At 55.5% G+C, this 140,716-nt stretch overlaps 5 protein-coding genes across 6 annotated transcripts in view; 1 reads left to right on the forward strand and 4 right to left on the reverse strand.

The window, feature by feature from the left end:
- Window positions 1–2,027: 2,027 nt before the first annotated feature.
- LOC306951269 (protein Wnt-11b-like) lies at window positions 2,028–5,539 on the reverse strand (the record flags this gene model as incomplete). 2 transcript variants are annotated; one of them, XM_079541728.1, is made up of 5 exons in its annotated part: window positions 2,028–2,202; window positions 2,309–2,601; window positions 3,184–3,461; window positions 3,554–3,789; window positions 5,445–5,539. In XM_079541728.1, 5 exons carry the CDS (start codon window positions 5,537–5,539, stop codon window positions 2,028–2,030), a joined length of 1,077 nt encoding a protein of 358 aa, XP_079397854.1. The 2 variants fall into 2 exon arrangements, with proteins under 2 accessions (XP_079397854.1, XP_079397855.1); XM_079541729.1 differs by lacking the exon at window positions 5,445–5,539 and adding an exon at window positions 3,997–4,070.
- A 2,993-nt stretch (window positions 5,540–8,532) lies between these two features.
- LOC306951247 (transforming growth factor beta activator LRRC32-like) lies at window positions 8,533–11,231 on the reverse strand (the record flags this gene model as incomplete). The annotated part of the gene is made up of 2 exons (XM_079541697.1): window positions 8,533–10,467; window positions 11,124–11,231. 2 exons carry the CDS (start codon window positions 11,229–11,231, stop codon window positions 8,533–8,535), a joined length of 2,043 nt encoding a protein of 680 aa, XP_079397823.1.
- Window positions 11,232–15,895: 4,664 nt separating this feature from the next.
- On the reverse strand, window positions 15,896–69,216 carry EDA (ectodysplasin A; the record flags this gene model as incomplete). The annotated part of the gene is made up of 8 exons (XM_079541705.1): window positions 15,896–16,147; window positions 18,063–18,187; window positions 20,217–20,268; window positions 20,603–20,637; window positions 21,216–21,395; window positions 24,206–24,235; window positions 36,369–36,471; window positions 68,938–69,216. The coding sequence occupies 8 exons, from the start codon at window positions 69,214–69,216 to the stop codon at window positions 15,896–15,898; spliced, it is 1,056 nt and encodes a 351-aa protein (XP_079397831.1).
- Window positions 69,217–85,030: 15,814 nt separating this feature from the next.
- Window positions 85,031–100,424, reverse strand: NALF2 (NALCN channel auxiliary factor 2; the record flags this gene model as incomplete). Its single annotated transcript, XM_079541959.1, has 3 exons — window positions 85,031–85,419; window positions 85,573–85,744; window positions 99,666–100,424. 3 exons carry the CDS (start codon window positions 100,422–100,424, stop codon window positions 85,031–85,033), a joined length of 1,320 nt encoding a protein of 439 aa, XP_079398085.1.
- Window positions 100,425–135,092: 34,668 nt separating this feature from the next.
- The window catches only part of EFNB1 (ephrin B1), a gene marked incomplete at both ends in the record, with an annotated part of 48,935 nt that continues 43,311 nt past the window's right edge, over window positions 135,093–140,716 (forward strand). The window contains one exon of the mRNA XM_079541982.1: window positions 135,093–135,208. Within this exon, the coding sequence (XP_079398108.1) occupies window positions 135,093–135,208 (116 nt within the window). The remainder of the gene's footprint in view (window positions 135,209–140,716) is intronic.

The following is a 140,716-nucleotide window of genomic DNA, read 5'->3' on the forward strand; positions in this document are numbered from 1 at the left end:
TCCCCAGGGCGCTCCTAGCTATTGTGACTCCTCTCCTCCACCCCAGGCAATGTGTGTTTGCAGTTACCAAATGCAAATCACATTTCCCACCCTCCTGGTGGAATCTCTCCCTTCACAGTATCCTTCCCCTCTTTTCTTCTCCCCAGCTCGTTTTGCAATGCTCTGAGGAGTTCGCAGCCCCTCCCAGCTTCACCTCCCTGTGATCTTGCGGTGTGGGGGTGGCTATGGGGAAGGTATTTAAGCAGTCCTCCTAATTAAGTACCTGCATCACCTCTGTACTCAGGTCCTGGGTTGCAGCTGAAGCCTCCCTTTCCGAGGAATGCTGGTGACTAACTCCTAATTGCATTTTAAAAGACAAACAGGAGATAGCTCCTCTGCCCTTGCAGCTGCAGCGGAAGCCTCCCAGCTGTGGCCTTCCCGTGGCTCTGGGAAGGCAGTATGTCAGCAGCCAGACCGAGTCAGTGCTGCACTAACAACTGATAATGATGGTTAACTCACTTGGTTAGCCATGTGAGCATGTGCTTCACCCCTGAGGATTTGGGCTTCCAGCTCCCAGCCTTGTTTCGAGCCGCCTCGGACTCTCAGCTCTTACTCACTGTTCATAGAGAAACCTGGAGCACATTAAGTGGAGGGGATAGTTTACAACAAAAGCTTATGAATTGATTCTGTGACCCAGCTGAGGCTGTTAAAAAATGATTGAATGAATATGGAAATGAGTAATCTTACAGCTGGACTCAGGGCTGAGCACAACCAGCTCCATTCAATGCAAACCACAAATTACACAAGGCGCACGCAAGGCTGCCAGAGCCTCTAGGTCGTGGTGGGAGCTGCAGGAAGCCATCCTGGTATCTCAGGCACATCTACCTGCACTCCTCGTGCTGTGGGTTCTCCTCAGCACACACGTGCTTAAATTCACCACCTCTCTCCAAAGGCTGCACGAACTGGAATCTCATTCTATGCAAGCACTTCTCCAACTCTCCTGCTAAAAACAGTCATGGCAACTGAGGGAAGGATGAGGTGAATCAGGACCCTATCCTCGATGCACACTGTGCTCCAACCCACATACATACAGATCAGAAAATGAGCCCCAGCTGCCTCTGTTTCCAGCTACCAGAACCTTATACACTGTGCTTCATGCTCTTCTTCCAGCCTTGTTCTCTCTAAGGTCAGCTGAATGCCAAGGTGGGAGGAGGTGACACGTAGTTCTGTCACAGAGGCATGGTATGGTACATTTATTTAAGCAGCACGCACCGGAATCCCACTGACAGTGAGTCTAAAGAGTTATGCTTATTTCTTCAGGAGTCCCGTCCTCTCCCCAGGCCAGTTCAGCACACCTGGGGCCAGGGGGTGGAAGGAGAAACTTCCATTAGCCACAGCTGAAGTCTTGTAACTGTGAGACCTGCAGCCATCTCCATGCGGGTCGTGGAGGAAAGCGATGAGTTCCGTCTCCTGGAGCTGTCACTGACTCTGCCTCTGCTCTTTGTTTCAGATGCTACAAAGAGCTCTGGAACAGTGTTTGCCCATGAGGAGGAACATTCAGTGGTGTTGGGTGAATCCACAACAGAAACCTGGCTCCAGAGGGTCTACCAGGACCCCCTCAACCTCAGCAGTTTTCTTTCTGCAGCCTTCCCCCCATGGACAACTCTTTACCCATCTTCTCATCCATCACTCCTGCCTTTCAGGCCACTGTCAAAAGCCTCCTGCAAAAGGACAATGGCAGTGCAGAGTCCCCATTCACCCCTGGAGAACAGGGCCGAGTGATAAATGGTTGTCCCCAGCTGGAGACAGAGGGCCAGATGCTGATCCACTGCAGGAGGGCAGCCCTTTGTCTCACTCTGGTGAGACAGAGGTCGTCCTCTGGTTTGAGGCTTCCCATCATCACCCAGTTTGAGGTCTTCTGTTGTAGTTCCAGAGTCCAGGCTTGCAGCACAATCCCGTTCAGAGCACTGCTTGCAGCTGGTGCCCGTTCCCCAGCTGCACACTGGAGGACTCAACACACGTCCTGCTGCCTGCTGTCATGCCCCACACTATTTACAGACATACCTCTCCACCGGCCGCCGGCATCTCTTGCACACCACGTAGCAGCACCAGCGGTACTTGCAGTGACACCTCTCCACCACCTCCTCCACGTAAGCGTTGTAGCCGCGGCCACAGCACAGCAGGTCGCAGCCATCACTGCCCGCTGATGTCTTGTTGCACTGCCTGCCAAGGGGGGATGCATGGGTCAGAATGAGGCAGTATGCCTCCCACCCACAGTGCTGGTGCCCACCTGGGCGGCTCTTAGAGCATATTTGCAGCTGGTCCTTACCTGTCCTGTGTCCCCACAGACCCCAGGTGGACATTGGGCGTGCAGTAGTCGGGGGAGTGAATCAGATAAACCAGGTCCGTGTCTCTCATCACCCTGATGTCTGTTTCCGTGGGCTTCAGCTGCTTCCTGCGCCCCACGAGGCGGTGGCTCACCCTGATGGCTGCCAGGTACTTGGATTTGAGCTCGGAGGCAATTTCAGCCAGACTCGGCAGTGCCTTCCAACAGGTCTTCACCGAACAGGAGCCTGAAACACCGTGGCATTTGCACTTGGTATCCAGGGACTCACTCAGCACCTGCAGAGGGTGGAAATAAGAATTTAGTGGCCGCTCCTGGTTCCCACTCCACTGACAGGTTTGTAAGAACATCCACGGTCATTTTCAAGAGATGGGAGAGCTGAGCTGCTTACTGCCACCAGAGAGACTTCTCCTCTCTCATTTAGAGGCAAAAGACAGTGGTGCTGTTGGGACATCCAGAGAGTGCCTTCTTTCAGTGGAGCAACCAAGGACTCATCCTGCTTTGTTCCCTTTGTAATAGGAATCTGACCCTTGGGAAGTGCCCTGGTGGAACTTGTAGTGGGGTGGCAGCTTCCCCAGCTCTCACAAAGGCTCAGGAACTGTGTCCTCCTCTGGAGCCTACCTCCTTACCTCAGGCACCTCTGCACCCTGCGTCACAGAATCATCACTGAGGTTAGAAGGGCTCTCTCAGATCCCCAGCCCCAGCCCACCCCTGCATTCCTCAGTGCCACATTCTCATGGTTCCAGGTCACCTCCAGGGACAGTGGCCCCATCACTCCCTATGCAGCTGTGCATCACCACTCTTTCCAAGAAGAAATTTTTCCTAATATCCAACCTCATGGGGCCGTGGGCCGTACCCACCTGCCTGCCTGCCACGTTGTTATGCCAATTCACGGCCCTCAGAGCCTGCAATCCCAGCTTGTTGGATTTTAGGGGGCTGTCAGCAAAAGCAGCACCGAGCTGGAGGCCGTAGTGCAGGTTGTCCCCGCAGCCACCCCATCTGAAGTCCGGTCCAGGGAGCTCAGAGGGGACGGAGCCGCAGGAGCAGAGCGGGAGTGACCCTGAGGCACAGGCTTGGGCAATGGAGTGTGCGATGGCGGCGGCGGAGAACGCATGGACAAAGGCAGATTCCCTGGTCCCTGGAAAGAAAGGGGGAGATGTCTCATCTCCTGCAGATCGAATGGCACACGATTAACACCGGTGTAACGGCAGCAAGTTTTCTCTTCTTTACCTTTCAGCAGGTCAGGACCGAAGCTGGGGGCACGCTGGATGGAGGAGCAATTCCACCTCATGCTGGAAAAGGTCTTCTGGCAGATGCTCTTGGTCTTGCTGGCAGCTTGAACGATGCTGTGCATGACCTCCAGGTTCCTGCGGCATATCTGGACCTGGTCAGGCACGAGCCCAGCCAGCAGCCGGCAGTGGTGGATTCTGTCCCAGGACACTCTGCTGCCGTTCTCTGCCAATGCTCTGTTGAGAGATGTGAGGGGACCACAGGCACAGGGATGGGGATGAGCGGATGGGGATGATGGGCACTGGGATGGGGGTGAGAGGTTGGGGTCTGCAGGCATTGGGATGGGGACCCAGGGAATGAGAGATGGGCAGACCCCAGGGAACTGCTGCAGGGGACACCCAAGGGAGCCTCCTCCTGTCCCCCAATTGCTCTCCATTACTCACAGCCACTGGATGGCCATGGCGAGCCCCAGCTGGCAGAGCAGCACTGCAGCAGTGAGCACAGCGAGTCGGCCCATGGCTGGGGATGGGACTGGGAGCAGGGCTGTGAGCAGGGCCTCTGCTCCCTTTATACCGTCTGGCCTCCGTCCTGCCCACTGGGGAGGGGAACAAAGGCAGTTTTGGTGCCATTCACAGCTCACAGCTGTTGGGGGAGGATGGAGTGGCCACCCCCACTGCCTGGCTCTGGTCCCCAGTCTGGGTTCTCCTGAAGTGGGATCTCACTGGTCAGGCACGCCAATATTGCTGCGGTCAGTTGCTCCTGAAACAGTTGCTCCTCGGGGAGCACAGAGCAGCTTGGTGCAAAGGGATATCACCTTCAGCTGCTCAAGGAGAGCCATTTGTTTGCAAAGCAAGCACACACTTCTTTTCTCAGCAGATAAAAACTTGTCCCCATAAGCAGGAGATGTAAACTAGTGGGAATCAGGCAGCGATGACATTAGTAAGGGACAAAAGGGATGGCAAAGAATGATACTGATTTCTGGATTTCTTTTTTTTTCTTTTTTTGCTTGCTGTTAACTCCTCCTAAACACAGCACAGCCAGCTTCCCAACCAGCACGGCCCTGGAAACCTCCCAGCCTGGTCCTGCTGGTTGCCTGCATGCAGCTCTCAGGTGCACAGGAGCCGGTGCTGGGTCTGCCTGGATGCTCTGCAGGGCAGCAGCTGGGCTCATGTCTGGCACTTCTCCTTTGGAATTGTGCTTTCTCCCTCGCTGTGCCACTTCCCTTCTAGCAGGAGGTGCTTTCCCTTTGCAGGACGTCTGGTGAGCACCCCCTGACCTCCCACTGACTCGCTGTCACGTGAACCAGAGCTGGGATGCACAGTGTGGATGGCTGACCTCCCCAGTGTGCTCTATTGGGATGGAAAGGCCACAGTGCTTTGTGGGGTCCTGCTAGGAAAAGGCTGGCATCACAAATCCCAAGCGTAAGTAACAAAAGGCTGAACAAAAAGAGAAAAAAAAGAAAGGCAGAGAGAGACTGCTGCCACAGCCTCCATGGTCAGAGCAGAGAAGCACTGCAGGGCCAGAGGCCATTCCACAGCTCCAGCTCGGCTGCTCCCTCACCAGCCCAGCACCTCCTGCAGCATCCCTGCTGTCTGGGGCAGCTGCTGCTTGCTTTGCTCCTTCCACACCTCAGGCTCAGCGCTGCCGTCCTCTGTAAAGTAAACCCACTCTGGGCCATTGACTCCAATCCCAGGTGCTGAGTGGCAGAGAGGAACCGATCTGTGAATCCCACCCACCTCTGCCAATGGCTGTGAGGGGATGCATTGCCCCTGGAGCCCCTGCTGTGATGGGTTTGCCGTGTAGACACCGTTGCACATGAAGTCTTTGGAAGTCCCTGATATTTCTTGTCTTCCCACCTTCACACCACGGCTTTTGCAGATCCTTCTCTTACCTTGGCCAGAACCAGGTGCAGCATCCACACTTCTCCCTCCTGTGAGCCCAAATGGGCCTTTCGCTCCAACCCCAAAGATTCTGGCGTCGTGACATTTTTCTCTCCGTAAATCCCCTTTTTTTCAACCTTAAGGAATGGAGAAATGCCTTGTGCCTGGAGGGGGACATCGGGGGGAAATCTGAGCAGCTTCTGGAGGAATGAGGAGTTTCTTGAGGAGGGAAAAGCAGCTTTTGTCAGTGCTGGGAGGTGCTCGGGTGCTTTCTGCTCACCACGTGCTCAGCCTGCAGCGTCCCACCGAGCACACGGGGCAGCAATCACTCAGAAAGGCCAGCAGCCGCCCCTCACAAACATCTGTCAGCACAGCTGTGCTGTGAGGGGATTTGGGCAGGAAGGGCAGCAGCGCCCACAGAGATGGGCAAAGCGCATCCTAACGGGGCGCTCAGTGCCGGCCCCAGCCGGAGGGGCACATTGCCACCTTCTGGCCAACGGCTTTGCTGTCAGGGCCGCCCCTTCCCCTCGGGGTCTCTGCTTTCTCTCTCCTTGGGGCCAGCAGGTCCCACCCTCAGCACTTTGTGCCCCCGTTGGCTGTGTCACTGCCAGGAAAATTGCTCGGGGTGCGGATGGTGTCGTTGGCTGGGATCTGGAGGGGTGACAGGTGGCAGTGGGATGGCATCGCTTGGGCCCTGAGCACCCACGTCTGACATCAACCTCCTGCCTCCCCCTCGCTGCCTCCCACCAGGTGATTTCTACCAACCCCTCTTCACAGAAGTTTTGCGACGACTGAGTAGTAGGAAAGAAAGGATTCCTTTTAAAGCCAAAGCCGCCCTTCGTTTGATGTCACTTCCTCTTTCATGCCTCATCCATGAAGTGAACGCAGGGCAAGTGCTAAAAATACCTCTTCCACTTCCATGTGGAGCTGCCTTGAGGCAGGAGGAGGTGAGGAAGGGGATTCCCAGCCTGGGAAAGGCGTCCCCTTCTCTGCCCGGGAGAAAGTGCAGTGATGCACAGCTGGGGACAGGTTTGGTGTGAGAGCAGAGGGGGGACATCTGTGAAGTGTGGCCTCCACCCCAGCCCCCGTGCCCACCTCTGTCATGTCTTGGGGTGCGGCTTGTACCGGAGGTGCCCCTGTGCTGGTGGTTGTGACAATTGACTTCAGCCAAGCCACCTCCTTCCTCTTTCCGAGGTGTCGGTGACCTCAGCACAGGACGGATGCTCACACGGCTGCGGGAGGCAGCGGCCTTCCTGAGGTGCCCACCAACTGAGCTGCTGGGACACTGACACACAGTCATGATCTGTCCCTGCTTCCCATGGCACTCGCTCAGCTCTGCCTGGGTCGGCGGCACCTTACAGCTGGGGACAGAGACCACAGGCGCGCAGCTGCTGTGGGTGCGGGAGCAAAGGGAACAGAGCACGTGGGGACATTGCCATGGGGTGAATGTGACAGAAGTGTCCCAGCACAGACTGAGCTCTGCTGCACGCCCTGTCCCCAGGGCACCAGGATAGAAGGCGGCGGGGTGGGGGCACCCAGCTGCACAACAGCTGTCTGCATCTGCACGGCTGCCCCTGAGAACAAGGCAAGGGATGCCTGGGAGCTGCCTTCCCTCTTTGCTCGCCAGCAGCTCTGTGGCTGCCAGAGGGAGGTGCAGGTCCCCGTCTGGCCGGAGCCCCAGCAAAGACGAAAAGAGTGTCATGCATGACACGCTTGACCTCACCAATGAGGCAGGAGTGGCTGGCGGGGGTGGCACTGAGTCACGCAGCAGAAGTGGTGGTAGGGAGTGATAATGGGAAGCAGCGGTGGCACTGTCCTGTGGGAGGGAGGGCACAGGGCAGAGGTCCTGGAGGACGTGCAGATGGGGACGGGACGGGGAAGAGGCACTGCCATCAGCCCTGGTCCCATCCCGAAGCCACAGAGCGAACACCACAGCTGCTGGAAACATAAATCCCACCTGCATGCAGTAGGGGGGTGATGGTTTTAAGATCAACAGCAGCAAAAGCTCAAAAATAGGGACAGCTCCAGCAGCAGCTCTGCCATCGTGGCCGTGCGTGGCTGTGCGAGTTGGGTACAACACAGAGTGGGAGCACAGCAGCCCCAAGTGTGTGTTATCCTACAACAGAGCTGGGGGAGGTGTGGGCTGAGCTGTGCCTGTCAGAGGGCAGCACGGGGGGGACTCTGCCCTCTGCATCCCACAGCTCCCAGCCAGGCTCCTGATCCCATGGAGAAAAGGGGGCAAAGCTCAACTATGCCTTAACTCCAGTTAGTTGCAGACAAGGTGATTTCCACATAAGTTAGCAGAGCAGCCAGTTGGGAACTTCTGATAAAATCTCTTTTACTTTGAAAATGGCGTGATTCAGTGACATGTGAAAGGTTTCCACTGGAAAGAATTAGTTTTGCTGGATTTCTCAACTGATTCTCTAGAAAATCTGTAATGCCAGGGTCTGTCAGTCCCAGCGCTCCTCTCAGACCAGGAGTCAAACTGTCCCACAGCTGGGCACAAATCACTTTGACACAGCATTTTGACACAATCATTTCAGTTTGGTATCAACCAAGAGAAAGCTCCTAACACCAAAACCATGGGGCTCTCCTGGGAGCAACCGTGGGACGCAGCCAAGAGAGCCGCTTGTTGAATCAGATACAGATGCAGAGGACCATGCACAGTTTCCCTGGATTGATTTCCACACCTCAGTCCCTCTTTGTCCTTCTTTGGTTGCTGTCCTTTATTTCTCAGCCCCTTGGCAAAGCCAGCACCCATCTGCTGCCTCGTCCATCCCTTGCTGACCCTATGGGTGCCAGCTGGGAGCCAGGCTGCCAAACTCATGGTGGTGGCACCACGTTCTTGGCTGCAGAGACAATTCCTTTCCCATGAGCAGAGGGCAGAACCTCTCCTGACACTGCTCATGGCCCTGCAGATGAGGCATCTCCCTCCCTGCAAAGAATGGGCTGCAGGGACCCAGCTTTGTGTGCTGCCTATCCAGCGCTGGATGTGTGCGATCAGATCTGCAGAACACGCAGCGTGTTGGGAGAGGTGCCTGAAATATAATCATATTAATAGTAGTATTGACAACACACAGCTGCAGTTGGTTCTCCTGGCTATACTTTGGTGTCGCTGTGTGCTGGCTCCTCCTCGGCCACTCTGTCTGCCTGGGGCTGTGGCAGCAGGATGCCCATCCTGTGGCCCCGCAGCCAGCACACCCTGCAGCCTGCACACAGCAGGACACCCAGCAGGGCTGCCAGCACCAGCGCTGGGCTGCCATCCCAGGGCTGTGGGCACGGCCACGGCAGGCGGCTGCCGAGTGGTGCTGTCCTGTTTGTGACACTGTGGTGGATGCAGCGTGCGCGGTGCAGGTCGGGCAGTTGCACGCCAGCTGCCTGCAGAGCATCCAGCCAGCCCAGCTCGCAGCAATGGAAGGGGTTCCCTGCCAGGCACAATGCCTGCAGGCTGCGGGTCCACCCCAGCAGTGCCTGCTTGGGCAGCGCTGGCAGCTGGTTATCGCTGACATCCAGGGTTTGCAGTGGGGAGCAGAACAAACCCGTGGGCAGAAGGCTTAGGCGGTTGCCCGAGAGGTCCAACACCCTGAGCTCATCCAAGCAAGGGATCTCAGCCCTGCTGTTGTCCATGTGGTTCCCCCGCAGCCAGAGCTGCTGCAGGGAGTGCTCCAGCCCCTCCAGTGCCACCCGTGGCACGGCCAGGCCCTGGTTCTCAGAAAGGTCCAAGGAGAGCAATGGGGTTCGGCTGAAGGTGCGAGGCAGCAGCTGGGTGAGGCTGTTCCTGCGAAGGCTGAGGTGCTGCAGGTGGGGGATGCTGTGGAAGGCGGTGCAGGGTTCTGCCCTTGGAGAGCCCCCTCCTGATATCTCCCCCATGTCACTCCCGCAGGGCTGAAGGCTGTTGGAGCCCAGGTCGATGGCTTCCAGCTGGGGCAGGGCATCAAAGAACCAACGAGGCAGAGCGCGGATGGCGTTGCCATGGAGGTCCATGGAGCGCACGGAGAGCACTGAGTCCTCCTGCCACACAGCTGTGCCATTCCTGCCCCCATCCCCGTCCCTGGTCGGCAGCTCCATGGTGATGTTCTGGAGGCAGTTCATGGCCACGCTGAGAGTGAATAGGGAGCGCATGGCACGGAAGAACAGCAGCGGAAGCAGCTGCAGGCAGTTGTAGCTGAGGTCCAGCTCGGCCAGGCGGGCCAGGCTGGCTGTGGTGGCCAGCGAGGTGCTGAAGCTCACCATCTCCTCGTAGCGCAGCGCAAACTGGGCTGGGTGGTGTGAGCTGGGGTCCAGCGAAGTGATGGAGTTGTGGGAGAGGTTGAGGTGCACGAGGCGGTGCGCGGCTGGGAGCTGTGGGAAGGAAAGCAGTCGGTTGTGGCTCAGGTCGAGCACCTGGAGCAGGTAGGGACCCCGTCCCTCCTCCCAGCCAAACAGTTCCAGGGCGTTGTGGCTCAGGTTCAGGACTTGCAGCTGCCGCAGGCTGAAGCTGGAGAGGCAGTGCAGGGAGTTCAGGGCCAGGCTGAGCACCACCAGCTCCCGCAATGCCTCAAACGCTCCCTCCTCTATGTCCATGATGTAGTTGTTGCTGAGATCCAGCTCGCTCAGCCGTGGGGAGCCCTGGAAGATGCCCGCTGGCAGCTGGCTCAATCTGTTTCCGTGCAGGTGCAGCACCCGCAGTGCAGTGAGGCCACTCAGGAACCCCTTCACCATGTGGCTCTCCAAGCCGTTGGCCGACAGGTCCAGCACCTCTATACCCTGCAGTGCACTGAAAGCCACTGCATTGTCCTGATGGTTTTGGTGCAGGCGGTTGGAGCCCAGCAGCATGGAGTGCAGCCGTGGCAGCTGGGCCAGCACCGACCCTGAGATGGCCTCCAGGCGGTTGGAGCGCAGGTCCAGGTGCTCGAGCTGCCCCAGTGCAGGCAGGCGGCTCTCTGACAGGTTCTGAAGGATGTTGTGGGACAGATCGAGGTGCTTCACTCCTTGGGGAAGGTCCTTGGGAAAACTGTGCAGCCCAGCAGCCCTGCAGGACACCTTTGTGGGGCTCTACAGAGAAACGGGGAAACCCATCAGCAGCAGCCGGCACAGTTCCATGCAGAGGAGCTGCTCTTTGTCATCTGCTCTGTGCCTGCAATGGGAAGGGGTGAGGCCACTAGAAGCTGCTCGGGAGACCAGCATGGGGTGGGCTTTCTGGGTGAAGGATCTTGCTTTTCACATCTGTTTTTGTGCGTGGTGCAATCTGCTGGTTTGGGTGCAGGTCATCGCCGGCACTCCTTAGCCTTAAGCCCTGGAGGATAAGTGAGGGAGCGGAAGGCAAAGCCTGCCTGATGGTGCTCCTGGAGATGGGAGAAACCCCACACTCTGGCCATGTAGGCTGTCCTCTCATGCAGTGAATGAAAAGTTAATGGCATCACTGACAGCGCTGCCCTGCAGAGCCCCTGTCCCGTCCTATCCCCTGGAAATGTTCTCATTGGTTTGAAAGTGACGGGGAGCAGCTGCGAAAGGCTATGGGCAAACAGCTTGAAGCCAGGAGAGCAGAGGGGAGCAGGAAGGTGGAGAGACAGGACGGGTAGAAGTGGAGGCTGGGTGAGGTAAGTGCCGTGGGGGAAAGGCATGTGAGATCTCCCTTTTGCTGCACAGAGGGATGGGTGCTGTGAACCAGCGCAGAGTGCTGTGACAGCCTCGGGAAGCAGCAGCCTTACCTGCTGGCACTGTGGAGGCCTGGGCTTCGCCTCCCCACCAGCCTGGGTCCTGAGGATGGCCAGCAGCAGGCAAAGCAGCAGGCGTCCTGCCCCACGGACACTCCGCATGGTGGCACCGCCAGCCCTGCTCGCAGCTCCACCGCTCTGCTCCAGCCCCTGCACACAGCCCCATAAATAGGCTGTGGCACGGACGGGGGAAGGAGATAGCGAGAGGGGGTGTCAGCAGCTGCGGAAGTGGGAAAGGAGACACATAGGAGCATGGAGGGGAAAAACTGCACAAAACCACAAGGAAGGGAAAGAGAAACCGCTGGAGTGGGGGGAGGCAGGGCTGCACGAGGGCTCAGGTGATCCACTGAAACCACCGTGGAAATGAAGCATCAGGAAGGAACGCCGTGCTTGGGAGAGCAGAGGGCTCTGCAGGACTTCCCCACATAGAGCTGCTCTTCCCCTGCCCTGTGCCGGGGATGTGCCCACAGCCTGGACACCCCAACTCCCACTGAGGATCCCAGGACCACAAGTAAGGAACAAATCCCCCTCCTGTGCACCCTGAGACACAACCACTGTGCTCTCACTGCTCAGCCTTTGTGCGGGGAGGCACAAAGCAAAGCTCTGGGTGGGAGCCGGGGTGGACGCAGCCCTTTCCTTATCCCCAGCAGGGAGAGAGAGCTGTGCTCCTCAGTGACACATCCCCAGTGAGTCTGGAAGAGGCCCCTGGAAGAGGCTGCTGTGTCTCAGCCCGAGCTGGGCTGCCTCTGTTATGGGTGCAGCAGCAGATGGTTGCTTTGTTCCTAGGTGTGCCTGGCAGAATGATAGATAACATTTTCCCCCTACTTGCACATTCCATATATATGTGATTGTATCTAAAGACACAGCAGCCTGACTTTTCCTGGGGTTGCCCTTTGCCAGCTCATACCATGGAGAGCATTTTGTTGCCTCTGGGCTGCGGTTCCTCCTGGACAGACAGACAGAGGCTCTGGACCCATGCAGTGCTGGGGGCTCAGCCCTCCCCACCGCCCACAGTGGATGCACTCGGGCCAAGGGCAGCTGCAGCAGAACAACCCCTGATTGTTCTCAGCGCACATCTGTCCAGATGTGGAACCAGGCAGCTCCACCCAGGAGCCACCGGCCTCTGGCTGAACCCAATCATCCTCATCCCTCTGCACCGCGTATCCTAGGGAGCCCCAGCCATCACCCAAGCCCTGGGTACGGGTCTGCAGAGCACACAGGAAGAAGAAATCAGCCAAAAGTCCCAGATCAAAGGCAGGGACTGGTGTGGAGAACCCCCGGCCGTTTGCATCCTACGCCTGTGAACTCCCCACGTCCCGTCCCCTCTCTTTTGGGGCACTGCTGTAGGGCACAGCCTGCCCCGCTCCTGTCTGAGCTGGGGCTGCCACACCACAGGGCCCAGCCCCTCCGTGCCCAGCAACCAGCTGATACCCAGGGACGCCCAGAGATCAGGAAAAAGCTTTATTTGCAAAGAAAATATTGACAATTTACATAAACTTACATCCTAATTTATATACATTATGTATATTTTATATACAGATAGTGTCTTGAATAAAGATGTCGAAGCACAAAACAGCATTGGAATATCTCTGTGCAGCTCAGATAAACGGGAGTGGAGTTGGGCATCTTTTCCCACAGCTCCTCTCCCATTCCTTTTTGGTTGGGGGGTGAGGAGGGGCTTCCTTCCACCCCTGGAAGCCATGAGGGTGGGCATTGAGTGGGGCCAGGCCAGAGGGTGCAGCACCCACACACCTGGGCAGGGGAGAGCCCAAGAAATGGGACAAACCCCATCTGGAGGGGCTCAGCCTGCAGTGCTGAGTGCTGGGACCGGTGCCTTCCTGCTCCCATGCTCTGAGCTGGGACAGCACGTCTGGATTTCGTTGGGCCGTGGAAAGAGCTCACCCAGGAAGCACCTGCCCTGTACCTCTCAGCCTGGGAAATACAATGCTCAATGCTAAGAGGACAGTGCTGCAGCACTGATGGGCTGCTGGTGATGGCAGGAGCCCCTCAGCCCCCACCCTGGGTGAGGAAGGTGCTGGAGGAAGCACAGCCAGCACGTGTGGGTGCAGAGCCATGAGCTGAAGGGTGTGCTGGGGAGCATCCCTCCTACAAAGGCACCCCGAACACAGAAGCAGAGCTGGCTTCCATACGGGCTGTCTCTGTACTGGGGATCTTCAGAGGGAGAAGGATTTCAGATGCTGAGTTAGATACCAATCGGCTGCTTGCTACATTTCTGCAACTGGAGTCCAGCCGAAGGCTGAGCAGCAGAGCTGAGGCACGTGGGTGAGGGCGAACTGAAGGACTGCTGAGAGTTCTGCAGGAGAGACACCAGAGGGAAGGATGCAGCGAGGCCCTGTTCCTGCCGGAGCTTACAATCTTCCACACCAATGAACCCCCTCCAGCTGTCCTGAGCTGCTTCCAGGCCCTTTGGCTCCAATGACGGAAACGTGCAGAGGCCCCAGAGGCGGTGGCACAGAGCAGTATCAAACAGAAGCAGCTATACCACAGCCTGGGTAACTGTGCCACAGTACTGCATCCGTGAGAACGTGCTGCTGCAGCAGCCACAGGGTTTAAATACAAAGGACTCCACAGCTGCCAGGCGTGGAGCAGCGAGGAAGGACGGCCACCTGCAGCCAGCAGCACCTCCTGCCCTGCTCCTGCAAACATGCCAAGGGATCGTGGCAGCAGTGCCGGGGTGCTCACAGCAAAAGGGATTCTCCCTTTGCCTCCTGCTGCTCACAGGCACATTCAGAAGTGAACCACAGCTCCTGCCAGCGGGGGATGAGGAATGCCAGTGACATCCATCGCGCTCTCCCAAGCCATCGTGTTATTTATGCTTGCCCCTAAGCCTCGCTGCTCAGACTGTATTCTAAAGCAATCCTGTTAATGATTTGCTTCATGTTCTCACTATAAGAAGCTGTCCCGATTCATTCTTGTCAGAGGAACATCTCCTTCTTAATTGATTTTAAAGGAAATAAACAACAAAGGCTGCTTCAGTGCCCCTCAGGCTCTCGCTAGCCCAACATGTTAAGGCTAGAAAGGAGGAGAACATATTGAAAAAGAAATAGCAGGCAATTTTTCATGCAGTTATTTTATAAACTGCACGCCTCCTGTGAATAGCAAGGCTGAAGCCAAAGCCGGGTGCCCCCAAGAAATATTTATCTCCCAATAACTGCAATACTTGGCAAGTGAGATCACTCGCTACGGCCGCGGAGAGCAGCGGAGCCGGGAGCACTGCGGGCAGGCAGAGCCTGCAGGGGCACAGCAGTGCTGGCTTACACCGCAGGTGAGCACGGCTGGGGCAGCCCTGGCTGTCACCCGGACCTCGGCTCCCCACGCAGCCGTTTGTGTTGGCCACAGGGGCTGCAGTCGCACTGCCCTCCCTTAGCGAAGGCCGCTTACCCAAGGACACGAGCAGGCGCGCAGCACCGAGCACCAGGGGCAATTCGTGCTCCGGCCTCCTCCTCAGCTCCAGCACAACTTCCAGCTTCAGATCTCAGCACCAGTCGTGGGGAGGTGACGGGAGAGAGTTGCTCAAGAAGCCAAAAGAAACAATAGCGTCCTCGCTCCGCTATTAGTCACCAGAAATCGAGTTAGGACTAGACCCAGCAGGGCTCAGAGCAAAGAAAAGCGGTGACTTCATGCTAGACCAGGCTTTTTAAATACACATTTTTGCTAGAGACTCCATCGCTGCTCATTGGAGCAATTTAGGTAGGAGGGTGCCAACAGGGACGGGGTGTGGGGAGGAAGGATGAAAACCACATCTAAGAGCAGGGCAGCTGCTATTAAAACAGAAAAAATAATTTCCTGTTGGAATATTTTATTCTTAAACATGACAAACTTCTTCAGAGTGTTCTCACAAGTACTTGTGTCTGCTCTGCGTGCCTCTGGGAAGCCAGTAGAAAAGTGTTCTGGTTTGCAAAATATTAATTAAAAAGACACACATTAAAAAAGCCCAACCCCCAAACAAAAACCACCGGCAGCTGTGACAGCAGCAGTGGGTGATGGCAGCCCCCGGTGGGCAGCGCACAGCTCCGGGGTAAAGGCAGGAGCTGGAAGTAGCAGAGGCTCTGGAACCAGGATTGTCTTTTTCTTTGGGACTTTGTGATTTCTGGAATGCAGAGGCGGTTCTCCGTGTGCTAAGCCTGCTCTATTCAGCATCCACCTTCCCCTCCACCGCACCGCTCTCACCGCCTGCTTCCCAGCTCTGCCTGAGGCACTTTGCTCTCCTTTCTCCACTCCTGAGGATGAATGTAAACACCACTGACTCTCACCCACCTCCTCTCGCGCCGCGCGCCGCTCCAGTTAGAACTGAGAAGGCAGGAAAGCAGAAACCCCAATCCTCGCTCTCATCAGCGGGCAGAAGCAGGAGCGCCAGGTAGGGCCGCCTGGCTGGGCTCTCTCCTGCTCCTGCCTGGGATGATGCTCGTGCTTAGTGCAACATAAAAGCAGAGAGCCACGTCACTCCCAACAAGCCCCACGTGAAGATCACAGAGCAGAATATCAGTGCAGTAATACTTGAAATACTGAGACAAGGCGGACACAACAGCCTTCCTTCCTCACCACGCTTTTTCAGCTAGCTTTTTGATCCGAGTCTCCGTGCAAGTCACAGAAGACATTGTGCTTCCTGCATTCACATATAGGAATAAATAGCTCTGGATCAGCTTTCCTTATGGCCGGATTACAGAACCCCCTGAAATACTGATACGCTTATGAACAGCAGCACGGTGCAGTTCTGTGAGTCTCCTTGGATGTGCCAAGTTCATCTAGGATGCTGGCGCATCTCCTAGGCGGATGGCCCCAAAGAAAGTTGTGTGCTTGCTCATGTTGATGGAGATGTCAGCGTGGACCATTTTCACAGCGATCTTCTGCCTGGCTTTGAGGAGGCAGACCCCAGCTGTATAGCAGGTATTGAAGTTGGTCTTGCCGGTCTCAATACTCCGAGTGCATTGCAGGAAGGGTTTCTCATCCACCACCACCTCATAGCTGGCAAAATCTGTGAAGTTTATGTAGTATACCTGATGTGAAGCAGGAAGAAGAAAGATTATTAGGCAGCGTGTTTGTGAAGCAGGAACAAGCCCACGCTCCTCTCGGTGCGTATGTAGGCTCCCCCTGCTAACCATCCTCTCCTCAGCCCCCAGCCACACACATTCATGGGAGGCCGACTTGTCTGAACGACCCCCAAGCCAATGAGACATAAGGAGACTCCGTATTTCACTTCATCCTAATAAAAGCATGCAAGTGCCTGTGAATCCAAGCATCTCTATGGCTGAGCCAGGAAGCCTCATGCCAGACCCTGCTGTTATAGGGAATGTACAAACCTGTGCAGGCCTAGTTACAGCAACCTGAGAACAAATCTACCTGCCACAAACAGCTTTTCATCCAACAAACAAACAAAGTTGTTAACTGAAGTCCTCTTGCACTTACCTGGCAAGTCCTGCTTTCTGGGTCCCATGAGCCTCCTTTAGTGCTGACATCAACAATGCCCTAAGATGTACTGGGAGCTGCCTTCTTTGTAACTGGACTTGAGGTGCTCTCAAAGGCATAAGCTGTTACAGGGAAGACACTGTCCCAACCTCCACAGCTTGGAAGCAAATGACCTCACAGTATCTGTACTGATTTAACTCTTAGATCTGGTGACAAAGCCCCCAGGACTGTGCAGCTTGCTGGAACTTAACCATCTCCCACGAACTGATTCTGAAGAACTCCAGGATGCCTGAGAAAGGCCTGCACAGAGAGAAGTCCATCCCAGGGAGCTGCTTCTTCCTGATAGAAGGAAACTACTCAGTTTGGATGCGTCTGCCAGTTCTTCTTAGCCTACACTGTGTGGCCACGGAAGCTAAGCAAGGCCGAGTCCCCATTTTCCTTGATGGACTACAAACAGCAACGGCTTCAGTGGCCAGCAATGAGCACGAAGCACTTGGGAAACAACTGCACTTTGGCCCAGGTAGAGTTATTTTCCCTGCCACCGTCCAAAGTGGACGCACAGCCGTGCCCACAGAAGAGCCCTGTCTAACCTGACGGCCGCAGCCCATCCTGCTGCTGCCATCCCCGTGGGGCTGCCCACTGAATGCAGCCCAATCGTGAGCAGGAGTGCTGAGATCTGTCCCACAGCCTGCACAGTTTTTCAGTCCTCAGGTGTCCGAACACCCCGGCTGCTGTGGAAGGGCAGAACGTGGCATTCATGCTCCGTGTCAAAGACTCGCAAGAAACCAGCAGCAAGGCATTAAATTGACAGAGCACCTCCTGCTTTTTTTCTTTTTTTGAATGGGAAAATTACAGAAATTGTGTCTTAATTAGCTCCATCCTAAGTCATAATACAAGCAATTGTTACTTTGTTCAGTCCTTTCTACATAAGCAGGTCTGTACACCCACCATTGGTGCTGCCTAATGCAGGCGCTGAGCCATCCCACAGCCTGCAAGGCTGCTGGAGCACAGCATCAGTCTGAAATGTGGAGGCAAAATGGAATTACCTGGGCTGCGAGCCCTATGCTTACAAAGAGTGCCACGGCTGCCCAAACATCCCAAGTCGTGAGGGTTTTGGCATGACATCCCTCTTAAAGCACTGAGCCCAGATTCCTGCTGGGGCTCTTGCTCTGCAATAAGGTTTAGATTTGCGGCTGAGTGACTGCACAGACAATGTGGAGGGGAAAAAAAAAGGCTCTGGTGGCACATGGGATTTGGTTGGGCTTCTGTGCATGTGTCGCAGTAACCAGGCTCTTGCAGCTGGTGTCGTGGCAGAACGTGTGACCTCGCACTTCCCAACTCTATTAACTTCTTCATCTGACACACATCTCCTAGAGCACGAAGTGGTTAAAAGCACATACAAGTTCTTGGCATTCTCTAGATGTCTGGAGCCCTCTCGTGGTTCATGCAAGGCTTCCATTGGAACACAAGAATAGGAGTTAGGCCTAGGACCGTACTCACTTCTACCTGACTATAGATGAAGTATGTGCCGTCCACCAGTACCTCCAGCTCCCCACTGCGGGCATGCAGCTTAAACACCTTGGGGTTCATAGTGATGCGAGACCAGTCATTGAGGACTCCACCTGAAAGATCTCAGTATGAGAAAACGGCAGTCACTCAGTACCCGTCAGGATGAGAAGCGCGGGAGCACACAAATACAGTCACATTGCAACACAAGCAGCTGACGCAGCCCCACGTGGGAAAGTCAGGGGAACTCGGTCAGAAAACCCCACAGTTAAGCACTGTGCTGTGTTAGCTCTGGCTCCTTCCCACGGCAGCAGCTCTACCTGCACCACCTCTTGCTGCTGTTTGAACGGGGCACCCGCTCTGCCCTGTGCACAGGATGAGCGATCCGATCTCTGCTCGCTTTTGGTTAAGAGCAATTCTCACCCTTGGGATGCAGTGCACGGCCCTCTGCTCGTCCCCTGGGCTGGGTGCAGACTGACTTGTCTTCTCCCGATACAACCAAGTAGCTGAGCGATTCCCAGCCCCAGTAACATCAAAAGTGACTGCCATCATCCCTGCTGCACAGCAAGGACACTCTGGCACACAGAGACCAGTGCCAGTATTTCTAAACTATTTGCTGTGTTTTCTAAACTAGGCTAGGGTGAGAACTGCGATCCCTGTCCTTATGGGAATGGGACAAAACATGGCAAACCTGCCTGCGTGAAATGGCATCACGTCCCACCACATTACCCTGTGCTGAGATACATCCTCAGCACAATCAGGGGCATGTAAACCCACCACCCACTCCTCTGTCACTGGGCCAACTGAAAGCATCAGCAGACACATCCGAGGACATGCTCTGCTACGTGCTGAGGACAGCTTGCAGTCTGCAGGTTGTATCAAAAGCAATCTTTCCCCTCCCAGCCTTTATCTGCTGTTCTGCTCCCTGCCCCCAGCTGTGAGCCAGCCAGGCTGTGCTTTCTGCTCTCTGTCAGCTGGACAGCATTAATGTCAGAGTGCCCGAGGAAGGCAGGCTCAGCATAGCAGATTGTTCCCAAGCAGCAGGGAAGGACAGTTACAGGGTAATTCCCACTCTTAGAGAGCAGTGTACGCTCTGTAAACATAGAAGGGTCCCGTTGATAATGGAATAATTGCTTTTTAAATGTAAGCACGACAGCATCTTTTCCCCTGTGCTGTTGTTGGAAACAGCAGATTTCCTTTTTGCTGCTGGGAGCTTCCCCCCACCCTGCTATAGCAAACACATTCAGCTCCAAGACAGAATCGTGAGAAATGTCAGCTCCAGCAGCTCACGCCTGGTGAGAGACAAACCGAGCCTTCCTACAGGAGCCCTGGCCAGCCCTCACCATCCCACGCATGGGGCAGAGGTTGGTGAACCCATTCCTGCAGCCCTGTCCCATTCTTGCAGCCCTGAACCGGAGCTCCCTGGGTCTGGGCAGGGGATGAGGCAGCTCCTCTCCAGTACAGCGAGATATGGCCAGCCGAGAGGCAGCAGCTAAGGAATGAGACCCAGCTGTTGGCAAAGGGAACGCGAGCAGAAATCGGAGATGGGTTTGGGGAGGAAGGAAAAGAGCAAAGAAGTGCTGGTGGATGTGAGATGGCTCGGCAGGACTTGGGGTGGGTATGGATGGGTAGGGATGCTCAGGGGCTGCATGCTGTGTGCCTGCAGCACGGCAAAGCAGGAGCTGGTGGCCGTGCATCTCTGTGTGCTCGCAGCTCCCATTACAGCTGCATTTTCTCCTGACATAAATTAATGGGGAAAATGGAGAAAAGAGCAGACTAACGGGGCTGAGGTGGGAAAAGGACACATTGCAGGTGTAGAATAGGAGAAGAAAGAGACTGGGAAAGGAGGTTGCCAGCAGGGGACTCAGGAAAAACTGATGACTTTACAACAGGTGGGAGGAGGTGAAGGGAAAGTGAGATCCAGTAGGGCAGAACTAGTGGGAGATGCACAGAGACAAACCGGGGGATGAGTCTGACTGCAGGAGAAATGGGAGGACACTGAGCAGTGGGCTCCTCTGTGGGGTTTGGGCAATGGGAATGAGTCTGTTACGGTCAGCCAGCACCGACCCACATCACAGGGGAGGGCTTAGCTCCACATATATGCCTGGGGCTGCAGGATGGGCCCAGTAAGTGCCAATAGCATGAGATCCTTACCATTCTTCACTTGGATGGCTGAGCCTTGGCCTTGAAGGTGGACCACAGCTGGCTGCAAACGAGATTACAGGGATTTAAAGTCGGTCAGAAACACCATGTCGTCTTACAGTAACTGGGCATAGCTCCACAGCTCTGAGATCATTACTGCTCTCCACAAACACAAAAGAGCGGAGCGGCCAAGAACAGCATCAGCACTGCACAAGGAGTGAGAAACCCAGGGCAGATTAACACAGCCTGCTTCTGAGCAATGAGAAGAGTCAGCTCAGCCGGTCCTTTTGGGGTAGCTACAACACAGCACACACAGGAAGGGTGGGATTTACGTGTTAGTAAACACAGCAGATAAGGTTAGTCAACAAAGCTGGTAACCGGGAAGGAGGCCAACCAACCTGGGTGTCTCGGGAGCCGGCTTTGTCTGTGGCACCTGCAAAATGCAATGCACATCGTTGCAGGGTAAGCCTGAAAGAGCTGCAGTAACTATTCCTTCAGAGAAACCTCCTCTTACCCCACAGTAAGCATAAAAGACACGTTTTTAACAGGAGGACACCAGCAGCTGTGTGGGGTACAGCTCCGTGTCAGAAAGCACTGAAATAAGAAAACGCCTCATCCTGCTTTTTTCCTGTCTTAATCCTGTATTTCTGCCCGGCGTCACTGAAGCATCCTCAGATCACTCAACCAGCTTCCACTGGAAGGACAAACTGCAGCACTCTGCTCCTGGCAGCAGTGCCAACAGAGGCTCTGGGATGCAAACAGCGGTGTGAAGGCAGCAACGCAGCCATCTGCTGCACTCATGCTCTGCTGAAGCTTCTCCAAGAGCCAAAGCTCCGTGACAGAGGAGATGCTCGTGGGCACCATGCGGCAGCACTGAGGACCTGGCACTGCTGCTGGCCCGTGCTCCTGGGGGAGACTGACATCAGCTAAGCTTCCCCTTGATAGCTGTGTGAGCTGTGGGAGGACAGCCTCGATTTCTCTGAAGAAGCCTTTTGTAACAGCAGCGCTCACCTGAGGGGCCCTGCAGCCCCGGGGGGCCCTGGGGGCCGGGTGGGCCAGGGGGGCCGGGTGGTCCCATCACAGTGGTCCCAGGAATCCCGGGGATGCCGGGGATGCCAGGGGGGCCCTGGGGCCCAGGGGGGCCTGGTGGCCCTTGGGGACCGTTGGGTCCTGGAGGACCGGCCTTCTTACCTGGAAAACACAAGGCCAAGTGTCAGCACACAGCATCACTCGTGTCGGAAGAGCCCCATCTGCTCCCAGCCCACCCAGCACCACGTCCCTCAGTGCCACATCCCTCAGTGCCACATCCCTCAGTGCCACGTCCCCACGGCTCTGCAACACCTCTGGGGGAACCCACTGCTCCCAGGGCAGCCGTGTGGGTGCGTGAGCACAGGTCATCACCTGCAGTGCAATTACACCTAAACAAGGACTGCACCTCAGGGCCACCCGAGGGACGGAGCATCTGCCCCAGGGGTGTGGATATGACCGAGGCTTTTTGATGGAAAACAGTTGCAACCTTTCCCAGCTGCTGTATGCTGACGCATTATACATAAACCTTCAGCATCAGCATCACATCACCGCACACCGCAAGAATTTTCAGCTCGCGTGGAACTGGTGGGATACAACCTGGTGCACTGTGGCCACGAGCCAGGGATGAGAGACAGCCATTCCCCACATTGCTGCTCCTTGCATACAACTCACCTCCAGCCCTGTACATTCTAGGGCTAAAGGAAGCAGAATGTTACCTTCTGAATCAGAGAAGTAAACTAAACTAGCTATGCATAACCAAAATAATACGGCAGTAATGCCAGTATCCCATAAAAACAGGGGGACAAATTATGACCTGCAATATTTCTGCCCAGATCAGCAGCTGTGCCTTCACACCTGAGCTGGCCATGCACCAGGCCACGCCAGCAATGCTCCACCTCAGGATGGTGACAGCTCTTGGAAATGAGCAGCTCGAGTCCCAGCTCTCACCTATCTCCCCAGCAGCACGTTGCAAATGCCTTTCCTTCTACCTAGGCCAATGCTGAGGAAGGCTCACACATGGGGCCAGCAGTTCCATGGCTGGCTCCCCTTCTTTCTTTCCCAAGAGGATCACATGCCAGCTGTTTTAACCAATCCATCTCAGAAGTGGGGTCTGCAGCTCAGCGTGCTGCTCGTTCAGCAGCAAAACAACCACGCATCATTCTGAAGCTGCACAGGGATGTGCATTCTTGGCATTCTTGCTCCTTCGAGCAATTTCAATTCCCCCTCTGTTGTAATGGAACTCTGCTGATCTGATATCCACTGAATCCACTGATATCACAAGGCAAAAAGTGGTTATTCACTAAAACACAAAGCTCAATTCACCTTCCAGCTGAGACCACTGCCGGGTGGGTTGCAGCACGGAGCAAGGAGTGCAACTGCAGCGCTCAGCATGGATACACAAGAATGAGATGCTGCTGCTGCTGCTGCTTCCCCTTTCTCCTCTCTGGACTTTTTTTAGAGCCCCTCAGTGTGGCAGAGCTGCTGGTGGAGGCCCTGCTCCCAGGAGCCACATGCACTGCACAGGCAGCACGACCCAAGTGCAGCTCAGTCAGCGTGTGCTTTCCCTAATTGCCATTTGCCAAACAATAAGCTCTAAGTCCAAAAAACGAAAATAAATTAAAGAAAATGTGACAACACCATAACAGAAAAATATTCCATGCAGCACTACAGCTGTATGTAATACAGCACTGCGAGATCCCTCAGCTGCTCCAGGACTGCACGAACACCGCAGCATCGTTTGCTGTTAGCTCAGCTGATTTAGCAGGGTTTGGGGTTTCAGAGCTCTGTTAGGACAAACTTTGTGAACATGAAAACGTGATGCAGCTCTGGAGCACAAACAGCCCAAGTTTCTGAGCACAGCAGCCATCAGATGTGAGGCTGCATGCAAGGAACAAGAGCAGAGCGCTGTGCTGTGCCGTGCAGGGGCTGCTGCAGCTCAGTGCCAGGGCCATGCAGCAGTGCAACGTGGCATCCTGGGTGCCCCATCCCCAGGTGCTGTCACAGCCCCGGCTGGGTGCAGCCCTGCGTCAGCAATGAGCACTGAGTGCTGCAGAGACGTCTGGGGGAGCCCCTGAGTTGCACACAGCTGGCACCTTCCTGCTGCTTGCAGGGCACTGTGAGCGTGTGCTGGGTGTGAGATGGGTGGGTGCTCTGATGGGTGCTCTGATGGGTGCGAGGAGCAGCACGGGGCCAATGGCTGCACTCCCCTAAACCTAAAACCCTAAATGGCTGTTGCTTGGTTTTGAGAACAAGCCTACAAAGCAACCCAGATCTTTGGATTGTGTTCTGGTAGCAGATCCATGCACGACCACTGTGCGTGCCAAGAAGCCAGGCACAAACACAGATGGCACCAGATGCCCCACAAAGCACGGAATCGTGTGCCCAAAACACGAAACACTACACCTCCCCAATCTGCATTTTGGGAAGTAGGTGCACATTGCAAACAGCTCGAGGAACGTGGTGAGAAAGCCAGGCATCACCTGTGGGCCGACCCGCACTCAGCATGGAAACACAAAGCAGAACTTCTGCATTTGGTGCACACAGAAGCTGCAGAGTGCATTCAGAGAATCTGAAGGTCTGAAGGAGGCACCAAGCTGCAGCAGGACCCACGGCAGAGCAGAGGGAAGCTGGAGCTGCAGAGAGCAGGCAGCTTGCCACAGCTGGCACATGGCAGCACAGCTGTTTGTTATGGAATCACTTCTATACAATGCAATTAAGTTCCCTTTGCTTTTAAAGAAGACTTCAGCAAGCACCTCCAGCTCCACAGTGCTGCTGGGGGATGCAGTTCTGCCACAGCAATGCTGGAGGCATGGGGAGCAGCCCCAGAGTGCTGCATTGGATGCTGTGCCCATTGCTGGGATGTGAATGAATGGTTTTCCCATTCATGTCAGTTGGAGAACCTGTAGCCAGAACACTAACACTGGTGCACCAAGGGCTAACTGAGGTCAAATTACATTAAAAATCAAACTTACCCTTTTTCTTGTTTTTAACTGAGCTTGGACCTACAAAGAAAAAAAAACAAAAAAGAAAGCCAGTAAGATTCAGTGATCAATTAATCCTAAAAATCCCCGCTGCCACCCGTAGCACTTGGGAAGAGGCTTCTGTCTGGAACAAAACTGGGAACAGAAGCGGTCACCCAAGGCTGAGAGCCCCCAGCTCTGCGCAGGATGCTCCGTGCACAGCTCTGAGGCAGCACTGCCTGACTTCTGCACACAGATGTGCTGCCTGTATCCGCCGAGGTCGCCACTGCAATGGGGCACATTGAGCTTTTGGACAGCAGAAATCCTGAGCCTCAATCCCTGTAACGCAGAATGCTGTGCAGCCACTGCTGGGAGGTTGTGCAGAGCCCTGCTGCCTTGGTGACGCAGCGAATGTCCTGGGGAGAGCAGGTTGGGGAGGGAACCCAGCTCAGCTCGTGGCTGAAACATTCCTAGAGAAGCTGAGGCAGGGCACAGCTCTTGAGCATGAGTGTGAAACGCACCCCACTGCTTCCCCAGCGATTCATGATGGATGAGAACGAGACCCCCAGGTGCCACCCTGCCTGCAGAACCCCTGGAGCCCAGGCACACGCATTGCATGTAGGAAACGTAGGGTATCATCTGACTTATTACCTCTATCAATCTGCTCTTTTAAAAAGCTATTTCTTATGCATTCTGTACAAACATACACCCTCCTATCAGCCCAGCAGAGGCAAGCTGCCAGGCCAACACACCTGGTGGCCACTGCCATGCTGCCCACACCTGCCAAGCACCGCGACACCGCGCTCAGGGAAAGCAAACACTGCAGGGAACATCACCCAGAGAACAACCCAGGGCGGGCAGCACGAGGCGAGCACTGCCTCTGCGCCTCTCCAGACCTCGGAGTCACGAGAGTTTATTTCATGTTATATATATCACACCATTAGCGCCATAACCAGAGTGAAAGTACAAATAGCTGCGGCGAGCCAAACACATTGGGGATGGATGGAACCAATTAGCTTCAAAGATGAATGGGAGGAATGAGAACCACATGCGATGGGGATGTTCGCAGTCTATATTACAACACACGCATCTGTTCCAGGCACGGCAGAGAGAGATGTTACGGCTGTGCAAGTGAATCTTTTGACAAACACAAAAATACTTCTGACATGAAAAAAAACACAATATTAATAGCCCTGGGAGCTTCTGAGCCTCTGGGGTTTGCATCTGTTCGTCTCCCACCAGGGAGGGATGGATAGTTTAATTGCACGGGGAGCCATGGGGCTCACGGGATGCACCAGCAGCCAAAGCTTTGCTTGGTTTTGCTCAGAACTCATCAGGTAGCTCTGAACTGACTGCGATGCAGTAACAGCCTCTCACTGAGTTTGGGAAGCACAGTTCCACCCCAATACCTGCCACAGCACGGGGCTCTTCTGCATTTGTATTTGTGCTCAGCTTCCACTCTTCCTCCTCATAACCCCACTTATATTCTTCCCTGCAAGCTTTCTATTCGTGCTTGAGGCCAAACCAAACTGAGGGAAGTTTATCCTCCCCTCTGTTTCGCTTCAGCTGAAATGAAATTTGCTCTTCCGCTCCTATGCTGCTCTTCCTCAGAAGAGCTCACAGTTCTGTGGAACCCTTTGCTTCAGCAAAGCTGTCAAGAAGCACCAAGACAGAGAAGAGGGGCAGCAGAAGGAAGGCCTTGAAGGTCACAGCAGTGAGCATGGGATGGGGTTCACTCATACAGGATGCACAGTCCTACAAATGACCCACACACATGGAGTGAAGATTGCTGCTGCCTGGTGGAGCTCCTCCATACAGAGCTGAGTTCAAACGAGAACGTTTTTGTAGAAAGGCTCCTGCCCAAAGGCAACCAAGCTGGAAATGAGGGGGCTATTCCAAACCTCCAGGAGAGCAGCACAGGTCTTGAGGGGTCTGCTGGCTCAGTGTGAACCTTCAGCCCCATAGGGCACTGCCAGAAAGGCTCAACAGTTCATCAGTCCTGTTGGAGAGAATTCTTCCCAAGGGCACTGCAGGCTGTTAGCACAGAACCACGAAGCAGGCTGCTAACTTGGCTCAAAGCACCAAAGCCGGCAAGCTGAGCTGCTTCTACCACTCGTCATACCCTCCATAACCCCCAACCCAAACACGGCCCTCCCCCTGCAGAGGGTTGGCACAGGGGGGAAACACGGGAGGAGATCTGGGGCAGCACCAGCAGAATCCCTGCGGCCGCTTCCCAACGCCAAGGGAGGGATTGCAGCAGGTGGGCCAGCGCTGTGCAGGGCAGCACATGTGGCCACGCAGAGGGCACTGCACAGTGCTGCAGGGATGGGGTCGGCCCCAACATCTGCTGCATAACCACCACGGGCTGCAGAGAAACCAGATGGTGATGCAACTCGAGGATATTACACATGACATGTTTTCGCTTATAAAGATTAAGAGAGTTTGCTTTTCCCCCCTCCTTGATTTTACTTTTCTATGTGCTACACGCTGCTGTGATTTGCTATAAATACAAAAATACCCCCAAACCTCTTTAGGTCATGCGCTGATATAAATAGCATATTTAAAATAACAAAAAACACAAACCAACCTGCGTTCACTTATTAGCTGTGTGTGTGGATTAACGAGAAATAGCTCGAATTCTTTCAGAATGGTTCAAACTGGTCTTACTGACAGGAACAGATCTTTGTAATTACGTTGGTTTGATGTAAAACCTGCAAAAGGCCATTGCAGAAAGCTGTCCCAAGGAAGACTGCTGAGCCACCCTCACCCCAGGGACAGGCAGAACCCAGACCCAGCGATTCCCTGTCCACCTTGCAGACACGTCCCTTCACTTCCAGCACAGTTGCAACCTGAAGATGAGAACAGAAGCAGGAGCTCGGTGTGACTTATCCAGCAGGCCCATCTTCCCAACGTTGTGCATTCCCAAAAACCTGCAGCCTCGTCTTTGAAGCGGGAGCTTCTGGCTGTGGTTGCAAGAGGAATGCCAGGTTTAACAACCGCCTCTCTCAACAGCGATGGGAATTTGAGCAAAGCACTCTTCCAAATCCTGGTAGCCATCTGGTTTAACAAAGAGATCGCTTGCTGGATCCCAGAGGGAGCTCTGAATGCTGCCTGACTCCACCAGAGGCCCCTGGAGAAGAGATGGTTTGCAGAACCCAGCTTGCCCACCTGGCCACGGCGGGGAAAGCATCACTAGAGAAGAGACCAACAGACATATGGCTGCTGGTCAAAGTCCTTCTTGACTTTGGTGTCCCAAAGAGAAGGCTGTGGCAGTCGGTATAACCTTGCATGGTGGACGCTGTCATTTCACAGCAGGTAAGACCACAAGGAACCATGATGATGACCAAGGATTAATGAAGTCCTGCCCAGTAAGCCTCCATCGAGCCCCGTATCCCTCTCTAACTAATGCTGGGGGGAGTGGGGAAGAGACCAAGAAAGGCTCAATCGCTACTCCAGAGATAAAGTTTTCAAGCAATGAGACACGCTTTGACACGCTGTCCCAACGGATGAGATGGGAAGGCCCACTTCAACCTCCACAACTCCATCATTTCGTTTGCAGAATGGGTGCACCGATGTTCACTCCACTCACGGGGCTATGAGATATGTGAGGCTTTTCAAACATTTCCAAGTGCTGTGTTATTAATGCCAGACCATGGCGGAGCTGGGGAAAGAAGGATGTTAGCTCCCAACACATGCTTAATCCAGAACACGTGGGTTTGGGGAGGTTTTGAACCAATATGTTTTCAACATTTTCAGGAAATTTGGTCTAGCCAGATGAAAGCTTCTTGGACTCCGCTGAAATATCAGCAATACAAATACTGAAGCAGGATGAATTTTCCCCTTCCCTTGAACAGAAAGTGCTTCTTCACCAATTCCAAAGAGCCAGGCAGCAGCTCTCGAGGAGCAGCTCTTATTTGCTATTATCACTCCGGAAAATAGGATGAATTATAGATGTAGGAAAGCATCCAAGACATAAAACATACCATGCACTGCTCCAAACGTCTGGTATGCTTTGGCAGAGTGGGTTTTGGGGGTGGGAAGAGGAAGGGCGGTCTCCTGCTGGGAGCAGAGGAAAGATGCTGTCAGCAATGGCAGGAGGAAGGGGTGAACCCAAGCGTGGGATGGGATGTCCCAGGTACAAGGCCTGGAGTAACTTCAGTAAATCCAAATACACTGGATGTATTACAGAACGGAAAGGGGAGCTCATTGTACAGAGCAAGGGAAAAGGATGAAATCGTGCTGTTTGACGCATAAGCACACAGGGCAGAGCCCCGGGCCATCGGTTATTCTCAGCCACCATTGTTGCCTCTCTCTGCTTTTGTTCCAATGATTTTTTTTAAGCTCACACATGGACACAGCCACCCTCCATTATCCTGTTCTCACTCCTTTGAGATGCTCCACGATGACCCCCCCCACACACCACAGGCCCCACGTCCTACACATCAGGGGTCTTTGCTTACAAGACAGTGCCACCGTTATCCTGAGCCACACGTTGCTCAGTGCCCAGCCAAGGCTCAGCCCCAACTCACATCTGCCACGGCTCCGATCCCCCACCCCTGTGCTGAACTGAACTGACACTCAAAACCAGTTTCCTCAAGATGATGAGCATTTTGCAGCTCTCCGTGCTCTTTCGAGGCACTCCCTCGGCTCCATCCACTTTTAGGGCCATTCTTCATCTCCCCAGAGGACTTTTCCCACACACCTCCAGGGGAAGTATCCCACACTGAGGTCTCCTCTGGCACTTCTGGGTCGCTGCGTGCTCGGCCACGAGGCTTTGAGAGTTTCTGCACCAGCGCCAAAGGCTGAAGATCGTTTATCTGCTGGTGAATTCGGTACGAGAGCAGCTTTCTGCTGCCTCACTGCTCTCCTCTGAGCAATCTATCAGAGGACAAACCCACACCCATGTGCCGTCCAGATGATCGTTCTGCTCCGGGAGCCCCACGGGTAGCAGCCTGCTCCCTCCCTGCTGCTCTGAGCCCATGCACTGCTGTGGGAGCAGCCCCAGCTCCTTGTGCTCCCCGGAGCCGCACCGTGCTCCTCCTCAGACAGCCTCAGGCTGCCACGACAGCTCATCACCTTGCAGGTTTGTTGCTGTCACCATTGTTTTTCTCTCCTACCAGCGCTTCAGAGAGATTTCTGCCCGGTTTGATGATTAAGAAAGCAAGGCTCTCCACAATGGGAATAACTTGGTTGAGCTTATGAGTGAAAGGCAGGAATGCAGAGATGCTGGCTAACAGCGGCAGGCAGCTGTGATGCACTTTACAATGGTCTTTAATCAGATTAAAGGGAAAAAATCATCAGTTAGAGCTGCTCAACTGAACTGAAGCGGAGCAGGATTGCAACAGACAGATGTAGGAGAGCAGCAGCACAGCGTGTGTCACATTGCCAGGTGTAAGCACCCCAATGCAGCAACAGGCCCAGCAGCAAGCCTGCAGGCAGCTCCCAGCTGTCCCTGCTGGCCGTGGTAACCCACCAAGCACTTTGCAACATCCCTCAAAACCATGCTGGGAGAACAGCTGAAACTCAAAGCTTTCATCACACCGGAGGTTCTCATTTGCACCGCTGCCTCAAAAGAACAGAAAAACTTCAGCAAACTGAAGCGTTGAAGGATTGGAGGCAAGAGGGGCCCCGCGGCTGGCAGCAGGGAAGAGCTGAGGTGGCAGCAGGCTCAACCCTCCGCGTGCACCTACAGCACCAGCACGGCACTGCCAGCACGAGGGGCTGTGCAGGATCCTGACCCCATCAGGTGGGAGCACAGCACGGGGCTCCCCAGCACAGACCCCGTCCTGCTCCCAATTAGCCGCAGAGCCACCGCTGCTGGCAGAACATCGCTGCGCCGGCTTCTCAGAACAGCACAAAACCAATCGCACATAAATCTCCGCCCCTCGCAGCTCCGCTCCCACACCATCAGTCCCAGCCAAGTTCCTGGGGCTCACAGCAGAACCTGCGGCCGTCACATTTCATCTCTCCGCACTCTCGCTGGCTATGGAAGAATATGATGTGCTTTTGTTTCCCTTCGGGCGCTGCGGGTGGATTCCAAGAGCTGGATCTTTGAGCGGAGCTGACAAACAGCATTACTATTTCCAATTCGAGGATCTCAAGGCTGCTTTTGGGCTGGCCGGCCTCGCAACGCTTGTTTTCTACACACCGCTGCACCCTATTGCTTACTTTATCAATACCACATATTTGAATGCAACTATTTAAAGCGTGGTATTACAGCTGTGTTTTTATTTTGTTTGTTTTATTCGGTTGTTGCTTAACACAAAACATTCTGACATTTTAAGTCACATCCCACTAAGATAAACAAGTAACATATGTCCCGAATTCCTGCAGAAGCGATTCCCCAGCAGTGCTGCTGCAAGGTTGGAGCTGAGCGGAGGGAAGATGCTCTGCAATGGGCCATTTCCAATGCACTCGAAGACAGCCAGGCCCGAGGAACCAGCGCAGGCAGGAGGAAACCCACCCAGCCCTCCTCTCTCTGCGCAAGCCGACATGGTTCTCCTTCTTCCTGCCTGCAATCTCATTGCACTGCAAACCTCTGCATTGTTCTGAGCTGTTCTGATGGTTTTAATGACGCAGAGCTGCGCAGGCTCTGCTGCTGATGCAAACACGCGTGCACGTGTGCTCACGTTTGGAGGAACCTGAAAAGGAGCGGAAAGAAACCCAAGGGAGAGACAGAGACCGTGTTTTGGGAAGCCTGCACCTTCACTGACAGCATTCTGACCCAGCACAGCGCTACCTGGCTCTGCCCCACTCCATCCATTCACATCACTGCAGTCAGATGAATGAGCACTGAGCTGAGCCCTGCTCACATTCACAGCACCAATAGCTATACATCACGGCCAACAAAGCCCTAATGAAAACATGGAATTGTCGTGCCTCATTCACAGCTTTTTCCCCAAAGAGCTCCTCGCTGGTGCTGTTCTGCAGCTTTGTGCAACTTCTCCTATTTTATGGTGAATGTATCTGGTCTCGTATAACCGAGCGGGTTTTTAACGAGCGCACAGACAGGCCACAACTGAAGGCAGCTCCACAATTCCATCGCCAGAGCTGCAGCTCTGTGTTTGGCTATTCAGTCCCACCCTGACTGCCACGGACTGAAAATAAGTGCATTCATACAATGACAGAATGGCTCAGGCTGGAAGGGACCTCAAGGATCAGCAAGTGCCAGCACCTCTGCCACAAGCAGGGCTGCCAGCAAACCAGACCAATACTATTCTGTCCCAAATCTGCAGAAGGCAGAGCGTGCAGTCGCCAAGCAGACCCTGAGCAGCATCCCCAGCCGTTTGGAGAGGTATGCACCCAACAGCCAGCTCTCACAGCAGCACAACTCAGTGACCAGATGGACCACAGCACCACGCGCCTGCAGAGTGCTGCAGGGCCATGGCCAGCGAGCAAAGCGTGCACAGAAATCAAAGCTCAGCTGCAAACACTTCCCAAGGACAGACAATAGAGCCTCCGGCACACTGTGGGGAAGGAATCACCAGCCACCAGTCCAAGTCAGCCTTTACAATGCCTGGTACGTGGCATTCACGGTCCAGATGCACACATAGCTCAGATGCAATCACACTCCCGCCCTGCTGTAACATCTGTTCTCTTCTCATTAGCCAGGGCCATGCTTTGTAACAGAAGAAACTGAGATTCTCAAGCGTCAGCATTTGACCAGAGGCGTTATGAAAAGCCCCAGTTTTCACAAGTGGAGTTCATATGGAGTCACCAATTACTTCTAATGATACTGGTCCCTGCTCAACACGCAGCTTTAAGAGAAGTTTCAAAGAGTAGTTCAAGTTCCAGCACAGCCTGCTGCAACACACGGCGCTGGGTGAGCGCTGAGGATCTGGGCAGGACAGGACTGAAACCCATCCAAAAGCTGAATCAGCACAAGGACCTGAATGCATGGCCTGGATGGAGTTCCGAGCACAGAATTCTCTCTCAAGCCTTCCAAGTTTCCTCTGCATCTCAGAATCTTTGCATGCTGTCCTCCCACCTTACCCACACCGGACAGGAGATGAATGGGGAAGGACCAGAGCAAGAGGACACACACACAAAGCTGCATCCTATCACAGCTGTGGGAATATTGAAGAAGCAAGGCTTCTTTTGGAACAGTGCAGGTCACAGCTGGAAGGGATGCTACTGGGTTAGCCATGCACCATCAGAGCTCAGTGAGCACTTTGTGGCTCCATTGGTTTGCAGACCTCCTCACTTCCGATGCAGTACAGCCTCACCCAAACACCACCAACACACACTGCTGCAGAAAGTGACTCCAAACCCTTTGAGCTGGCATCTCTGCTCTCCCAGAGTCCCGTGGAACATCCCTGAGATGATGCCTCTGCTGCAGGATGGCCAGGGCTGCCTGAGGGAGGCTTCAGCAAAGGTCATTAATGGATACTGTGATGGATTTGGCCTCAAAGTTGTTTCAGAATTCAAGAGTAATTTCAGAAGAACTGAGCTCCAAGCAGTCTGAGCCGAGGATGAGCTAAAAATGTTTCTGCTGTCTGTGCACTGCCTTACATGTCACACCTGGTGCTAGAGGATTCCTTGAACACAACTTCCACCTCCGTTTGTTTGCAGCAACGGGTCGGTGTTTGTCTGCCACTGCTGCAAGAGAGCTGAGAACCACCACCTGGATGTCACTCTGAACGTTCCAACAGCTGTTAAGCTTCTCTGGATGCGTCTCTGTGGAAACAGCAGTTAGAACAGCACAGACACCAGGCTGTGATCTACAATCAGGTTACTGCATTTGTAGCCACCAATCTTCCTGGCAGAGCAGTGCCTGAGCTGTGTGCACCACAGGTAGCATGCCCCATTACAACAAGTGCAGGTGCACCATAGGCAAGGGGCTGTAAGGGATTTGTGGGCTCAGTTTTAACCGTGGTAATAGAAAGTACTGACAGCGTCAGCACGGGGAGGTGACGGCCCTCACACGTGAGGACTCAACGTCTGCTCTGGCATATCTTAACTCCTCCTGGTTTGGGGGAAATCACAGAGAAATTCGGGGGAAACCAGAAAAGATCAAGTGTGTTCTGGTGAGGTGGCTCTTCTGGGACCGTCTCCTCCGCTCCAGTATCCAGGAAATGCTCTTTATTTACGGAGAGCTCATCGCCATGGTTTCCGAGCACAATAAGGCTCTATCGCCCTTCATCCATCTGTGTTTCTGAGAATTCCTGGGCTGTAGGGAATTGCACGGGGCCGGCACAAAGGAACTGATTGTTCTGGGCTCTGCAGTCGGAGGGCTGCATCTTCCCTTTCCAACGGAGAGGAAGCAAGCAGGAAAAGTCCCTCTGTGACCTCAGTGCACAACAGAGCGCCGCGCCGCGCACCGACCTGCGCCGTAACCCAGGGACGGCTGGGCACCCTGCTGACCCTGCACTCTGCAGCCCTGGGTGTGAGGGCAGCAGCCAAAAAGCCTTTGGTATTTCCACCCCAGCAAAACCCACCAGCAGCACTGAAACTCGTTGCTCATTGAGGACTTTCCTCGGCGGCAATGACTGCCAAAGCAGTAGGAACCCAAGTGTTGTCAGCTAAGGACAGTGCCCCAGCTGCCACGCTCCCCATCAAAGGGCAGGGAACAATCAGCCGTGTTTCTCACCAAGCACACTAGGAACAAACCTAGGAAAGGGATTAAAAAAACAAAGAAGGGCCAACCCCAAACCAAACAGCACAAACCAACCAGACCAGGAAAGCAGCACCGCAGGGATCTCACTGGGAACAGAGATGAAAGTAGGAGAAAAAGAAACTAGTTTTTTGTTGGTTGTTTTTTTTTTAAGCATGTTTTTTTAAAGAGTCCTATTGACATCTGCTTTGTAAATGTTCTGTCATTATTTATAACCTCAAGAGCACGGAATTGTCTCTGTACTTACAACCATGCTACTCCCATATTCTGGCTTTGTTAGCAAAGAGCCAGCAGCGCTTTTACTGCAGCTCTGGGAATAGAGATCTAACATTTCATACACAGTTTATTTAAAAGTGGACTAATTTAACATTCTTGATGGTTCCTTTTAGCACAACTGTTGCTAATTACCAGCTCCAGAATGATTTGTCCATCTGGGAGCTGCAGCAGTTCCACAGCAGCATAAATACACCGAGATGGAAAGGACGGAGGGGAAAAGAGGAGAGGAGATGCTGCAGAGGGACGGGGTGGAGCAGGGTAAGGCAGGTGGAGTTGGTAGCACAGGGCACTGCGAGGAGAGTGCTGGGCTCCCTGAAGAGCAGAGAGAAGCGGCTGCAGCTCTCAGTGGTGCAAGCTTGATTTTGGCAGCACGTGGATGGGCATCAGGCCCACGGCACTGCAAGGCAGCCCCATGGCAGCCTCCTCCCTAATCCTCCTCCTCCTCCTCCCAGGACATGAACCTGGCTTTGTTCAGGTGCTTCCAGGGCACCAACCAGCATTAAGCCCACGCACTCATCAGCCGTGAGCATCCCAGCCTCCTGAGCATCCCAGCCTCCTGAGCATCCCAGCCTCCTGAGCATCCCAGCCCCCTCAGCATCCCAGCCCCCTCAGCATCCCAGCCCCCTCAGCATCCCAGCCCCCTCAGCATCCCAGCCCCCTCAGCATCCCAGCCCCCTCAGCATCCCAGCCTCCTGCCCCAAGGACAGATGGGACCAACTCTGCCCCCTCCTCCAAATGCCCCGCTCACTGCCAAAGCCGTGGAGGCTCATTTTCCTAAAAGAAAAAGAACAACTTTTAGGAAAGCAGCCACATTCTCTTCCCAGTGTCACATCCCGTGTTCCCATCTCGCCGCCCAGCGCAGTGCTGGTGCAGTGGGAAGGGCAGCAGCTGTGTGCCACCCTGCCCAGCACTTTGGGCTACACATGGCAAGGGGCTCAGAGGGTCCCCAGACCAATTTTGGACAAGTATTCTCAAGGCCTCAATGGCAGGCACACTCGCTTCCTCCTGGGATCTGCAGTGCATCCACTTTTATCTTCTGGGGGCTCTTTGGAGACCAAAGGTTTGAGCAGCTTTGCAAAACTCATGGAGAAAACAGTGATGCCATACCAGTATCATTGGTTTGTACATATATTTTCAAATGAGTCATTTTCCTTCTGTGAAAAACAGATTCCTGCACGCAAACCTAAAACAAACCCCAGCAATCGCACGGGGTAGAATGCAGTTTTGTTTGTTTATTGACTTCATGGCTGTTAGCAGAACAGTCCCTTCCCTGGCAGCTGACACTTGTTAAATGCCTCTCTACCCAATAAAACTGCGATAGCCAAACACTAGCTAATTGCTTGCTAATGTAACCCCTTCTGCTAAGCTCACCAGGACACAACCCATCACTATGGCAACTCTGCCCATCCCCATCACCTCACACAGTCAAAATGTAACTTCCAAGCAGACACGGTGGGAGCACGTTGCACTGCAGGGATGGCTGAGCCCTGCAGCACACGTGGGAAGGCTGCAGCAGTGCTACGAGAGGGGCACGCTCTCACAACAGTGAGGGAAAAGCCTCCATCAGCTTTCAGCAGCTCCTGCTCACCGCACAGCTCTCTGCACATCTGTCAGCATGAAGCCGGCGTTCTGACAGCCTCGTGGACCAGACTCATCCCCCAAACATCTGCTGGCAGCACCGTGCACGCAGCTCACATGGAGTGGAAGCTGCTCCCGTATCACCCCATGTCCCACGCACCAGCCCAGCTCCATCACAGATGTCAGCAATGGGCTCTGCTGCCCGTGGCTTCCAGGTTAAAGATTAAACGTGTGCTTTCAAAGATAAACACACGCTTTGAAGCCACCTGAGATCCTCCAGCGTGCTTGAAACCCTATTAGAGAACAGCTAACATTCTGTGATGCAGATGTTCGCAGTCATTTGATAGACAGTGAAGAGCTACTTGATGATCTACAGCTAACAGGCCAACAGAGCAACAAATATGGGCATACAAGTACAAACAGTTACCTGGAATGAGCACAGAGCCTCGAGTATTGTGGAAGAATTAAGGACAAGGACACCCAGTAGCACTACTTTGCACAAGTTCACTAGGCCTATGGACGTAGGAATAGGACTGCTGGAATTAGCACCCTGGAAGGCAATCAAAATCATACAGAAACTGCTATACACCACGAATGCTGTTTGTTTTCTCCTTTACAAACAGAATTCTGCGTATAACCATGATAAGAAGGAAAAGGTCCTTATGCTTGGCCCCTTGGTGAGAAGACAAGGAACACAGCAGGACTCACCATCTGGGCCCTCGCTGCCCTTACTCCTCTTGTTCCGGCGCACACGTCTGCCTTCTCCAACATGCAGCTTTTCTTCGGGGTGAAAGAAGTTCAGCAAAGCCAGCTGCAAGACAAGGACAAGGTTAAGGCTGCTGGAGAGCCCAGGCATCCAAGCAGGCGGGCACATCGATGCACAGCACAAGGCAGAAGATGAAGCTGGGCATTTCCCAATGGGGCTGAGCTGCACCAGAAGAGTTATTTCTGTTCCCTATTTGGTAACCCAGTAAAAACCACCTTGCTGCCCGCAGCCAACACGCAGATCATGGAGGGTCGAGCTGGAAATAAGCAAAAGCCCCAAACGCTGATGCAATCGCTTTTAATTATCCTTTGCAAAACTTGCTCAATCCTGGAGCTCTCACCAGTACTGCTCACTGCCAGTAAGTTTTCCTCTCCCCAGCTCCCTTCTGTAAGCCTCATTAGCTACTGAGATTCAGAGGTCTTCAGGGACCTTTAAATCCAATTCAGCATACCACATCATTAACACTTTAAACCTAGGACAAGTACATGGTTATAACACGGCTTTTGCCAAGAGAGAAACGTTTCTCCGCAGCAATCTCCTGTTGGTGGAGAGCACTCACTGCCATCAGAGCCCTGTGATGGTCAGCAGCTCACAGCCCAGCAGCACAGCTGTGGCAGCAGCCCATTGCTGGAGGCATTCCTCCATGCGCTCCTGCTCCACAGAACAGGAGACTGCATGTCAAGGCCAGGCTGGATGGGGCTGTGAGCAACCTGGGCTAGAGAGAGGTGTCCCTACCTATAGCAGGGGGTTGGAACTGGGTGATCTGAAAGGTCCCTTCCAACCCAAAGCATTCTATGATTCTGTGGCAGCCACCTCCTTCAGCCTGCACTGCACTGCTGGTGACCTGGATGGGGTTTTCCTCCTCACGCTGAAGGAACTCGGTTGCATTTATTGGTCCACAAACACACACCCACACCAAACATGCACCCATCTAAGGAAGGAACAAAGAGGCTTCCAAAAGCAGCACCAAAGCTTATCAGCACAGAGAACAAAACCCAGCGCATCAAAGCAGCCTTTAAATAGCAGGGAAGAACCAACCCCTTTCATGGATGAGCAGCTACAAGGGCAGTGTATGAAGCTACAGGCCACAAAAGCCCCTGCTAGGGTCAGTTTGGGACCCCTGCTGCCCACACTGGGCTGGCTGCAGCACACTGTGCTCACCCAGCTACAAGAGCAATAAAAGGAAAAAAAAAACAGTGATTGTAAAACCCATTCAAAGTTTTCATTGCCCCACTCCTTCCCCCTCTTTTGTAAGCGTGTGATCTCCAGGGAACAACGCACAAAAGGGGACTGAAGGACAAGGAGGTGGACCAGCTAACCCTGCGGATCCCCTGCCCTCTCTCCATCACCGTACAAAGTCAGTCTTAGGAAAATAACAGAACTTATTGCTTATGGCAGCGATGGCAGCCACAGCAGCTGCGAGCAGTCTGAGAACAGTTCCAATGAAAGAAAGCTGTCTGGCAGAACTGACTGCAGCCTGGACTGCAAACTGACACAACTGGTGCAGGGAAAAAAGATGTACAGAGCAGCCTGGCCTGAGACTGCTTCTGCAACATTCATTAGTGCAAACAGCAGCACTGAGCTCCGGGAAGTGACACAAAGGGGCTTAGAGAGGTTTTCCTCGGGCTGGAGGAGGAACATCAGCACTGCTTTCAGGTCACACTGGACATTAGGAACAATTTCTTCTCCATAGAGCGGTCAGGCATTGACACGGCTGCCAGGGAGCAGTGGGGTCACCGTCCCAGAGGAGTTCAGAACTCTGGGGATGGGCAGTGAGGGATGCAGGCATGGACGTGGTAGGGGGGTGAGGATCCGAGAGGGCTTTTCCAGCCTCAGCGATGCTCTGGTTGCACGGAGCTGTGCTCCCAGCAGCACACACAGCATGGCACAGCCAGAAAAGCTCCAGCAAAAAAGCTGCCCATAGCCATGCTCCCCACTGCCCCTACCCACCATACAGCTCTCAGACACAGAACTCACACCCACACGGGTGGAAACAGCGCTCGGGTCCAGCACAGCTGTGTGGGGCTGAAGAGCCAGAGATGCTCCTCCCATCCGCCACCCCTGAGATGTGACTAACAGCAGCACACGGCTCACGGGTCTGCAGCTCTCAGCCTGGCCGTTGGGCTGCACTCTGCCTCGAGTTAACCTCACCTACCCTCTTGTTTTCCACTTGTCTCCAACAGCGGAGGCTGTACCAGCAGAAAGTTGCAGGTGTTTGCCACCCAGCTTGCAAAACACAGCGCAGCCACTGGGACAGATGCAGGGAGAGACATCATCTCCAGGCAGAACACTCACCAGGACGGCGTCACAGCACAGATGTACTGCAAAGGACCCTTCCCACCATGAGCAACGAGGGTTGAACCATAGAACATCCAGTGTTGGAAGGGACCGCAAGGATCAGAGTCCAACCCTTGGCTCCATACAGGACCACCCAAAAAACAGCCCTGCAAATACACCTGCAGCCAAAGCAGCAGCAGCTCCTGCTGGACTTTTGCTACAGCTACACACGAAGCTGGAGGCATCAGCACTCCCATGCAAAGGCCTCAAACGGCCAACACCGTGTAAACCCACTATGACTCCCTATGTTTAATCAGCAAGATCACTCTGGGACGCTGAAAGGTCAAACAGCAAAGAGAGGAAAAACCCCCAGGGGAAAACATACCTCAAAATAACCTGCGGAACAATAGCCCAAAGCACGCCCTGCTGCAATGAATCAGTGATACCTTGCTTTCTGGTAGCAGAATAAAGCAAACACAAAGGCGTGCACACAAAAGCACTGGTTTGCTCTGCAGCAACATGCAGAACCTCTCTGGAAACACCAAACAATAACACTCTGGAATGCCATGAGAACACAATAGGAATTACCAAAATAACGTCGCCTGCAGTTACTCAGAAGCCAATCTGGTTTGTAAGAAAGGACTCTGCAAAAGGAAGAATAAAGGCATTTTATTGTATATTATATATATATCTATATACACACGTATATATATATAAATACATTTTAAAGGTACCATAAATTGGAATCTTTCTTCAGGATATAAGACCCAGATGGAGCATCGTTAGGGCTGGATATATAAACTACAAGCAATAAGGAAAAGCAAGGCAGCGCTGGGATATATAAATAATAGCAAAGGGTTGGGGGTTTAATTGCACCCCTGTGCAACACAATGCATCACATCAGAACAAAGACCCACTGGGCACCACCATCCAAAGGGTCAAACTGCTCCCAAGGGGGAAGCAGGGAGGCACCGAGCCCTCCTCATCCTCACCACCAAACGCTGCCCTTCTCATTCAATTCACGCTCTCATTTGCAGCTTTGCAGATCAGCGGCGTGAGGACGGGGAGCCAACGGAGCTCCTCGGAGCCGTTCCCTGCGAGCACTGCTGCTGCTTTTTGGCTCTGGAGGTCAGCAGGCACAGCCTGCGGTTCCAGCAGCAGCTCCCTGAATCGCAGCCCATTGTCCTACAGCAGGAATTCGCCCGTGGTGACACGTGGTGTCAAACCCGAAGGAGATTATTTATTTTCAAACACGCTGGGAAAAAAAAAAAAAAAGAAAAAAAAAAAAAAAAGAAGTTTGGGGAGTAGCTTTGTTGTTTTTTTTTTTTTTTTTATACCAAAGAAGCCATTCAACATATTTTCGGCTTTGTTTTTTTGTCATCGTGACTCGTTCTTATAAAAATGCAAGGAGAGAAAGAGTAAACAATCCTCATTTCAACATGACAAAACACGACAAGAATTTACACACGCCGTGTTTGTCAGCCCGGCCCCGAATGCAAAGTTCCTGAAACGTGAGCTATGCTGTGAGCCAACGCCTGGGCAGAGCTGAGCTGCCACCAGCCCACAGCTGCGCCCTGCCTGGGCTGGGGGCTCAGATCCTCCCCTGGGGGGCTGCACACAGCAGGATGCTCCATCCCTGGAGCTGCGTCCTGGGCAGCCTGAGAGCTGCCAGCCCACTGCAGGGATGGAAACGGATGGGTTTTGGGGGCCCTTCCCACGTCAGCCATTCTGTGGCTCTCATCTCCTTCACAAAGCTTCATTGCTTCCCTTGCCCAAAACCCTTCTCGCCTTATTGCTCCACCTCTCAGCGCTCCCTGCCATCCTTCCCCCTGCATGGCAGCTGGGTTGCTGTGCCAGCTATTCACGCTGCAGCCCGAGGTCCCACAGGCACAGAACAGCAGCTCTTGAATTGATAGGGGAAAAAAAGACAAAGAAAAACACAATTCCCTCTCGTTCTAATCTGCACATGAGGATCCTCACTGAGGCTGTTGGACTGCACAGCCGTCTTTAAACACTTCACCTCCCAAAGCCACGAGGCAAAGGAATTCTGCAAACAACATTTTCTAGAATCATAGAATTGGCTGAGTTAGCAAGGGAGCCTTAAAGGTCATCTAACCCAACTGCCCTGCAATAAGCAGGGATGCTTCCTACCCGTTTTGAGACATTCTGTGTGGGGCCTGGAATCACAGAACGGCCTGGGTTGAAAAGAACCACAGTGCTCATCCAGTTCCAACCCCCTGCTGCGTGCAGGTCACCAACCAGCAGCCCAGGCTGCCCAGAGCCACATCCAGCCTGGCCTTGAATGCCTGCAGCGATGGGGCATCCACAGCCTCCTTGGAGCTGCACTTCACCCTTCCATTTTGAGACGTCCCATGAACCACTTTAGGAGATGAAAGCTCCAGAGATGCCACTGAGCTCAGGCCAAGTGATCCGGGCAGACTGTGCCGACAGAGGGCTGGAGCATTCCTGCCCATAGCTGAGCAGCCTCTCAGCACAGCACTGCGCAATCATGGCTTTAAACACGAACCCACCAAGTCCTGCTCTTGGGTCTTCGAGGCACTGCAGTAATATAAAGTGATTAGACAACAATAAAAGAGGGAGGGAGCATATTTTCCTAAGATTTTATTGGTATTTTAACTTCATTACTCGGGAAAGCTACTGCGTTTTTCAGCACAGAGCATTCAACAAAGATGCCGGTTATCAGTTCAAGGCTCGTTACCAGCCAATACTCACACACAATTAATGGTCATTAGAGGTTACAACGCAGCTCATAAACTATCCTGCAGAGCTGAGCTAGGACCGAGCAGCCTGACCCTGCTCCTCCTCAGGGCAGCACTTACTGCACAGGGAGGAGATGGTCGGAACCCACTTGGAGCAGAGGGGCATCCTCACAGGGATCCTGACACCACTTCAAAGAATGGCTTCGGTTGGAGGGGACCATAAAGGTCATCTCACTCCAACCTGCTGCCCTGGGCTGGCTGCCACCCATCAGATCAGGCAGCCCAGGGCCACATCCAACCTGGCCCTGAAACCTGCAGGCATGGGGCACCCACGGCTCTCCAAGCAAAAACAGCCACAAGCATCCCTGTCTTCAAAGCAAAAGCACTTCTCCCTCCACAGTGTGGTGCTGGCTCATGGTGCTTTCACAGCTATTTCAGCTTTGCACAGCTAATCAAAGCGCCTCCTGCACATCCCATAAATTTAGCCGAGTTTAACGTGCAATGTCCCATGTATTTATATTTCTACCATTAACTCATTTCTACTTTTCAAACACAGCTAACTGCTAACTGTAGTTAATGGCACGCTCACGTTACAGAAGAGAGAACAGATGAATGCCTTCTGTATGACTCAGAGCTGCTCACCATCCTGCCATGCTGCAGAACCCCTCAGTGATGCCACGGTGGGGATGGAGCAGGGCAAGACGCTTCCATACCATTCACTGGACACCTCAGCCCAGGGTTTGCAAGTTAAGCACAGAACACTGAGGGATATTTCTCAGACATTTCAGGCTGAACACCAGCAAGAGCAGCCTGCTGGAGGGCAACATTTGTGCAGCCCTGGGTGCAGAGGTGCCGCTGGGATCAGCAATGGGAGTTGGCCTCTGCTGGCTTAGGAAAGCAGTCCAACCCTCCTCCTATGATGGCTCCTTCGTGGCCTAGGGGAATGCAGCTATGACTGCTCATCCATACCAGCAGTTGTTTTTACACAGCTTCAGCCCAGAGGGGGAGTGAAAGCCATACGGAAGCCTCAGCATTGCAACCACGAGCTCCACAGACAGTGCTGAAGGGAATGGACCTTGAGAGCTGCCAAGGGGAGATGGAAACAGACCCATGCCAGCTGCAGAGAACAACAGTGCTGCGAGCCCCAAGGCCTGCCCTCCAGGTGGTGGTGAGGTGATGGAGGCTGTGACTACAGGACCTCCATCCCCACGGGGACAGGAGCTGCTCTGGCTGGCATCTCCATCACCGCCTCTCGTGCTCAACGCAGGCTGGCCGTGCACAAATGCTGATGCTCCAGCCCCACGGCACACTGCAGTGTTGGGTTCTTCAATTGACTGCACCTGTTGGCACGGGAAGGGAAAGCTAAAAACACAACCCAGATGTTGGGGGAGAACGAGGTCAACGCTGAGTTTAACACCACGCAGGAAGACACCTGTGCTGAATTTCTTAATGGTAGCGGCTCTAAGAGGTTCCTGCTGCAGGCAGACCTGCAGAAACCCAACCCCGCTCTGGGAACACGCTGGTAAAAGGGCTGAGAAGAATCAGTGTCAGTGCAAGGTATGGGCCTCAAATCAGTTCCTTTCCTCTCCCAAGGAAATCAGATTTAGCTGTGAACCAGCGCCAGACAGAGATCTGCTGTCTATTAGCACGAATTCTCAGTTTTTCACATTTTAATTAGCCTTCATAGTCTTTTTCAGCCCCATTTTGAGCCAGCTGGGCTGTGTCCCCCTCCATATGGAGGTCACAGTTTCTCCTCTCGCACATCAATAGCAATGCTTTCCTCATCCTCCCACCAAAGCCCTCGCAGGCTGCAGAGCGCAGCACCACCAACCCAACGCCAGCACACCTTCCCCATTCTGCCTTCCTCCATCTGCACTCTGCCTCCCCACCACTGCAGCCCCAGCACAGCCCGGAGCCACATCCTCACAAACTCTGCATATCTTCAATGTCTCAACATCTTTTTTTTTTTTTTTTTTTTTTTTTTTTTTTTTTTTTTTGCTGTCAACTTTTAAAACTTTTATTTTTTCCCTTTGTTGCTCCGTAACAAAACAAAGACTTCCTGTTGGAGCGCATCTTTACTTTCAGCACGAGGGCTTTCAAACCCTATTTTCTAAATCTGGATGCTCAACCAGGCCCTTGGCTGTGATTAATTCTATGACATTTCACTGGAAGGAGAGGCAGAAGGGAAGGAAACAGGAGGAGGACTTCAAGTGGTCCAAGCCAAACAGTATCACCATAAAAGAAAACCAAGTGCACTGTATGTGTGGCAACCACCAAACACCCAGCCAGGAGCCAGGCCAGCAGCAGCACAGCAGCTGGGGCTGCCATCGGTGGCACCACTGCCCACACACCTCCAATGCAATCTGCACTGGGATGGTTGCAGAGCCACTGGTGTTGGCTGCTGCTTCTGACCCCCGAGGGGCACACAGCAGCTCAGCACATCCTTTCATTCCTTTATGAGACACCTATTTCAGCAGGGAAGGTGAACAGCCACTCCCACAGGGTATCGTGGCGTGAGGCAGCAACTGCCAGTTTAATTCCATCAAATTAACCTGCTAAAGAAATCACGCTTTGTTGCCTAAATTAATCAGATCCATTGCAATTACTGTCAAAAGAGACTACAGCTGCATGCAAACACAACCAAGAGCTCTGACAGCGCTCACTCTGCCGTGGGGCGCAGCAGCGCCAGCAAAGCGAATCCCCCAGCACCAACTGCACTGCTTTGGAAGCGAAAGGTCTCGTGCTTTTGGCAGCTCTCTCACCACAGGGCTGAGGTTTGTGCATCGCAGAGAGGAGGGGGAAAGCACTTCCCAGTGGGAAGATGCAGGGAGGATGATCAGTTGGAGGACGGAGGATCAGCCAGCATGCACTCAGCTGGGGTATGGGACTGGGGAACAGGAATGGCCCTCGAGGCCCTGCTCTTGAGAGCAGAGAGCTCCAAGGTTCTCCTCAGCACACGGCACCTGGGAAACCAATTACCTCATCCACAGATCAAGGCGATTCTTGCCAAAAATCCAAACTGTGTTTGTTTGGTTTCCCCGGCTGCCTGCGCCCTGCTGGAAGGAGTGATGTCCTGGAGCACACCGGACCTCAGCACCAGGGGGAATCCAGCATCCCCTTAGCATGGCCCTACGCCAAGCTGAGGCTGTGCTGTTGAGACCTGCTGGATGCTGGAGGGGTTGGGGTGGCTGAGGGCACCCAGGTGGTCTCTGTGCCCTGCCCAGATCCACAACTCCCTACAGATACGGTCTGGGAAAGGAGATGTGATCTCTTATCACACTACAGAATCCATGGGAAAAGAGCTGGGAATCCTTTGGGGACTTCAACTCATCCACACCTCGATTTTCCATACAATGCACGCAATCCATTACGATTCTGTGATGGTGCACAGTCGGTCCCAGGCACCCACAACGAGCAGAGGCTGAGCCCCAAGGCTGCCCCATGCCTGCTGTGTAAGCTCCACACGGATCTGTAAGCAGAAAAACATCCCCCATTCACTCTCTGCGTGGAGGCCAAGGAGTGCTGCAATCAGGAGACAAGAGCCTCCCACGGCCCAGCAGCCTGGGCAGCAGCCACCAGAGCACTAGCAAGTGCAATCTGGAGCTAACAGAGGAACTGCCTTCTCCTCTGGGCTAATAAAGCTCACGTACGAGGCTCAATCTCCGGCTGTGCGCGAGAGACGCAGCAAAGCCGTACAAGAAAGGAGAGGCGTTGGTTCGTTCTGCTTTCTGCAAGCCAAGCCTTTCTGCTTCCAGCTTTGATGTGCTGAAACAGAGAGAGCACGCCTTCTAAAGAGGCGAGCAGAGCAGCAGAAAGATGCTGTGCACAACGCATCGGCGCAGCTTTCACGACACCGGGGCTGCGGGACGTCAGGCCGGCCAGATGTTCCCATCTCGTGCGCCAGCCCAGCTGCGGCACAGCTGCCGGGAGCTGCTCCCAGGTTTGCACTTTGGGATGCAGACACACAGAGCCTTTGTAGGGTCCTGAGAGTTTGTCAAAGCGAATTTAGATATCGGGGTGTGACGCTGAGCTTGCAAAGGGGCTTCTGCTGCTTTGGGAGCTGCTTTCCGCAGAGCAGCAAAGCGAGGCACGGAAAGGTTAAGTGACTTTCTGGAGGTTAAAAATAAAAGAAAAAAACAAGCCAGGAAATAAAAATTTCATAAACACGGCCCGTGCCAAATTCCTGAAACGACAACTAAACAGGCTCGCATCAACTGCAAGCTGGCTCTGAAGCCTTCTGTGATAGCAGTTCCACCAGCACGAGCCCAGCACAGCGCAGTGCCCCTGAGCTGCTCCTCCAGCACAGCCCATCACCCCCCGCACTGCTCCCGCCCAGGAAGCCTCAGCTGCTCTGTCTCTTTAACAATACATTTTATCGCTATCCTTTCTTCCTTTTTACCCAGCAAACTGCTGGGAAGCAGACGTGGAAGAAGCAAGTGCTGCTATGGATTGCTTTATGGCAGCTGCGAAGCTTCCTAGCCATCTGAGCGTGCCCTCGTGCCCACCTGTACACACACACGGATGCATCTCATACATGCATACATAGGCACGCACCTCGGTGTGGCACGCATGCTAGAGAGGTCTCATCCAGGCACTCTGCATGCCTTTGCTTAATGAGAAACACTGCTGCAGCAAAGAAAATTAGGAAAAAAAGCCCTCACTCCTGCAGCCAGGAAGCATTTTCCTGCTTTTCTGGGTGAGACCAACAGCTCCATGGCTTGGGGCTGAGGGTAAGAAAAGTTACAGTTTAAAGACAGACTTTTGCAACTGCTCCCAGTGTCATCCCAGGTCACCTCCTGGCCGTGGTGGGGACGTGGAATGGAGCAGAGCCTGGGGCAACGTGCAGCCCCACCTGCAGCGGGGGCAGCCCGCAGCCCCACAGCCCCCAGCACAGCCATGGGTGGGCAGCACACACCGAGGGGCTCCCGGAGACCTTAGCAGGCTGGAAACTGAAGGAGGATGGAAACTGTTTACTTTTTGCCAGGAAAAAGTATCAAATGTATCCTCACAGGGTTGGTTGCTTTTTTTTTTTTCTTTTTTTTTTTTTTTTTTTTTTTTCAGGCAGCTTTGCTTGGGTTTGTTTGTTTCTGAAGCTGGCTTTCTAAATCATCCTAAACAGACAAAGAGCAACGGCGCACTGACCAGATACCCAAACAAAGAAAGGTTCTGCTGGGCACGTTTCACTCCAAGTTCAGCCCACCAGAGCCTTTATTTCCCTTGGCACACATCAGGTGGGCACTCCTTGGCCACGGCCCCATCCCTGCAGCATCAGCTGGGCACAGCCTGCTTACAGGCATCGCGCTGTCAGATCTCTGCGCCGTGAGGTTTTATTCCCTTGACCCCTGGGAGCAGCCAGACTGGGAAAGGCTCCCAAATGAAAGGGATGTTTTACCAGAACTGTACATAAACAGGCAGCAGAGGAGGCGAGATGCTGCTGGGAACTGCAAAAGGCAACCGAAAAGATAGATAAAGCAGAAGGACGTCTCAGACAGTCGTTTGCATTGGAAAATGAGAGAACAAAATAGGGGATGTGGCCCCACACTCACTGGAAAAGACCTGATGCAGCCCCAAGTGTGCATCTGCCACTTTCAAGGGAGCAGAGCAGAAAGGCTCTGCCTCCAGAAAACAAAATCTCAGCTCCAGCAACAGTGGAGACGAAGGAGCAGAAGAGTAAAAACTGCACCCAAGCCAACAACGGGGTTTGCTGCATGTGCTGAAATTTGGGGGGAGAGGTTCTTCAATGGGACCAACCCAAGGACATGAGATGTTCAACTCTTGAGACTACATGCATACCCTGGGGAAGCCCATGATGGACATCCAGGACAGCAGAAACCTGCAGCATTGCAATGGGCAACCGGAACGATTTGGGACATCACTGGGACACGATGCCCAAACCCACGTGCTAAGATCTCCATATTCTGGAGGTGAGAAACGCTTCTGGTGTTATCAGTAACACAAAGATCTGACCCTGAACATCCAAAAGGACACAGTCAGTCTGGATTACACCATAAGGTCTGGTTCTTAGCACAGGTTTCCCCTCAAAACCCCCCCTTCTCACTCACTTTGGGTCCATAGAGTCACACTGCAACAACCTAAGTCCTTAATAAGCAACATCCCCTGCTGGCAGGAGGTTCTCAGGAGCTTCTCCCTGGTAGCAGGGGCAGAGCATGGCAGAGCATGGCTCAAACACTTGGGTCCCAGCAGTTGTCCCGTCTGCTCCTCATCCTGCAGCTGCTGTTAGAGTGGGGCTGCAGTGCAGCTCCATCTGCTGCAGGTCTGGTGAGACCTGCATGTTAACCTCCCAGCCCTCCTTAGCATCTCGTGCACACAGACAGCAATTTGTCTTTGGTTCAGGCTTTTCTTCTGTTGTTTCTTTTTGCATTAGCAAACCAAAGAACTGCTGTGTGGAGACGGACACTCAGGCAGTGTGAGAAACGAGCCTCTTGTGCTGGACCTCATTGTGCTCACTTCAAAGAAAGAAAAACCCACAGAGCAGCAAAGAATAGAAACTACCCAGAAAAAAAGCCTCATAGAACAGATTGTTTTGGAATGGCACCAATATTTATATTGTTGGCAGCTATGGAAGCAATGGCCTACACCTCCAGGAGGCTCTCCCTGAACCACCTTCTCCCACAGGTTCACCTGTGGGTCTGCGCCCCACAAGGAGCACAGCCTGGCAACATTCATTTCCCTACATGTTAATTAAGAGTCCACTGACTTTTCATGGAATTTTATAACCCAAACATGTTGAAAACATGTTTTTCCCCCAGAGGGTGGTGAGGCACTGGCACAGGTTGCCCAAGGAGGCTGTGGATGCCCCGTCCCTGCAGGCATCCAAGGCCAAGCTGGATGTGGCTCTGGGCAGCCTGGGCTGCTGGTTGGATGAGCATTGAGGTCCTTTTCAACCCAGGCCATTCTATGTTCTGTGATAAGCTGTAGCTGTTAGCACAGCCCTACAGAGCTTGGGGTACAAAACAACACACACCAAGAGACAGCCAGACCACGCTATGGGTTTGTAAGTACTTCCCGTTACTCAGAACAAGCCAACATTGACATTAAATACTGTTACAATTACTGGAAAAGACAACAAAGGTATTTGAAAATGGAGGAAAATAACGAGAAGGAAAGGCAATAACTTCAGCTGCTCAGGATGGGTTTTGTCCTGGCTCCAGTGGCTCCTTTTGAAGACAGTAAGGAGGAGGAGGAGGAAGGCACAGGAGCCAGGAGCCCCGTGCTTTGGGGAGCTCCTGTAGCAGCTCCCAGCAGCGGGCTGCTGACAGCTCTGCAAGCACTGAGGCTGTAAGGCAGCTCTCAGCCCCTCGTGCTCATCTTCCTCCCCGGAATCCCACAACATCCATCTTCCAAAGAAAGACACTCAGAACAAGTGCTGAAGCACTCAGCAAAGTAAACATTTACCCAGACGGGGGTTAACCTCTGCCAAGTGTAACCGTGCCTCTTCCCACGAACTCAGCACGTCAACACCTCGCTGCAGAGCTCAGCCAACACTTAATTTGAATCACATCCCTCAGAAGTAAGCGACCTGCAGGTGCCCTGTGCAAGAATGGGGTCACTGAGGAGTTACAAGGGCAGCTTTAATACACAGGGACACTTCTGGATGCTCAGGAGTCTGAACACAACCTAATCCAGAGGTCAGGAGGCACAAGACAAGAGCCCTGCTGTGCTGGACACAAACAGCTCACCACTGCTGGACACCAAGAGAGCATTTCTGCTGCAGGAAGTACAGCATCATCAGTGCTACATCAGAACAGCAGGGTGAGTTCTGGCCCAGTTGTGATGCAGAGCCATGAGGTCTCCATGGGAAGGCAAAGCAAGCTGCGGGTCCTGAGCCATGGCTGTGCCCCACAGCAGCTGCTGGGAGGGCCCTGCAGTGACCACAGGGGCTGGGATGGTGCAGAGGCACAGTGCCAACAGCAGCACAAACAGTGCTGTACCCAGACTGGCAGGAGAACCTCAAGGATGGGCACCACAGGTATGGAAATGCAGCAAAACGAGCAGTCCCCACCACCTCATTGCCAGGTGCAGACATTAATCGCTTGGATGGAAGAGCAGAAGTCAGACAACATGATGCAGTAAGGTCAGCATTTCAAGGCAGGAGAAACAAAATCCCTCTTTCAACTTTTCTGGTTGAGGTGGGAAGAAAAAAAAAAAGAAAAGCAGCAAAAGAACATCTGAAAGGGATGAAGCACGCACTGTGTCCCAGCAGCACAAACACAGAACCAAAATAATGGCAGCTAACTGCTGGGACACCCAACACACCCAGAGGCACAGACCAGCCCGCACCTCCCGAACTCACTTCACGTCTGGGATGCTGTCAGTTTTCCATTACCAAGGAGAGCAGGGGTTTATAAAACAGCTGTTTCTGTGCAGACTCGACACCCAGCAGCATGTCCCAACACCTACCCGTCAGTCCCAGCTTATCGCTTCATCCACACACCCTGCAGTGGCTCTCTGTCAAACACCGGAGTGTTGACACATCCTGTTCTGCAGAATTATGCAAAATGGAAAGCCACAAAGGTTGGGCTGCACATGTTTCTGTGGATTAGCTGCTCTCCTCCTAGCCAGGAGCAGCACTGCGATTCCCTTACACGTGCATTAAGCAGAATACCAAACGAGAGGCAGCAACAGTTGAAAGCAGCACAGCAAACAGTTGCTGCTCTCGCCCTGCGACTGAGGGGACGCACAGAGCTTCTCCAATTGGAAATGCTCAGCTTGGAGTGAAAGAGCAAGCAACCCCATTTCATTCCTGGATAACAGAACAGCAGAAGGAGCAGAAGGCAGTGATGGGAGCTGCTCCTCCACTCTGCTCTAATTCACCGCTGCCAAACCCGGTTCAGAGCACCTCCCCAGGCCTCCACAGTGCTGCACTGGGACACAGCCTCACTCTTCCACTTCCCAGCACCCCTTTATACCTCTAACCCCAGATTTTCTTTTTAAAGAGAGGTTATTTGCTAGCAAGCAGATTTCCAAACATCATTACCTGATAGCGGAGTCTTCCCACGAAGGCTGTGGGGGAAGCTCTGTTCACCAGGGACAGCCCTGCTGGTCTGAGAAGGAGGAGAGACGCAAGGAAAAGCCCCCACCTGCAGCTCAGCCATGCACGGAGGGCTGCCTGCCCCACTGCAGGCACTGCTGGGGGTTTGGGCACGAGAGGGTGCCCTGATCTCCATCCTGCTTCCCAAAAAGCAGCCAGGTTTGAGGACTACCATCCACGTGCATGGTCAGCTCGTAAAGAGCGAACGCCCTGAAGAGCTGCTCTGCTCCCCGTCTGCCCAGACACGCAGCAGTGCACGCGCTCTGCATGGTGATGCCATGGGATCCCCGTGTGTCACAGCAGCTGTGAGGCTGCCTGAGGTCTGCAGACGGCAGCCCAACACCTGAGCCAAAACAAAGCAACACAGGAACTCCCCCCATGTCCCAGCAAACCCCCAGCAGGACCTGACCAAACCCCTCCCACAGCTCACGCTTCCCAACAGCAGCGCTGCTAAATGAGGTCTGAGCACCTCACTGTGCAAGCAGAGAAACTTTTCTCAAACAAAACATCCAGCACACACACAGATACAAACCTGAAGTCCCGCGTCTCTGATGTTCTCCACCAGCTGGTCATGCGACCCAAAACCTGCAGTTCAGTGTTTTTGAGACTCCCTGAAACTTCACAATCGAACGGCATTTTCCCCAGTTGCACAGCTCTCTTTTGCAACTGATTCAGAGGCTTAGATGTCAAAATCCCGAACAGGGCCCTGAAAAGCAAAATCAAACCCAACCAGCAAAAAAAAAAAAAAGCTCTAATTGCTCTTCACAATCAGCACCGAGGGCATGACAGATCCATCTTCACCAAGACTGGCACAGCCCAACCCTCCTTCCTACTTATCCCATTGAAATCACTTGTTCCAAAGCAATCCTTACTTTCTGCAGCTCTGTTACCCAACCTTCTTCATCTCCCAGGTGAGGCAGGTAATGCTATAATGGGGTGATAATAGCAGGGTGGCAAAGTCTTTGGCTACAGCAAATGAGAACAAGCCCAAATGCAGCAGCCACAGATGCAGAAATGAAGGAAAAGAGCTGCTTACCTTCAGAAGGCCTCAGGTAGGCAGAGATCTCCAGCAAGAGATGCCCTCACCTCCACCACCAACCCTTAAACGAGGGCTGGGCAGGGGTGGATCCTGGCTCCATCCCTTCCATCACTCAGTGCATTGCATGCACCTGAACTCCCCTGGGCTGGCCCTGCCTTCCCACCAGGTGCTCCATCACTGCTTCAGGCCATGACTGAGCATTGCCACTACAGCAGGAGGGCTCTGTCTCTCAGATAAAGCACAGACTGTTGAGTGATGCAACCACCACTCCGAGCAGCATTCCTGCAATGCACATATGGGCTGGAGATGTGCTCAGCCAGCACGGAGTCACACTGGGTGCAAGAGAATTTAATCAGGAGAAAGAGCAGCACATAAACACAGTGCCTACACAAGCAAAGGGCTGCGGAAAGAAAAAAGAAGACAGGTTGCAGACAGGCTGGCAGGGTTTGAAAGAGCTTTTGTATGAGCTGACAGTCTGCTCAGATGAACACAGATAACACATCAACGCTTGGACTTTTAAAGAGCTGCTGCTTGGGGAACAGCAAGAAGCAGAGCAGCAGTGCAAGAGGGCCCTGAAAATGAAAATGCTGCATGAGAAGTGACAGTGCTCCCAGCTGCAGTGCTTGGCAGGACACGGAGCCGGGGTCGTGGGTCCAAAGGATGCCGTGAACTCCCAGCAGCATCCAGGGCTCAGTCCATGCACTGCTGCCATACAAACACTGTCCCTAATGCTGTCTGTCTCTCAGCCACGCAAGGAGTGTATGAAAGGAACAACATGGGAGCTCTCCTCTCGCCCTGCAGCCCACGTTAGGCTCGCTGCCATCTTGCACCTTCCCAGACGTGGGAGATTGATGCAAAAATTAAAAAGCTCCTCTCTACAGACAGCTCTTTGCTGTTGGTTTTCACCCAGAAAGAAAGAAAAAAAAAAAGAGATACTCAGGAATATGACTATTATAGAGCTACCAAATTGCCACGGAGGTGGAAGAGCCACTGAGTTTTATCAGTGCTGCAATTCTCATCCTAACCACCCACGAGTCGTTGCCTCAAACGTCACCTTTCCCTCCTCGTAGAGCATCAGGCATAAACTCACTGCCAAACCCACCCCTGCAGCAACACAGCAGGCTTTGAACACTGCCAGGTCACAGCCACGGAACCACGGAGTCCTTCAGGATGCAGAAGCCATTTCTCAAGCCCACGGTGTCCATCACTGCATCCCTCAGTGCCACATTCCTGCAGCTCTGCAGCACTGCTGGGTGGCCCCGCCGCTCCCTGGGCAGCTGGTGCTGATGCCTGATCAGTGTTTGCAGCAGGAATTGCTCCTACCACCCAACCTGGCTGTGTTTCCCCACGGCTGCAAATTCTCCTCCAAAAGCAAACCCTCTGTGCAACAAAACCCCTCGGAGGACTCCAGGACAGAGCCATGCTCACACACTTCAATTTTTACCTGAATTTGGACTAGCAAAAGGACTGCCAGACAGCCCCAAAGGAGCACACACCATCCTGTGGTCCCATGGCAGTGCAGGGACAGCTCATGGCCTCATCCCATACAAACAAGTCAGCTCTAACCACACTAATCACAGCCATAAAACAACAGAACGACAACTCAAAACAACAGAAGAGAATCCCAACATGACCAAGAGTCCATTTTCCCACATCGTAATTTTTTGCCCACCACGTAAATCAGGGCAGAGACGGGTTGGTTGGATGACTCCATTTGCAGATTAACAAGTGGAAGACTCTGGGTCTAAAACCAGCTCTGCCACGTGTTTTTTTCATTACATCCCTCAATCTGAGCAGAGAGCTCTCCGTAAATTTAATTTGAGCTAATCACTTTCTTGCCAAAGGAGAAAAGCGAACCAAAGGTTTATATTCTAATGCTATTGCTCGCAAGGCCTGTAAATTTAATTTCTATCTGTGCTTTTGTCTAAACATTTTACAGCGTTAATTACAACAAGCGATGCAAATTAGTTTTCCAGCGTAATAAAAAACCTGTTGCGACGGGCAATGAGAGGCTGAGCCATAAACTCTTCGGGGCGCTGCAGCAGCGCGTGCTCTGACTCACAGGTTCAGATCAGAATCCTCACCCCCAAGGCAGAGCTCACAATTACATCGCAGCGCTCTGACGCACAGCGCCGCATTCTTTCCGAAGGAAGATCCTGCAGCAAAGCGAGGTTGAAGTGGCAGAACTGAGAGCTGAGGACCAAAAATGTCTGAGCGCTGCTGGGCTCCAGCCGAGCTGTTAGGACAGCTACCTGTGAGCACCGAAACGCTGAGCTCGGTGCAAATAAGCAATCTCTGTGTCCCAGTGATGGACATCCACCAAGCTGCACAGCCCCCATCTCCCCCTCCATGGGACAAGCTCAGCACTCGGTGGCCGTGTGGCTGCATGCTGCATCCCACCCTGACTGCTCACCAGGCTCTGGCCTCTACATGGGATTTGCAGGACGTCTGCTCCATCCTCCCTTGTGACCCAAAGGCAAGAGGAAGCTCAGCTGCCAACACGCTTACATGCCTGACATCCCATTGACACTGAAGGCTCATGGCTTCCAGCAAGGCACCAGTGACAAATGGGGGTAGAGCTTCCCCAAACCCAATGCAATCCTCCGGTCCCACGGAGCTCCTGCATTGAGGGTGCCCATCCACATCACATCAGGACCCAAAACCAAAAGAGAAGCTGAATTTGTAGCTAACAACAAAGAGTCCTGACCAGATTCTTCGGGTATTTAAAGAAATGACGAAGTGCAAGAAAGAGGAACGAGCCAACTTGGAGGAAAGACCTGAAGGGAAACCAACGTTCCAAAGTGAAGTGGAACAGAAAAGAGCAGAGTTTGGCTCTGTGCAGTTGCAGGGGCACTGTGAAGGGCTGAAGAAGGCTGGACACGAACCAAGAGATGCCTCCATCTCGTGGTTCTGGAAACATAAGTCTCATTTATTCTTCCTGGAAAAGTGATGGGAGAGAGATCTGGCAGGTTTGCACTATTAGAAGAGAATGGCACAACACAGTCGAGAAGGAATTTTCCATTCAGAATTAATTTGTTTTCATTAACACCCAATTCCGTTGCTCACCATTAGAAGAAAAGCTCTTTTGTTAAAACTTGTAGGGGCTGAAAAGGCCAATGAGGGGCTGAAAATGCTCCTCCCAGTAACAGTGGATTCGCTACATGAGATTTCCCACAGAAATAAGTAATATCAGGCTTCGTGTTCCTGGTATTTCCAAGGGTAGAAAGTAGGAAAGACACTTGGAAGCAGTTTGGTCTCTTTCCTCCACAAATATAGCCATGTTCTTTTGGCTTTGTGGCCCCGTGCATTTCATCTCCTGCTCTACACTCTGACCAAAGTGGTGAAGGCCAACTCTGGAGGGTTGGGCAGGAAGGTCTGAGAAACAAACAGAAGCTCAGCACAGGAATTCCAGACACCTCGGGGAAAGCTGCAGCCAGGCAGGGACACGTGGCCCCACCAAAAGGTTCCTTCTGTAACTGGGGACAGCAACCAGAATGAAAAATGATGAGCATCACCCCGCTGTGGTGCAGGAGCAAGGAATGAAGCAGAACGAAACTGCCCTGGAAATGAACAGAAGGAAGATTCTGTCCTTCCCTATAAGGAACACTCCAAAAAGTGAAGTAAAGCAGAAAAGCTGGGATAGCCCAAAGGATAAAGGAAAGAGAAGACGTCACTGATCAGGATGAGCCATTCTGCGCTGCAATCTATCTTCAGATTTGATGGAAAACTCCGTGAAACCCAGAATTAATTCCAAATATTTGCTCCTGATAAAGACATTTCAGCAAGCAGAGCATTCAGAGGGTAAGACTGTGCAGGACTGAAGAACAGGGCACTGTAATGCTGCAGAGAGCCCCACGCACGGCACGGCCACCAGCTCGGCCACCTCCAGGCGCCGTGAGGTTCACTGCTCTTATGGGAGAAACGAGCAAATGCAACGGACAGAGCTGCCACCGGTCCCTCTGTGCCCATCTCAGTCACGGCAACGCAGCAGGACCCCGATGGCTCTGCAGAGGGACGAGGTGCTGCTCCCCACAGCCATCCCACGACGCTTCGCCATCAGGACAGGATGCAGAAGGGGAGAGCTCTCCCCCCAGGAGTGCTGCTGAGCAAAGACAGCGACATATATGAAATATTTCCTGGAGCCGCCGTGGGGACACAAAGCTTTGCTGGAGAATGTTTCCACATCACCCACAGCTACACACATCAGCACAGCCTGGGTCAGGCTGGAGCCCAATGCAAGCAGGCACGGGGCTGAGCGCAGCGTGGGGAGGGGGCCTGGCCCACCCCCACCTGCCCTGCACGGCCCGAGCTGCTCTTTGTTAGCTTTTATTACTTATTTCTTTACTATGCTTAAAGTCGTATGCTGTTCCAAAGTTGCCCCGTTTCATGTCATTGTTTGTTGCTGTGTTTGAAAGTTGGCACATATTTGTTCAATTAAAGATTTATTTGCGCTATTTGTTGAATAAAGATTATTCTTGCTAAAAGCTAAATAAAGTTTCATAAAAACTCACACATCCCCATAAACAAAATACAATGTCCCTTCCAAAAAATGGTTGCACAAAACATTTCAAAATCACTCCGTTCATTATACAATAAATCCACACACAAAATAACAAGCCCTTGCCAGAATACATCATAAAACCTCATTACAACACTTTCAGACTCAGGCTTCAAAGCGGGGATACAAAAGCCTCCCTGAACCCCTGGCCTCGGCAGCTGCCAACTTAACAGCTCTGCAGGGCATCCCGAGAGCCCCCGCACCCATGGGTGAGGGCTGGGGGACAGATGGGGCACCGTGGGACCCCCACCTCCGCCCCGGGCACCGCGCAGCTGCACCACGGGGATGCTCTCCCAGGGACAGAGCATCAAATGAAAGCACTCCCAAACCACGGCAACAACAGAAGGCGAGCAGCGCTTCCAAAAGCATCATGAGGAGTCAGCACAATTGCCACGCGGGCCCCGAAAGCACAGCTCCAGTCCTCATTAAAGCAGCAGCCGCCAGATTGCAGCGGCCGCGATGCGCGCGGGGAGCAGCGCGTGGATGGTCAGGTTGATGGCTGGGTTTTGGTAAACCATTAAGAGAAGAAAAAAAAAAAAAAGGAAAAAGAGTATTTTAAATGGTGTGATGGGTTTGAGGGCAAAAAGCTGGGTTGTGATGCAGCGAGGGAAGCCCAGCCGTGCAGAAGTACTGTCTGTGCCCTTCCGGACATCCTGTAGTGCCTCCTGCAGAGCAAAGCGAGGCACCCACCTGGGGCAGCACGCAGCCCCGCATAGGGCATCCCTACCCACTGCATGGGCAGCAACGGGGGTATTTCCCACCCTGATGCCCCAAGCGCCCCGATCTTGGCACCCAGACTAAGCACTGTTCAACCCAAAGCTGGATGGTGAGGAGGGGTTTTCCTGGTTTAGTGCCATAAGGGCACAGCGCTTCCGCAAAAGGCGAGCACCGTGCAGGAGCCGTACAGATGCACTTCTCTGTGCACCTCTGAGCAACAGCTGTCCACATGCATTCCAGTACCTGCTCCAGAGGAGCAGAGGGAAGCCTTCAGCAACCAGCAGGCTGGGATGGAAGGTGGGCTGGAGCATGGCAGCCGAGGGCAGCGCTGCTGTGTGCCACGGCTGAGCAGGGGAAATGCAACACCACCAGGAAAACCCTGCTGGGAAGCATGGGGCTGTGGGATGGCTTTCCAAGAAACGGGGAAGCTGACGTTTGGGCCGTGCTGCCCAAACATCAAAGCGGAATCTAAAGAAAAAGCCAAGCCCAGGATGCAGGGATGCCCTTTTGCAAACGCAGGCGCACGCACCCCACACCACCAGCACGAGTCCCTGTGCTGACCAAGGGCTGCTCCCAGGGGACAAACACGGCCAGGTGACAGAGAACAGAGCCCGCTCACTCACATCAGGGAGCAGAGATTTGCCCTCCAGATTTGCCATTTCATGCACTGAGCACAGCAAGTGGGATGAACTCATCGTGGTTTCCCAACCCCAGCTCTGCAAGCTACTGGCAATGCAAATTATAAGTGGTTATGCAAATAAAACCGGACCCAGGCAAGAGAAACACGCCGGCTCCCATCTGCATCCCAGCACGGATCTCAATGAACTTTAAAATGCTTATTGTCACCACAATGGGCAATATTATATTCGAGTTTGGATCTGTTCCTTCAGAGCATTAGCTCCCATTTGTAGATATTTTTAGATTTTCCTATCCCACTCCTCATTATGAAACGCTGAGCTGCAGATTGATTTATTTCTTAAAAGCAAGTTGCTGTTTTCCCAATAACAGATTTAACAAATTTGTTCCACCTGTTCAGTTATGCTTCCAATGTCTTTTTTGTGGTTTCATTGAAGTTTTTTTTTAATCCAAACCTCAAAGCCTCCAAACTCGGCATTAAAAGACGAGCTCAGCATCACCACCACCACTCGCAACTCAAACGCTGCTCCAAATTACTGCAAGCTTTCATTTGTAAGTCGACACAGACAGCGAGATTATGAAGCTGAGTGGCTGCAGGCACCAACACGTGCCCTGCTCAGGACGTTCTCCTACCATAATGCCCACCTCTGCTGCACTGCTCCACATCACCCCGCCTAACCCCAGCACTGCCAGCAGCGGATTTCAGTGCATTCAGTCCTCCATGTGATAACCAGACCCAACTGGATGCTCATTAACTGTCACGTTTGATAAACAACCCCCCCACCCTCCAAATAATTAATGTTAATGAAGAATTCTAACGTGGAGTATTCTCTGCTTTCAGATATTGCCGCAGGGAAGAGCTTCAGGTAGGCACAAAGCAACCACAAGTGGCACAAAATTAGAAGGGGATTTGAACCCTCAATTGCTCAACACAGGACCCGCTCTGGCAGCAGATGGGCAGCAGCACGTTTCCTGTGCCAGCTGCATGGCTCCGTCCTGCAGAACACCTCCAGAACCAGCACAGAGGGAAGATGCTCAGCATCATCGGAGCAGCTTTAATTGCCATCAGCAGCTCTGCTTGGAGGGACGAGTACCATGCAAGTGCAGATCCCACCTACAGGGCTGTGCTTCCAGGAGTCATCAGCCCAGGTAGAAGCCAGAGGTGGTGTGGACCAGCCCAGCAGTGCATGGGATCTGTGCAGGGCACAGCAGCCACCAGGCTTGGGTGTGAGTCAATGCACCCTGAGTTTACACCTCAGATTCCTCCCCAGGTGCCTACAGGATGCGTCTCTGCTCCCAAATCACCACAACGGCGTTGGCTGGTTTGATCCTAAGTTGCTGGTTTGGGCCAATTCAGTCACTAGAGGACTAAAAACAGAGCTCTGTTATTTGATAAGAGCATAGCAGTTCATCAAGCAGTTATGGAATAGCCCATCCACGCGTAGCACTAATTCAGAAAGGGCCACGTAAAAATGACCACAGAAGCCCAAGTTTAGATCATAGAAGGAGGAGGGAGGAAGAAAGAAAATCAATATCCCTGCATAGTTTAAGCACTAACAGAATCATTCATAAGACTTCAGAAGTCATTTGCCAGCAAGTATTCTGCTCTTGTTCCTTCTTAGCGTGGAACTGGGAAACAGCAAATAATCACTGAAGGACCCTCACAGCACGCAGCACACACAGCAACAGGCCTCCAAGCAGCCAGCAGGAAGACTGAAAGCAATCAGCTCTAGGCATCTGACTTTTACCTACTGTAACACCTGAGGCTCTGAATGAGTGCAGCAATGCTCCAGAGACAAACCCAGGAGCACTGTGCTCCCCCAACACCAACCACTGCTCCCACTAAGCCCATGCAGGGGCTGTGAATCCAGCTGGATGCTGAGCATCGTTGCACCAGAGTCTGGGAGAATCCAGGCAGTGCAAGAGGGACGGCGTAGAGGAGATGCTGCAGACACACAACGCGCACTTGCTTTCATCCCACGGTGAAAGGAGGAGATGCTCGTCCTGCTGTCGGTGCTGGCTGACAGCCACACAGCTCTGGCTGTCCTCAGGAGGATGCTGGAAGGTGCTCTGCTGCCCGATGTGCCATGTTGAGCTCCTCACCCAGCTGTGCTGGCCTCCTGCAGAGGCAGCAGTCTGCACTAACTGCATGAACAGGCATCTCTCCCTTTGCACAGACAACAGCCCTGCAGAGCACAAGTCCTTGTGCAGCTGAACTGCTCTCTGCCCAAGCCAACCAGCTGCCTGTTATCTCTGAGGCAGTACGATGTATGTAGAACTACCAGTGAGCGCCACTACAGAGCATCCACCCATCCTGCAGCTCACCTCTGGAAGGCCTCAGATAGGCAGGGATCTCCAGCAAGAGATGCCCTCACCTCCACCACCAACCCTTAAATGAGGGCTGGGCAGGGGTGGATCCTGGCTCCATCCCTTCCATCACTCAGTGCATTGCATGCACCTGAGCTCCCCTGGGCTGGCCCTGCCTTCCCCCCAGGTGCTCCATCACTGCTTCAAGCCATGACTGAGCATTTCTGCTACATCCCTGCATTCTTCTCACTGGGCCTTCCCTAAAGTACAGCAATAACTCAGTCTGGGGAATGCAGCGCATACTTCTTGTGAAGATGTCACATCCAAACACTGAATGCTAACAGCACCATTTGTGCCCCAGCTAGAAGAAAGGCATGTATGCAAGGTAACATCCCCCACTGCAAAGCACTTGTGCCTATAATCACAACTGGAGAACCAAGCTTCTTAGGGTCCTCTCTGTACAAAAATCCTCCAAGTCCATCCTTAGAAACATGTGCTGCTGCACATGACAGTGCTACCCAGCACCCTAGGTGTACTTTGGACCAACTTCAATGCCAGCAGATCTCTCTATCACAAAGATAATACTGAAAAAGGGAAGAGCTGGATCAGAATTAGTGCTGCTGCTTCGTAGACTGAAAGATTAACGCTGACTTTGCATGGGATGGTGCCCCCATTTCTCACAAAGGCAGTTCTGCTTCATTCCGCAAGCAAGCTTTGCTTTTTTTTTCCTTCCATATGAACCATCTAAGCACACTTGGCCTCATTTTAATTAACAACTAAGTGCCAAGGAGTCAAACAAAGAGCAAAGTAATTTGTTATCTCCAGGCATCTGCTCACAAAACCTGCAATGTTTTCTGCTGCTGTTGTTCTTGGGATTTGGGGTTTTGGAGAAAGCACAGCTAATGATAACAAGATTGCTAGGTAAGTATGTCAACCTCTCCCTTCAGTCGTAGCCCTGGGGCGTCATTTCTGTTCACAGCATAAAAATCTGCGCTATTTGCCAGATTTGATGGAGCAGAGGGATCCAACAGGAGATACCCGGCTCTTGTAGCTCTTGTAGGCCAAGAGCAGGAGTGTTTAACCATTGAGCGCCCGGCTCGCGAGAGTCAATGGGAGGCGGCGCGGCAACTGGGCTGAGAGCTGAGCGACCACACACCTCCCTGAGCAGCCCCAGCAACCACCACTAACTACTGAACTCAGCACCTCAAGCACTACCCTCTGCTTGCTGAAGGGCAGCCTGGCAGGCGAGGGAGGAAAGAGTTGACAGCTCTTTGCTGCACCGAGCGTAATTCTCCTTGGCAAATTCAGCCTGTTGTGAGAAATGTGCACCAGACACTTGGATCAGCAGAGCAGAGCCTGCAGGAGCAACGCTTTGTATTTAACACTTGAAGACCTCAACTTCCGAGATCCCATCCCACCGCTCCATACCGGCAAACGCACGAAGGCAGCACATATGGAACTGACTAAGGCTCTTGATGCAGTGCCTATAAATTGTCCAAGCTCCGCAGCCGCACATCAGAGTGCTAACAAGGACTGTGCAGTACACATTTGTTTGAAGTCGGAGCCTGCTTTTATTACAGGCGTGCTGCTTTCGGCTTCAGAGCCGCTCGTGGGCTGCTGCTCCCTGCTACGTGACTCTGACAGCGGCTGCAGCATTTGGAGATAGCGTGAGGCTGAGGGAGCACAGCACGGCACCCTGCTACGGGCACCTGACGTGGGGGCATCTGGCAGCCTGCTTTGGGGTGCTCAGCAGCCAGCCTTAGCGCACGAGGCACCTGATTTTGGAGCACCCTGCACAGGTGTAAGGTGTGGTGCTGGTGCAGATGCTGATGGGTGAAGGATGGGGCAGAGCTGCTCCACACCTGACAAACCTGGCGCTCAGACGTGCCCTGAGCTCACCAGGAGCCCACGCAGCACTGCCCAGGAGTCCGTGTTTCCCACTGCCTGGCTGCCCCACCAGACCTAAAGCCAAGTGTGGATGAGCAGGATTGGTGCTGAGTCCCCAAGGCCTTCACTGCCCAGCTGCCAAAGGCTGCACAGGGCATCATCTCTGCTTTCAACACCTCCTAAATGCACTTGCTGCATTGTCAATATACCTTAAGTAAGCTGTAATCAAACTGTCAGAAGGCCGGTACCTCTGGCAGCATCATGCAAAGCCTCTTGGCTATCAGCATGGATAGTTTGGTTCAGATTTTTATTTTGGTTTGGGGAATTATCATTATTTTTTTTATTTTATATTTTTTGTTTCTGCTTATTCTGCCTTTGCTTCTCCTCCTCCTTTTCAACTGAGATATCACAGCAGTCACTACAACATGATGCAATCTGTCTGCAAGAACGGGCTCAGACTTCAGCAGCACCCATCACAATGACAGACTGCTGCAACACTGCAGTGCTTCCCTGCACACCCATGCTGACTCCTAGCAGCTCTGGTAGCACCTGGGGGCCCAGAAATGCATCGTGTGCCCCAACCAGCTCCTGCCCACTGCACCCTTCCTTCCAGCTGCAAGTGAGTACAGCTGTCACCCACTTGCAGCACAGGACAGCACTCCATCATGCCAGGCAGAACTCATTTCTGTGGCTGCTTCTCCACAGTTTCTGCATTCAGATGCTGCCTTTGATAATACAGCACCTGAGAGGTAATTCTGCTTAGCTCTGCATTGCTCCTTTGCACCCAACCAGCTCACCTTTCATTTTAGTAGTGAATACAGTGATTTTCCTTTGTAAAAATTGAGTCAGCACTCAGAGCATAGAAAACAAATGCTACTGAAAGAGCAGAGAAACGGCCCCATGGCTGCCTATGTGCTCTGCTGTGTCACAAGGAAGTCACCATCAGCCACATGTGCTGCTGCTGGGACTGGTCCCAGTGCAGGGAGTTGTGCACAACTTCCAGCAGGAGCAGAGAGAGCAGAGCCACAGGAGAACAGAACTGCAACCAGTGCAAACTCAGAACAAAACAACGTAGGTTTGTGACCCAAAGATGACCAACCAGCCATGATGGAGTGTAATGCTATAATGAGATAGAAAGTACAGCAATAACAGCAGGGTGGCACAATCCCAGGCTCCAGCTAATGAGAACAAAACAAATGCAGCAGCCATGGACACAGAAACAAAGGAGGAAAAGCTGCTTAACTTTGGAAGGCCTCAGGTAGGCAGGGATCTCCAGCAAGATACCCTTACATCCACTGCTAACCCTTAAATGAGGGCTGGGCAGGGGTGGATCCTGGCTCCATCCCTTCCATCACTCAGTGCATTGCATGCACCTGAGCTCCCCTGGGCTGGCCCTGCCTTCCCACCAGGTGCTCCATCACTGCTTCAGGCATTTCTGCTACACGTGGTACTGATAAGGAGGCACAGCACTCACTGACAGATGAGGACTGACACCTTTATGCTCCATCTGTTGTCTGCAGACAAGAAAGGCTCCTCTACACCTCCAACCCAACTGCCATGGCAGCAGAGCACAGTCTCGATGTCCCCCCATGGCCATTGCTCAGTGGCAGCACTGGATTGAGTTCATTACCACTAAAAAGGCACTAACAGCTGCACTTAGAAACTGTTCTCCTTGTGTGTTACCACCGTGCTGCCTTCACACAGCACACCAATGGCAAACCTGCAATTCACATTCCAATCTCGTTTTTCTGCCTTTGTGGGAAGGAATGAGAGTTAAGGCTTTCCAGACAGAAACAACCCTTCCTAATTCTGGTAACCTCAAGTTCCCAAACCCTCCTCTCCAAGCGGAAGGAGGCAATGAGTCAAATGCACTGACAGCCAGAATCCTAAAACAGCAGTAAAAATATATCTTTATAAACATGAACTGCGTATTCATCTCAGTGTCACAGAGAGCCAGAGCAGCATTAGCTCAAGGAATCGGCTGTAAAGGATTTACCCTGTTCTCCCATCCCACGGGAAACCGAGGAAACCCCAAAGCTGATGTGTGAGGTGGAAGTAAACTGCTCCACTACGGCTCCCTGGGTCAGAAGCACAGAATACCCGAGCTGGAAGGGACCCACCAGCAGCACCTGTGCTGGGTTAACAGCCCTGAGCTCAGCCCTGGCACTCCCAGGGCTTTCTTTGTGCAATCCCCAGCACTGTACCCCAAAACCAAGGGCTGAGCAGGCAGGGATGCCCCACTGGGCCTTTCCCTGATCTCTGGAGGTGTGTTTGACTCTGAGCCACGGCTTAAGCAACAACCCTACTGTCTCCGTCCCTTGTTATGTGCCTCCGGAGAGATTTAAGGCACAGAGGTGAATGAATGGCAAAGCTGGGATGAATGGGCACCAAACAAAGGCTGCAGCAGGGATGGATGGGGACCAGCACCCATTGCCTGGGGCACGTTTGGCATTTAATGCTGCTTGATGATGGGCTGAGGCTTTGGGAGCTACTGGCACAGTACATCTGTTGGGAATTGGTAAGAGCAGCAGAAAGAAGTTGCAAGCTGACATTTGCTATCACTTTTGTGGCTTGGTCTATCATCATCTTTGCCTGAATTTAACCCAAATCAAGGCCAGGTCTCCTGCACCCTTGCCACACCACAGAGCACCTGGTACCGGCCACTGCTAAGCACCAAAGTGCTGCAAAGCTGCACTGCTGCAGAGCCACACACATCACAGCATGCAGTGCCCAGCGCAGCAATTAAAGACAGGCATTAAAGCCCTGCAAGGCACCACTGCACCCCACAAAGCCATCAGCACCATGCAGTGCCTGCAGTACCACACAACACAACTCCCGTGGTGACATCACACCAAGCAATGCCTGTTGGTGCCAGTGCCACTGCAAAGCCATCGACACCGTGCAACGCACCCTGCTGCAAAGCCATGCACACAACGTCAGCATGCAATGCCACGCAACGCCATTCAGCACACCCTGCTGCAAAGCCACACCATGCAACACAACACTGCTCTGTGCAATGCCCACCGCTGCACGGCTACGCAGCACTGCGCCTCCTGCACACGGGGCTCCTCACACTGAGCTCTTCTGCCCAAGCAAAAGGCGTGGGGGGCACAGAGCATGGCTTTGCACGGAACCCTCTCTGCTACAAAAGGCAGGAGGTGCTGCACAGGGCCGCATCCCTCGCAGACCCACACATCGCTTCCAGGTGCTGCTCCGTGCCTCCCCATAGCATGAGCCACTGCTGAGGAAGTGCAGAGCAAGCACAGGAGGAGGAGCTGCAGTCGAGGTGCAGCCTGAGCCAGGGATGCTGGCACTTGCCATTTGGAACGCATTAGAGCACTGGCATTTCATCAATACAATCTTGCATATTTAGTACTTTGCACTTACAACAGAATTTTATTTGGCCTTATGGAAAGAGCTCATTTTAATATGCACACATCTGCAAGTAATTATTTGTTATAGTAGCATTCAGGCCCAACTGGCATCAGCACCATCAGCACACAAAAACAGTTCATTTCCCCAAGAGTTTAACAAGAAAGCACTTACAACTGCAGCATGTAAAGTCTAGGCAGGAGCTTTATTTTCCTAACCTATAAAGACAGTTAACTATTTTAAAATTACATCCAAATCTCGCTGCAATTTGTATTTGTGCACAATGAGCTCTGACAGATCCCAGTGCTGAGATGCACTCAGCACTGACGCGCTGCACAGAGCCCATTTAGTGCTTTGCACTCACACACAGGTCACCTTCTGCAGCCAGAAACCTCCAGAAATGACATCCTCTTAAAGTGTTGAAAGACATTAAAACACCAAGTCATTAACATATAATAAGGCAGGATTGGGAGCTTCGCATGCTCTGAACTTTGCAGGGTTTGGCTTCGAGTCAAGAAAAATATATGGGATTAGTATGAGAGCAAAATTAGGATGGCGTGCAGCTTAATTAGCACTACAAGATACTGCATGCGTACGGAGGAGCAGAGATGATTTATAGTACTGTGCAGTGAGAAAAATCACATTAAGAGGTTAAAATCCCATTGGGCTGATGGAGCACTTGGTGCTGTGACCCCCGTGCTCGCTTGCTTTCCATGCCCCCCTGGTGCAAGGGCCAATGGGCAACTCACTCAAAGCAAAGCCCTCCGTGCAACCCACTGGCATGGGGGGAGATTGGGGCACAGGAAAAGCCCTCTCAGATCCCCAGCCCACCCCACCATGCCCATCCCCACATCCCTCAGTGCCACATCCCCACAGTTCTGGGACACCCTGGGGCACGGTGACCCCACTGCTCCCTGTGCAGCCACACATCGCCGCTCTTTCTGAGAAGAAACTGAGTTCCTGGGTTCCCACCTGAGATGGAACCAAAGCAGCACCACTGATCCCTACAGATGAACTGGGTTATCCCTGCCCCCTGCAGCCCTCCTCCAACGCTGTGCACTATCTGCTCTTTAAAGAAACGCAGCGCATGGATTGGTGCCGGATTTCACACAGAATATCCCCAGGCTTAGGAGCACAAATGTGTTTCCCATTTGATATCTCTCTCTGAGCCCTGCAGGCATACTGCACCCAAAGACCAACACAGCCTCAGCAATGCTGAACACCGTACAGCAGAGCCTCAGTTTGGATGACAAAGCACAGCACGAAGGATGCACACCATGGAGATGCAGGACACGTCCCGTGGCCATGGCTCAGCTCTCTGTGCACCCATCACACTGTGGGGCTGGGGTGCATCAGAGGAGGAGTTTTTTTGTTTTTGGGGGATGCTTCGGGGGCAGTTTAATGGCAGTTGGGTCATCAGCTGCAGCCAACCATCAGCTTGAGGAATAAACCCTTCTGTGTACAGGCTCCGTACTTTGAGGGCACTCATAGGCCCTGTGGCTCTGCAAGGAGGGGCCAAATACGCTTGAGCTGTGTGCTGAACTCAACCCTGTGTGCTCCCTGTGCTTACAGCAGCACTCACTGCTCACAGGCACCATCCTGGCCTCACACTGCCCACACCTGGTTTGCTGATCCTCAGCCACCAGCAGCAGCACAGCACTGCTCGCCCCAAACCGATGGCGTTAGTGAGAGAAGCAGATTGCAGGGCAGGCAGCGTGCAGAGATGGTGCTGCACCCCCTGACCCCCATCCTCAGCCACTGCGAGGTGCTGGGAGGCACAGCACCAACTCAGGGCTGCACCGAGCACAGGAGCAAACCCAAAACCTCATTTGAGCTCCTAACAAGGAGTGGGCTGGGGCCTGCTGCCCGCTAGGAGCAATGCTCACAGCAGGCGTTTCCCACTGTTAAGGCAGCCCTCCCACCTGCTGAGCCCAGCTGAGGATGCTCACATCCATCAGAGGAGCTCCAGCCCCATCACCCCACCGGGCTGCGCCCCCCCCCCCACTGCAGCCATCCTGCAGTCAGAGCATCATTTATTTTGGATGCTCAGCGCCGTGAGGCCACTGCAAAACTCAAGCAGCACAGCAGTAACTGTCTGACTTTCTGTGGGTTAGACACAAACTGCTCCAATCCCCTCTGCCCGCTCTGTGCCACGGTGCCAGCACCCAGGGGAGCACCCACTGCTAAGGGCTGCACTGCCAGGGCTGCATCCGTCCCACGCGCTGCTCCCCAGCACCACCAACCGCCCCAACCCAGCCAATTAACGCGGCGTTAACAAACTTTTAACCCAGAGGCCAAACTGCTGACGCAACACCCCGCAGCTTCTGGGACAAAGATGTGAAGCACAATGCCTCAACCTCTGCCATGAAAAATTGCCCTTGTATCCTAAATTAGTTACATATTTGAATACCCTGTAAGATAGGGAAGCAGAGCGCTATCGGGCTGCCAAATCTCGCTCCTGTCATGAGGTCATTGCTGGCACAGAGCCCAGCGCGGCTCCTGCCAAAATCCCAGCGCTGACCATCGCAGCCGCCCTCCTCCTCCTCCATGGGTCAGCGAGGAGAAAATAAAACAAAGGGGTCAGCGAGGGGAAGGGCTTCCCATAGCCTGCGTCACCGCTCCGATACAGCACAGCGACCCGGGGGGGGTCCCAGGCTGCAGCCCTGCAGTGTCACCATCGCAGCCCTGAGCCGCGCCGGGTGCTGGGAGCTGATGCCTCGGGACACATCTGTGTGCAGGAGCCGCGGGGAGCACATGGAGGAGTTTTACACCGTCATTAACTCCTCAAGGCAGGCTGTTTGCAAACACCTTGTTTCGCTGCGGCCATCCGGAAATGGATGGATTAATGAAACGCTGCAGCATTGAGGGTTGGGTGGTTGTTTTTTTTTTGGTGTTTTTTTTTTTTTTTTTTTCTTCCAGTGAAGGCAGTGAGAAAGAGCAGAGAAATGCTCCAAATAAGACGAGCTGCATGCTGTCAGAGCGCCGTGCGGTGCCAGCAGCTCCCTGCCCATCGTGCCAAGCCTGCTGCTCATGGGAACAGGGAACTTTCTCTCGTAACCAAACGCTGCAGCACGGCCAGAAAGCCCTCACTGGACACACAGCAAACCAAGGACCGACTCGCAGACCCTTCTCCGGAGCACGGCGGCTATGCAGAGCGGCGCTCAGGTCTCAGCACAAACTCAGCTTATCTCAGGCTGTAACTTACTCACGCCTCAGCTGTGCCGTGACCCAGCGCTCTGCAACCCGAACACATTTCACGTGACAACACGCAGCCGGAGCTCCGGCCATGTGCAGCCACGGGGCAATCCCAAACTCAACCACAACACCGAGCAGCTCTCTCCCTTCGCTCTGACACCGCTTAAACACGCACTGCGGGGAGATGCCCGCATTATCCGGCTTCCCCCCATCCAGTTTCCGCTTACGCTTCCTTATCAGAAGTCACGGAACCCAAACGGCGCCGGGAGCGGCACGCAGAGGCCGAGGCTCCAAACCCACGGGTTTTTCCCCAGCCGTTCCCGCGCGGTCCCCCCGCACCGACGGCCCTCGGCACGCGCGGGGCTCCGCCCGCAGCCGCTCCGACTTCGAGGCCCTTCGGTGCCAGCGGCAAAACGGGGCGGGGAGATTCCCTGCGGCCAACTGCGCCGCGGGAAAAGCGAACGCCGCAAGCAGCGCGGGCACAGAGGACGGGCGCTGCGGGCTCCCCTCGCGTGCGTCGCAGCGGTGCTGTCGCAGCGGTGCTTCCGCCGCACGGATCGCGCAGCTCCGTCCGCAGCGCCGCACGTCGGGCCGTGCCGCCCGCAGCAGGTGTAGCGTAACGCGGCGCGTCCCCGGCCGTCGGGGGGCCCCGCGGACGGCCGAGCGGAGCGGGGACGACCGCCAACGGAGCCCGGGGACGGCGCGAGCTCCAAAGCGGCGCTCCGGCTCCCCCCGCCCGGCCCGCACCCACCTGCTGCCGCCGGTCGCCGCTCTCCGCGGGGCGTTGCGGGCGGACGGCGGGCGGAGCTCCGGGAGCGGCGGCCGCCGCCGTTCCGTCGCGTCTCGGCGGGGCCGCGGGTTGAGGGCCGCGGTCGCGGCGGAGCTCGGAGCGCAGCTCCAGGTAGCAGCCGAGGGTGAGGACGTGCAGAGCCAGAGAGAGGGCGAAGAAGCCGAGGAAGAGGCGCCAGCTCCCGGCGCCGGCACAGGAGCAGCCGCCGCGGGCCGCCTCCCCCCTGCGCTCCGCACCCATGGCCGCGGGACGGAGCGGCGGCGGCTCCGCTACTGCTCCATGCTCGGCCGAGGAGCGACGGGGCGCCGGGGGCAGAGCGGCCGGGGCCGCCCCACCGCCACGCCAGGGGGCGGGGAACGGAGCGGGGCGGGGAATGGGCGGGGGGCGGGGATGGGAGGTATGGGTTGAGAGAGGAGCGGGGAGGGAAGGGGAGATGGGAAATGGGAAAGGGAAAATGGAAATGGGATGGGGAAGGGGAAATGGGGAAGGGAGAAAGGTAGGGGAGGGAAAGGGAAATGGGGAAAGGGAAGGGGAAATGGGGAAGGGATAAAGGTAGGGGAAGGGGAAGTGGTTGGGATAGGGATGGGAAAGGGAAAATGAGAAAAAAGGTAGGAAAAGAGGAAAGGGAAAATGAAAGGGAGATGGAGGGCAATGGGAAAGGGAAGAGAAATGGGAAGAAGAAAGAGATGGGAAAAAGGAAGGAGATGTGGAAGGGAAAATGGAAAGGGAAAGGGAAGGAAAATAGTGAGAGAAAAAGGAAGAGAAGGGAAATGGGAAGGGAAGAGAGAAGGGAAGAAATGGAAGGAAGTAGTGGAATGGGATGGTATAGTGTAGAATGGAATGGAATGTTAAATAACGGGTGGGAATGGAACAGAATAGAGTGGGATGGAAGGGAATAGCAGAGTTCATTCGGAAGGGACCAACTGGGATTACCGAAAAGCAATTCAGGGCTTCATCCCTGGGGGCTTTATCCAAATGCCTCTTGAGCACTGACAGCAAAAGGACACGAGGCAGAGGCGTGGGGTTTGGGAGGGGGGGCTTTGAGAAAGCAGACCTGAGTGGGAGGTGCAGGGGGGGTCGGTGTGGCTGGGAACACAGGGCTGGGGGAGCTGCCAGCTGCTCACAGGGATTAACACAAGGGCACATCTGCAGAACATCCCAGGGCAGAGGCAAGATAGAAAGAATAGCATGAGATCAGCTCGGTCATCTCGGAGACAATGAGGAACACGCACAGAAAGTATAAATCAGGGCCCTTCCTGATGGAGAAGAACAGCATGGGGGTGTGGGGATGGAGCTGCAGGGAGCAGGCAGTGGGAGCGACAGGGAAGGGATGGGGCACAGAGGTGTCTGCAACAGCAAGGGACAAGGGGAGGCATGGAGGTGTCACCGTGTGTGACATGGCAGGGACAGCAGGTGGAGGGGCCCTCTGGGCAAGGAGCTGAAGCAGACAGAAGCTTTGGGGCGATTCTAATGAGAAACGCTCAAAACTGGTGTTTCAGGAACTGCTAACATCAGCAATGGGTGAGATGAGAAAAAGGAACTAAAGCACGTCCCTCAGTGCCACCTCCCCACGGTTCTGGGACACCTCTGGGCCGCTGACCCCACCGCTCCATGGGCAGCACTGCTGTGTTGGAGAAGCAATCTCTCCTAATGCCCAACCTGAAAAGAAAGCAGGGGGAGAAGTGGCACCGTGAGCCCTTTTACCGACGGCAGTGTTTTGTTGGCATCCTTCGGGGATGTCTCTGGGAATCGATGGCATAAAGCATTAGCTGTGCTCTTAGCAGATCGGAGAGGTGCCCAAAGCAAAACAGGGTGCCAGCAGAAATCTGCTGTGACACCGAATGGGACAACCCTGAGTCCCCAAGGCACGGGGGGGGGGGGGAGAAGGGGAGGGGATGGTGCAGGGACCCCCAGCGCAGCAGCAGCAGGGGGCTGCCCCCCACAGAGCAGGGCAGGGGGACGTGAGGCTCTGAGAATGCCTTGCAAGCACTGGGATGGAGCATGGGGAGCACGGGGGGTCTCCAGCACTCTGTATTTCATGGGCTGGGGCCATAAAGAACACAGTTTGTGCTGCCTTTGGGGAGCAGGATGAACCAGATGACCTCTTTGTACTCTTTCCTAGACTTATTTTTCTGCAATAGGGATTATTATTATTATTTTGCCTTTAAGTTCTGTGCCATGGTCATGGAATTATATGTGAGTCTCTGTTTTCATTTAAGAGAGAAATGTTTCCCTAATATTTGTATAGAAAAACTGGAAGCATTAACCAGCACCAACCCTGACAGCTCCAGAGCAAAAAGCAAATAAAAGCCAACGGACTCTCAGTACACAACACTGCCATTATTTTAGGGACATCTGTAATTATTTGCACACTCAGGGTTGGTCCTGTTTTTCAAGATGGAGATCCACATTATTTACAAGCAGCGACTTCCTCAGGCAGGCTGCAACCTGGCCCTGATTTCAAGGGTAATTCAAGTTCCTTTCGGGGTGAATTTTAGAGGTTAAGCGATTCCCTCAATACTTTGTGCTTTCAGGGCCTGCGTGGGGGTCTCCATCCATCCGTGAACCATCCAGAAGAGCTGAGTTGGCCGCCTCTGCTGGGATCTGACTGGGACGCACGTCACACCCTCACAATGAAGCACTGAGGAGCTCTTCCTACAAAATCCCACCGGTTAATGAGAAATCCCATCCGAGCAAGTAGTGAATGTGCCACCCCAGACCTGAGAGCGGCCCTCACGCATGGACCGCACGGCTTTGCAGGGAGCAGTTCTGAACCAGAAAGCAGCATTGCTGCGCAAGGAGGAGGTTCCCCCTGCCTGGATTTTGCCTCTATCTGCAGGAATCCATCGGGCCCAGCTGCCCCTGCTTTTGTTTCCCTCTGAACAACAGGGAGAAATCCAGGGGAAAAGGAGACATCCCAGAAATAAAGGCGCTGCTCCTTGCAGCCCGCATAGCCCAGGGGATGGGATGGCTGGGGGCTGATGGGGGAGGAGCACGGAGCCACCTCTCTCAGCCCGTGGGCTTTCCCTCCTGGCTCCCAATGCGCCGTTACTCCCAGCACCGCCGTGCCAGAGCTGCTGTGTCCCAGACAACAGCCGGGAGGAGGAACCTGCAGCAGATCTTTGCTTCAGGTCCCCTTCCTTTGGCAAAGCCCTCAGCACCACGGGGGCACCACAGGGGCAGCGCCAGCGCTTTGCATATTTAGGAGATTAAGCGAATCTCTTCGAGGCATGCTGCAAATAAGTTCCGAGCCCATTTCCCATTTACGTTTTGGCACCAGCTGTTGTATCTGCTGCAGCAGCAGAGTGGATTTTAACATGCGTGACCTAAAAGCTTTGGAATTCATGACTTTCCTTTGAGGAAAACTCCGCTAAACTGCAGGAAAGCCATCTCCTCTGCTCACACAGTGATGTTAGCAACCCTAATAGAACGCAGCCTCCTGGATCCTGAGATCACAGCGGGCAGGGATTGTGTCCTCAGATGCGTCTGTAAGCCCATAGGACAAAGCATCCTGACTTTCTGAAAGCCTCCAGCCGTTGCTGCAGCTACAGGGCCGACATTTCTCAAGTTATCTGCTTTATTTAAGGCTGTACTCCCAGCCACTGCAGGCTCTGACTGTGCTGTGACAGAGGCTGTGTCCGTCTGCAGGGACTGAGCAGCGGATCTGCAAGGGGAGAGCAGCCACAGGGATTCCTTCTTTCCACCACATTCTGCCATTTACATCTGCAGCTGCAGAGCTGCCCTCTCCTTTCCTTGAACCTGCAGTCCTCCCCGGGCTGGTGGTCACTGCAAAGCAGTGCAAAGCTGAGCCCTGGGACTGCCATGGGGGGTTGTGCACAGCAGAGCCGGAGCAGAGAGCGCGGTGATGCTGATGGTGCAGCACCCGCTGCAATTCCAGCCTGAGCCATCCGCTGTGCCACGTGCTCAGCATCACTCGAGGGCTCATTTTGCACCGTGAGACGTGGGGAAAGGAAAAGCAAAGCCAGCTATTCTTTATGGATGGCATTTCTGAGCTGCGCTATTAATTATTGACATGCAAAAACAACAACAGCAAAAGACTCAGGTCTGCTCGCGCCAGAAAGCAAATCAGTGCACGGACTGGCAGTGCTTATTCGCACACCTTCCCCCTGCCCTCCTGCCTTCGAAGGACAACCAGCACAGCTCTCCTTCCCACACACCTGGCTTTGCATTGGGATGGGAGCTCAGCCGGATCCCAGTCCCATCACAGAGCACACGGGGAGGAGGTCTGGCCACAGAAGGCTCAGTTCAGCCTAAACACGGCTCCTTCTGGACAGGGCAGCTGGGACGTTGCTCTCGTTTCTGTCGTATGTTTATTTATATGTTATTTGGTGATAATGAAAAGCAAATGTTCGGAATCTATTCAGTTCTTCAACTTTTATAGACTCATTGTCTTTATTTTTTTCAACTGTGCAGCCATCTCTCAGCCTCCCCCTCCCTCGGCCGCACGGAACTGCAGCCGGTGACCAACGTCAGCTGTTCTCTTACTCATCCTGGCTGCAGCAGTGATATTCCACTCTGTGTTATACAACGCCTGCTGCTCACCCCCAGCCCTGGGCTCCCGACCGCGGGATGCTGGTGAGTATCGGCCTCGAGGGCCGGCATTGGGATCCACTTTTGGGAATGGAGGTGATAGGATCTTTGTCTGGAGGGGTGTAGGTCGTGCTGCGTGCAAGGCACGCGTTGGGGAGCCTACAGCCTGCTCTGCTCCTTGCTCAGCCCCCAGCAGCCCATGTGGGAGCAGCTCAGCACGCAGCTCTGCGTTTGGATGAAGGGCTGAGGGATGCATGGGCTCTCCCCACCCTGCCCAGTGCCACAGCTCTGGGCTGGTTGCAGGAAAGCCACCTCTCGGCCTCTGGGATGGAGGCCTCCAGGTGCACCTTCACCCCTGCAGAGCAGAGCAGCTCCTTCCAAGCAGGATCTCCCTGCACACGGCGCTCAGGCTGGGGCTCACGCCGTGGTTTCCTCTGCAAATGGTTTTGTCTGTTTGACGTCTGTCTCCGTTAATGCATGGCACAGGTTACCTCTTTGGAGGTACGGTCCCAATGAAATTATTCCCCACGCACCGTGGCCTCCAAAGGCACAGAAGGGCTGAAACATGCACGCACACCACAGGGCGAAGGGTTTCCAGGGCACTTCATGGTGCACCGCCCCACAGCTGAAGGCTGGAAGTGAGGTCACAGCCCAGGTGCACCAAGCACAGGGCTGCAGCCTTGCTTCTAGATGAGGTGAGACGAACCTCAGCAAAGCAGCTGCCCAAAGAGCTGCAGCTGGGATAACTCCTGCTCCAGGACACCTCAGGGTGAGGAGCCAAAGCTTCGCCTTCACAGAGGCAAATCCTAGGAGTTGCAGCCCAAGCAGGAGCAGCCCTCAGGTGCACACAGAGCCGCCTGCTGCTCACCCTGTGGTCACAGCCGGCTCAGGGCAGAGGCTCCCGGCTGAGTGATTTGCAGCCTCAGGACCCGCAGCATGCCAGCAATAACCCGGGGAAGGAAAGCCCGAATGCTTGTTCTTAGATGTGTCCCAACAGCCACAGATTTATGCGAGGAGGAAGATCACAGGGCTCAGACGTAATATCCCGTGGTAACACGGCCTTAAAGCAGCAATTTCCTCTTCAGACTCCGCGTTGGATCAGGGTTTGATGAGGGACGCTTGGACGGCCGGTGGAGGATTTGGAAGGAGGCGGCAGCCATTCGTCATGGCACGCAGCGCTCGCAATTAAACCGCTTGTTAGGAGGCATATTTCAGGCAGCCAACAGATAGGGCTGTAATGAGAGCCATTCGTCTCCACCCCCCATCGCCCGGCCGCAGCTCCCTGTTCCCAGCGTTGGGGAGCGCTGTGCTGGAGCAGCCAACACCAACATGTGTGTTTCATCTCGGAATTAAAACAAAACAGAAAAAAAAAGAAGATTGAAAAAAAAAAAAAAAATAGCAAACCATGTAATTTTTGTAATGAGTAATTCATTTGTGATGTTAAATGAAATGCTTTTGGATGCGAAGGCCGGCTTCTCGGATCAATTGGATGAAGACATCTGCTTCGTTTCAAGGAGATCTGAAGAGGTAAAACTTGACAGTTCTTTGTTTGAGCCTTCGCTATCTCTTTGTATATCTAAATTACGCTTATTGATATACAATGTTGACGTTTTTGTAATACTTTTAAGTCTCATAACCTTCTGTTTCAAATTCACAGTCTTCTACCACTTAAGCTATTATTATTTTTACCAGTCCCAAGGGCGTGCTCCAGCCTCTTTGGTACAAATTAGAAGGGCTTTTATGAAAAAAAGAAAAAAAAACAAAAAAAAAAAAACAAAGAAAACCTTAGAGTTTATATAAAGAGGTTCTCGTTGGCTTCCCGGCTGCACCACAGCCGATGCCAACGCAGTCACAGCTCTGCACGTGGGCTCACCCCAAACACAGCTCCTGGATCTGGCACTGCCGCAGCCATTCCTCCAGCAGGAAAGAAAAGCTGAACGCTGACAGGCTGACGGATGCCAACACGTGAGGGGGTGGCTGGCAGCAGACACTCGCGGCGGGGCTACCTGCAGCCTCCCTGCGGGGAAGAGCAGGAGTGCTCCCAGAGGGGGCAGAGCAGCAGTGGGTTCTGCAGAGAGCAAACGCCCCTGGGGTGGGAGCATCGTTTCGTACCGATGGACGAAGGAGACTGCTGGGGGCAGGGTGCGAGTGGGCAATGCGCCCAGCGTGACGCCAAGACACCTCTCCCACACGCAGCGTTGGCACACAGCAGCTCCTGCTATCCTGTTCAGGCCTCGTCTTGGTTGCTCGCGGTGAAGACGGTTTGGATGCAATCCAGCATCCTTTGGGTTTAGCAGGTCAGAGAGGCTCTGTGATCCTTGGTAGCACATCACCTTGCCCTCCTCAAAGGGAAGAGCACCTCCTGCACTTCTCCCTGCAGGATGCTGCCCCAGGGCAGTGTGAGGGCTGGGTGTCCCGGCACCAAGCATTGGGCACCCGGTGGCACGGCACAGCCGCCGCTTCTCCAGCATCACCAAATTCACCTCCAGAATCTCATTCTGAGCTCTCACCTTCACCAGCTGAAGGCTCTCCGTCACCCTCACCAGGAGTGAGCTTCTCAGAGTGCCACGGCCTACATAGCAAGGAACAGCGGCTTGCTGAGGATGGCAACTAGAGGCAGACCTTCCCTGGTTGGAGCTGTGCTGCAGAAGGGAAGACAACTTCAGCCCAAGAAAGCGGTTAGAGTTAATTCAGATAAAGCTGAATTAAAGGCACTGATGTTGCCTTCACTGAGAACATCGATGTGATGGAGCCTTCCTTCCAAAACCAGTCAGGATGCTGAGTGCCACGTGCAGTGCCTGGGTGATGAGTAAAGCAAAGCAGAGCCCAGGAAGGAAGAGCAGAGCAAAGCCCCATCTGGATCAGAGATCTCACATGGATCCACCTACAGCCCATCCAGGCAGTGCCTGCTCTGCTATGGCAAAGGGGCTGCTAATGCAGAATAAATTGTGAGCTCTTACTTCACACAAGTTTTAGACAAAGAAGAGAACAAAGGAGTCCTCCAGGCAAAAGTTGTGGGAAATTACGATCATTAATAATTTCTTCAGCTCCAGCTACAAGAGTTTCATCGGTCCTCTGAGGAGGCATCACGCCAACTTTCCAGCCACAGAACCCATCACTCAACACAAGGTACCTGTTTGATCCTCAACAAAACCCAAATAGAGATGAAAAGGAACCGATGATGAAGGGCTCATCCCAGCAGCAGGGCACGCTGCTCTGAGCATCGCTGGGTGCTCAGAGGGCCTGAAACAGCCAGGGGCTCCCTGCTCAGCGCCGAGCAAGGAGTGCAGGCAACAACGGCTCACAGGCATCACTTTGGGATTCACCATTTCGTGTCCAAGCGTTGGTGTCAGTGATGGAACCCACGGTGACACACAGCCCGATTCTCGCAACTCTGAGCGGCTGCGCTCATGGAGGAGACAAAGCAGCTTCAGGAGCTCGGAAACGGTTCTGGAGTAGAACTGTGATGTTGGCGTGATGATGTCCGAGCTTGAAGACCGCACCGCTTCCTTCCGATGCCTCCTTGCGACACGCGGGATGGCCGAGCCCCGCGCCCAGCCGTGCCGCACATCGCGGTGCGCAGCCCGGCCCCTGCAGGTGGGACCTACGGGCGGCGCGGTGCTGCCCCCTGGCGGCCAGGCGTGGTACTGCACATCATGGGAGCGCCCGCACGGCCCCGCAGCATCCCGAGCTGCTCCGCAGGGACACTGCCGCCATCCCCGCACATCCCATTAACCGCACGTCGACGCTTCAGGAGCGGTGCTGCGGAGTGAATGCCCGGAGATGGGGCTCGAGGGAACGGCGAGCTGAGTTGGGAAGTCAAAGGAAGGCCCCAGAGGATGGGGGGCACGGCACAACTCCCCAGGGCAGCGGGCACAGCCTGAAGCTGCCAGAACTCAGGAGGTGCTGGGACACCGCTCTCAACCATAGGGTTTGGGCGGTGTTGTGTGGAACCAAGAGCTGGACTCTGTGATCCTGTACATCCCTTCCAGTTTGGGACGCTCCATGTTTCTGTGACTCACATGGAGGCTCATGGCCTGAAGGAAGTGCTGACCCTCAGCTCATCTCCCAAGAAGCACAATGCATTGCACTGCGTCCTCAGCCCATTGACTGCACCTGAGAGCTGCTCTGGACATAGACCCCTATGTATGCTTTGCTGAGTCTAAGCATGGTCCCCTCTACACAAGTGATAGGAGAACCCCCCACTGCTGGCAGCTATGCTTCTCCACCAGCAGCTCCTGCACACTTCTCCTCATGGAGACCATTTTGATTTGGCCTTATTTTCATACGTCAGGGGCACCAGCTTACACCTCTGACCTCCTACAGGAGGGAGCTCTAAGGAAAGTGGCATAGCCCCCTCTTATATAATCTGTTTGTAGAGTTTCTCCCTTTCCTAAGCACCTGATTTGTTCCAGGCACCAAACAGCAGCAGGTTCTGCACCAGGTGACAAATGGCCACATCCTTACCTGGCCAGAGAGGTGGAGGAGGTGCTTCATTCTGGTCCACGTGGGCTTCCACACAGCCTGTGCCAGCAGCACAGCCTAGGGCTCACGCAGGGCTCTGCAGATCCTCCTCAATAAGAGGGGAGGGATGGGGCGGTGTGAGGGAACCCAAGTGCACAGCAAGGGCTCTACCTGCACACATCTGCTTTCCAGGTTCTCGGTAAGATCAAAGTGACGAGCATGGAACAAACCAGAGCAATGGGCGTTAGGACTGAGGACCCACCAAGCTGTGTCACAGCTCCAGTGCTCCCCATGACACCACACCAGAGCAACGAGGTTACCTGGGAACCCCAAACGGAGCTCGTGCTGCTTCTGAAGCGCCCTCCAAGAGGAACGCGGATGGTTTGCTTCTTCAAACCGAAGGGGGGTTGGTGCCCCCAGCAGCACATCTATGCGGTAAGGCTCGTTGCTGGCAATTGCAGACGGCTGTGGGAGGGAAGGTTGTTAGCACACCTGTGCTCAACTGCTGCTCCCGGCGCCGTGCAGCAGCTCGGGGGCTTTCCGTGGCATTGAGCAGTACGGCGCCAGCCCCGCTCAGCTGCCCGTGCCCCGTTAGTGCCCCCGCGTCCCCGCTTTTCCCCATCTGCTTCTCCAGCACCCTGCGGTTGTCTTTTCTGCACCGATCGCCTTTTATCCTTAATTCCCCCCTTCTCTCTCTCCATCTTCCCGATCTCAGAGCTCGCAGCTCAGGGTGGGGGCGGCCGGAGCGTAACTTCAGAGCTTTGCAGGCGGGCACGCAGCGCTCCGTTCGGGGCAGAGAGCCCCGGCTCCGCTGCGTGCCGCGATCTGTCGTGCAGATGAATTAATTCCAGATTACACGCGGGTGTGGGCTTCAGCCGGGCATCGTTCGGATACCCCGGCTTAGTCACTGCTCCGTGATGGATCTCGTGGTGACAGCCCTCGCCCCTATTGTTCCGAGGTGAGCCCCGTGGCAAGAAACGCGAAGGCGAGAAACAAAAGAAATACAAAGGAAGGTTACGAAAGCGGACCCGGCTCCGCCGGCAGCCACGGCCGGAGCGCAGCGCGGACCTGCGAGCCCCGAGCGAGGCACAGAGAGCGGCAGGGGATCGTCAACTCTTAACATTTTATTTCCGTACTGGGTTAAACAAGGAGCGGAGCAAACCTCTGCCCCGGATACAACAGAACTGAAAGCATTACAGGTACAGAGACTATTGAACACAGAGAGTAGTAGGATAATATTTTTAATACAACGGAATTATAGCATGGTTTTGTGTTGGTTTTGTCGGTTGGTTTTGTATTTTTTTTTTTTTGTCTTTTTTTTTTTTTGTTGGTTTTTTGTTTGTTTGTTTGTTTGTTTTTTGTCAAACCGGTTTGGAAAATAAATGTAATAGGAACTAGTGCAAAAAAGTTCTAAACATGAAGCACAGTGTATAAAATGGCATAAGAAAACCGTCCCCTCGAGGACACAGTCACTTTCTTATGACAGAGGGGAGAAAGAGAAACAGAAGGGGGGTGGGAACAGAGGGAGGGCAGGGGGGAGGCAGAGGACGAAAGCTGGAAAGAAAGAGAAAACCGGGCGGGGGGGGGGGGATTAGAAAGTACTTTGACTTCAGCAGGATGGTTGGTTCACCTCGCGGCGCCGGGAGGCCCCGCAGGTCGAGGCCCCGCGTCCACCGACGGCCCCGAGCGCGTGAGAAGGGTTCGGTCACCATCAGCCCCCACGGGCCGCCCCGGCCCCTGTTCTCCCCTCTGCTCCCTCGGGTCGCTCTTTGCAGCGCTTGCTTTTCCCCGTGAGCCCTGCGGTTCCCTGCCGGACCCGCGGGTCTGATTCCTTCCTATTTAAACTCCCTGGAAAACGCTCCGGTTTGAGGGCTTCCCATCGGTGCCGGAGGAGTGATGTGCGGGTCGGGAGGAGCTGGGAGGCAACGGGCTGGGGAAGAACGGAGCGTGGTCACAGGGGTGGCTGCGGGAGGCCGACGGCCACCGGGGCTGCAGTGGTGTCTGCAATGGAGCATCTCTGCAGCCACAGGTGGGACGTCAGGTCTGCAGCTCTGGGGATGGAGGGAGGGAAGATGGGAGGAAGGAAGATAGGAAGGGAGGAGAAAAGAGAGGAAGAAGGAAAAGGTGAAGGGTGGGAGGAAGGAAGAGAGGGAGGAAAAAAAGGAAATGAGGAAGGGAAGAAGAGAGGGGGAGGAAGGAAGGGAGGGAGGAAAAGAAAAGAAGGGAGGAAGGAAGGAAAGAGGGAAGAAGGAAGAGAGGAAGGGGGGGAGGAAAAAAGGAAGGAAAGGAGGAAAGAAGGAAAGAGGGGATGAAAGAAGGGAGAAAGAAAGGAAGGAAGGAAGAGAGGAGAAAGAAAGAAAGGGGAAAGACGGGAAGAAAGGAAGGAATGGAGGATGGGAGGGAGGAAGGAAGGAAAGGAGGGAAAAAGGAAGGGAAGAAGGAAAGAAGGAAGGCAGGAAGGAAGGAAGCTCTCCAGTTTGCTTTCACCACGGCGCTGCTCAGCCCACTGCCCCCGAGAAACGGCTGGGTGCTGTTTTGCTATTTTGAGTCGAGCTGGTTGGAATTCCTGACAAATTGCTATTCTCTCCAAATCCACCGCCACCAGTTCCAACTGCGAGCAGAAAAAGTGTGATTGATTTTTGTCTTCTTTCTTTCTTTCTTTTTTGGAAAATGAAACGTTTTGTGGGAAAGGGCAGTTCTGGATACATTTCTGAATGCGAAAAAAAAAAAAAAAAATTAGCGCTAATTATCAATATGCCTCCTGATACATTTCAAAATGAAAAGAAGAAGAAACAACCCAAAAAGCCATCTGGCTCGAAACGGCTTTTTGTTTTGCAATTCAAGCATGGACAGCTCCCAAATAAATGCATTTAAAAATGGCAAAACCAAACCCAAATTTCATGAGCTGAAGCCAATTTGTAAAGTAAATAAATAAATATATTGAAAAATTTCGGAGGGTGAGTTTCACTTTACAGCAAGCAAAGTTAGAGCCATCCCTGCAATGGGGCGGCCACGAAGGGCCCATGTTCTGAATGCTGGGGAGGTGGGAACCACACAGCACCATTTCCAGCGCCCCGAGCTGAGCTGCAGCCCAACCCTACGGACATCCAACACTGTGTGTGCAAGGAACTGTGACAGAAGCCTTGAGGAATGACCCAGATGGAGCCTGCGGGCCCTGAGCTGCTGGGATCCAGGGCACAGGGCGGGAGGATTTAAAGTGAGATGGGAGGTTTGGGTTGGATGTGAGGAGGAAGTTTTTCACTCAGAGGGCGGTGAGGCACTGGCACAGGTTGCCCAAGGAGGCTGTGGATGCCCCATCCCTGCAGGCATTCAAGGCCAGGCTGGATGTGGCTCTGGGCAGCCTGGGCTGCTGGTTGGCGACCTGCACACAGCAGGGAACTGGATGAGCATCGTGGGCCTTTGCAACCCGGGCCATGCTGTGATTCTAAATATACTTGGAATAATGATTTATGCTCCCACGGATGGAAATTCATTGGGCAGCTCAAAAACAAAAACAAAACGAAAAAAAAAAACCTATAAACAAAATCGCTGGACAAGTTGCATAGATTTTCACAGCCGTTTTCTCCGGATAATTTTTCTGTTTCAAATTTGTCTCTTAATTTCTAGGGGTGCTCCTTCCTGGGGTGGTGGCCACGTATCGGATCGTGCTCCAGAGGGAGCTGAGGACGGGCATCCGAGGATGCTGGGAGGGCAGCGGGGAACAGGGCTGCCGTGGGTGGGATGGAGGATGAGAGATACGGGACGTGGGATGCAGAACGTGGGATGAAGGAGAAGGGATGCGGGATGAGGGTGCAGACAGGCAGCCATACAGAGCTCCGGGCCGCTCCAACGTGGCAGCACCACCCTGCCCCTGGCTCACAGCAGCACAGATCGGGGTTCTCAGTTCTTTGCAGAGGAGCCGTCTCCCGGCATCGCCCGCAGCCCTGAGCGGCAGTGAATGAACTGCCCTGACATCTCCTATTGAAGCGAAGCAAAATGTGTTGAACAAAAACCATTTCAAGATGTTTTCAGAGTGTTGCCAAGTTACTCAACATGTTCTGCTTTAGTTGTCAGATGCTTTCAAAGCGATTTCCCTAACTCAGAGCACGAATGGTGAGGGCTCTCCCTGGGAATCTTTTGCCTGGGGCTACCATGGATCTGTATTTTCATAAGAAAAAGGCTCAACTAATGATTAATCTTCACCAGAGGAAGCGGGGCCTTTCTTTGGGATTTTTCTTCAGTTATTTTTAATTAATTTGTACAACTGGCAGCGACATTAAAGCGCGGTGCAGAGGGCTGGCGCAGCAGACGGGCCGTGGCCGCATCCCTGCAGCACCATCCGACCCCCAGCACCGGGGGGAGAAATCAGATCGGTGAGTGGAAGGAAAGGAGGAGCTCCGTGGGCTGAATTCCTGCATGGGCTGCGTGGGGCTGCGCTCCCCTGGGGATGCTCTGAAAGGGGAACCGTGGGTTATCAGCTGAGCCTGCACCCGGTCTGCTTTCTGCTTCTCTCTTCTAGCCAAGGCTGATGCGGAGGGTTATCGGGGTTGCAGGGTCAGGGCAGAGGGAAGATTTTTATCTGCTGGCCCTACAGTGTCAGACTGCGCCACGCACCGCTCCCAGCTGCTCCGTCCCGCTCCTCAAACAGCCACGTCTGGATTTGTTTAACGCCATTGGCAAAGCGTTGAATACAGCATATGGTGCCCGAAAACCACAGAACTTATTGACAGCAGCCCAGACTTGCTAAATAAAAGAACTCCTTCCAACAGCCCCGCTCTGTGAAGACTCAGCACTTTCCTCGCAGTCACACTAGGTAATGCCACGGCCCCTCACAGCAGCACCCTGAGCTGGCTGCTCCCTGCCTGGGATCCCCATCTCCGCACCCAAACGCAGCGTCCCCAAGCTGTCCCCGCTGCTGTCACTCTGTGTAGCCACGGGGCAGAGGCCCAGCACCCCCAGCAAGCTGCGGGCAGAGAAAGAGCAGAGCTGAGTCAGGGCCGCACGCTGACGCACCGCGCGGGGCCACGCTTTCTCCCATATTGGACACAGCCTATCTCGGGGAGAGGCGCCTGGAATCAGCTTCACTCTTGGCAGTACATGAAGAATCTCATTTCCTTAAGAAGGAATGGGACGCGGCTGCTCTCCCTCCTTCGCTCTCGCTGAGTGCCTTCGCTTTTCGCCACAGCGCTGCGGTGCCGCAGCGAACGGAGCGGCCCCACTCCTGTTTGCTGAGCTGCTGCACGTCTGAGTTCCCAGCTTGGTGTAAACCAGACTGCAAATACAGGGATGTTGCCGTGAATATTCAAACAAGAATCTCCCTACCTATCCATCCTGGGTGCCATCCATAATAGAATCTGCCTGGGAAACGCTCTGCACCTCCCACAAGCGTGAGCTCTCCTGCCCTACAGCCCTGCACTACAAGTCCATGGGCTCTGCATCCTCAGGACTTTGGTAACAGGTAACTGGTAGTGTGTAAACATCTCCCCAGAGCTCTGAGGTTCGAGTCGAAGCACAAGTCACACATTCAGCTGCTTTTCAGAGCCTCTTTGGTCTGTGAATGGGCTGGAAACACCGGGAGCAGCCTTTCCTGCAAGGTTCCTGGTGCTGCCCTCCTTCAGGTCAGAAGCAGCACTGTGCACAGGGCTTTGCTTCACCTCACCAGACCAGGAACCAGAAATGCTCACCGCCCTGAACCTCCCCACTGCTCCACAGGGCCCTGGCACGGGTCTGGGCACAGCAGGACAATCCTCATGCCTTCCACAGGGCCACCCTGACCCTACCCTGAGCTGACCTGAAGGGGCAGGGATGGAAGCAGCAGGTGTGCACCCATGCTGTGACCGCAGCGCCCTGCAGCTGTCTGCAGCCTGCTTCCCCACCTCCTCCATGCTGCCTGCAGAGCCCTGTGGGCGGATGGAGAATTTGGGAGCTTTGTGGCAGGGAGGGACCTGGTGTCTGTTTGGGGCCCAGAAATGCTGAACTCAGGTATAAAAAGTCTGCATTGACTGAGGCTGCACCTTGCCTGAGCGAGCGCCGCTGCCCCGGGTGGGCTCCTCAATTTTCTCTGATCTGGGGGCAACTATTGATAAAAAGCATTTGGGAGAACTCCCTTCTCCAGCTGGGCCTTATTAGCGCCTCTGCTCTGTGTGGGAGACCATCCCTACCAGCCAGATTTCTCCAGCCCTTCACCCAGTCCTTCTGCCATCCAGTAGATGATTTGTGGCCGCAAAGCATGGAAGGATGCCCTCTGAAGCCTTTCATCCAATTGTTACCAGCCTTGATCCCACTGCAAGCTGAAGACACCCTCAGCTTCACCACGTCTCCCTAACGCCTCCCCGAGAGCAGCCTCTCCCATGGGGAAAGCAAGCAAGAGATGGTAAATGGAACCATCATGTTGCAAAGCAGGGAGCGCCGGGCCGAGTGACACCAATCCCACCAGCACCACAGCGCAGCATCCTCCTGCCCCACCGACCCCACCAGCACCATAGGGCAGCATCCTCCAGTCCCACCAGCACCACCAGCAGCAGAAGGAGCCCGGCCAGGCCGTGTAGGGACTGCCTTGCCTTGTTGGGTTTTTCCCCAGGCATGGGAAGAGGAGGGTTGCGGAGAGATGCTGTCTCCATACCTTCCCACCCATTTGGGACCACGGGGTGCTGGGCTTTATGGACAGAGGAGAAATGGGGGTTAGGCTGATTTCCACGCTCCTGGCACATAGCTGGTGGGCACCCAAGGCACATGTGGTACCCATGGGGCCACCTCCCGAGGGGTCCCACCCCCTCCACTCCCCATCCCGCCCCACGCCGAGCCACCTGGCTGCTGCTGACTGAACCCTTCTCACCGCCGAGTCCCGCAGCCCTGTGCGCATTAGAGACTCTTCATCACGGGGATGCCCCGCGGCGAGCAGCTCTTGGGGGTAATGTGTGGGGGTGTGTCTGTGTGCGTCACCCCCGATCCCGTGCCTCCCATTGGAGGAATAGCATGTGCCCCCTTTCGTGGAAAAAGATCTGGCGTTTCCTCTCGGAGGTCGGCTCTGCCTTCCGCATCACTCGTCCCGCGCCACGCTCTCATCCAAGGAGGGCAGGGTCTCTGGGCCGAGCCCCCCGCCGCCGCCGTGCACGCTGGAGAAAGACACCATGGTGTGGAGGAGCATCAGAACCAGCACGCACAGCCGGATCCTGCTGCTGCCCAGGCGAGACCCTGCGGAGACCGGCAGCAAGGACGGGGAGTGGTGGTACTGGTGGTGGTGGTAGAGATGGTAGTGGTTCTGCCGCTGGTGATGGAGGTGGGGGTCGTGGCGGTGGTAATGGAGCAACTCTGACGCCGTGGATTTGGGGGATGTGTCGGAGCTGCTGTCCGGGGGGTGGTCGCAGGAGTCCCATTGCACCTCGCAGCACTTGGCCTCCTCCTCGGGCAGCTGACTCTCCAGCAGCCCTGTGGGAAGACCTGGGTCAGTGTGGTGGCACGGAGGGGACCCAGCCCAGGAACCTCCTCCTCCCTCCCTCCCAAAGAGACTTCAAGACCATAAAGCTCTACGGGCACCCCTGTGAGGTGCACCTCCATCCCTCGCAGCCCCGCTGTTCTTACCCGTGCAGATGAAGCCAGGCAAGCCTCCATAGATCAGCTCGTCGTTGTCCGGTAACACAAACGGGCACCTGGTCTGCACCTCCAGGCAGTATTGCTTGCATGGGATCCGGTGTCGGCACTGTTGTTGCGTCACGTTGAAATACTCGGAGCACAGCCAGGCCTTGTAGACAGCCTAGAGAAAGTCACCAAGAAGGATGCGTCACTCCCCAGCACCCGGCAGCCCCAGAGATGCAGAGAGCTGGGTTAGCAGGAAGAGGGCCCCAATCTCACTTGGAAGTTCTTGTCGGCACGTCTGGGCTGCTTACTGAGCTAACCACCAACTAAAGGAGAACTTGAGAGGCTGCAGAGCTCATCTAATGAAATAAAAATCACCACGCAAGTGAACCAACCACGCGGCACCAGGCACGGGATGGGCAGGGATGTGCCGAGCTGCTGGTGCCCTCCCTGTGGAGCCGCCCATCTTTTGGGCATGTCTGAGTTCTCTGCCTGCTGGAAAAGCCACTCACAAGCACACAGTCGTGCCCACCTCAGTGCCTGCTGTAGCTGCAGAGACGTGGGGCCGGGCACAGCCCTATGGCCGCAGTGCAGAGCTCAGCCCCACATCTCCCAGGCACTGGGCACAGGGGGAAGAGCCCATCTGCACTGGAGAAGAGCTCTGAGCAGTGAGCTTCCTCAGGCCGCACCTCCCCAGCATTTCCAGCTCATCCACAAACATATCATTTAGCAACAAAATGAAGGTCACATTAATGACCACATCCAACTTCCTTTGAAACCAACTAGAAAGGGCTCCCCGCCATTCAAAGGGAATGAATCTCCCTCCTGAGCGTGCTGGGATAAACCCCATGCCCCTCCTTCCAGCTGGATTTTTATTTTCTGGAGGCGTTAAAAACATCTCTTCTTTGTTTCCCCATGTTTTCCATAGATCCTTATCATTGTCTGTTTGGACCATAGTAGTGTCTCAGGATTAATGCTGGTTGGGAAATTCTTGGCAAGTTCTTTCTATTGCTTTTCACCCCCCTCTCCCCCCCCACCTTTTTTTTTTTTTTTTTCCTGGAAAATGCCAATTCATGAAAACTAGAATTTTCATGGAAGCGTGCTTTGCTGAAACTTTCATCAGAACAAATTTACTGGGGGCCAGGAGGCAATACATGGAGCAGGCAATAGCCCTGTGGCCAGGGCTTCAGCTGGGAAGTGGAGCTCCAGCTGCAGCCCTGCTTTTTCTCTCTGGCCCTCTGGATGTTAATTATTTAGACAAAGTGGAACAGCTCCAGAGGAGGGACTGGCTGTAATCAGCCCACGAGGACACGGCCAGGAGGGAGAGCTCAGAGCTCTGCTTCTGGATCTGCATCTGCCTGAGCTCATTCTCTGGGGCCGAGGAGGAGGGGAGATGGGCAGTGAGCCCATCCCCAACCCCACCACCTCCTCCTTCTCCTGAACCTCCTTCTCCATGGCTCGGACATGGACTTAAAGGGCTGCAGACCGGGTTCTGTAAGGCTGCAGATAAGCTATTATAGGACTGCAGGTAAGGATAACCAGCCTGCATTCCTCAGGGCCGGCGCTGGGCAGCGGGGAGCCGGGAGGACGAGGCCCAGGGAAGCACATCGCACTGAGCTGCCCCGCGGTGCTCAGCAGGCACGTGGGTTCTGCTCAGAGAAAGGAGCGCCTAGCACTGCTGCAGCGCGACCTCGGCGAGACACAGCAGACCGTTAAGCATTTCGGCAGGTAACGATACGTTAAATGAGGCAGGAAGGAGAACGCGAGAAAGCATCCACTGGCCAGACAGGACAGGACGAGACAGACGATCCGTAAGGTCCAATCTAAGCCACCCTATGACCCCGCAGCTCGGCAAGTCCCCACTTCTGCCCCACAGCCTTGACGTGTGGGCGCAGGCGGGCACGCAGTCCGCATCAGATGCGCGACTCCGGCGCTCCGTCCCGCCGACGGCTCGGCGCCGTGCAGCCCGGCCGGGCGCGTTCCCCTTTTCCCCGTTAGGGGGCACGGGCGGCACGCACTGCGCTCCGCGGGCACGGAGCGGGCGAGTCCGGGGAACCGGGGGCAGCGGGCATCGGCCCGGCTGTCAGAGCAACAGGAAGAAAAGGCAGCGAGAGCAGCAGCCTTATGAAATGCATCCCCTGCCACAGAACCGCCCCAGTCAAAGCTTTTCGGTCCGTTATGCGCTCGGGACTCGATTTCTGACCTTCTAAAATAAACCCGTTATTGGGGCTGTCATCTGAGGTAGGGGCTTGGGCTGCACGTATAGGAGGTGCTGCTCCTTCCCTGCTGAGGATGAGTCGCCCAGAGGCACACCGGTGGGCTGAGGAGCAGCTGAGGGATGTGTGAGGGCTGTGGGGCCGGCCAGGCGCTCAGTGCCCCACACTACATCCAGCCAGGCTGAGTGCTGGGCAGCTGCAGGGCTTGGGGCCTGACAGCCAGCATAGATCAGATGCTCCAAATGGCTGGGATGAGTTCTCCTGAAAGCCACAGCCTTTCTGGGGTTACAAACAGGATGTGCCGACTGCACCATGAGCAGCCGAGCTGCACACAGTGTGTGTTAGTGCATGATCTATGAATATATGGATGTTACAATTAAGAAATGTATAAGAAAGTCATGCTAAACGTGTTATCATACTAAAGAAGAATGGATGGAAAGCTTACCCATGTCCTGAGCTCACCGAGAAGACTCCAAGAGGAGCAATCTCCAGCAGAGATCCTTCCCCACTGGCAGTCAGCTCCTAAATGGGGTCCAGGAGAGGTGCAGCCAGGCTCCACCCCTTCCAGTAGCACAGAATGCCTTCACCTGTGCTCCCAGGGCTGACTCATGGCTCACCCCAGGTGCTCAATCCGAGGTTCAGGCCGTGATTCAGCAGTTCTCATACTGTTAGGTAAAGCTCATGAGATGTCTCAGGGCAAAAGAGGGTGGTGAGGCACTGTTCACGGGTTGCCCAAGGAGGCTGTGGATGCCCCATCCCTGCAGGCATTCGAGGCCAGGCTGGACATAGCTCTGGGCAGCCTGCTCTGCTGGTTGGCGACCTGCACACAGCAGGGGGTTGGAACCAGAATGGTCACTGTGGTCCTTTTCATCCCAGGCCATTCTATGACTGTATGATTCTATGAAAAGTGAGCCTGGAAGACAGCAGATAAAGCCTGAGACGCCAGGACTAAAAGCACAGATCCGCTGCCAGACAACTCACCACTTGCTTTTTGTGAGCGATCTTTTGGGCTTTTCCCCTGAAGCCAGCCTGCCAACAACACAGCACAGAAAGCCACTGAAGCCTCTCTTGCACACTCCCTTCCACGCTCCATGGTTACAAATAATAAATAGCAAAAGCACAGCTCATATCCAGCACGCTGCATTACGCTGAGATCCTGCTGAAGCGTTCGCCAGCCGCGCACACAGCAGCAAACCATCGCCTCCACCCCCATACAGTGCAGGAACAGGAAAGGGACCAAACTGCACATGCAGTGCACGGCCCACACGTGGCCTGCTCTGCTCTGGGAGGACCACATCACCCTGCTGCCATCCCCAGGGGGGTCCCCACTGCCCCCATGGGATTTAGCCCCACTGCTGAGGAGCTGCTCCTGCTGCCGGCAGTTATCTCGATGCCTGCAAGTTCTCCTCGTTACTTGACCTACATTTTCCCATCCAAAAGTTCATTCCCTTCAATCATCCCATAAATCATCCCTCTCCCTCCTCTGTGTTTACACATTTCTAATATTTGCAGATGTATCACACTCCCCGTTTAGTCATAACTTAGGCGAGCCTGACTGATTTACTGTCACATTTCTTCCCTCCCTTTCATCATCCGTGTCTCTTTCCTGTACTGCTGCTCAGAAGCACTGACCACCCCAGCTGTGAGCAGACAGGACCCACCGACCACACTGCCCCCTAAGCAGCACTACCCCAGCCCTGACCATGCTAGGAGAGAAGGAAAAGCAGCTCCACTCAAACCCATGGTCTCCTCCAGACCATCCTCCAGCCTCCACATGGCCACGAGTCACCCAGGGGCACACCGGTGGGCTGGGGAGCAGCTGAGGGATGTGTGAGGTCCATGCAGGATGCACGTGGGATCAGCCAGGCTGATCTCTACCTCCAGCCAGGCTGAGCGTTGGGCATTTCCAGGATTTGGTGCATGCCAACAGGAAGGCTCCAGCATCTTTCCATCAACGCCACGGCTCCCTGCGCTAAGCACTGAGCTTACAGCTCAGGTTTTCAGCAGCTTTCGATACCTCTGGGCTTATCTCATGCAGCCTGCTTCCTCTTGCTCTTCTAATAGACTTGTGAGAATTTAGGACAGGTGGAGATTTATTCTCTGCTTGACTCACCACGGAGAGCTCGCCCATTTTTCCCTGTCCTCTCGTTTCTGTAGGCAGCAAGTTGGGCTGTGGTGGGTGTTTCTTCCATTCTGCTTTTGCTTTTGGCCGATCTCCAGCCCATCCAAGTGAATACAAGCGATCTGGTCTCCCAGAAGTTCAGAGCACTGCCTGGATGACCATGAAAGGACACGGAGCTCTGCTGCTGAGGAAAGGGGCAAGCACCCGACGCCCCATTTATAGGCAGTGAGGAAGGTGAGCTTACCTGCGTGCACTCAAATCCTGGAGGTGCACAAGAACCCCCCCAAAAGAGGTTGTTGTGCACAACAACATTGTTGTTGTCTCCCTTTCCCTGAGAATTTCCACGCAAAACCAGATAATGGTTCGTTTGTTTGTTTTGAAATAATCTGATAGGTTTTGATGTCAGTGTTTTGCCAACAGCAGTGAGGGCTGTTGGACTATCCCAGCTACGTTTGGGAGGACCAACGCAGGGATGGAGGAGCATCCCTGGCACTCACCCGGATAATGGCTGTAATTAACCCAACAAGCAGCTGCTCTCCCACCAGAGCAGGACACGGAGCTGGAGATGAGCCCTGGGAAATTCTGCTTGTGGCTCAAAATCTGCTTCTCCACACAGGGATTTGCAGACCGAAGGGGAGGGAGACAACGAGGGCAGGGAAAAAAGCAGGAAATCCGTCTGCAAATCTATCTTGCCCTGCAAAGACAAGGCAGACCTGCTGCCATCGCTGTGCCTGAGTGAGGCAGTGTGTCCCTGTGCAGGTGAGCAGGTGCTGCCCTCCTGCTGCACAGGAGGCCGGCACGGAGTGGCTGCAATCAGCTCTTCTGCCAGCTGCAGGCAAATTGGGGGCTCGGAGAAACCACGCCTGAGTTTAGAGCTTGGCAAAGCTGCTCAGAGCAGCACTTAATCACAGTAATATTGGGCAGTGCTGGGAGAAGGCACCGAGGTCAGCTCTGCAGAACAATCCAGGAGCGCTGGGGTGGATCTGCTCTGCACGCTGCTCTGCGCTCGTGCCCTTCCTCCTCCTCCTCCTCACTGCTGGTGCCACTGAGCTCATGGCAGCTGTCTGTCTCTGGGGCCACAAAAACAGCAGCAGTGCCACTGCACCCAGAGCCAGCAGGTCGTGCCTGCGGTGCCCCACGTCCCCATCCTGAAGATGGAGCTGCCCGCGCCGGAGGAGCCGCTCTCAGCACTCGCCTTTCCACCAAGGCCTGCCATGAGCATCTGGAGTGGCTGCGCCTCATTAATCTTGGACACAGGGAAATGAGTACTGCTAATGAGCCGCTTGGGCACCTCTCCAAGCTCTGGCACATCAGGCTGCAGCGGGGGAAGCAGGGCTCGGCAGGGGGAGAGAAGAGCCCCCTGGATGGCAGAGGATTAAGGGAATGCTCGCTAGCGGCCGGCCAGGAGTCACAAACACAGCCTGCAATGTCCAATTAGCGCTGTATTCAATTACCGCTGCCTGCAATTCTGACATTAACGATGTCGAGCTTTTTAAGCAGCGTTGTATTTTTTTCTCATTAGCCCTGCTATAGGCTGTGCTCACATCATATCGGGAACAGCTGTTTTTTCGGTAACTTTGATATTCCCGGAGCTGTGTCGTGGCCGCGTTAGCCTGGCTCTGCCACATTCACAAGCTCTGCTTTGGGGTGGGAGGGGGGGAACTGAAAACACAACTTTGTGCAGTTTCTTTCTTTTCTTCATGCTGTTTTTTATGGTGTTTTCCCGTGCCTGGTGCTGACAGTGCTGGAGCCAAGCATCCTCTGTCTCATCCAGGGCGGCGGCACCATGAAGGAGAGCCATGCGCACCCCAGGAGCAGACCTCACCCTGGCCTCACCACCCCAGGATTACCCCGCAGCACTGTCAGTCTGCTCCCAGCACTGCTGACCTTCGTGACTGCAGGAAGAAACACGCTTTTAGCATCTTCACTTGAATGCCCAGTTCTTGGAATAAAGAAGCTAGCATAAAGCCCTTTCTTTTATAGATGATACAGCCTCCCTAGTAAGAAACCCTCCTCAGAGCAAGCCAGAGACACAAGTGGCCCCCTGAGCTCATCTCTTTCAAAACTCAAAGAAAGCAGCTTTTCAGCACGACCTCCATGCACCTCCACTGCTTGGAGAAATCCTCCCTCCGCACCGCAGATCAGATGCAGACACGTGGACAGGGGAATAGCAACCCCTGGATCTCTGCACATGCATGCACGCATTTGACCATTGTGGGGATGCTGGGAAAGGGGAAAACGTGGGGCTTAGGTTGTCTGGTTCACCCAAAGAGAAAGACATGAGAAGGACAGACCTGAGGCCATACGTAGCACTGATGCTGCAGGATGCATCCCGTGCAGGGCAGCACTGAAATCCCCTCGGCTCAGCCCCAGCTCAGCAACAACGAACTGAGCACAGAGCAGCGCTTCAGCCCACGCTCATCCCAGCAAATGAGGGATCACTCTTATTTGCAGTCTGTATCAGAACAGGAAGCATCCCCTGGCAATGCGGCTGGGTGTGCACTTTGGGGACATAGCCCTGGGTACCTCAACCACCTCAACCTTACGGTACGGCTCCTTAACATCACCACTGGATGACGGGAGAGGCAGCAGCCCCTGCACTGACAGCAGGCAGCCCGGTGCAGGAACCGGGCAGCATGGGACCTCAGACCACTGCTCCTCCATCACAGCCCCCAGTTTGCCCAGCACAGCCTTGCCACGGTGGCCCCGCTGTCACCAGGGTCTGGCCATGTGCCTCTGCTTTTGATACCACCCCGCTTCTTCAGACCACTCTGAATGCCACGAAACAACATTGCCATTTAATTAGTCAATGCCACCTTGGGGTAGACGTGTCCTTCCTCCCAGTGGGGACTCGATGGGGTGGAAGAGCTCCCGAGAGTGGAGACCCCAGTCTGTGCCATGCCTCTGTGATGCCGGCGGAGCGCTTGGTGCCCGCAGCCAGCTCCGTCCCCTCTGCCCACGCTCGGGCAGCGTCTGGGACAAAGTGGCCCCAGTCTTGGTGGGCTGCCTGCAGGCAGTGCTGTAAAACAAATGTATTGAACGCAAACAAAATGCACACTGAGTCTTATAGAAGCAGGCCCCATTGTGCTGCAGGACGCGGGGAGCAGACAGGCGCTGTCCTGAGAAACTTCAGATGCACATGAACCCGAGAGCAAAGGCAGAAGGCAGCAGCGCTCCCACGCAGCAAGAGGGGCAGCCGTAAATCCTGGCAGCTGCTTTCTGTCCCCTTTTAGAAGGAGTTTGGCCGGGCTTGAGAGGGGAGAGGGGCAGCAAGGCAGCATGGCCTGGGGAGCGTGAAGGTATGTGTGGGAAGGGGATGGAGGTGGGCAGCAGGCAGGGACGTGCAGTTGGTGGCCAGCGAGTGGGGACTGGGCTGTCTGGAGCCAAGACGGGGCATCCTCAGGCCTGTAGGGATGGAGGGATGGGAACACTGGGATGGATGGCACTGCGTGCACCAGGTGTGCCGAATGCTGCAGTGCTCCCCAGCCAAACCACTGCTCCCTGGGCACATCTGCACCGTCACCCGGGGGGGGGGACAGGACATCACTGCATCCCCCCTGCTTGGCTGCCCCGCAGCTGATCAGCACCGACACACCGGGACACACGCGGGAGCCCGCTGATCCTCACTGGGATTCCCCACCACTTGGGCACCCAGGCACAGACCCTGGCATCCAGCAGGCACCGTCCCTATTGACAACAACCATCCACAAAGCCCGACTCCAGGGACGAACAGACCAACATCACAGCAAGGCCCAGACGTGCAATGAAGTTACCCCGGCGCACAGCCGCTGCCTCCCTGAGCAGCTCTCCCTGCTGCAGCTGCTGGGGAAGCGCTGGGGAGCTGCAGCCTCGCTGCTGGCTGGCTGATTAGTGACAAAGTGATTAAAGACAGTTATGGAGATGAAGATGATGATGATGGCAGAGTCGGGACAGATGGAAAAAATCGGGTGCCCGCCGTCTATTAGGAGCGCTTGAGGAATTCACCCCCATTAGATACTGCTGCAGCTGGGATTCAAAAGCAGATTAAACATTTATACAGATAATGAGAACATCCTGTTACATTAGATAGGATATAAAAAAATAAGGGCTAGACACTTCAGTGCCACACACGACAAATTATCCACGGCAGGCTGCAGCCAGGAGAAGTCTCTCCGGCACAGAGGGGTCTCCTCGGCTCACCAGGCTCACCCTGGCCTTGCTCAGGAGCTTGATGGTGTTGAGCACCCTGCATGGCCCAACTGCTGTGCCCCTTGCTGTGATGCAAGACGGGTTTTAAGGCACACACCACCCACATGCAGAGAACCAGACTGCACAGCGCCGTGTGAAGATTCATTACCTCCTGTGATTAACGGCGGTGCCACCCCAGGGAGCACTGGGGAGAGAAGTCCTGCAAGATGCCACCGAGGCCAAGACCACAACCAGCTCCAGCACCTTCATCACTGTGCAGGAGAACCGCCCGTTAATTGCATGCACTGATGCTGCCCAGCAAGGAGTTGCTGCAAACTGGTGGGGATCCACAAAAAAAGCACTGCTGCACGTGGCATCAGCGACACAGCAAGGACCTCCCCAGTAGGAGACATCCCCCAAAGCACCCAGGGCTGGGATGTAAGCTGGAGGCCGTGGCTTATCCCCCCACTCAAGTTCTCGCAGCATTTTCCCATTCCTAGCTGCCCCTGCCCAGTACCCATTTACCAGCTGCTCTGAGAGGCTGCCGTGCAGAGATGTCAGCTGTGATGCCAAGCACGTGCCTTCCTCCTCGGGGATGCGTGGGGCAGGTGGTGCTTCCTTCCCCAGCAGCACCGCGATGCTCACCGGGCAGAGATCTGCAATGCACGAACCCTGCTAGGGGATGCCACTGCCACATCGGCAAAAGCCCAGGGAAGAGAGAAGGGGAAGGGGAGCAGGGCCCGCGGGCAGGCAGGGTCGGCTCCTTCCCACCCAAGCAGCCTCCGTGTCTCATTCACAGATTCGCTGTCCCTTAGTCATTGCCCTTCAAACGACAGCGGAGCCCTGCTTCCTCCGTGCAGAGCCACGCATGAGCCGCATCCTAATGGCATCCCGGTGACAGCCCAGGTGCATCCTGCCTGCTGCCAGCACAGGAAAACCCCGCGGGCATCGCCGCCACGGAGCCCCGCTGCCTTTGGGGCTTCACGCCCTGCCATGAGCTCCCGCACCAGGCGCAGTGCCTCGGGGTGCCAGAGCGCATCGGGGCTGCACGAGGCAGCGTAACACCGCCAGGTCCCCTCGTCTGCAGCGACAGCACGTCCTGCTGCCTGTCACACAGCCCCAGCATGAGGTGGCCCCGCTCCAGCCCAGCAGCTCGCCAGCACGCAGCCTGCCGGCACCGGGCACGTTCTGCTGAGCTCACCGCCCGCTGCCCGCAGCCCAGCAGCAGCTCACACGCCGGATGCTCTCCAAAGCCATCGCCTCCAGCTGCCGGAGGCTCGGGGAGCTGCTCCAGCCTCGCCCCACATGTCCTGCTTGGAGGCGCAGGGCTGCTCGGCACCACGGCACGCGTCTGCAGCACGCAGGCACTGGAGCAGTGCTGGCACCTGCGTCACTTGTAGCTGCCCGGTGACGGCCGATGGAGAGACGGAGCTCTCACCCTCCCATGCACCATTTGCTAACCCGGCTGGTGCTGCACAAAGTCTGGCTGCGGTCAGAAACTTGGATCGGTTTTCTTTCCTTTTTCCTTTCTGCCCTGTGGGATTCACCAGCAAAATGCCCCCTTTGCACGACACGACAGCCCATTCATTTTCTGCCTCTCCCGTTTTACTTGCAGAAGTCCCTGCCCATCTCTGATGTGAGTTTTCAAGGGTCTTGCATGAGGTGTATGAACCGTGCCTCGGTTGCTGCAACTGCACACCAACTGCTCGCCAACTGCACGCTCCTTTGGTTCAGATTCCTTCTTTTTAATCACATCGTGGTGCAGGGCTGAAAGAGATTACCTCTGTTTATAGGGGATGGGCGTGCAGGGCTGCGCTGCATGCTCGGCTAAGCCCGCACATATGGCCTCTGCTAAAATTGCCAATTTAAGTACTGCACTGATCCACTGCTTATTTGGGATTTTTTTTTTTGTTCACCTCATGAAATGTGAGTAATGCCGTCACCAGCAAAGAGCAGTTCTGGGGAAGAGACACCACTTTTCCTTTTGTTTTCAGCTACCCAGGGTCATGGCTGTCAGCACACCTCTCAGGGCACCTCAGACCCCTCCTGCTGCAGGTGGCTGCTGCAGCCCCTGCTCCCATGCCTCCACTCTGACCCCCTGTGCCAGAGCAAGAAAACAGCGGGGCAGAAGTGCAGCTGAGCCAGGCCATCCCCACGCCGCGTCCCGGCTGAGGAGACCAAACTCCATCTCTCATTGCAATGCCTGAAAACCTGGGGGGGAGAGGGGGGTTGTTAAAGCTGTGTCCTGCTCCCTAGCTGATAATGAGGAAATTATGGGGACGGAGCCAGGGCTGCAGGGTGATGCAGTGCCAGCCCCGCACTCAGAGAAGCCCCGCTAATCTAATCTGCCTTGAGATGCTACAGGTCCTGCCCAGGCGGCTGCCCGGCATCGCCCAGCAGCTCCCGCCTGTCAGGCTTTCTCCCTCTGCAGCTTTGTTTCTCGCAGCTTAATGAGTCCCTAGTTCGCCAGGCTCCATCCCATAGATCTTTATTTGCCCTAACGAGGGTGGGGATGCGTGCTTTTCGGAGTGCTCTCCGGGCGGCGATTGGCTGCGTCGGGCAGCACACGCGCAGTGCCACCGCCTTTAAAGCAACAAACATCTCATTTCACGGCAGCTCAGCGAGAGGCAGCGCTGCATTCTGTCTATCCAGAAAGACAAGAAAACAAGGGGAAAAAAAATCAGCCTGAAGGATCCCACGGGACGGCGGCTCAAAGCAGCAGGGGATTCCCCCTGCACTGCATCCTGCAAAGATGGAGCGGATCGCTCGCGTGCGCAAACGCTCCCGGTGCCCCGGGCGTCCCCAGGGGGATGCGGCCACAGCACCCACCGTGCTTGTGGGTCTCCAGCTGCCAGAGCCCTTCTGAGCACAGCCACCGTGTGCGCAGAGCCCCTCCTGCCCCGCAGCCACAAAGGGTACGAGACAAGCAGGAGGAGGGCAGCAGAACTGACACGCTCACCCAAAACACGGGGAGCCTCCAGGTGTCTGAGCGGCACCTGCACCACTTCAGTTAAAGCAGCACAGCCCACGTCCCCACGCTGGTTCACTGTCTCCCAGTTCCCCAGTGCTGCTCTCTGAGCTGTGCTGCTCCCTGGGGACATCACTGCTGGGGAGGACTTGGCCCTGCAGCGGGACAGCGGCTGAGGGGTGCACAGGTGAGCAGGATGGAGCTGCTGGCATCCCATCTTCCAGCCCCTGCTGTGGAGCAGGAAGGTATGAATGGAGGCAGGGTCAGATTGTTGGCCACCTCCCTGTTGTATTTTTCTCCTCTCGCTTTTTGCCGTCACTGACCCGTGCATTCTGCCACCATTGGGCAGCAGCTCTCTGCTGTTGCTGTACGCAGGCATTCACTCCAGCAGCACACGGCCAAAAGCAGCATCAGAAAACGCAATATTATTCAGTGCTTGGGCAGAGGTTGCAAAGCCTGGCTGTTTCAAAGTCCCGCCAGGCAATGCTGCCAGCCCAGCCCTGCTGAGCCACGAGGAAACAGGGCCAGAACGCACCAAACTGAGTCTGGACCCACGCATACAGAGAGGGCAGGGCTGAGCTTTCCACTGCTGAAAGCCCCCAGGCAACTCAGTGCAGACAGAAGCACCTCAAACCAGCGGCCTGATGCTCACCAGATGCTGAAAAGAGAGGGAGAGCCGAGAGATTGCGTGGGCAATTGCAAAATTCAGGCATGGGAAATTCCCTGCATCTTGCACGGGTGAGTGCTCACAGGTTGCACGTGCTGCTCACACCCTCCTGTTGCTGCCCAGAGCTGTGCTCGCAGATGCTGCAAGGAGGAGAGTGTGTGTGACAGCGGGTGAGTCGGGAGCTGCCTTCAGCTCTGCATCTCCCAAGCTCGCTTCCTGCTTTCTCATTGAGGATGCTCAGCCCACGGACACCGAAGGAAAACTCATCCGAGCCAGGCTCTGTTTCTAGTGCTCTGGAGTCAGTGAGAACCCCTCCTTACCATAGACAAGGTCTATTTTCTCTTTCTGATCACTGCTCTCGAGGTCTCTGTACCAGGGAGGTCCATCCTGGGGAGCAGGAGTAGGGAGCTCTGCCGAAACCCCACCTCATACATCGTGTTCAGGCTCCTTCTGCTCTCCTAAAAAGCCAACCTCTTCTCACCATCCTTTAATGCCAGTGGAATAACACTGGGTGAAGGAACTGCCCAGTGGAACCACTGGTGCCAGCTCGGTTTGTACACAAGCTTGCCCACGTCCCCATGCCCCTGGGCATGCTCAGGCACCTTGCAGAACCTGCTCCATCCCTCCAATCTCCTCCTGCACCCCGCTGAGCCCACTGGGCACCATTGGCACCCACGTGGCACGAGGTACATTGCCTCCTTTGCTGCCAGGAGCGGAGCAGCAACACCAAACCCTTTGGTGCAAGTGGAGTACTAAGGAGCTGCAAAACCACAGGGAGAAGTTCAGTAAGCAGATTGCAATTACCTGGCTTGGCACCAGCCCAGCATGCTAACACCAGCTGCCTCCCAACAACGGCTCCATGCAGGAGGTGCTGAGAAGCCCAGCAGCACCACACGGCCATGCCCTCGGTGAAAGGCACCACCCCCAGCAGGTCTGTGCTTCCCCAGGAGAAAACACTGCTCCAGGAGCTGCTGTGCAGCTCCATGTGTCCCTTGACATGCTCCAGGCAAGGGGCAGCCCCATCCCACTCCCAGGGATGCTGTGCCTGCAGCCCTCTGGGGTGACGCACACACACAGTGCCTTGCTATGGCACTCCTGCTGCTCCCAGATGCTGCAGGTTAATTACTGGGACCGCTGAGCTTCCTGGAGACAGCACTGAAGGGAGGGGAAGGGAGAGGAACGCCCAAGAGGAGCAACATCTAGCCCATGAGATGCTAGGAAAGCAGCGCTGTGACTTTAGGAAAATGGGCTGCCCTGCAGACCTCTGCTCTGCTGACAACAAGGCGATGCCTGCGAGACTTGGGCTCTGCCACCTTCTACAGGTGCAGCAGGGCATGGAGATGGGGCCACACGTTGGGGTACAGCCCCAAAGGCAGGGCTGGTGATACCTGCCCCAGAGCGAGCTCCCGGCCCCCTGTACCATGCATCCTGGGCTGGGGCAGCGGGCGATGCTGGGTGACACCAACCAGTCCAACCCCCAGGACAAGGGGGTGAGGTGCTGGGAGATGTCTGAGCACCCACTGTGCCCATGGGGAGGGGGCTCCACTCTGTGGTTCATCTCGGGTCAGTGCCATCTGTACATCCTGTACAGCAGTGCACAGGGAAGGCCCTGCGCTGCCCCAGCGCTCTGTGCAGGCCAGAGGCAGAGGTGAGAAGTCCCACGCCTGATTTACTCAACCTGCATGCGTTGCTGAGGTCTGCAATGTGTGTGTGTGAGAGTGGGTGGGTGAGAGGGGAAGCTCAGCACTGTGCCACGTCCCAAGGCTCCAGTCCCACACTGTGGATTTAGGGGCCAGTATGGGGACATGAGGGCCCGGAGCTCCAGCACCCCATGCTGCTACAGCTAGGACCTCTGCCCGGTGCCCCATCCCTTCCCCTTCCCCCTCCCCACGATCCCGGCCCGTTTCACCCAGCCGCACCGCAGAGAGCCCTGGCAACGTGGCAGGGCCCCGCTCCTACCTTGCAGTCTCTGATGCAGGACCTGACCGAGTACTCGTCCGACTGCAGGTACTTCTCCAGCAAGAGGTCGAACTCCTCGTATTTTTCCTGAGCGTGTTGGTCCAGGCGCTGGTAGGCCTGCACGCAGCTGCTGCACGCCTCCCCGCCCAGCGCGCCCGCCGCCGCCGCCACCAGATCCACCATCAGGTTCTCCACGCTGCAATCCAAGCTGTCCGGGCCTCCCATTTCCCGCAGCAGGTCCCAGATCGTGTAAGTATCACAAAAGGAGAGGTTGAAGTTCCTAAAGTACGCCTGTAAGAAGTTCCTCTTGGAGGAGGGCGAGGAGAAGAGGGCGGTGGCGGGCGGCGAGCGCAGCGGCACGCCGGCGAAGGAGCCCAGCAGGCGCTGCAGGGAGTGCAGCCGGGCGCACGCCGAGTCCAGGTCCGCGCGGGCTGCGGGGCACGGCGCGGGGCCCGGCGCGCGGCTCAGGTTGCCCAGGAACGCCTCGCAGCTGCCGGCGGGCGGCTCCTGCAGCGCTCGGGCCGTTCGGCCCCGCGGCCTCCCCGCGCCGCTCCGCTCCCGCGCGCGCAGCTTGGCCCCGGCGCAGAGCCACAGATGGTCGGAGAGGAGCACGGTGAAGAAGAGGAGGGAGGCCAGCGAGAGGCGCCATTTCTGCGCCCGCTCGGGGTCGGCCACGGGTTTGTCGCTGCGGCGCGGCGCGCAGCACACCGCCCCGCCGCCGGCGCCCCCGCGGGGGTACATCCAGGCGCCGCGGATCATGCCGCGGGGGCGGCGCGGGGGTCCTGCGGCCGCGCTGCCGCCAATGTCACCTGCGGCCGCCGCGCCGCCGCCGCTCCGCCGCCGCCTCCATGCCCGCGCCTACAGGCCGCCGCCGGCCGTGGCATGGTGCGGCGGGAGGAGGAGGAGGAGGAGGAGGAGGAGGAGGAGGAGGAGGAGGAGGCGGCGCCGGCTCGGCCCCGCTCCCGGCTCCGCTCCCGGCCCCGCTCCCGGCCCCGGCCCGCCGCGCGGGGGCATGCCCCGGCCCCGCTCTCACTCGGCTTTCCGCTTCCCCGTGGGCTGCGCCAACCCGCCGGCCCCTCCGCCGCACCCACCGCCGGGCCCCATTGCCCTCAGTCTGTCGCCATCTTCGGCCGCGCCGCCAACACCTTGAGGAGCCGCGCAGCCCTGCGCCTGCGCGCCCGCGCGGCCCCCCCGCCGCCCGCCGCCCATTCACTGCCCGCCGGCCCCGCGCGGCCCCGCAGCGCCCGGAGCGGCGCCGGCCGGCAGGTGCCGTGGTGCTGAAGGACAGCTCCGCGCCGCCGCTTCCCGCCCGCCCTCCCGGGGCGCCCCGCACGGCCCGGCCGCGGACACGGCTGTGACACGGGCCGAGCGCTGCGCACCCCCTGCCCGCCCTGGGAGGAGCCCATCCCCGAGCGCTGGGTTTCCGGGCAGCGCTGAAGAAGCGTCGAAGCTAACGGGAGAGGGGGGGGGGGGTCACTCGCTGCGCCCCCGGCCCTGCCAGCACGCCGTCTGCGGGCTGGTGGAACGCGAGGCTCGTGCGGCCGGCTATCGGCTTCCCCGGGGACGGAAACGAACGGCGCTGTGCCACGAGCCCCGCTGGCGGAGCCGCTCCCAGACTCCACCGTACACAAACCCATCCTCACCCTCGGGCGCTAACCTGGCTGTGGGAACTGGTTCAAGTGTTCCTATTTATGGGGTTTTCATCAAGCTCTGTCCCCAGATGAACTAACACAGCACGCCCAGCGGCGCCAGCAGCCCTTGAGCAGCGGAGGGGCTGGCGCTGTCCCTGTTCGTTGCAGGGGAGCTGGACCAGGTGACCTTTAAAGGACCCTTCAAACTCCAACGACTCTACGATTCTGCAGTTCTCTGCTGGCTGCCTGGGGTCTCCCAACTGGCTGGGGCACGTGGGATTCTGCAGGGATGGATGAGCATAGGGCTGCCTCTCACCTGCCCCATACCCAGCAGCTCAATCCAGGCAAATTCCCTTCTAAAGCTCTGGGTTTTGGGTTTTCCAGCTTCTGCCCCGGCTGCTCTCTTCTTTCTTTCTCTCCTTTCCTCCCCTGGAGGACAACAAGCACTGTGTCAGGAGGGGAACCGAGGAGGAGAAAGCTGCCCCACAGGGCCTCTTGTCACCTGGATCCCAGTGTGCATTAACCATCAGGTCCAGCGTGCCCAGGCTGCGTGCGCTCTTACAGGTAGCTGTGCTCCAGCTGAGGCACTGAGGTGAGAAAATAGCTGGGGAAGAGCCAAGAGAGGTTTTACAGCCGGAACGAGCAAATGGCAAACATCACTGAGAGTGATGTAGGCAAAGCTGCAGGCCAGGCTGGAGGATGGGCTGTAGCGTGAGTGTCTGTGGCACTTGCAGAGCACTACAGAGCCCATGGCACAGCTTCTCTCTGACTCTCCCCTCTCCTCCCTTCCTGCTCCTCCAGCTGGGCAGGAGACGCTGGAATAGATGGAATAGTGGAGTTCCTTGAAGGCTATCATACCCCAAGAGATGCTGCTGATAGCAGAGTGCTCCACATACTTGCTTTGGGCACTGTGGCAGTTGGTGGAGCACAGAGGAACATGACCACATATCCCATGCCAGCACTTCTCTCTGCAGGAGCCATGGCAAGGGAGAGTCCTGCACCCAGCTGATCCCAGGCTCTGCTAAGGGTCAGCTGGCTGCTAATAAAAGTTCCTCACGTTGGGTGCTATTTGGGTCAGCAGAGTGGATGTGTTTTCTTTTCTGTGTTCAGCTTCTTCCCAGACCAGAGGACTCTGCATCCCTTTGGACGCTCGAGATGGGTGCATGTGGGCTGAATGCAAGCAGAAGGACAAGCAGCAGGAAGGGCTTCCAGGGGAGGAAAGCCCTGGCAAAGAAACCCAGGTCAGCCCCGATCTTCACATCTCTGCCCAGGCACATCTTGCTCCAGGCTTTGGTGGGAGCTCACAGCACCTCTCCTTGCTGGGAGCAGTCCTGCTGCAGAGCCTGCTGAGCATCACCGAGCAGAGATAAGGCTGCACAAACACGGCCCTGTTTGACGAAGGGGCCGTTTCCAGGGTGCAGGGCTATTTCCCCTGGGAGTTTCCCCTTGCTGGGAAAACATTAACTGCTCCTCCCAGCCCCTGCTCTTTTATTGCAAAAAATAATGGTTTACACACAGCCCTTGTGAGCAAAAGGGTCCGATTGCTCAGCCTTCCTTGGACTTCTCTGCATTTACCGCCGATGCTGTTTTCCAAGGGCCAATACCAGCATTTCTCTTACACCAGGCAGAGATGCAAAGGCTCAGTTTTCTTAGCAGTCGCCTCTTACTGCGCACAGCCAATCTGGGCGTGTGTAAGGAGATGGGATGAAACTTCGAATGCTGATTTACTGGTTTCTACTACAGGGGCACCAAAGGTACACGGGGCCATGCCTGTAATACAGGGAAACAATTTCTGATTGAAATCAGCTGAATTAGAGATGGCTGTTCTGGGCCCTGAACTGCCAGGAGAACAGCATAAGCCAGGGCATGCCCTAATTTCTGTGAGAGCCCTGGTTTTGTTTGGCCCCAGAGGAGAACTTGGACAGGAGAATCACTGCTGTCCCATTCCTGTGGGCAGGGGGGGCTCAGGCTGTGCCACTTGTATACACGTGAACCCCCGCTCCTTGAGCCCATTCCTGCACTGCCCCTTGTGCACCCTCCCCAGTTGGTGGCAGGGAGCAGACACCAGTAGGATGCATGGGGGGCTGTATCTCACGTGAGAAATGCATCTCACCTGGAGCTCTTAGCTGACTGGAGCAGCAGCAGCTGTAACAATCAGCCCTGTTTCTCACCAGCCCATAGATGTGAGGGTGGCCAAGCTGCAGATGAGTAGGACTGAGGAGGGCTGCGGGGCCCTCTGCTCTCCATGCACCCCGCCACCTTGCCAGCTGCCTTGGGCACTTTCCAATTCTTTCTCTGACATTTCTTATCTCCTGGAAGAGACCAGCACGAATGCACTTTACAAGGGTCCTTACACAAACTCCAGGGTGAGAAATTTGATCCTTGTCCAATTTCTAGTTTCAAACATGCCCCACCACCCTCAGCATCCCATCGGGGCAGCATCCCTTTGTGTTACTGTCTATCCCACAGGGGCAGCCCAGTGCAGCTCCCCCGGCCCAGGCAGGCTGCAGCCCCATGCTGCTCCCAGCTGTGAGCACTGGGAGCGAGGGAGGGGAGCAGGGAGCAGGTTTTACAGCCCACAAAAGCAGATGTTGCTAATTGAGCCTTTGAGCTGCGTGCCAAGCCGTGGCATGGAGGCTCTGCCCGGGTTTCAGAACGGCTGCCAGGTCGCTGGCTTTGAAGACGGTGGGGGTGGGAGAGGGGCTGGTGAGGGGGGGCTGTGAGTGGAGATCGCGTTCGGCATGCAGGGCTGGGAATGCACATCCGGTGGGGCAGAGCTCCTCGTATCCGGGCCTCGGCCACGGCCGGGCTGGGACGGGGCAACGCCGCGGTGGTGGAACGCAGGCGGAAGCAGCAGCAGCGCTCCGCTTTCCGGGTCCTTTCTGGGTCCAGCCGAGCGTGCAGCCCAGCAGGGAGGCATCGCCCTTTTCCAAGGCAACCTCTGCGGAAGCGATGCCGAGCCAGCAGGGAAATCCAGCATGGAAATCCAGCAGGGATGGCCGCCCCCCCAGCAGGGCGAGGCTCCCGGCCCCGCGCCGCGGATGCCAGGCGGGCACCCAGCGCCCGGCCGAGCGCAGCCCCGCGCGACCCCGTCCCGCTGCTGCCCCCTCGTGGTCGCGCTCCGCCCCTGCACAGCGACGTCGCCGGGCATCGGGGAGGCCGGCAGGGCCGGAGGGATCACCCGGCTCGGTTTGTCTTCCTTCTTCTTCCCAAAAAACCCTTCGTCTCTGGGTCTTAGAGGCGGTACTGCGAGACCCGCCCCGTGCTGAGCCCCTGCCAGCACCGCTGTGAATAGGGGAGCCCCGGAGAGGCAGCAGCTGCGAGCAATACGAGCTCTGCCAGCTCGCTTTGTGCTATGAAAACACTGCGTCCTGCACCCCCCTGAGGTACCAGAGGTAGAGGATGAACAAAAGCAAAGGTTGAAAAGGTGGGGGCAGAATCAAAAAGGGTGGACGTACCAGAAAAAGAGTAGAGGCTGGAAAAGAGTGGAGGGTGCATTAAAATGTACAGGTAAAAAAAATATATGTATATAAATTGAACGGGTGGCCTGGAAGAGATGAGAGGCTGAAAAAAAGGTTAGAGGCCAAAAAAAAAAAAAAAAAAAAAAAAAGGGTGAGATGCTCAAAAAAAGGGGGGAGGGTGGAAAAGCAAAAAGCAGAGAGGCTGAGTAATGGGGGAGTCCTATAAGAGAGGGGAGGACACAGAAGTGTAGGAGGCTTAAAAGTGTCAGGAGACCAGAAAGAGTGGGGTTCCAAATGGGGCTGGGATGCCGGCAGGTAACGAAAGGCTAAAAAAAAAAGACCCCACAACCATCCCCAACCATCGACGCTCAGGAAAACCGGGGACTGAAAGGGAGCGGGAGGTTGAGAAGCGGAGGTCGGGCTCCGCAGGGCCTGGTCTGTAATTTCCGTTTCTCTTTCCCCGCCCGGCCCCGCCGTGCCATAGAGCCGGGCGGGCGCTAGAGGACAGCCGAGCTCCACGGAACGGCCGCCAGGAGCCCGCAGCCCCGAGCATCGCCGCTGCCCCGAAGCCGCCCCGCGGGGCTCACGCGTCTCCCAGACCCAGAAGTGGATGGGCTGGGGCTGCTTGCAAACACAGCGCCAGGTGAGCGATGGAAAAGGAGGAACGGGGGGAGATTTGGTGCTTCTGCATGCGTGTGGGGTTGAGATTTGCTTTATTCAAATCCAGAACTGGGAGTGTTACTCTAAGGAAGCTGTTGAGAAGGTTCCCACTCACGGCTCTGCCCCGGGCTGCTGCTGTTGCATAGTAAATATGGGAAATGCTTCATTTCTCCTTCGTTTCAGGTCAGACAGGGTGGGGTGGGCACCTTCGGGCTGCAGAGCTGCAGCAGGTCCTGCTGCTGGGAGCTGCTGCCTGCTTTGAAATCAAGGAAGAAGAAATGGAGATGGGGAATCCCAGGCGTGGTGGTGCACCTGGAGCCTCCACGTCGCTGCTGGAGCGTGGCTCTCCCAAATGCACTCATGCCCAATATCCCCACGAGGAGGGGATCCCTGGGGGGTGACCCCAAGGCACAGAACCACAGTCCAGGAAACCGTAGCAGGATAAAAAAATGCTACAGCACCAGGCACAGCGTGAGAGGCACCCCGTGCAGAAGTGCCCTCTCCTGTGCCTGCTGTGCTGAGGAACCCTGCAGGCAAAAGGGCCTCCGGCTGCAAGGCCTGACGGGGGCTGGGGGGGCCTCCATAGGCGGGGGTTGGGGTGCGTGGGGTGAAAGGAGCAGCTGTGTTTACTTTCCATCTGCTGGAGGGAACAACAGGGGATTTTTGTGTGTGTGTGTTTTATTCCCTTTTCTTCTTCTTCTTCTTTTTTTTTTTTTTTTCCCCTTCTTTTTGGAGGCTTTGTGTGTCCTTCACCAGCAAGAAAACATCATGTAAACATCCGCTGTTCTACCAGGAAGGGAGCACGGATGTGGGGCTGTCGGGATGCTCAAGGATTCCTGCCTCCCTCCCAGCACACACCTGGGGCCAGGTGGCAGCAGAGGCTGTGCTGTCCCCTCCCAGTGACCTAGAGGGACCCGTGCTCAGGCAGCTCCCCCGGGTCCCTTGGGATGAGGGATGCAGGGGGCAGCAGGACGCAGACTTTTGCTCTGTGAACATCTCTGATCGCTGTGCCTGTGCAAGGGGGGGAGGGGGCACAGGTGCTGCCTCTGCCAAGGCTCAATCAGCGGGTTTGTTCCAAGCTGTGGCCAGCCTGATTGATGTGGGCAGCCTCTGCTGGGACGCTGATTTCAGAGCCTGCAGCTGAGAGCAAATTTCTGGCTATTATGCACTGAAAATAGTTTGGGTTGTGGCGGAATTATCTGTGTCCAGGGGAACGGAGCAGTGCCTGGGTGGGACCAGTGCCCACGGCTGGCAGTGGGACTGCAGGTGTCTGAGGGCTGTGGCACAGATCTGTGGCTCAGCAGCACGGCAGCATCGGGGGAGGTGGGTCCTGAGTGTCTCCTGCCAGGAGGAGAGGAAGAATCCGACTTGGAGGAAATATTACCCTCCGACCCCTGTGCTCAGGCCGGCTGTTGAGCCATTTAACACCCTGAGAGGCTGAGGAAGCCTGTGGTCAGGCAGTGCTGCTCTCCAGCTGCCTCCTGCAGAGGGGCAGGGGCTGCGGTGCTGCCAGGCTGGGCAAGGACAACCGTGTGCCCGGACGTGCTGAGCTGCTCTCAGTTGTCCCACAGCACCGCTGCAGCCATCAGGGCAACGCCACCAGGGCAATACTGGAGAGAGCATCCCCGTTTTGGGGTGTTGGGGGCTGGGATGGGGCCGTGGGGCCGTTCAGCTGCCAGCCCTGCAGCCCCAGCACCCAGCCAGGCGCAGCGGCGGCGGCGGATTTGCTTTGTTTACTCTGCAACTTTGGCTCTGGCTGGAGTTTGTTAAGGGGTCAGGCTGATTGGGTTGTTTTCCTGCACTTTACAATTTCCTATGTGGTACTTTAATAGACGTGAGGGCGCCTACAGCTACAGAGAGGCACTTTATTTTATTTTCGAAATGGAGGTAAATAAAGAAATAAATGCACCCAGCCACCACCTCCCCCCCCTTAACGCCTTGCTATCTCTCTGCAGCCCCTTCCCCAGCTTCCTCTGGCTTGGGGGAACCTCTTTTCAACCGACCGCAATATATATTTTAACGAGGGTTGTTAATTAGCCCCGGCCCCAGCCTGCTGTGTGGAGCAGCGTGGCAGCAGCTCTCTCCTGGGTGCACAGTGTGAGCCAAGGATGCCCTGCATCACTGAAGTCTCTTCAAGGAGGAGAGGTTTCAATGGGATGAGGCAGAAGGACCTGGAAGGACAGGTGGGGACAGCAGTGCGGAGGATGCCAGCACCGGGGCAATGTGCTCCTGTTGTGGTGCATTTAATCGGGGTCCAAGAACGGAGATGATGTTTTCTGCTGCTCTTCTCATCCCTACGAGCAGGCAGAGCACAGCCCTGTGTCTGGGGTGGCCACGCAGTGTTGGCATCGCAGCAGCAGTGACGTGGCCCCTTGGTGACACCTGGCACTTGGTGGCATCCTGGGCAGGGCATGGGGACCTGCCACTGATGCTGGGCATTGCACAAACTGCAGGGCCGTGCTTGATAAGGTGCCAGCGGTGCCTTTCTCTGGGCCTTTCCCTGCTCTCCCGAGCCCCGAGGGCAAACATTCCTGGCATATTTGTCATGTTCGGCTCAATACAGCATCCTTCAGAGCAGAAAAAAAAATCAAATAAAAGAAAATCCGGTTCTTCCACTGCTCCCTTTAGCGTTCTTTTACACTTAAGCTTTTTAATTCCAGCCCTGAATAACACTCTTTATGGGGAGGCCTGAAAAGCCGCGAGGGGCTGAGATCCAGCAGCTGGGGGGGGATGGAGGGGAGCCCTGGGGGTGGCAGCACCCCCAGCTGCAGGGGTTGGCAAGCAGCAGGGATTTCACTGGGGTGAATGCGAGGGGCCTTAATGCCAGGAGGCTCCGCCAGCCCTTGGTTCCAGCGATGCTCACTGTGGGTCTGGGGCTGCTTTGCAGGTTAGGGTTCTGGATACCCCGCTGCCCAATGGTGCTGGCGAGCGGCATCTCCCCACCTGCAGCCACCACACCTCCAACCACCCGCACCATGGGCACAACCCCGTGCCGGCTGCAACTTGCTCAGTGCTGGGGCTGCCCCAGCATTACAAAGGACACCTGGCTTCAGGGGCAAGCTCCACGCTGCCTCACAGCACGGCAGAGCAGGAGGAAAAGCCTGCCAGGCTCTTCACCAGCTGCTCGCCGCCCCACAGCGCGTGGGTCAGTCCTGCTGTGGGCACGGCGCCTGCTGCAGGGCCTGGAGTTGCTGCGGGTGGAGGCTGAACCCAGAGCCCTGTGCTGGGGTTGTGGGGCTGAGCACCCCAGGGTGCGGTGTTTCCCATCCCCTTTTGCTCACTCCTCCCCCTCCCCTCTCCAGGAAAGTGATGTTTTTGGAGAGGAATGAAAGAGAACCTGGGAGCGCTCGCTGTGCTCATTCTGTCAGGAAGCCAGGAAATATGAAGCACCCTTTGTTGGTTTTTTTTTTTGTTTTTTTTTTTTTGTTTTTTTTTCTTTTTTTTTGAGCAATTATCCTCTTCGAGTTGGCTTTTGGTATCTCTGGGTGTGTAAAGGCAACCATTGTGGCCTCTCTGACTGCAGCAGCACACTGCCCACCCTGCCCCGTGCTCCTGCCCTGCAGTGTTCTGCTGGGCCCCACCAAAGCAGTGCGGGAATGGCCCCATGGTAGTGGTGGCCTTGGTAGGAGTAAAAAGCAGTTGGTCTGTGGTTCCCAGGATGATGATGGCTTGTCCTGTTCCTTTGGGTTGTAAAAGCAAGCACAAATCCCCATCCAGCTCCATCTGGCAAATTGCATCTGCTGTGGGAAGATGCTGTGATGGAGTGTCCCTCTCCTCTCTGCTGGCCATGTGCTTTTGCACCTCCTTGTGGCACAAACCCATTTCATCCCACGTTGCTTCAGGACAGAGACAAGGGAAGAGCTGCAAAGCTCTGTGGGCTGCTTGCGGAAGGATTGCTGGGCTGGGAGCAGTGAGAGGCTGGGGGGCACAAGGGGAAGGGAAGCACTGTGTGTTCTGTCCTCTCCTTGTTCTCCAGCTGCTATGTGCTCCCATCACAGGTGTGCGCTGACCCCAGGGCTGCACATTTGTGTGTTCCCATAGCCTGACCCCATGCGGCCCCTTGGTTAAGACGTGGCACCGGGAACCCAGCTTGCAGCACACCTGGGTTCCCTGGCTGAAGGACCCTCATCTCCCTCCCATCCGGCAGAGGACCTCCAGACCCCATGATCACAGAGAGCGTGCTGGGGGGGCTCTGAGCATCCTGTCCAGTGCAGCTGTGGGGCTGGAGGAGCCACAGCCGCATAAACAAGCTGCGTTCCGTGGGCCTGGATCCAGGGAGCACCCTCGGAAGGACCCCCCCAACCCTCCCAGCTGCAGAGGGGCCGAGGGGCTGAATGGGATGGGAATGGCTGCATCCATCCTGGGCGCTGCCTCGGCTCCTCACATCATTGCCAAGAAGGGCTGCAGGCTGCCAGTGGAAGAAAGAGAACACTGTGGCTTCAATTTGATTTTCATGTCGCTCTGAAGGTGCTTTGTCCATGGTTGGGGCTGTGATCCTGCATGAGCACTAATGGGAATGCTGTGGTTTGGGGGCATTGGGTGGCAGTTACACATGGCTTTCGGTCCCAAGGACAGCAGGCGACCAGCTTAATGCTGATGGATGAACCCCCAGCCTGCTCTCGGGCTGCCTGGGGAAAGCGGTGAACCCACTTCATGTTGTGAAGGCTGGGGAGGGCAGAACCGCTGCCCACGGCAACGTAACATGGACAGAAATTAGCCTGCATGTGCAGTGAGCTCCCTGCATGAGGGGATGTGAGCAGAGCCTGGCGGGGGGTGGGCAGGAATGGGCAAAGCAGCACCGGAGTGCTGGGACCGTGGGTGCTGCACTGCATGTCTGCACGGGGCGTCTGTCCTCATCACAACAGCCCAGCTGAACCCCGGCTCAGATACTGACACTGACAGCTGACAGCTCTGGGGAGGGGGCTCCTGGGGGGGGGGACAGCTGTCAGGGCTCGGCCGTGCCCTGGGGACATCAGGCTCTAATGGCAAATACAGGCACACACAGCCAGGTGTGAGCCAAGGAGCCTCCGGCTGCTCCATGCTGACACGGCATTGTAGTGCTCCCAGTGCCCACAGAAAGCACTCCTGGCCGGGCTCAGAGGGCAGCAATGGGGCCGGAGGTGTTGTTCCAGGGATGTCTTCCCCTGTACAGCCCCCCCGGGGCCCTACAGAACGCCCTGATCTCTTTTTCTTTTCTTTTCTTTTAACTTTCTCCGATGGAAGTGGAAACAAATGCGCAGCTCAGGGCGCGGGGCCGCAGCAGGGCTCCGCCGCCTCCAACAAAGGGCAGATCTGTCCCACTGCCCACACGGGGCTGCCCGTGCTGAGAGCAGAGCTGCGGCCCGGCCCTTTGGTCTGTGCGAGAGGCTCCATCTGGAAGCACTAAGGACGGAGGGGAAACTGCCTGTCCAATATTGTGCTTGGCTGCGCTCGTGTTGTAGCGACCGCTGTTCATGCAAATCCTGCGTCGGTTTGCTCCGTCCTGCGCAGTGCAGAAGCATTTCACTTCAGATGGAGCTGGGGGCTGCACCCCCTATGCTGGGGGCGTAGAGGCATTGCAGCCCCTGCAATTCACCCCTACCATGAGGGAGGAGAGCGTGAGGGCTGCACCGTGCCCTCCTGGCACCTCCCGTTTGCGTTGTTGGGATTGGTGAAGCGTGTTTGCAAAGCTGTAAGCAGCTGCTGTGCCCAGGGGATGGACACCCTCAGTTCATCACCGCCCCCCAAAGAAGCGGTGGTGCAGATGGAGGTGCGTGGCACAGAAGGAGGACACATTGCCCCCCTGACGGTGATGACACGTGGGAGGTTTGGGCGGCTGTGCCTGAGCCCACCGAGGGCGCTGCTCAGCTCGGGCTGAGCTCTGCAGAGCTTCAATGGGAAGGAGGAAAATTCCTCTGACGTGGGGAGCGAGCACCAACACCTCTCTGTAACCTCGGCCTGGAGCTGCCGGGTGTGAATGAGGGCTTCTGCCCCTATGGCCCCTCTGCTGCCCTGCAGCCGCCCCTCCCCGCGCCCAGGGCAGGATCAGGGGCAGCAGGTGACAATTTGAGCAAAAACGGATCCCGTTCCTGGTCCTTGAAGTCAGCTCGATTTTGTAATGTGCTAATTCCTGGGCCTGAAGAATAATTGGTTCCAGACATCGGGGTGTTTCTGCAGGACAGCAATGGCTCTTGGCAGCCCTTCCCACCTTCAGCAGGACCTGCAGTCGTGGAGCCACGCGTGCCTCAATGTGAGGATGTCCCTGGCCACTGGAGGTGTCCTTGCATAAGGTCCTTGCATCTGCACATGCCCTCCTCTTTCCCCCTGCTCCCCAGGATGGAGGTGTTGCTTCTATCTTTCTGAGGGTTAAGGAAGGTCAAAGACTTTTTCCAATGGTTCCCATCGGGCTGCAGCTCTCCCTCATCACACCAACACTGCGGTATCTGCTGCGTCTGACCCTGCTCTGAGCTCATCCCTTGGCTGTGATGTTTCCCCCCCCTAGGAACCCTGCTAAGGTCTACTCACCCATCCGCTGAGTGTCCAGGTGGCTCCCAAGAACTCCTTGAGCCCCACACTTTGTGGATATTATCACACCACCATCCTGTCCCCCTTTTCCATCAGTGCTCATTCCCTTTGAGCTAAGCTTCCTGAGGATGCGACGCCCCGGGGACAAGGAAGGGATGAGCCGCTGCTGATGCCATGGGAATGGCAGCCCCGTGCCCCCCTGCATAAGGGCTGGGGGGGGGCAGCTAGACCCACAGAGCTCCAACCCACAGCGCCCCCGAGCCCTGGGGGAGCCTCCGAGGAGCCGGGAGCTTTCGTGGTGAAGACAGCACTCGGGCAGAGTCAGCTTACGTTTATTTTTTCCTCTAATAAAAAACTAATAAAGGAGAAAATGAAAAAATAATTTTCTGGAATTTGTCTGTGTCTGCCTGGTTTCCTTTGTCCAATCAGCAGGGGTGCGTTGTGCTCGTGTGAGACGCAGGTCACCGCAGTGTGGGTGCAATTCCCCCCCTTCTCCCCTTCTCTTTGCCTTTCTCCCTCTTTCCCCCTCTTCTCTGCTCCCTAGGTGTGGGGCAGGGGGGCAGGAGGCAACGGGCGCTGGGTGCTGCCCCATCCACACCTCACCCCGGCCATCGCCTATCGCTCCAGCTGTGATTTCCCCGAGACACAATTTCCCTTTTAAGGCAAATAGATCCCAAACCACGTGGGGACAAAGCTCCCTCTGTGCCCCTTGTTGTTGTTTGGGGTTTGTGCCTCTCTGGCGTAAATCTCAGCAAAGGGCCCATCCTGCGTTATTTATGCTCACAGTGGGACCTTCGCGCTCTTTTATCCCGCCTTGTTAATATGAACCAGAGATGTTTTTGGCTGAAAAAAGCCCACTGTGCTCCCGCTCCTTCCCCCGCCCAGCCCCGCTCCTTGCAAGTTCAGATAAGGGGAAGATTTATAAGGGTGAGGAGGGAGGCGGCGAGCAGGGGGTTAAGAGCGAGTCGCTTTTGGGGGTTCTTTGAAGATAAATTTAACTTCTTCTTATCTGCTCTCCGTGCACTCAAGAAAATGTTAACACCGGGGAAGGCGGCTGGGAAAGGTGGGGGCTGGTTTCCATCTTTGCCCCGTTCCATTTCGGGTTGGTTACAACAGCATCCATCACTGCGCAGAGCGGCGGGCAGGTAAATGGCAGCTGCGTGCTATTGCCCAGCGCCGGGCTGCAGGAAGGCAACTGTGGGTGCTGGGAAGCCTGCAGGGCTGTGGGCAGGATGCTTTGTTCCACCTCTCCTCTGCTATCGGGGCGGCTGGGGAGCTCTGACTGAACCCACACACCCTCACCCGCTGACAGCACTGCTGGGTTAATGAGAGCTGGGCTCATTACTGCCCCACGCTCTCGGCGCCAGCGGTCATTAGTGCTGCCAGGAGGGTGCAGGGGGTGTCCCCAGCACCGGGAGGGGTGTCACCGAGCTGGAGGTTGGCAGTCACCCTGTGGTGCAAACACAGCCCAAAGGCACGAGGCTGCCTTTCCCTGCATCCCATCCCTGGTGCTTGTCCTGGCAGAAAGCGCCTCTGTGCCCCCATGGGATGGGCTGGGCGCATCCTTCCCACAGCTCTTGGGCTGCAGGACTGCATGCTGGGCTGCACACCCTGCACGGAGCCGTGCTGCTCTGTGTCACTGCAAAGGCCTCTTCCCCGGCCGAGTGGGACGCTGTGGTGCTGACCCGTGTCAGTGGGGTCAGCGGGGATGAACCATCTCCTCACGCCCGTGAGGAACAGCTCACCCCACATGCAAGGAGCGTTCCCACACCACCGCACCCCCCCCCCGGCCCCAGCAGCAGGGCTGCCCCCTATCTCTGCTCTCCATCACTAATTTATGTCCTCTGTAATTCACCGAGCAGGGAGGGCAGGTCCCTGTGTCTGACCGTATATCTGCCGGGGTTATCTGGGAATTCCGCCCTGCTATCGCAGCTCCGGCCCCTCGCCTCGCCCTGCTGCACTCCTGGCTCGCTGGGATGGAAAGGATGAGGGGCTGGGCACAACCACGGGGCTGTCTTCCGGCAAGGGGTGATGGCTCCCAGCAAGGGATTCTGCATTGTCTCATTGTCTCCTCGGTGCCGGGGCTCTTTAGAGATGCGCTGACCACTAGCAAATGGTTAAAAGCAGCCCCGAGTGTTTGAGATCTAAAGAGAAAGGACAAATGGTGAAAAAGAGACCTGTGGCAGCAAGAGATGCTAGCACGGCTTTGCTGAGACAACACCAGCACGTCCAGGAGTCAGATCGGTATCTTATCCATGGAGCAGTGATGTTTTCCATGTGCTGTGTGCTCTCCCTGTGTATGGAAAGTACATAGGAAACCATTTTCTCCCCTTGTTACTCCCCCTCAAAGGTAAATGCTGCGCAGGGCAGAAGCGATCCATCAGGCTGAGGACCTGTATTTATGTTTCAATCAAGTGGAAATGAGTAAGTACCTGGGCAGCAGGAGCGGTGCTTTGCATCTGGCTGCTGAAAGGTCCGGGACCCCGGGGGCTCTGCTGTCCTGATGGATGGGGCTGTGTGCTGGGATGCTGCCCTGGGTCAGCCACTCTCAGCCTGGGGAGGGGGAGGGTTTTGTGGGCACATCCTGCGGCTGGAGCCGGGCTCTGCCCTGGGTGGGTGCAAAGGCAGAGCCAGGCTGTCCTCCGCTCCCACTCCTCGTGGTTCTGGGGAACAAATCCTTGGTGACGTTCAGGGTTCACCGATTTCTGGCTTATCATCTGCCCTGTTGCATGCAGCTCTATTCCCATGAAGAAATCCAATAAAGTACATTAGAGACACGGTGCTGTAACAGACCGATGTCTGATTGCCTCACTGGGTACCCAAACCTTTTAACATCAATCAGAAAAGTCGGGGATGGGCAAAGTGTAGCACAGCAACAAAAGATTGAAGTGCCTCCAATGGAGCTTTTTGCAGCATCCAGCTCAGAATTTTTGAAGCACGTATTGAGCCATGGGGCTGCTTATCAATACCCAGAAGTTTGTGACCGTTGGACCATCATTCCTTCATGTCTGTCCTGGGATCTTTTCAGTTCCACATACACCCAAGAAGCATCCCAGGGGCGGGAACTCCCAAAGCATCCTTTGAGCTCTGGGAGCCACAGTGCTTTGTGAAAGGCAGAATCCTGGGGCAGGAGCTCGCAGGGACCGAGCTGCAATGCTTCTTCCATCAGGAAATACAAGGACACGGGACGCAAACCGATCCATGCCTGCAGACATGGAGTCCTGTCCATGGAAAGCACGTTGGTGCCAGGGCTGGGGCTGGGTGGGGGCTACGATGCTTCCCCTGCCTCTTCCCAACCAGCGCTGGAGCCATTTGGCATCCCAGGGCTTTTCAGTAGGGGACTGCAAAGTCTTTGAGGCATCACTGGGTGCTAAAGTTATAACGAGGGTTTTAATTAAGCTTGCGGTCCCTAAAAAAATACCTCAGTGAAAGATTTGAGAAAATACTGCGGAGGAAATGTCTCCCATACAAAGAGCGAGGCTGTGTGAGAGCAGTAATGGCTCTAGCAGAGGTTCTCTCCGTTGGATATAAAGTGAGAAAAGATGTCCTAAATTGCTAATCCAGAGAAACTGGGGGCAGTGGCTGAAACGTCCCCTCCCTGGTGTGAAGCGGATCTGCAGAGGGTTCCTGGGAAGATCAATCACGGCACAAACTCACCCTAAGCACAGGGGGAGCCCAGGGGCTGGGCGGGATTGCTCAGCACTGAGAACACGGGGCAAAGCAGAGCTCTTGTTTTCCCATCTTCACAGCGGGGGCTGGGGAAGACCCCTGTGCCCTGAACCGTGTCGGGAAGCGCTCGCACAGCCCACCGGGGTGGGGGTGGTGGGGGGATGCACCATTTAGCACAGCCGCCCTTCCTGCCCCGCCGCTGACAGGTCTCGCTGTGTGCATCCCCTGCACAAAGCCCTGGATGCAGAGCTGGGATCCAGCCCCAGCGCACTGCCGATGGGCTCTGCAGGCTCCCCCCTGGACAGAGCTGTGGTCCCAGCCACTGCGTGGCGATGGCAGAGCACCCACAGCCCGACCCTGAGGGCGAGGGATGCCACGCAGTGCCAGCCACAGGCAGGTGGACGGACTGTCTCTGTCCTCCTGGTGGTGCAATCCGTTTTTCTCAGCCTTTTCTTGCTTTTCTTTGGAAAAGCATCCTGTTCCATTAGGCAGGATGGGACGTGTGTGTGCCATCTGTGTAAGGGCTGTGACGGTGGAAGGCCCCCGTGAGACACCTCCAGGAGATGCACACCAACATCTACGGGTGCAGACAGCCCCTGCAGAGCAGTGCTGAGGGCTGTTCTTCTCCCACCACGGAGCAGCAGCAGAAGGTCTGATCAAAGCCAGGTCACTCCTGCTGCACATCTGAAGCCACCCACAGCTCCATCCCACCAGCAGCTGCGGGGTAATGGCTTTCAGGTGTCCCAGCAGAAGCGCATCTTGGGAGGAGGTTCAAAGGGGCAGTGGGAGCTGCGTGTGCAGTGTGAGCTGTGTGCGGGGACGGGGATGGGAAACGGGTCCATCCTTTGCAGGACACCCACACTCGTCCTCCCCACGTCATACAGGGGTGATGCTGGTGTTGGAGCAGCTGGGCCACCAGTCTGGACACAGGACCTTGAGCGCAGAGGGAGAATTTGAAGGCAAACATCCAGGGATGAATTTTTCCCTTTTATGTTACACTTCAGTGATTTAATTTATTATCCACCTCTCCACCCCATTTTCTTTAGGAGATGTTGAAAACACACAGTTCTCCCTTTCTCTTCCATGTGCCGGAGGCACTGGCTACCTCACCACCAGTGCCAACTCCTTTTCCTTGGGCTGGGCCATGGATGCCAGTGGAAACACGGGGTTGGGAGTCACAGCTGCATTAATTGACAACTGTGGAGTAAGGGAAGGGATCACAGTGATCTCATTGCCCAGCCTCAAATTCTGCATCATCTCCATCATTTGCTGCAAAGAAGGAAAGAGCTCATGGTAGCAGCAAGGGGGTACGGGGAGCAGCAAGCAGGGTTCAGAGCAGATCTGGGTGGGGTTGAAGGGCTGGGCCTGGCTTCCATCCACCCGCAGGAGACTTTGCCCACTGTGGCATCCCGCTGCGATAGGGCTGATCCCGCAGCAAACACCTGCATGCCAAAAGGAAAACAAAGGTCTGGGGGCTCGGTGGGTCACCGGCTGCCTTATCAGCAGTGACTGTTTGCTCCGAGATTAGGGCAGAGCCCACGGGCTGCAAAAACCCAAGGAAGGCTGCCTTGAGGAGCAGGGTCAGGCGGGTGCTGCGGGTCGGGGACTTCCCAGCACAGCATGGATGGGTGCAGCCCCAGCACCACGCTGAGGGCTGCTGGGTGAAGTCCGGGCAGGCTGCAGGTGTGATTTACGATTCATTATTCCTTCGTAAAGGAGCTGGTTAATGAGCAATGAGGGGTCGGGGGGGGGGGAGGGAATGGTGGGGAGGGGCTGCTGGGCGCACCCATCGCAGCCCACGGGGAAGGGACTTTGGCCCTTAGGGGTGGCAGGGTGAGGCCATGCCCAGCTGGTACAGGATGCAGCTGAGGGGGGGTGAGTGGGCTGGCAGGAGCCTCTCCCACGTCCAAACCTGGCTGAAACCAGCTGGGAGCCAGGGAAACCCGGGTGAAAGGGAGCCGGGTCTGCATAGAGGGCCGATTCTAAGCAGTCAGCGATGCCTGCTGGCACAGGGAGCAGGTGGAGAGGAAGGATGGAGAAGGGGCTCCCGGACCCCAGGGTGCACAGGGTGTGCCTCTGCCTGCCCTGCTGGGCACAGAGCAGTGTAACCATTAACGGAAGGAAAAATACAGAATGAAGATCCCACTGAAATTAAAGCTCTCCCCAGGGAGAGGGAGTGAGATGCATGTAAGCAAAGTGAGCCTCTGTGCAACGGGGGGGGGGCAGCATTCAGCTCGCTCAGCTCCAGAGGGGACTGCCATAGCACTTCGTCCCCAGTCCTCTGCAGGACCCTGGGACTCATCCACCCTGAACCCTGCTGGAGCTCTGACCACAGCACAGCCAGGGCTCTGCAGCCAGGGCCACCTGGAAATCACCACGTGTGGAGGATCTGCAGCCCAGAGCTCTGCAGAGCGTGGTGCCTGGTCACGGCGAGGTGTTGCTCACAGGTCACCAACTGTGGGCAAAGGGCATTCCTGGGGGTCTTCCTGTTTGCTCTGGGAAGTGGCTCTGCAATAACAGCTTGTGTTGGGCTTGCACATCCCGCGTACATTCCTGCACCCAGGACCCTGCTGACCAGTGCTGTGCCCCACGGGAGGAGTGCTTTGAGGAGGGGCTGATGGCTGTGGGGCAGCACAGGACTGTGCAGAGCCCGTGGGGGGATTTTGGAGCCTTATCTACCACAAAGTGGGGCTGCTGTGCAGCACTCAGGTCTTGTCTCTGGGTCTGCAACTCTTCTGTGCAGAACTGTTGCAGCAGTTAGGCGTGCAGCCTGCGACCCAGTCAGCTGTGACCTGTGTCACAGTGCTTCCAGCACCCTCGGGTGCCTCTGCTTTGGGCCAGCTCCACTCCCTGTGCTCTGCCTGCATAGCTGACTGCACTGGTTGCTGCTGCTGCCAGGGCCATCTGTTTGCACACAGGCTGAAAGCACGCTCCCCTCCTTCCCGGGGAGCTGCTGCTTCATTAAAGTGGCATTCAGCTGAAAGGTCAGCACAAAACCCTCCTGAGCTCAGCCTCCCTCAGCCCCCACTTGGAGTTCTGTGGCACTGCCCTCCCCATCCTGCTCTTTAACACATACACAGTACGTCTGGCACTCACTGTGGGCAGAGAGTATGCGCAGCCTGACCTCTGTACTGCCAGGGCCGGGGGGATGCGTGAAGTGTGGCCTCAGAGCCCCCCAGCAACCAAACAAGCTGGGATGTGCACCTCCTACCCTCCCCACAGGTACAGCACCAGCCCTGCAGGGCTGATGTGTGTCCCAAAATGCAGCACTGGAGGTAGGCATAGCAGAACCAAAGGGAGAAAAAAGCTGGGAGCTTTGCCCTAAGTTTAAATGGGGTCGTAGCAGCTGTGGGGAGCCCAGAAGAGTCTGGTCAGGGCTGTGACAGCCCAGTTGTGTTCAGGGCTGTGGCATGAGCTCATTAAGCTCTGTGCTCCCAGCCTGGCTTTTAGCAGAAGTCAGAGCTTTGCATAGGGGCCAAAAGCACTGAGCAAGGTGCTAGAAGTGGCTGCAAGTTCTCTCCCAGCCCCTTTGCCTCTTTCTGCCTCCATCCCCCAGCAAGTCTTTGGAAGTATGGGTGCAGGTGGGAAGTGGACTTTGTGCTGCAGCAGCTCTGCTGTTCTGTGCGTGCACTCCTGGCCCTCTCAGACTACAGCCAGCATGGACAGGACTAAGGAATGAGTCCAGGCCTTGGTCCAGTGAAGGGGACGCTGGGCAGCATCCCTCCTGCTTGTATGTGTAGCCAGTGGCCCGTCCTGGCAGAGCAGCCACCAGCACAGCTCCCATCTTGCAGCCCCAGCACGATGAAAATGCGGACAAATCCGCCTCTCCAAATCCCTTCTGTTTTCTCTGCATTACATATTTAGGGAAATGAGAAGAAAGCAGTGGAGAGGGGATGGAGGGTCCAAATCTAATTTAAGTCAGCGCATTAGGGCAGGGATTTATTTAGCCTGACGAGTGCTGGCTGCAAATGGGGCCCCCGGGAAAGCACTCGGCCTGGGACGCGGGGAAGAGCTGCTGCTCCTGAGGGCTGGGTACAATGAGCTATAATTAATATCTGCGAGGAATTAGAGAGGATTTGGAGAGAAAATGGCCTTCGTTTAAGTTAAACAGCAATGTGAGCTGAGCTTCATTAGCCATCCTCTTTCCTAAATGGTTCTCTCTCGCAGCAGCGATGCTGGATGGCCATCAGCAGCCATTCCTCATCAGCCCTGGTCTGAGCAGCACTGGGCTGTGCTCTGCATGGGGACCCCATCCTCACCCCCAGCCAGGGAAGGCTCTGAGCTCCTCCTGAAGTGCTCTATGTCAGGTTTTAAGGCCCCTATGGTTGGGGCAGAGGAAAACTTCCTCCCAGGGAAATGGATCTTAGGGGAATTAAGCATGAAGCAGAGACACAAATCCTGCGGCTTCTCTCTAAGCTGCTTGCACAACAGCAGGTGCCCCAGGAGCCCAGCAGTTGGTTCTCCCTCCCCTCCTTGCCTCCCCCTCCTCACCACAGCCGTGCTCTGCATCCTGCCCTGCACACTTTGGCACACGCGCTCTCTTCCCTCTGCCAAAGTCAACGCAGCCCCAGCGCCTCGCTCAGCGCTGACCGCCCGCCTCCCCCTAATCGACAGGTAGGAAATAAATAATGGCAGAAAGATAAACAGAGTAAATACGGCCTGGGCTGTTTCATTTCAGAAAATATTTGTAGAAGAAACATGCCCATCCTGCACGGTGTGAGTCAGCAGCCGGGCAGGGTGCTCCCAGGGGACGGCGCAGGGTCCTGTCTGCACCTGCAGGAAGCCCCCAGAAGACACAGGCTGTGCAGCTCCTGGCTGCTCTGCTTCCTCCGGCCCCTCTCCTCTTCCCTGCACTGTGCAGAGCCCACAGCAGCCCCGAGCTGGGCTGGGGGCAGGTGACCCCTGGGGGGATGCTCACACTGCAGGAGGGGAAGCTCAGGGTGTAGAGGAGATTGTAGAAGTAGGAACCCAGCATCAGGCTCCTGGACCCTCGGTGAGGAGGCCTTGTGAGGAGACCTGAATGCTCACAGCTGCCTTTAGTTGTCCCCCCAAACCCCTGTGTGCTCCTGGGGAACTCCAGCCTGGCATCAACAACCAAGAGAGTGATCAGGAAAGGTTCAGCAGTGATCCGGAACCCTTGATTTATCTTGCCTTTGTCACGACTTTGCTTTTGCTTTCTCTCCTCTCATCTGGCCAGGGCAGCTGCCGGCTGCGCCCTGTGCCTGCAGCCCATGTGTGTCCTGCTAATTGGAGGTGATGGATGAGGGCAGGAGAGGAAGCACAGCTCACATCCCGGGGTACAGCTCGGAGCGGCAGTGACAGATCAGCCTCCTCACACCGTGCTCTGGGCAGCTCAGGAAGGGCCTCTGGGGACTGGAGGGGAGCAGCGAGCTGCCACCGCCTGAATCCAGTCTGCAGAATCCAATTCACACAGGTGGGATGGGGGCTGAGAGGAGCTCCTGCGCACAGCTCCATCCCATAGAGGCCTGGGATGCGTGGGGTGGTTGGCACCCCAAAAGCTGGGAGCGTGAGAGGACTCCTCCAGAGCAAGGCGTAATCTCTTAGAAGTGCAGGTGGATGAGACTTAGAAATCAGGGAGAAAAACATTAAAATCACCTGGGAAATATCTACAATGACCTTCATCTGAGGAATGTCTGGAAAGCAGTGTGGAAGCCTGGGAAAAGTCCTAGGCTGAGGATTTCCTGGGTGGAGAAACTTCTGAAAAGCACGTGAAGAATGTCATAGAAAGATTCTAGACTGAGGAATTTCTCGAGGGCACTTCTGGGCTTCTTGACGTGCGCCGGGATGCCCCTTGGAAGGCTGCAGATAAGGAAATGCCTGACAAGTGCTTGGAAGCCTGGAAAATTCCTGGGAAGTTTCTCGATGGTTGAAGATCAGTGAAGTTCTGGGGCATTCCTTGACTGGTTCCTGATTGAGGAAGACCTGTGAATTTCATGAGTATTCCTGGGGATGTTCTAGGCACAAGGAAGACCTATGAGAATCATAGAATCGTGGAACCACTGAGGTTGGAAAAGACATCTACAATCATCAACCACCGACCCATCCCCGCCATGATCACTGAAGGCTTCAGACCGAGGATTTCCTAGGAAGATCTGGAAAATTCCTAAACAGAAGTGGAGTTTTTGCAAGAAAGGATGTCATGGAGGATATGGGAGGACGCCCCGTGCCCAAATTCATGGTCAGCCCGGGAATAAAGCCCATCCAGGTCCCTAGAAGGCTCCAGCTATTTCCCATGGAGTCACTTTGTGAGAGAAGCATTTCTGCTCACTGACTTTAAAGCTGTCACCTGAAGGTTGAGTTGTCACTTTCTCCACTCGTGCTTTTGCAAACCTCTGTCATTTCCCATTATTTGCCTCTTTGTCCCCTTTCCCAGGCAGAGAGCTCCCAACCCATTTTAACTCCACGCAGACACCATCCCAAACTTTTGATCAGTGTTTGCAGTGATTTTCTGCGCCGCTTTGTCTGCCTGTTTCATGGGTCAGTTGGAGTGAGCTGCTGGAGCTCCTCAGCTCCAGATGAAGGAATCATGATGTTTTCTCTTTTGTTCTGTCTCTGGCTCTAAGAATCCTTCACATCTCACTTGCCTTCTTTGACTCCCGCTAATTGCTGAAAGGATGCCTTCAAAGCTCTCTGCAATGTCTCCAAGATCCCTTTAGAGAACAGTAATTGCCAACACGGAGCCCACTGCTCTGCACAGGCACGAGTGCGCTGCTTTTCATGTCCATAACTTTGCAATTACAGGCAGTGATGTTGACCTGACATTTTACTGCCCTGTTATGCACCACCAGGGCATCATCTGCGACCCTTCAGTGTGGGCATTGGGTCAGACTGCCTGAGCACAGGGCCGGGTATGGGATCAGTGGCTCAGCGTGCCATCCCGCTGGCTTGGGGAAGCTACCTGGGCTGGGCAAAAGCTCAAGATAGAAGGGTTTGAGTTGGAACAAACCCTTAAATGTCACCTGGTGCTGCTCCCTGCACTGAGCAGGGCCACCTACAGCTCCACCAGGTACTCAGAGCCCCCTCCAGCCTGACCATGAATGTCTCCAGCAATGAGGCACCGCCACCTCCGTGGGCACTCTGTACCAGTGCCTCAGTGCCCTTACTGTGAAAAACTTCCTCCTTATCGCCAATCTAAACCTCCTTTAGTCTGAGTCCATTTCCCCCTGTCCTGCCACACCGACCTTGCTAAAGATGCTCCCCTGTTGCCCTCATTACCCTTTGCCTTTGGCCAACACCCTGCTGAGGTGAGGCAGCACAAGGGCCTCTTGGGTTTTGATTTTCCCCTTCTTCTGGAACAAAGAGTGAGACAGGAACCGGCCTAACATAAACAGAGGGACGAGGGAGAGGGACGGGCAGCAGCAGAAGCAGAGCACAGTGGGGTCGGCCCCATTGTGGATGGGCAGGGAGTGTGGGATAGTGCGTGGGGCTCCCCTGGCATCCATAGGATGTTAGTTTTCAGACTTCATCAATAAGATTCTTCTCCTGTAGCCCCCAAAAATGTTTATGAAAGAGATACAGGAAGGGAGGAAGATCAAACCTGCTCTAGCGAGGCCTTTCTGGCTTTATCTGTGCTTTATGAGGTGACCGGACCTCAGCGGCTCCGTTTTAACTTGTTTTGAAGCCTGGCCGTGCTTTATGACTCTCGTTCTGAAATGTTTTGACAGAAGTGAGCCTCACCCGTCTGGGCTCAGCCGCGGGAGCGCATCTTAGGGCTGGGGGGAAGGCTGGGAACCGGGCTGGGAATGGGGAGTTGCAGCGGGGATGGAGGTGGAGCAGAGCTGGCCCAGGTGTGGTGCTGCAGGTGGGGCTGCTCAGCGCAGAGCAAGAAAAATAAAAGCCTTTTTTTTTTTTTTTAATTACTTTTGCAGGAAAGACAAAAAGACACCATGGGAGCTGCTGGCTGCTTGTGGAGAAAAGGCAACGTCGTGTGGAAGTGGAGTGAGGTGGGATGGGGTGAAGTGAGATGGGATGGGGTGGAATTGAAGGAGATGGGGTGGGGGAGCAGGATATCCTGAGGGATGGGAGGGAAAACAACGTTCTTCACACTTCCCCATCATCTGTGGTGACACTGAGGATGAAGATGACTTTGCTGCAATGCAAATGGAGGCATCCAGGCTCAACGCTGGGATAACACAGCTGGGAACCAGGCTGCAGCCCAGGTGTGCGCTGTCAGAAGGAGCGCAGGAGAGGAGGGCAGGACCTGCCCCAGGTGCTGGCGGTGCCATAGGGCTGCTCCTGCCTGCCTTCCACTTCCTGCTCACTGCAAAGCCCCACGTGCTTCTCCGGATCAAGTACCTGCTCCCTGCTAATGAAGGATGTGCTGACCTTTAAAGCTGTGTCTCCATTTTGTTTAAGCACGCTTACGGGCTAAAACCGCCCTGCTTTGTTACTAGCTCTGCGGAGCGGCGTGTGCAGTGGGTGATTAGAACACGAGCGCCAAATTGCCTCCAGCTGATTTATGCAGATTCCCTCCCCTCGCCCTCAGCACTGCCGCCTCCATCCTGTGCCACCTCACCCCTCGTGTGGCATCCTCCTTTCTCAGGGGTGTCACGTTGTGGCCATGGGCTTTGCTGTCACCGTTTGGCTCCTCTGGTGCCTGCCGGGCTCGATGAGCAGCGCGGCGTTCAGTGCAGTGTGAGGAGGACTGTAGGCTGCGCGCTCACATCTCAGTGGGTGTTTTCTTCATTAAAATGCTGTGGGAAGAGGTTACCTCTCCTGTCTCGGTTTTTATTACGACTGGGATGGAAGCAAAATCCCTTTGTTGCAGAGAATGCAAAGCAGGTTGGGCTACGCTCTCTACCTGCTGGGACTTCCATGCCTGCATCCACGTCCTGCAGCAGCGCAGGAGAACATCTGCCTGCAGCTGCACTGTGCTGAGAGGCTGGGGCACATGGCTGCGCAGCTGAAGAAGCGCTGAGCCCTCCCCGGGCAGGGAAGGATGGACAAGGGGATCCCCGGGTGCTGCGCCCCAGCTGCACATTTGGCCCTTTTGGGTTGCTCCCCAGGATGTGAGTTGTCCCCGTGCGCTGCCCAGGCCCTGGTTTGTGCCTGTCCCTCACATCTGTGACTCAGCTCCGTGTGCATCACTCCAATCCGTTATCGTGCACAGCTCTGATTCCCCGCCGGTGGCTGCGGGGAGATTATTGCTGGTAATTATCTTCTGCCTCACAGAGACGGCTGCTTTTGATCTGCTGCTTCATTTGCAAAATAAATAAATAAATAATATATATTTATATATATATATATACAGCGTTTTCCCCCCTAGATTTTATTTTAAACATCATTTATCAGGGAAGCAGCACCTTCTGGTTAAGGGGTGTGCGGGCCACCGCAGCCTCCAGCCTTGTCGAGGGGTCTGCAAATCACAGGGGTGTTCAGAGCGACCCTCAGAGGCTGCAGGAGCAGCAGTGGAGATGGAAGCAGGGCAGAAACGTCCCTGCTGGGGCCGGGGAGGTGAGCGCAGCCCTAAGGATGGAGCCCTGGCACAGGGTGCCCCTGCCCTGCCGCCCGCATGCGGGGGCTTATCTCAGCTGGACATGCTTAGAGAACAGCTGAAATTGATGCTGCTCACTGAACTCCTTAATTGCTTTTAGTTGTAGAGTTATTAAGGAACAAGATTTAAATAATGTCAGGGGAAAAAAAAAAAGAAAGAAAAAAAAACCCAAACCAACACGTAGCATAAATGAGCTGCATGCGCTGGCAGAGGGGTCTCCTCCGTGCCGTCACTCTCTGTGACAGCAGAGCTGCAGGGAGGGCTGGTGGCTGCGCTGCTCCCCTGGCGCTGCATTCCGGGCCTGCGGATTTATTTTCTTCTTCTCCCCCAAATCCTCTTGGAGTTCAGGCAGGCACCCTGAAGGTGGGCCAGGAATAGTCATGCAGGAGCTGCCCGTACTTGTGGGCCTGCGCCTCTGCTGCTTTCGCTTCCTGCAGGTAGCCCAAAAAATGAGTTTCCTGGCAGAAATGAGATGAGAAAAAGCACGAGATTTTCCTTGAATATTCCTCATTATTCACCCAAGAGCCGTTGGACTTGTAGGTACGCGTTGGTGCTTGCGCTGGAGATCTGATATGAAGAGCATCGCTTGCCCAATTATGGAGTGGAAATGATAGCAGGGGATGCGCAGCCAATTGGAGCGGGCACCGCGGGTTCACACTGCACAGCGCTGCTGCTCCCTCCGGCCGGGAGCTGCTTCCAGGCAGAGCCACCCCCAGCCCTCCTCGAGGTTTCTGTGTGTGCGTGTGGGTGTCTAAACTCCAGAGAAATCACAGTGGTGTGGGGGAAATCCAAGAGCAAAAAGCAGGCAGATCCTTCGGGAAACTTGCCTGGATCTGAGCTCAGCGCGCTCCGAGGGTCGGAGGAGAAGGGCTGCATTCTGGGCACGCTGATGGATGGAGGCAGATCGTAAGATCCGTACCAACAAAATGTGCTGGAGAGGGCATTAGGAAAAGCACTCATTATCTGCTCCTCCAGAGTGCTAATTGGGGTCACGGCGTGGTTTTTGGAGCGATGCTGCTCTGAGCCTGGCGTGAGGCAGTTGCTCTTTGCACAGCAGTGCTGTCTGGGTGCCGGGCGCTCGCTGTGACATGGCAGATCTCCAGTGGATCTTCATATTCCCACAGAAAATGGGCTCTGCCAGCAGAGAGTCCCTTGGTAGAAAAGGCATTTCTGAGGCTGAGGAGGCTTGCAGGAGCCAGATGTCAGTATTTCAAGCATCAAATGTTAAAGATGAGCAATGGGCTGTGCTGGAGCCTCTGCTGCCCATCCATTTGGCCATCCCACTGGCGTGGCAGCCTTGGTTAAAGCTGGGAATGTGATTCTTTCAGTGGGAATGGCTCAGAAAGGAGGAAATGGGAAAGAAATGGGAAAGAAAGAGGTGAGCCAATGTCAGCACTTGGGAGGTCACAGACCTGGCAGCTGAACAGAGCAGAGCGAGGCAGTGGGGCATGTAGGGGCGGAAGGCATCATCCTCAGAGTCCCCTTCCCCTGTGCTGAGCCACCCCTCACATCCCAGCAGCAAGCAGCTGATTGCAGGAACGCCGCAATCTTTGAAGCTGAGGAAAAACAACAAGAGCAACAGAGAGGAGCGAAAACAAAACCTCAGGAGCTTTGCTGCTTCCCGAGGTTATCCTTTATCCTCATGCCTACGTCCCAGAGGAACCGGCCTGGCCTGATGTGGGGCAGCACAGCGGATGCAGGGAGGGCACTGCTGGCAGGGGGCACTGCTGGAAGGGGAAACTGCTGGGAGGGGGCACTGCTGGAAGGGGAAACTGCTGGGAGGGGGCACTGCTGGAAGGGGAAACTGCTGGAAGGGGGCACTGCTGGAAGGGGAAACTGCTCGGAGGGGGCACTGCTGGGTGCGTCGCTGGGAAGCGCTCCCGGAGCCGGGCAGGGGCTGCTCCCTGGGACACAGCTCGTAACGGCTGGCTGGGGGCGAGACGGGCAGATCGCCTGATAAAGATGTAAAGAGGAACGGAGGGTAAATACAGTCACCTCCAGAACTTCCCACCAGGGTGTTAGCACCGAGGTTGTAAATACGCTGAAATCAAAGACTCATAAAACATGCAAATTGCCCCGTGTGCGTTTGCCTGTCTCCTTCCCATGTCTCTGCCCCTCTCCCCCTTCCTCTGGATTTCTATCTTTCTATCTCTCTTCTTTCCATGATCTCGTTCCCCTCCCGAGGAGCCTGTCGGGGCGAGGGAGGGAGTCTTTAAAGGCATTTTTGTGGTTCTGGGCAGCAAGTCAAAAAAAGATGTGCTTTTTTTTCCCTGCCCCCCTGCCCCCCCCTTTCCATTCCAGACTCAGGGACACGTCACCCCAAACCTACACAGCCATCAAAATAAACATTAATTAAGATATTTTCCGTGATATTCGGTGTCACAAATTACCAGCCCCACAAAAGAAATGCTGCTGTGCAACTCCTCATGATGTCAGTTTATCCCTTTTGGCGATTGCTGAGATAAAACATCTTCTCTCTGGTTTCCACTTTCCGCCTCTCGCCCCGTCCTGCTGCGCACCGTGAGCCAGCACTTCCCAGCATCCATGGAAAGCACTGATGGGCTGAGAAGGAGAAACCTGCGACACACACACCGTGCACCAGGATGCAGAGCGTGGGTCCAAGCCCTGTGTGTGTGCAGCAGCACGTTTTGCCTAGATGGGAGGATTTTATATCTGCGTGTGAAGCTGAAGCTCCCTCCTGACCTGTGGAGTAGGTGAGGATGGGCCTTGGGGTGCAGAGGAACCGAGGTGCAGAGTGCAGAGATGAAGAGATGCAGGATGTAGGCTGTGGGGTGCAGGGTTACAGGGATGTGGAGAGTGGGGATGCAAGTTGCAGGGATACGGGGCTACAGGGATGCAGAGTGCAGGTTACATGGGTGTAGGGAGTGGGGGTGCGAGCTGCAGGGGTGTAGAGTGCAGGTAACAGGATTACAGGCTGCAGGCTGCAGGGATGCAGTTTGCAGAGTTGCACGTTGTCAGGGAATGGGGTGCAGGTTGCAGTGCTGCAGGTTTGCAGGATTGAAGGGTGCAGGTTGCAGGGACGCAGGGCGATAGGGATGCAGGTTGCAAGGTACAGGATTGCAGGATTGCGGGGAGAGGGTTGTGGGGATGCAGGGTTATAGGGATGCACGGTGCAGGGGTGCATGGTGCAGGTGGCAGGGTGCAGCATGCCTTAGCTCACTGGCCCGGGGCGCAGGGCCTGGGCTGCTGGGGCAGGGCACAGCGTGGGCCGCCCGGCGCAGGACGGCTGCCAGCAGCCGGAGCAGCTCAGGGTGGGGAACAGGAAAGGGAGCCCCACTGCTGCGCCCCGCGGGGAGAGCAGCGGCTCTGCAGGAGGGCTCTGAGTACACATAGACTCTCTGGAGCCTCCCATGTAAATCCTGGCAGGGCACAGCCAGCTCTGAGCTCATTCACGTGAGATCACCGAGTTGGTCGGGGCACGCGCGGGTGGGTGCGCACTGCAGGACCCTGCCCTGCCCCAACCCAGGCTGGAACGGAGAGAAAAACTCAGCCAGCCCATCATGGTTGGTGTGGTTTTGTGGCACATCACGTGCTCTCGGTGCAGACCCTCTCAGTGGGTCAGAAGAACCCACCACAGTGCCAACAAGGAGTCCAGGGGCAGCAGCTGTGGGGTCCGTGTGCCCACAAGGGCATGAGATGCTGCACAACCCAGGAGCAGCACGAGTTCCTCTGCCTGCAGCGTGCACCTGGCTGCAAAGCACAGCCACGGGGCCCCCAGCATTTTCCCCACGGGCAGGATACAGCCCAGGTTGCCTTCTGTTCTCCTGCCACCCTCAATCATCTTTCTTTTAGTGTTAAAACCTTGTGGGATATTTGCATGCCGTTGTGACTTCCCTTCGCCATTCCCCCGTCCAAAGAAAACAGATCCATGTGTTTTAAAATCTCAGCTTACATACCATTCCTTCGGCTCCTGCTCCTTTTTGGGGCTTTTCCTTCTTTTGGTGGACCAGTGACCTGAAAATGCACTCTTGGTTTTCCCTATGAGAGGTGGATGAGAGGAGCTCACACAGCGGCTGCACACTGAGCCCCTCTCTGTGCATCCCATGGCCACAGAGCTCTGCTGCCAGCTCCCCTGGGACCATCCCCTGCCTCCTCCTCCCCAAGGAGGCCCTTCAGGGTTCATTATCATCTGGGCCTCGGCACCTTTTCCCCACTGCCCCTGGCTCTGTGTGTTAGGGAGCTGCCAGACAGACACAAGGAAGGCTGGAGCCCATGAGCTCTGTTCTTCTGCCAGCTTTCCCCTCATCTAGACACAGCTGAAGAAATTACTTGGCTCCCAGTGTGTGGAACTGGGGTACGTTCCTCCCACCCTTCGCAGGATGCTGTCAATGTCCCACCACCAGCTGCTGTCCTGCACCCAAACTCCTCTCAGAAGAGAGAGGAAAGCTCTGAGTTCCATGTCTCTCAACCACTTCAGAGGCATCACTAATTTAAACCAACATTCTTTCCTCCCCAGGGGTCCCAATGAAAGAGAGCTGCTCCACTGAAATGCTTAAGCATTAAACCTGTGCTTGAGTTCCATTCAAGTCCCCCATGGGAACAGGAATGGCCGGAGCTGGGGCACTGCTGAGTGCTTTCCTGAACTGGGCTCCCCAGCTTCTCTGCACCTGAGGCTGCACACGGAGCTGCAGCTCTGAGGCCATCCTTCCCCCAGCCTCCAGCCTGACCTTCTTCTCTCATTTCTTGTGTTTTCTTTTTCTTGCAGGGATTCTTTCCTTCATTTTCCTTCCTTCCTTCCTTCCTTCCTTCCTTCCTTCCTTCCTTCCTTCCTTCCTTCCTTCCTTCCTTCCTTCCTTCCTTCCTTCCTTCCTTCCTTCCTTCCTTCCTTCCTTCCTTCCTTCCTTCCTTCCTTCCTTCCTTCCTTCCTTCCTTCCTTCCTTCCTTCCATCCTAAATGAGGTAAAATCACACTCCTTGCCCTTGTGGTGTTTTATTTCATTTTTTTTTTCCTTTTTTTTCCAGGCAATGGTAGCTTACAACACCTTAATTATCGCATCTCTCAAACCTGGTTAAGGATGTTAATACTTCCTTCCCTGGGCCGTAACGCAGCAGATTTCCCAGCCCCATAAAACGCGCCTTCTGGAATCCAACCATTCTGTGCTGCTGATTTCCACGCTTGCTCCTTGGCCCAGCAGCCCGATGCCCGCAGCCCCGCAGAGCCCAGCGGGTGAGGATTGCCTTTTCCCACGGCTGCAGGACCTGGGAGCACACGAAGGGCCAGGCCGGCTCCCCGCAGCCCCACACCTGCTGCCTGCACAGGTGGGACGTGGCAGTGAGAAGCTGCCAGCAGCCACAGCACATTTTCGGTGGGAATGCGGGGCTTTTGATTTCAATCACATCACCCGGCGAGCGACTACGTTGCGTCATTCTAATCAGCCGGCACATCTGCAGGAGGTGCAAGTTTCCAGGAGTCTGAGCACCAGAACGACGGTATAAATCACAGCGAGGGAAAATCCTTGACATCACCTTCATTTCTGAATCCGATCCTGTGGTCCTGCAGGGTAACGTAGGCTTTCTGGCACCCCTCTCATCCTGGCTGCTTGCAGTTTGAGAGCCACACGGCTCGTCCGAGAGCTCCGTGCATCCGGTATGCGCCAAAAATCCATCTGTTTCCTTATGGAGGGCTCCTGGCTCAGCCGTGAGCTCTGATTCCCCACTCCCCGCCGTGCAGCCCCATTGCTTTCCCCTCTGCTCAGCCCAGGGCTGCACGAGTTCAGCTGTGTGAGCCCTCACGTGTTTCAGCACGGAAAATAATTTGGGGAACGTCCCCCAGGTCCCTCCGTGCCAGCGCCTGTGGGACAAGCGGAGTTCATTCCCTCCTGGCTTTTATTTAGGTGAGTTTTAAATAACTCCAACCCGCTTCCCTGGGGGAGCCATCCTGCCGATTTCAGCACTAAGCGCTTTCTCCAGGTGCTCAGCCTAAATTCTCTTTTGCTCCATTTCATCCCATTACTCTCTCGCTATAAACCGTCCCAGGTAATTTCGATATGAAGCGGCTGCGGAATACATCTGGCGCTGCAGAGCTTCATCACTCGATGAGGGGGTGATTGTAGGTGTTAAGGGACGGGCAGTGGGCACTGGGAAGGGCAGAGAGCGGCTGCAGGGCTGGGCTGGGGACCTCATCTGCAACAGGAGCATCGTGCAGCACCGAGGGCCCTGCAGCTCGTGACAGCAGTGACGCCGGATGCTCCAGGCAGCTGTCCCTGGGGAGACATCAAAGCAGCAAGAGCCACCCTTGACTGCTGCACCAGAGCTGTGGGCCAAGCCCCCATCGTGTCTTTGTACCCCCACAGCCTGCTCTGCTCACACTGTGTGTGTCTGTGCCACAGAGGAATGCCTCGCAGCTGGGCCGGGTCTGGGATGCACGTGTGCTTGTGTTTGTCCCCACACCTCTGTGCACATCTCTGCCCAGGGCGGGGGATCTTAGAGGTGCCGCCTCCCCCGGTGCCTGGCTGGGTGCTGGGTGCAGGCAGCAGGCTGGGGGCAGCACCCTGGGCCCATGGAAAGGGGGAGAACTTTGGCCATCGGGGGATCAGGTTTGTGTGCAGCACAGCCCCGCCGCGCACACTGCACACTCGTCGTGCTCTCCGTGCAAGCAGCACACTCACACTCTCCTTGTGGTGTCTGTGCACACGCTCTCTGCGCACGCACCACTGTTCACACACGCTCTGTGCCCGCTCTGTCCCTTTTGCCCTTCCTGGACTTGATCCTGAAGATGGGTGAGGCACACAGGCAAAGCCTCGTGAGGAAACCTTGGCTCAGTTCCTTGCCCTCCAGACCCACATTTGCCTCGGGGCGCTCTGTGTCTGTGGGGATGTGGATGGGGTGAGGCCCTGCTGGTGGCTGCAGGGAGGATATCCCCACTAACCCAGCGTGTGTGCTGGGGAAGGAGAAAGGCAGAAAGTGGGGAGGGCATTGAATTCCCATTGCTTCTGGGGGTGACAAGGAGGGACGGGCCAGGTGTCAGCTTGCTGGCAGTGTCTCCCCATCTTCCTGCTGCTTGTCTAGGTGAGAGGAAAGCTCACAGAGCCTGGGCTTTTGGGGAAGGCCAGGGCATCCTTTCCCCACTGCACCTCCTCGCCCGGCCAGCACTCAGCCCAGCACCTGCTTTGCAATCTTTCCCCTGCTGCCCCAAAATAGCAAACCCTTCCTCCTGTCCCTGCACGCAGCCCTTGGGTTTCACAGGTGTCCCTGGATGCCAGAGATCACCAGCTGAGGCCAGGAGCCACTCCTCAATCAGTTTTTTCTTCTGAATTCTGAGGTATCAGCCTCAGCTGGTGTCACAAATTCCCTTCATAGCTTCAGTTAGAAAAGCAGGGTTTGTGGCCGTGGTGATGGTGGCACTGGAAGGTGTGTCTCATCCTCACAGCCCAGTGCCCATCCCTCCATACCAGCTGGGCTGCAGCCAAAGGAGCCTCTCCTGAGCCGGGCTGCTTTTCCCACGCCAGAAACATTCGATTTTGTGTCCTTCCATCCACTGAGGAATTCCAGCACGGGAAGAAGCAATAAAAACACCGAGTTAGACTGGATATTGACACAGCCCACAAGCACACAGCGATACTGGTGTGTCAGGTATGTACATACCATTTCAGCCCACGATACAGAGGCACCGGGTGACCTTCGGATGCTCGCTGTTGACATTGCCTATCTTAAACTTGTAATGAGTGCCCACAACAGCCGGCTCGCGCTGCTCACATGGCTGCGTTTCCCTTCATCCTAAGGATGCACCAGCGTTGATTGGCACCCAGCTGGTCTCCACTGGTTTGGTTTGGGGTGTGAGAGACCTCAGCAACGCAAACCCAACGTGCCGGGCTGTTTGCAGACAGACCCTGGGCCTCGTTTTCCTTGGAAAAAAAAACCAGCTGAAACGCTGAAGGCAAAAGGCCTTTGTGTGCAGCAGCACCAGCGGGGTTGGGCACGGTGGTGTGGAGGTGGCACGGCGCTGTGCTGTGCTGCACGTGAGGCTGATGGGCAGTGGGTTCCAGCGCCCAGCGCGGGGCTCGGGCGCCACCGAAGCTGTTTTTGCTTCGTTTCCCCTCTGCCCAGCGCGGTTCTTTTGGCACCGGGAAGGCGTGAAAGCACCATTCTCCCGCTTCAGAATTCCTCGGCTCCCCATCTCCCACCTGAGCCGTTGTGCTGTGAGCAGACGTCGCCATGGCAACTAATCGTGATGTCATTTGCGGAGATTATTGGACAGGAACACCTTGGGGCTGCCACCGGCCGGGGGTTGGGGGGGGGCTCCTCCTGGCCGCAGCTCCGGGCACGGGGCGGCACCGGGCTGAGCCCGACGTGTCCCCCGGAGCGCCTGGGGGCACTGGGGCCGGCCGGCCGACCCGGGGCTGCGCCCGCTCCGTGCCACGTACGTGTTTCTCTGATGGGAAGCAGCGATGGGAGATGCAGGAGGGAAGTCACTGACGCTTTAATGCAGTTTTCAATTCCCCAGCCAGCTCGCTTAGAATAATTACCTTTGTTGCAATATAACTCATTACGGTAGGCTCGAAATCCTCCCACCTAAAATGAAAACGATTATTTTTTTTTTCTTCCTTCCTCGATTTTATTTTTTTTTTTCCCTGTCTCTTTTGAATTAAGGTGTCGTTGGAGAAGCAATTGATAGACTCATTCATTTAGTTTAAATCAAACCGACAATTGTCTCCAGGACTCCAACAGGCTGTGAGAGGCGCGGTGTAACCTGATTTAAGGAGCCGGGAATGGCCTGGCCGAGGGAAAGCATCTGCACAGCTTCAATTTAACAACACATTTAATTCCCGATTTTAATTTCTTTTTAAACGCAGAAACCCAATAAACGTCGATTTCAATTGGATGGCAGGGGTGTGCCGTGCGGGGCGCCGGAGAAGAGAAACGTGCAGAATGAAAGAGCGAGGGCGCTGAGGGCATTTAAGGCTGTCTCAAAACGAGGGGGGGGGGGGGGTTGGATTTCCTTCGTGGAAAACGATCTGACTTGGGAGTATGTTTTAAAAAGTCGGTAGTAGAACGCGAGCTGCCCCTGATGGAGGCACCCAGCCGGCTCCAAGCGCTTGGCCGATGCTTTGAATGAAAATTCATTTCAGATTTCTCATTGTTGAACGCAGTGACCTCACTCCTCGTGACGCGGCTAAAAATCAGCCACCCCAAACCTTAGAAAGTTTCCGAGAGGAGAAAAAAAAAAAAAAGAAAAAGAGCAATCGGCCGGGGATGCTCCGGCTTGCAAATCCCCCCCTCTCGGTCCCCACAAAAGGGGACAAATCCCTCTTAGCGTGGCTCATTTACCAGCACTGAAGGGGCGATAAGGCTCAGCCCTTTCAATTCCCAACACAACGACGCCCCGCGCCCCCCCGCCTCTGCTCAGCGCCGTGCCCGTCCCGAGGGGCGTGGGAAGCGCGCGGCAAACCTCGGCGCGGCACTCGGCCAATCAGCGGCCGCCGCGGTACCGCCAGGGGGCGCCATTGGATCGCGGCTGGGCTTGGGGGCGGGGCCGGGGGGGCGGGATGGGGCCGGGCCGTCTGGGCGCCGCCGGCGGCTCTTAAAGGGCACGCACCGCCCCGACGGCCCGGCCCCGGCCGGCCCCCGGCCCCGCCCGTTCGTGCGGTGGGGGGCAGCCGCGAGGCGGTGCGTGCCCTTTAAGAACAGACAGTGGGGGCGGAGAGAGGCGTGCCCGAGGCTCGAAGGCCCCGTCGGGGCGAGCGGCGATTGGCCGTTCCTCTTTGAGTCGTCCGTGCGGTTGCCTGCGAAGGGGAGTAGAGGGGGCGGCACGGCGGGCGGCGGCGCTGTGCGAGCCGGGACGGCGGAGGGGACGAGCGGGAGTCGCCGTCGAGGCGAGAGGAGGAGCGGGAGGAAGAGAAGGAGGAGGGCGGCGGCGGCGGCGGCGGGGCGCTGCCCGCGGGCTGCGCGGCGCCGATGCGGGGCTGAGGAGCGGAGAGCCCCGCGGCATGGGCGCCTGACGCCCGGTGCCGTCCCGCCGCCGAGGGACGATGGCGCGGCCCCGCGGCGGGCGGTGGCTGCTGGGGGTGCTGCTCGCCCTGTGCCGCCTGGCCGCGCCGCTCGCCAAGAGCCTGGAGCCCGTCTCTTGGAGCGCCGGCAACCCCAAGTACGTGCGGCAATACGGGGGCGCGGGGGGTGCGGGGGGGCCCGCCTCGCCCTCCCCCGGTGGCAGGATAAAAAAAAAATATTATATATATATATATATATATCTATATATATAAAAACTCAGAGCGAGGAAAAAAAAAAATCTATTTAAAATAACCTCCGTGGTCTCGGAAGCGGAGCGGTCGGTGGTGCCGCGAAGAGCGCCCGCGCCGTGCGGAGCTGCCGCCGGACGCCGGAGCCGCCCGGAGCTCGAGGCTGCGTTCTACGGACGGACGGAACCCCCCTTTGGAATACTGACCCCTGCAGCGCTGCACCGGCGGCGTTCTGCTCGCTTCGCTGCCGCCCGGGCGGGTGGTGCTTCTTTTTTTTCTTCGCTTTTTTTTCCTTTTTCCTTTTTTTTTTTTTCTTTTTTTTTCTTTTTTTCCTTTTTTTTTTTTTTTTTTTTTTCTTTTTTTTTTTCTCGTCCGGAATGTTGGGAGCGCGTCGCGTCCCGCCTGGAGGCACCGGGAGCGCCCTGCAGCGCTCGGACTGCCGGGGGGGGTGAGGGGTGGGGGGGGGGGGGGAAGGCGGGGAGTGGGGGGAGGTGGGCTCCGCTCCGGGATTGGATTCGGTGTGGCGAGCGCAGCATTAGGCTGCCTTTTCGTTGTGGGTTTTTCTTCTATTTTTTTTTTTCTTTTATAAATAGGCTGTTGAGGAATCTGGGGAGGAGGAGCGGGGCTGAACCCACCCCCCCCCCCCCCGGAGCGGTGTGCAGGAATTTGGGGGGTTTGGTGGGGGGGGGCACCGGGCTGCCCAGCTCTGAGCCGGGGGCCGGTGTGTGTGTGTGTGTGTGTGTGTGACGGGGGGAGGGGGGCGGCGGCTCCGGCCTTCCAAAGCCTCGAAAACGGCGTTTTTTTTTTGCCCCAAAGCAGGTGTGCGGGGCTCGGGCGGTGCCGTGCCCCCTCCTGTGTTCCCCCCGGGCGTTGCCGGGGGTGCGGCGTGGGGGTTTGGGGGGGGAATCTGTCCGCCTTGTAACGTGGGCACCGCGGGGAAACCGAGTCCCAACCCCCCCCCCCCCCCCCAGGCTGCGCCCGTGGTTTCGGGACGCGAACAATGCGCGTGGCTTCGCTCCCTCAATGGAGAGCGGCGAAGGAGCCTGAAAAGATCTTCCAGCTCTCGGCGCGGTCACTAATGAGCCGTCGATGTTTTGGGACTGATTGTATCGGGATGTTTTTGGTAGCCCTCTCGCTGGGCTTTATCTTGTAAATCGCGGACTGTTTGTTTATCTTCCCCCTTCTCCGCTTTGAGGGAAGAAATAATCTGGTTTTTATCTCGGTTCTCCCCCCCCCCTCCCCGCCTTCCATATTTCTCAAAAGAGAAAATCCGTCGCGTTCTCGAGGTTTGCAGGGATCTGAGCCCACGTGGAGCCCTTCCCGGTCGGACATTCGCTTCTACCCGAACGTTTGTGTTGTGTCCCGAAGGGGCTGCGGGGAGCGCCGTGCAAAGTCTTGAATTCTAATTCAGCGTGTTGGAAAAGCTGGAGGAGGTCTCTGGAGGCTGTAGGAACTCCAATAAGTTAATTCTCTTATTTGTTTTGGTTTTTTTCCTCCCCTTCCTTTTGAAGATCCGTCTGTTAGCTCGGAGCAAAAAGGGGAACTTTTCCCCTTAGGAACTGATCTTTGGTGTTTCTAAGTCTGCTCAGTCAGCATGGAGGGATGGGAGGGTGAGGAAAAAGCAAATTGGTTCCAGAAACCGCCACCACCTGATACGAAAAAGGGGCTCCGTTGGAGTTGGGGGGGTGGGGGTTTGCAGGGCGGGGCGGTGCGGGTGGGCCGGGGGGGTTCAGCGCTCCTTGCGGGGCTTTTGGCGATGCCCGCAGCCGGGGCCGAGCCCGGGCCGCGCCGAGCCGTGCGGTGGAGCTCGGGGTCGCGCAGCTGAGCTGCGGGATGGAGAGAACCCGGAGGGAGCGGTGCGGGTCCGGCAGCTGCGGGGCTGAGCGCCGGGCGGTGCCGCACACGCGAAGGGCCGCCGTGCCGCGGCTGCAAGCTGCCGTCTGTGAGTTTGTGTCCATCGCTGTGCGCGTCCCCAGCCCTGCGGGCGGGGATCCATCCCGCTGTTCTCGGGGCCGGCTGGGTCCCTTCCCTGTGCGTGTGGGTTTGGGGGCACGGCTCACTGCTGTCACAGCCGTGCCGTGCGGTGATGCTGCAGGAGGAGGTGCTGGAAAGGCAGCACCGAGCCCGGAGTGGTGTGGGCTCACACTGCGTGGCTTCCCACCCCGCCACCCCTCCAGCTTCTCTTTCGCTTCTTTTCTTCTTTTTCTTGCCTTTTTTTTTAATGCCTTTGTGCTCCACCTCAGCTGGTGTGGAGTTGGGCACAGCCCCTCACGGCCGTTCCTGCCAGCCTGGTGAACGGTGCGTTTCCAAGGAAGGCCTCGTGCAGTGAAAAGCCCCCAAATGCCCCAATCCTGCACTCCTTGGGTCTGCTGCCATCCCTGGGGTCACCGAACCACGTGGGTGCTGGGCTCCCATTTCCGATCCCAGGGCTCCTTTGGCTCTGAATGCAGCACAGTGAGCTCTCGTGTTTATTTCTAGAGGAAAGAAAGCAGAAACCTTAAAGAAATAACATAATGAAGCGGAACTTTCCAGCAGATAGGAGCAAAACGTGCCGTGCGTCGGACCCTTGGCTTTGGTGTGGCTCTGTGACTGATGGAAATATCCTCCTGCCCTCTGTTACTGCTGGGCAGCCCACAGTGTGCATGGGCACGGTGCACGGGTGGCTCTCATCTGAGAAACATGTCATCAGAGGGGCGCCGATAACATGGCTGATAGCAGGATGATTTCCTCACCTTCCTACACGGGTTGGGACCAGCTCAGTCCTCAGCTGGGGCAGCTCCCGGTGCGAGCTCTGAGCTCCAGACTTGTTGCTGTAATTGCACAGTGAATAATTCCGTGTCCTTAAAGGAAGGAAAAAGGCAGACGTGCAGTGGCTGTGCTGGGTGAAGGGCTGCCGTTTGGCCACGCTGTGCTTGGGGCGAGTTTGGGCTCCACGTGGTGCCTCTCGTGGATGTGAGCAGAGCCCCTTTAAGGGGTCTTGGCGAACTGATCTGGTTTTAATTTTATCCCGTTGTGTCTGACGGGGCTCTGTGCAAAGCGTTCCCTGCGTTTATGGGAGGGGGAGCTGGAGTGTGGTTCCAGGGATGGAATCGGCCCTTTCGCTACTTAGCAGTCGGTGCTTGGGGTTTGCTGCTATTGTTAAGCAGCCCGGAATGGCACGAGGAATTCTGGCGAAATGCGCTCTGCGATCCCTCGGCTGTAATTCAGGAGAAATATTGACCCTGGTGGGCTCCTGCGCCAAGCGTTAAAAGGAAGCGTTCCTAATAAAATATGGGTTGGAAAATTCATTTCGGCTTGGAATTCGGCTCTCCAGAAAGCATTTTAATAAGGAGGTGGGGGAAATGGGACACATCATCGCACAGCTTTTAGGGATCTCTCGTTCCCGTGCAGCTTTTCTCTCTCCCTCCTATAAATCCTCCCCGATTTTGCTCTCGCTGTGGCTCTGCAGGGCCGTGAGCGACTTGCTAAAAACAAAACTGAGAGAAAGAAGTGGGGTGGGGAGGGAAGGACAGGCAGAGCGACCAGACGCAGCCCGGCATCTGATCCTTGGTGGTATTTTTGTTCTGCCTTTAAAGGCTCGGTGGTGCCCTGTGGAGTTCTGTGAGCGTGGTGCTGGGGGCCCGGCGTTGTGCCTTTGTTTCTGCTTACTGAGGGCGCTCAGGATGCCGTGCCATGGGTCTTCATCCACGTAGCCATATCCTGAGCTCATGGCCGTGCCTGGGGGCTTTGCCTGGCCTCCTGAGGCTGCTTTGGGTGAGGTGAGACCCAGCAGTCCGAGCCCAGCCCTAAGTTTCCCCTCAGAGCCTCTTGCAGTGGTTGGGGTGTTGGGATGGCTGAGTGCTCTGGGAGCAGGTCTGCTCCCTGCCTGCACTGTGCTGGGGGGACCTGGGGCTCTGTGCGTGTCTCCTGGGAATGACTTCATTAACTTCCATAAAGAAAAACAACAGCCAGTGAGCGCCGAGCTGCGGCTCTTGCAGTAGCTGGGTAAATACCATGGATTCTATAAAATGGATTTAACTGCTTCCTTTAAAAGAGGGGGAAAGAGGGGGGAAAAAAAAAAAAGCCAACACAAAAAGCGCTGTGATGGGGTGGCTGATTGGTTGTAAAAGTGCTGGAGCTTTCTCCAGAGCAAAACGGCTGCCGGGTTCCTTGGGGCTGTGTTGGGACAGCACCGTTTGTGGGGTGGTTTGTGGGGCTTCTGCTGGTGGTGGGCTGTCCTGTGTGTGAGCACCCAGTGTGTGTGTGCGCAGCGGTGCACTGTGCGTCGTGGCAGGGCTCCTCCCAGGGCATGCAGGTTGTGCTGGAGCTGCACAGCCTCTGCGTGGCACACGGCGAGGTGTCCCTGCGCTGCCGTTCCCTTCCCCATGCAGGTTCCTGCCATGCACCCTGCCTGTCCCCTGCGCTCGGCAGCCAGAGAACGCTGAGCCCGGTGGGAAAACATCTTGTAGCGATCAGTAGCACATGCTACTTGGAGTCTGGCAGCCGAAACAGGGTGGGGAGAAACAAAGCTGAAATCCATTCTGTGTCTAATTAATGATGGCTTGTATCGGGAGCGCAGGAGGACCGCGGGCCCGGCGCTATCGCGGCGTCACATCTGGGCAGGAATGCTGGTGCTGGCGTGGGGCTTTGTTGTGCTCTCGGCTGCGGAGAGCAGGGTCCGTGCTGCTGCCTTCTGCTGAGTTTTCTTTTCCATTTCCTTTCCCGTTCCCTGCTTTGCCGGAGGAGTGAACGACTCCCATCCAGCATCCCAGAAAGTGTCCTGTTCTGCCAAACCTGGGCAGCACCCGAGCATCCCTTGGGAGGCTCTCGTGCCGTGCCGTGTGTGCGCTGCCTACAGGTTGGTGCTGGCTCAGGGCAGTGCTGTGCGTGGTACCGGGGCAGCGCAGTGCCAGCAGCTGCAGGTGCCCGGTTCCAGCACCCCACTGATGGGCCTTACTGTGTGGGATAAGTCTGGGCTGATGCTGCTGTGCTGGGCCGGCTCTGTGTGTGGTGCAGGTCAGGGGCACTGCAGGCACTGCGGCCGCCCCCAAGGAGCGCTTTGGGGTTGTTTCCCCTTGTTTGAGCCTGCAGCAGCTGCTGTGTGAGCTCTCCCCACCGGTGCCCCACGTGGAATCTGGCATTGCTCAGTGCTGCCGTGGCGGAGCCGCTCCGGCCGTGCCATCTGGGCGCTTGTTTCCCAAATTTAAGCTGGTCCTCCTTGTTTTGCTCGGTTCTGAGATCCAGCCTCAATGATCTCGTTGCCGTTGCGACCTTTGGGTGTAAGCAGCGGCCCTGAGGAGGGGGTCAGAAGTTGGATGTGCATCTCCATGGGTGTGCTGGCGCTGGGGAGCAGGCAGGGTGCTGTGCGATGCGCCATCCAGGGCTGTGCTGCCTGGGGGATGCTGTGCCAGCTCTGTGCGTCCCATCTCCAGCTCTCA

This window comes from Tetrao urogallus (genome assembly GCF_951394365.1).
Source record: "Tetrao urogallus genome assembly, chromosome: 13".
NCBI classification, from domain to species: Eukaryota; Metazoa; Chordata; class Aves; order Galliformes; family Phasianidae; genus Tetrao; species Tetrao urogallus.